Source organism: Rhineura floridana, chromosome 7 (assembly GCF_030035675.1).
Source record: "Rhineura floridana isolate rRhiFlo1 chromosome 7, rRhiFlo1.hap2, whole genome shotgun sequence".
Taxonomy (NCBI): Eukaryota; Metazoa; Chordata; class Lepidosauria; order Squamata; family Rhineuridae; genus Rhineura; species Rhineura floridana.
The window spans coordinates 72,828,880-72,973,058 of NC_084486.1; the positions used below are offsets into that span (position 1 = coordinate 72,828,880).

At 41.3% G+C, this 144,179-nt stretch overlaps 2 protein-coding genes across 5 annotated transcripts; both read right to left on the bottom strand.

Moving 5' to 3' along the window:
• Positions 1-820: 820 nt before the first annotated feature.
• Positions 821-28,552, bottom strand: TRUB1 (TruB pseudouridine synthase family member 1). The gene is given in 8 exon segments (XM_061637700.1): positions 821-1,396; positions 3,139-3,195; positions 4,796-4,866; positions 6,120-6,192; positions 13,754-13,835; positions 22,192-22,247; positions 23,121-23,216; positions 28,447-28,552. Coding segments are annotated over 8 exon segments (717 nt in total). The 5' UTR covers positions 28,514-28,552; the 3' UTR covers positions 821-1,181.
• Positions 28,553-57,016: 28,464 nt separating this feature from the next.
• Positions 57,017-106,215, bottom strand: FHIP2A (FHF complex subunit HOOK interacting protein 2A). 4 transcript variants are annotated; one of them, XM_061635915.1, is made up of 18 exons: positions 105,904-106,215; positions 95,241-95,319; positions 91,438-91,607; positions 89,825-89,929; positions 89,497-89,619; positions 82,318-82,356; positions 79,611-79,898; positions 79,215-79,411; positions 78,855-78,969; positions 78,364-78,440; positions 78,058-78,250; positions 74,706-74,875; positions 73,136-73,276; positions 71,239-71,329; positions 68,500-68,643; positions 62,730-62,870; positions 61,167-61,294; positions 57,017-61,088 (listed from the first exon to the last, which is right to left on the bottom strand). In XM_061635915.1, exons 1-18 carry the CDS (start codon positions 105,946-105,948, stop codon positions 60,983-60,985), a joined length of 2,352 nt encoding a protein of 783 aa, XP_061491899.1. In that variant the 5' UTR covers positions 105,949-106,215; the 3' UTR covers positions 57,017-60,982. The 4 variants fall into 4 exon arrangements, with proteins under 4 accessions (XP_061491899.1, XP_061491900.1, XP_061491901.1 ...); XM_061635916.1 differs by having other exon boundaries at positions 61,167-61,270; positions 105,904-106,214; XM_061635917.1 differs by lacking the exon at positions 82,318-82,356 and having other exon boundaries at positions 105,904-106,214.
• Between the last annotated feature and the right edge of the window lie 37,964 nt (positions 106,216-144,179).

A 144,179-nucleotide genomic window follows, 5' to 3' on the forward strand; every position in this document is an offset into this window, starting at 1 on the left:
CCAAATGATATCCAAATAGAAACCAGACTAATTACCCCGGGCAGAACATTCCACAGATGCAAAGATACTCAGTTGCCACCTGTTTCATCCCAAAAGAAGGGGGCAGGTTGAGGAGGGTATGCTGTTTGATCTGAGCAAAACAGAGTTGCCTGTACTTGATCGGAATCAGACTTTATTCCTGATGCATCAATGAAGGTAAGTATGTTCCTAAATCCCACTTCATTTTGATGCTCAGGTATTGCCTGTTGCCCAGATTCCTTTTAACTCACCCTTTATTTCCATATGCCAACTGCATCCTCACCTGCAGGATACAGACTTTGCCACTGCTATACACGCCAAGATTCTCATGACTTGAGCAAATTCAAAGAAATTGTCAACAACAACAACAAAACGTATTGGAAATGAAAACATTGAACTGCAGAAGAACAAGGCACTAATGCCTTTTTTTAAAAGAAAAGGCTAACATGCAGAGGATAGCTAATATATACAATAATATTATCTTGGAGATTTATGATAATTGTAGGTATGATGCTTTGAGAATGAAAAACAGATTTGGACAAAGAAAAAGAAAACTTAGCTACAGAATTAGCCACCATGTAGCACTGTGCATGTCAATTCTTCAAAAAGGAAAGACACTGGAAAGCACAACCATGAGTTTCCCCCCCAGATAAATCCAGAGGTACATCTGTGTACTTTCCTTGATTTCTGATACTCATTGGCTTGATATAACCAATGTATTCTAGGCTATTTTTATTTTATCGTTTGCTATACTACATTTTGAGTAGTTTAAATTGTATTCATACCACTTTAATACTGTGACCCACTTTGCAAAGGTGTTTTATTTTTAAAAGTGGGACATAAGCATCTAAACAAACAAACAAATACATGGGAGCAGATTCATATTTTAAGAGTGTCCTGCAAGTTCTTTTCATGGGTGAAGTGATGAGTCTGCTTACCTGACAAATAGGTTTACAATGCAATACGGACATTATGAGAGGAAATAAATGCTGGACTATCGTGTGTGTTTCAGCGTGAACAGAAGAGATAGAAAGGTATCATTTTCATTGCTTTGTAATTTGTCATCCTCCACATACTGGACTGTAAATTTACAGAAGACAAGACAATCCCAGAGCAATCTTAAAACGACTCAGTCCTTCCGTCTTTTTCCTTGACCTGACTTATCACTTATCTCCAGAGTTCATGGTGTGTTCTTCAGACAGCTCTGTCTTTAATTTTTTACGAGATGGTTCTTCCTGAAGAAGAGGCATGCAACACTCCAGGGACTTGGCAATTTCATCAATTGTCCATTTGTCTTCATAAAGAACATGCTCTTCCAGTATAAACGATCCCTGTTTGGTTCGGGTCAGCTCCTGCATAGTGGCACAAGAGGACAGCTCTACAGCATCAAAAGGGAGAAAACAAAAACCAAACATCAAAAAGCACAAGACAATTTTACAGGACTTGGAAATCAGCATGCCAGTAGGAAAAATAGAATTAAAACACTTGAATGTATATTATACTCAGTACCATGGTAGAATACTATGTGCATTTTTTATACTACTTTCTTTAAATACCAAGTAGATAGAACTGCTAAGAAACTGAGCTACAAATCAGGACGTCCATGGGTTTCAGTCTTGCCTCTGCCACAAAGTCACTGTGTGGCCTTAGGCAAGCCACACTCTTTCAGCCTATTCCTCTGTCTGCAACATGGGGATAATAATACCGACATAACTTCCCTGGATATATTCCCTGGATATATTTCTCCGGGCATTAAAAACTTGGCTTTTTGGACAGGCCTTCAGGAATTCCGGGGAGGGCTAACTTTTTTGGGATATTTTATTATCTATTGATCGCCCTAACTGATTTCATGCTGCTGTGATTAATGATCGTTCTGATTTTATTGTATTTTATCTGTATTGTATTGTAATTTACTGAATTTTAGTTTGTACGTCGCCTAGAGTGGCTTCGGCCAGATAGGCGACACAAAAATTAAATTTATTATTATTATTATTTATAACTTACAGGATTGTTGTAAGGATCACATCTGGATAATGCATGTGAAGCTCTTTGAATGTTTAAAAGTGTTATACAAATGTTAAGTATTAAGAATCTCAGCACTCAAGTACACTGCACGTTCCGTGCAAATGCAAATATTATGCAAAAACATTGCACATGCAATCCTGGGTAACCACACTCATTATTTCACTATATTGCACATATACATTTTATGATAAGATTTCTAATGCAAAGTCAAAGGAAACATCGTAAGTAGTTGTATGTAACTTTCCTGATGACATTAAAAATGAAAAGCACATGCAGGAGACTTCACATGCACAAAGTGGCCACAAACAGAGCTAGGGTTACTACAGAGTATTAATATTCAGAGCTTGGAAAAGTTACTTTTTTTAACTACAACTCCCATCAGCCCCAGCCAGCATGGCCACTGGATTGGGATGATGGGAGATGTAGTTCAAAAAAGTAACTTTTCCAAGCTCTGTTAATATTACATAGTTGCCACTCGAAATCTGTTATAGATTGATGACTGCTTACTAAATTAGGTCTTGGCCAAAGGAGGAAAGTCTAGCAACAATAATTTTGTGGTGTACATCTATTAGCTTAGTTTTTTTAAATGGCTGAACATATCCACCCATTAATGATCATGTTACTCCCTGGATGAAATATAGGCAAATAAAAAATATTTTTGTAGGATCACATCTTAGATTAAGGGAAAAGTTGATGAAGTGTTCATACAATAACAGGGGCAAATCCAGATAGGATAGTTTGCAGCAAGGCTTTATGCATTCAGGTTTCAAAGCAGTATTTATCATCATAAACTTTAAAAATAAGAACTTTCTTGCTTTATCCTCCTAATCTATTTATCTTACAGAAAAAGAGACTTCTCATCACCTTCTCTTAATTCCATAGCCTACCCACTACTTTATTGCTGCCCTCGAAGGACCACTTTTATTGCCAATTCACTCAGGTTCATTTTGTGCTGATATAGGCCAAAACCATAGCAAACAGTGTCACAGCCCCAATGCATACATCTGGCAGCCAGAGATACTGAGAACAGACCTGGCCGCCCTCTGTTAACAGGAACATTTGCTCCCTGAGTAACTACGCTTTGTCTGTGCCTACCTTTGCTGATGTCGTTGACCAAGCTTCTGACATAAAAGCTGCCGCCACATTCAAGATCTGGAATGTTAACAGTGACATGGTATATTGCCAGCATAGCACAAAAATCTCCTTACACAGAAATGTAAAAACACACTAACCAAACAACAGAGTGATTAAAATATTTATGGGTTATATTATAAATAATTCATCCTGTAACATATGTTTGGGTGAGATTGGGAAGCTGGCGAAGAAAGGAAAACAAGCAGAAATAAAATGCACTGGCTTCACAATCACTCACCTTATAGCACTAACTTTAGGATTTCAGTATGTACTTCAGACCCCTCATTTAAAGAAGAAGAAGAAGCAACCACATCACGTCATATATTGATCTACTGGTACTAGGAGCAGGGGGGAGGAGGATTATTTTAAGAGTAAGCAAAAAACTATGAATGTTTTGAAGCACTAAGAACTTTTAAAATTCTATGCACTGCATACATATCCAAGAACACCCAACACAGTTTAAAATCCACCTCTCATTCAATACCCCACCTGCCCTAAAGTGCTGCAGATCATCCAAGTGATAAATTACACAGTATATTGAAACAGTTTGTACATTATGCAAAAGACAAGTGCACTAAACCTCCAAGTCAAACACAACCTTAAACACTCATGTGACACTCATGTAACACTTAAAAAATGTGCAAAGTTGTTTATTTCCACTTTTGATCAACATTACAACTCCCATCAGATAAGTTACCAAACTTGCCCAAAGGCTGAGCAATAAACATTTTCCCTAAGACCTTCAGATCCTCTGTGGCGCAGAGTGGTAAGCGGCGGTAATGCAGCCGAATCTCTGCTCACGGCCAGAGTTCGATTCCAATGGAAGAAGGAAGCCAAATCTCCGGTAAAAGGGGTCGAGGTCCACTCAACCTTCCATCCATCCGTGGTCGGTAAAATGAGCTGGGGGGTAAAGAAAGGCCGGGGAAGGAAGTGGCAATCCCACCCCATATATACAGTCTGCCTAGTAAACGTCGCAAGACGTCACCCTAAGAGTCGGAAATGACTCGCACTATAAGTGCAGGGCCACCTTTACCTTTTACCAAGACCTTCACTGCCTGCACGATGGGGTAGAGTTTGCAGCAGTTATCTCCTGGGTCCACATCCATCAGCTTAAACTACACTGCCTTTCATCACACCTTAGAAAAGGGAACAGAATGTCATCCGTGATATCCCTGTCTGATGATCGGGAAAGGGGCTCAGCAGGAATATCACAAGTGTCTTTAATTTGAAAAAAACAACAAGAACCTTTAGACAGCCAATTGGTTCAGTTTCTTGTCATAGCTGAGCATGTGTTAAGTTGGGATGGGCTGAAGGTAGACTATGGTCTACCGGTGACCACTTTCCAATTTCTGGTGCTTTACTGAGTACCTGATGGATGCTGGAGCTTACATAGTCTGGTACAAGAGGACCTTGATCTAATCTAGCAAGACCCTTCTTACATTCTTAAGCAAGACTGCTTAGTCAAGATCACTCTACAGGTTAGTTGTGTTTTAGTTGCTCAGAAATCCCAAGTCTTCTGTTATCAATTTAAATACACATAGTTGAAACAATAACATTCATTTTTTAAAAAAGGATACCTACAAAACAAATTAGCCCAGCCCTGATAGGAGACACCTACCATACATCTTATCACCCGGTTCACACATGACCCTTCCATTCTGATACCCATCCCCTTCTGGATCCTTGTATCTGCCAAGAAGAGCACCATTTCTGTGCCAGGCACACACTTTAGTATTTCAAAGACCATGTGATCACTATGTTAGGTGGACTGGACTACCTCCAGCTTCCCTTCAAGAAACACTGTCACCTTCACAGAGAACACACCCCACTGTTGGTATATGTAAGCCTCATGAATTGCAACACTGCCCATTAAGCAGTACTATTTGATTTTGGCTTAAATAATTCAAGGAAAAGGAAAAGCCTGCTTCAGCTATTTTATTAATTGATTGATTTTAAAATATTTCTATCCCGCCCTTCTACCCTATAATAGGGCACTCAGGGGGCTTACAAAAATAATATCAAACACGTACAGAGTAAAATCACAAAAACATTAAAATAAATTAAAATACAATTAAAATACTATAGATATATAGATACACACACACACACACACACACACACACACACACACACATTGCTATTGGAGGCTGCTGATTCATAGGGTCATCATAAGTTGTAGTTGACTTAAGGCACATAACAAAAACAAATACATATATACAGGGAGTGGTACTAAAGGGACTACAAAGGTAAAATTTAACACAGAAGGCATAAAATCAGTGTCAGGCCTTCAGTCCCTCCCAAAGGCTCTCCGGAACAAGATTGTTTTCAGAAGTGTCTGGAAAACCAACAGGGAGGAACAGAGCAGACTTCTTGGGGTAAGGTATTCCAAAGCTTGGGGGCCACAGTTGAAAAGGCTCTCTCCCACGTGCCTGCCAGTCTAACATCTTTTATTCCAGGCACGCAGAGGAGACCAGAGGCAGATGATCTTAAATCCCTGGCAGGTACATATGGGTGTAAGTGGTCCCTCAGGTATATTGGTCCAAGGCTGTTTAGGGCTTTAAAGGTCAGAACCAGCACTTTGAATTGGGCCCGGAAACAAATTGGTAGCCAGTGGAGTCGATAAAGCACAGGGTTGATATGTTCCCTGCGCTGTACTCCAGTTAACATTCTGGCTGCTGCATTTTGAACCAACTGCAATTTCTGCAGTTATGCTATGACCAAAGGCCTGAAATTTAGTCATAACAGACAGCATCAAAGGTCATTTACAAGTGCTGTTCAAGTCAAAGTGACTCTTGGCTGCAATTCTATCAAACTAATAAATTCTTTTAAGACTGCCCTATCTTGCCAATTTTCTTCTATTCAGAGGTCACTTTCTACTGCCAGCAAAATGAGATTTTGCAGGCAGGTTCCTAAAGATGATGTTTGACTATTTATCAAAACACAGTAGGGGAACTTGCATGATGCTCCCTGTAACCTTCTGCAAGACATTCTCAAAATCTTATTTTGTTATCCCATCTGCCAAAAGGGGAAAGCATGGGCACATGCACACGACAGCCCTGATTATTCACATAACACCTGACGAATATTGAAGTCAGTTCCTGCTGCTTTGGATTTTATATTAAAGCCAAGAAAAAACACAAAGTACTTTTTACCAGCTTCATCTGATATACCAGCTATAATCCTATGCAGGCAGAGATAGCCCTGCAACAGTTATCCATGCTCTGTTAACATCCCAGCTGGATTGCTGCAATGCGTTATACATGGGGCTGCCTTTGTAAATAATCGGGAAATTCCAGTTCACCCAAAATAGCAAGATTATTGAGAGGGATTGGTAGATATCAGGATATCTTCTCAGTGCTTCATTGCTTTCATTGCCTTTCAGTCCATTCCCAGGCCAATTTTAAGCACTAGTATTAACCAACAAAGTCCCAAATGGATCACCTTCTGCTACATATACTTGTCTGGACCTTAAGATCTTAATCAAAGGCCCTTCTTCAGATTACCCCACTTAGTGAGGTGGGTGATGACTAGGGAAAGAGGCTTCTTCATGGTGGCAACCCTAGTTATAGAATAGTCTCCCTAGAAACTTGACTGGTACTCACTCACATGAGGATGTTTGACACCAGGTGAATTTGTTTTCCTAGGTTTTGTAACATCTATGGTGTTACAAGAAATTAGAAGAAGGCTCGGACTGGGGAGGGCAGCTATGAGAGAACTAGAAAAGGTCCTCAAATGCAAAGATGTATCACTGAACACCAATGTCAGGATCATTCAGACCATGGTATTCCCGATCTTTATGTATGAATGTCCAGGCAAAACCAGCCTGGAAATTTTGGATGGTGTTGAGGACAGCCACCATCTCTAGCCCAAGTAAGAGTCAGCAACAGCCTTCCAAAGTTAAGAAGCAAATGCCTGGAAGAAGAGAAATGTTTTTGCCTGGAGCCTAAAGATGGATAATGATGACACCAGGCGTACCTCCCTGTATGGAAATTCTTCCCCTCCCCTTTTGCCTATTTGCTCTTCCAGGGCTAAGAAATGCTTTTATACCACATAAACAACAGCACATGTTCATACTCATAAATTGGAGTAAGCACCATCTCATATTGACATTCACAGATTAGTGCCTGGCAATCTATCCATCTAAACCTTGATGCTAAAAATGACTCTAAGCAGCTTCAAGTGCCACAGTGACTGCAGGAACAGTAAAAAAATGGAGGTTTGTGGTGCTTCCCGGAGATCCACAAGGACCTGTTGAGGGATCATCTTGTGTGTGAAAGTTTTCTTCAAATAGGATGAAGAAACATAAGCTTTCACTTTGTCCTCTCTCAGTATTACTGCCACATCCAGTGCTGTTAAAGACTGATGTTAGACAGCCAGTGTGCTGTAGTGGTCAGAGGAGAAGCGGGTAACTGTCGAGGGTCACATTCCCTAGTTGGTAATTTGCTGGGGGGGGGGGTCACATGTCAATGGTGGGCAGGACCAAGCGAAAATTTCTCTGATCACCCCATGTGGTGTCTCTCTCTCTCTGTCAGCCCCCTTTCTCTCTGCTACTCCCTTTCTCCCATTTTTCCCTAATCACCAACATGAAAGTAGGGAGAGGGTATATTAAAGTAGGTTGCCCACTGCTACTTTATTTATTATTACTATTATTTATTAAATTTATATCCCACCCTTCCCTCCAGAAGGAGCACAGGGCAGCAAACAAACGACAAAACATTAAAAACATCTATAAAGCATTAAAAAAAATATTTAAAAACATCATAAAAACAAAACATGTTGAAAATAAAACATCTTTTTTAAAAAGTCTTTAAAAAAATCTTAAAAACAATTGCAACACAGATGCGGGTTAGAGTGTTGGACTAGGACTAAAGAGATTGAGGTTCAAATCGTCATCAGTGATGAAGTCTACCAGGTACCTGGGACCACTCATTATTTATCAGCCTAACCCAGCATTCCCCAACCTGCTGTCCTTCATATGTTGCTAAACTAAAACTCCCATCAGGCCCAGCCAGTATGGCCAATAGTCAGAGATGATGGGAGTTGTAGTCCAATAACATCTGGAGGGCACCAGGTTGGAGAAGTCTAGCCTAACCTATGTCACAGAACAGTTGTGTAAATAAACGAACAGGAGCAGTTAAAGGGTATATGGAGTACTACCTAATTTGCATCACATTATCCTGAACATGTGCATATGTGGACTGAAAAAAAGGGGAATATTCATAAACCTTCTTTGATTTAAAATTCTCAACACGTATTGATTGGCCTTTATAAAGCAGACAGAGAAAAAGAAATATAAGCCCATAAACACAAAATTCTCCACATTCAGCATTTGGCTGCTTATTTGCTTCCACTCCAATTTGAATGCTCATTTTTCTGATAAGCTATGTAATGTTATGAAACTCTTCCTCTATCAGATTGTAATGTATGGTAATGCAAGTCGATCTAAGCCTCTTCTTAATAACTAGGAGGTGTCGTATGGAAGGGGAGAATGTAGTAGATATATTATGAAATACTCAATAGACAAAACATGTTCTTCCTCACAAAAAATTGAGAAAATTAGAATGGCTCAGCTATCTGGGCCCAGATTTTCAGCACGTTAGTGCTTCTAGCGCATTACGATATTTACTTTTTACATAATCTAGTTATCATTATCCAATCCAGTAAAGCCAGAATATAAATCCAGCCTTTCTAACACATGTACACATATGTGCATGGATATACATTGTCAAGAGACAGTTCAAAAGAATCCCAAGCATACTGAGCACAACTCCTATCAAAGACTGATTTCCAGAGAAACCAAAATGTAGACTTCAGAAAAAATTAAATAACACAATAGAATACAGACCTTTGGGGTCTGACCCAAAGGTTAGATCTGGACCTGGCTAGCCTTCCTTCTGTTCTAACCTGAACATTCGCTCTGCTCACCCTCCACCTCTCCAGTGAATCTCAATGGATTCCTGCCAAAGAATAAACAAACAACATGGAGGGCTCCCTCCACCCACCCAATGCTTTAATCCTTGCTCTTTACTTCTTCTCGGCACTTGCAGCTCTCTTCCCGAACAGATGGCTGTTGTGATACAGATAAGAGGGTTATTCCCTGAAAAGAAAACATTTCATCTCTTATGCTGTATCAGAAGGAAACAACTTTAATATCTCACTTTATACAAAGAGAACATTTGGAACCGTGATGGCAGATGCTGCTACTGTGCCCAGCAGCAGTTTAAATGAAGTGTCATTAATGATAATGCTGCAGCAGTTCATAAATCAGTCAGGGCTGCAGGAAGAGAACAATATGTACAGGAATGAGGAAAGGGAGAGACAGGCTCCCTGGTGCTGCAGACTCTCTGCTTGTTTCTAAGACCAGGCTCGTATGATACATGGCAGGGGGAATACAAATCAATGACTCAATTTTTTTAAAATTATGTTTTGATTTAAATTGGATTTTTAATTTTTGAAAGTTTCCCTTAAATAATACCTAGGTGAATAGAAGTAATCTGTATATAGGCAAGCTAGCTCTACCGTTAATCTCTAAACTGAATCAATGCCAGAAACAGATACACTGAATTAAAAAATGCTTTTCTATGTGAATGAAGAACCAGTCTGAGCATTTCTCAAATAGGAATATTTCTACACTCTCCCTACGAAAAATAGGTATTTCATCTTCACCTGACGAAAATAAACTGTTCTAGTCTGCCCAGTAATTATTAGGCCTTGCTTTGACTTCTATCAGTTATGGACACTTCATTTTTATCTGCTACTTTGTATTTGTGAGAGGTCAGCGAAGGCAGAGTAAAGCAGAAAGGAGCAACACTGGACAGCAAAAGACAAGACAAAGCTGCCCAGTGCGCAAATTCCTATGTGCCCATTCTTAACCTCACTGGCTATCATGGGTGCCATAAGATCGACCCTGTCTAGGATGACTTCTTTTTTTGAATAATTTTTATTAACATTGTTAATGTTAATGAGCGGATTTGGCAAAATCCCAGAACACATGTTACATACAGGTAATAATTTCACTTGTGTCAAATTTGACATTCATACTCCTGAACCCTGAGTCCCCTTCAGTTTCATTACTCAACAACTAAAGAAAACCTTAGAACTAAACAAAGGAAGTCTTTCAGATAAGTATTCAGATAAGCAGTGGAACCCATAACTATATGGTATCAAACCATCTGTGTTATAATATGTTGAAAGACATTGTCTCATGCAAAATGAAAAAAAATGGCTAATGGTCAAAGATGATGAGCACAGTATTCTAGCAACTTCTGAAGGACCATCATATTCCTGATCTAAGCCACAGTTTATATCAAGGGTAGGGAACAGGATCTGACCAGTAGGCCAAATCCTGAGCTCCTCTCCCCCACAGATCATGTTGAGAGGTCAACAGGGCTGCCCTGAGTTCACCTTGACACAAAGTGACCCAGCTTCAAAGGGTTTTTTTCTAAGTACTGATACAGTAACCCCCTGCTTTCGGCAAGGGAATAATTTTCATTTGAGGGTATGGATTAAGCAGTGCTGAGGAAGATGCTTTGCGCTGCTGACTTGAATTCAAGCTGCCAATTCAAAAGAAAGAGTCTGTAGTGTACTTAGATTTACACTTTTGCATCAAAAAGTTGGTGCTTTTGGAATTTGGTGCCTTTTTCTGTCACAATGCAGGGTGACAGAAAAAGGTGCTAATTCTAAAAGCGCCAACTTTTTTTTCAAAGGAAGAATCAGAAGCATTGAAAATGATTCAGCAGTGGACCTGAATCAAAATGAAGGTTGATCTGTGAGGTAGTATAAGTTCCAGAGCACTATAGTATAGTATGAAGCTGAGGAAGAACAGGAAGAAACAGGCTGAAGCTCAATCCTGATAAGACCGAGGTGCTACTTGTGGGTGACAGGGGAAGGTTGGGTGTTGCTGACCTGAATCTTAATGGGGTAAAATTGCCCCTGAAGGATCAGGTCCGCAGCCTCGGGGTTGTTCTTGATTCCAAGCTGTCCATGGAGGCTCAGATTTCGGCAGTGAGCCGGGCAGCTTGGTATCAACTACACCTCATACGGAGGTTGCAACCCTACCTTCCTATTCATCAGCTCCCACTGGTGGTACATGCCCTGGTCACCTCTCGATTAGACTACTGCAATGCGCTCTACGTGGGGTTACCCTTGAAAACGGTCCGGAAACTACAACTGGTGCAGAATGCGGCGGCACGCCTGCTTACAAACAGCTGCCGCCGTGATCACATCACGCCGGTGTTATTTCACCTACATTGGCTTCCAGTTGTTTTCCGGGCCCAATTCAAGGTGTTGGTCTTAACCTTTAAATCCCTATACGGTCTCGGCCCAGTTTACCTGAAGGAGCACCTCCAGTACCACCAACTAAGCCGCCCGACCAGATCAGCCACACAGGGCCTTCTCTCCGTCCCACCAACGAAAACAGCTAGGTTGGTGGGGACTAGAGAGAGGGCATTCTCAGTGGCGGCCCCCACTCTCTGGAACTCCCTCCCGTTCGATCTTCGCCATGCCCCTTCCCTAGATACATTTCGCCGAGCCTTAAAAACATGGCTCTTTGGACAGGCCTTTGGGGTCCCCGGGGTGGGCTAATTTCTTTATATTGTTTCAAAATTGTCTATTGATGGCCCTGTACTGCCGCTTTTTAAAATGGTTATTGTTGACTGCATTGTATTTTATTATGTATTGTATTATTATGTATTGTTGAATTTAATGTTGTACGTCGCCTAGAGTGGTTTCGGCCAGATAGGCGACACAAAAATTAAATTTATTATTATTATTATTTATTATTATTAAGAGGCAAAAGTGAGACTATACTGCATACAAGCAAACGGAGTAAAGAAAAATCCACAGAGACTTCCTTTATCACCACAAGGTAATAGAAGATAATTTATTGTAGTTACCTGTTACTGGGTATTATAAATACAGAGGGCTGCATAGCAGTTGCTAGGAGACCAGCTATCTATAGCTTTCTTCTCTTTAAGTTGTGAAAGAATTAATGAGAGTAGTAGCAAGTTTGCTCCCCAATTAGTGGCATATTTCTCAGAGCACAGAAAAGATGCATCTTTGCATATGACCAAAAGCAAGGCAAGCAACAAAGCAGAAGCCTAGCAACCATTTCATCTATTCAAAGGGCTTTTTTTTCTACTCCTTGGATGAGTTTGTTGATTTAGCTGTTTGTCTGAAATGTAAAACAGCATTGAAGAAAAATCTACAGAGAAAAGGTTTTACTTTAGGAAATAGAAAGAACTGGAAACCTTCCCCTTTGCATTATGAACCTCAGTAGGATCGTCTCTTGGAGTGGGTGGAAAGAAAGAAAACATTTACAATAGACTGCAAAGTCAAAGTACAGTCAAACCATTATGTTATGCTATGATTAAGGCCATTGTTAGTGCAGCAAGAAGCCTCCTCTTCCCTTATGGGTATCACTTCACAAACAGGCATCATAAATACTTATGCACCCACAGCATGAACTCCAAGTGCCTCCCCCTACACTGTACCTATATCCCCAACTCCTTCACACCCAACATACTACCTACGTGCCTCACTGAGAGCCAAATGAGAAAAAGGCCTTTTCTGCTTCGCTACATTCTAAGTACACAAAGTAGCACCTTGACAGCGGACATAAATTCAGAAGAGTAATGTTACACTATACCAGTACTCTGTGCCGAAGCCAAATTGGGCTTGGAGACCGAGAGCCAGTAAGTACAATCCCCACATGGCTCATGGAGGGCTGATTCCTGCAAGTTCAGCCAAGGGAAACCCCCAAACAACATGGTGCCTTTTAAAAGTGTGAACGCCCTTTATATCCATGCAGCATGTGTGCAGGGACAGAGATAAGAAATATAGGAAGGGCCCTTGGACAGAGTCAGACCACTGATCCATTTAGCTCAGTACTATCTATGCTAACTGGCAAAGGCTCTCTGGAATTTCAGATCCTACCTGAGATGCCAGGATTGAGCCTTTGCATATTTTGTATGTAAAGCATACATTCTATCACTGAGCTAGGGCCCTTCCAATTCATGATCAAAAATAGAAGCAACATCAACCATAACTCACTGGTGGTATCTGAGAGGGGACCAAGGTGAACTAGAAAATAAGCAACTAGAGAGTAGTGTCTCTCCCATCAACTGCCCATTTAAACCAGGGAACATCTCCTGATGTTGTTGGACTCCACCTCCCATTAGCCTCAGTCAGTGTGGCCAACGGTCAGGAATAATGGGAGTTGGAGTCCAACAACATCTGAAGGGCCACAGGTTCACCACCCCTGATTTAAGCCATCCACATTTATATTCACTTCTTAAATGTCAGAAGATTAATTATTATGATGGACTCAATAACTAAGGATTTGTGGGTTCATATGAACTTGCAAGCATAAGTTTAGTTTTTCAGACATCAGTTTTAAAACTGACAAAGAACCCTCAATTCCAAAAAGATGTTGTAAGCAGCATAAACTGTCAGCTATACTAATGCTATTCCTTTAAAAATAAGCAAAGAATCTGAGCTTTTCACCATCTTTGCCACAATCTAAATACAGCACTGTCATCAGATTGATTAGAATAGATCACATTATACAATTCTTTACCGTAAGGGTTTTTTTCTGTTACTTTGCCTGTAAAATCTAATGTGTCAGTTGCCTTTCCAAATTCCCCAACAGCTGTGTATTTCTATAGGGGAAGAAAATAATTAGTGTGAAACAGGGAGTGGAGGCCGACAGAAGTTTAATGAAAAATATCAGCAATGTCTTGAGTAAATACTATGCCATCAGGCTAGACATTTCAGAGAAAGAAACAGGTGATGGGGATGAAGACAATATATTACTGTACATGCACGTTCTCTTTCTGATTTAGAGTAATAAAAATAGAAGCATACTAATTGGCTATTAGAAAAAGTACAAGTAATAGTCATGAAAGAATGCTAAATCTTACAGTGGATATTACATGGGAATGCACTCCATCAGCTTCAGTAAGCCTGCCATTAAGAAGGATTGCACAATGCTATAAAATGAGATTATTTAAAAAATGAGAGAAAGAGAGAGGGAACAGAGAGATGGAGATGACTTCAGTTCTCTCTGTTAATGTTGTCACTGGAAAGAGAAAAAAACTGTGCCCACACAAACCACAGACAAGGAAAAGTGGAAGAATATTACCTCAAAACTGAAACTGAGGCACAGGACTTTCAGTCAAACTGAGTACTGCTTGCCACATTTACCTTTTTAAAAAAGTTTCCCACATACTTAAGGTCATAGTCACACAAAAAAATTACATCATTACCAAGTATATATTTTATTTATTTATTACATTTATACCCCACTTTTCCTCCAAGGAGCTCAAGGTGGCACATATGGTTTTCCTCCCTCTCCATTTTATCCTCACAACAACCCTGTGAGGTAGGTTAGACTGAGAGGCTGTGACTGGCCCACGGTCACCCAGCAAGCTTCATGGCAGAGTGGACATTTGAACCCTGGCCTTCCAGGTCTTAGTCCAGCACTCTGACCTATGTGTACCTATGTAGACAAATGTACCCAGGTGTTTGATTGGACACATGAGAACTAAAGTGTGTAGATGGATATTTTGATTACATCACCAGTTGTGCCCACTCCACCCCAAACCTTTGCATGCTTAGCATGAAGGTATGAAGGGAGCTTGTAAACACATTTGCCTGAACATGCTTACAAGCCTGGTTCCAATCAGGAACCCTGATAAGGCAGGGTTCCTAATCACAAGGAGACTTGTAAGTGCATTCAGGCACATGACACATGCCCCACCATCCTTCTGTACATTTTTGTGCTTGAGTGCCCAGGCTGAATGCCTGAAGAGGACTCATATGGGTTTATGAGTGTGTACACAGAACGTTTTGCCTAACCTCTGATACTTTATTTTCCATTCACTACATAATCAATTGTTCTGTATAGTTTGAGCCCCAATTATTTTTTTTTAATTTCACCAAGAGGGTATTCCATTTGACCCTATTACAGTGAATGGGAAAATACAAGGCATTGTACACCCAAGCTATTGCGAATGTGACTTGTTCTGGTAACGAGATTCTGTTTAAAAGCTTTTAGAAACCACAAGAGAGAGAGATCATCACCCTCTGAGATGCAACTGTATGCAAGAGGGCATGCTGCGGCCACTGCTTTGCAAATCTCACACAAGAGGTGATTGGTATAAAGCATGGTTGTCACATTCATCTGAGAGAATGAGATTTTAGCAAGATATGAGTTTTTTTGAGCTTCACAAAACTGTTGCTCAAGCTAAAGCATCACACGGAGGTCCTCTAATACACTGGTTGGAAGTCAGCTTTGTTATATACTATTATGTGTCCTGGCCAACCGCTTTTAAAAGGTGCTAACACTTTTTTGGACAAGGGCCAGGTGGTCATAAACACAGTAGTCATACTGGGAAGAGTCATAGGTAGGAGAAATCCCCTAAATTCTAAAAGTATATGCATGCAAGATCACATGCATGTATATAAGTATCTCACTATGAAAAAGAAGATGAATATGGGAAATGGAGCAAGAGGTGGAATAAAAGATGATAAATGGAAGGGAAGACTGAAAATCTCAAGTGGAAAGCTATGTACTAAAATGGTCTTAATTGTTGCCAGACATGCAGTTCTCATCATTAATTAAAGAGGAAAGCCAATACAAGTGTACTTGAAGTAGCTAAGCTAATCATGCATTGGTTAATCAATAGTTAAAATGCTGCACTGATGCCTGAATGACCATATTTAAGCCACAGAATTAGAGGGAAGTAATTCATATCACATTGCCAAGCATCTGCCCCTTCCATAGACACTAATATAGTGTGTGGTGTGCTGGACTTGAATTATTATTATTAATTCAATTTATATCCCTCCCTTCCTCCTGAAGGAGCCCACCTGGACTCCTCAGATCATTGGTGAAGCTTCCTAGGCAACCTCGGACCAGTTAGTATCTCTCTGAATCTAATGTACCTCACAAGGTTATTGTGAAGAGAAAAGTAGACAACTTTCATTTAGGACATCCTGACCTTTTTTTTTAAGACAAAAGCAATCTTGAAGTCAGAAGGACTCCATATCCTCAGAGCTCTTGCCCCTGCAAGAAATCACGTTTAAAGCACAGAAAACTATTAGAGGACTTATTTGTTGTCCAGAAGTTCATAAACCTCCATCCAACTCAAAATGTACATTCAATACAAGCCAGAGCAATCAGCTGTGTAATTTTATGAACACAAGTTCTCAGTCACCAGCAAGTAGGAATGAAACCACAGTTAATGAGAAAATGAACCATCTGGCCCCAACTGCTAAAGCAACCCAAATAGTCCCTTGAATCAGCATTATTTTTAGGGATCTGATGATAAAAAAAAGAGTGAGATCCAAGAGGTGCCTCTCAGCATTGCAAGGTATGTTAGAGGGAAGTTCCTGGACAATGTACTACAGCTGCTTGGGACACCAAAATGTCTCAGAGCAGCACCAATTAACCTAATGATTACATAGCTCATGATGAACTAAGAAGCAAAACATAATTTAAAAAAAACCCAATTCACTATTTAGGAATCCAGCAGAGCAATATGATTTCAGAAGTAGACAAGGCCTGATGTAGTTTTAGATTCTCCTCCATTCACATTCGGTAAGCAAGTGCATATGGACGAAGTACGTTATTTCAGGATTATTTATTTATCCCCAAAGACATATAATTCACTTCTACATAATAAGCATGTTATATTATTGTCCATCCACTCTCTTAAGCAAGAGTCCTATTGAGTTCGATACTGTAACACAAACTCAAAATAAAACCCTCTCTCTACATTTGCTGCCCTGGGCTCCTGCCGGGAGGAAGGGTGGGATATAAATCAAATAATAAATAAATAAATAGACAAGATGGGAAAAAGGAGAATGTGAAAATTATTGCATCTCAATTATACCATCAAAAAATTAGCAAAAAAATGAAGATCAGATAATGAAGTGTCCAACAATTCAAATCCAAAGAGCAAATCCAAAAGCTAAGAAAAGATTATAGACAAAAGAGCAAATTTAAATTTAACAAAGAGCCAACATGATGTCATAATATCAACAAACGTTACATCTCTCTTCTAGAATAATTCTTCTCTGGACAGAAAAAGCTGACTTTGTACTAACACTGCACTAAATATTTTTTACTGCAAGATGCCATAATTGTTCTGTCACTACTGAACAACTACAAATAGAGCTGGATTGTTTGACCCTGTAAATGCACCTCTGTTTTGAGGATGGACTAATTTACAGGATGACCCAACTTCCAGCGAGGCAGGTAAGAGACCTTAATGTTTAAAAGGAGAATCTGTACAGGAAAATATGAAACCACAACACTTTGTTATGTCATCCTATTAAAAAGGTCAGCAATTTCCCAATCTTAACACGATAGCATCATGTTGAAATTGCAACATTATTTTCACAGTGTGAGAATCCAATATTCAATATGCTTATTCCTTGCTGTATTATTCAGGATACAAAAGCTGCACTGAGATGCAACAACAAACCAAGGTTTTCCATGCATTAGTAGAGGCAAGCCTCAGGCTTTTGCTTTCCTTTCTCCTCCCTTCTTCTGCTTGTGAGGTGAAGTGATAAGTTTCTGCTTAGCAGCAAACCATAGTTTACCATTGTAGCAAACTATGGTTTTCTGACAAATGAGGATAGTTTGGGGACCCTGGCTTATGAGCAAATGTGGTTGAGCAAAACATAAACTGCTGCATTCAGATACACTGGCAAGTTATTCTTGCTATTACCTGAATGTGGACATCTTCTATTCTATTATCTTCACGTGCACAAACTCAAAGTTTGCCAATGCTTGTGCATATGATAGAAAACTATGGCTTGCTATTGCATCTGTATGGAGGCTCTCTCTCTCTCTCTGGGTTATGAGAACATTTGCTAATTTGTTTATTTAATAAAGTTCATATACTTCAATAACCAGATTTTCATTCATTGGAAGGGCAGAAAATCTGTTTATTGAATGGTATGAATTCCACAGCTCTGAACACCACTGACAAAGCAAGAATTAATTGCTATAGAAGCCTGTTTTTGACATCTCTATGGCAATTATAATGTACACTATAACTCTTGGAAACATAGATACGCAAAGGCCTTGGGACTTCAAAACAGAATGAGTAGAAGGTAGATTGTGGCCCATCAATGGGTCACTGGCCAACTTCTGGTACCTGCTTATACCATGTATTTTGTAAAGGAAACTAGTCTAGGCAGTACTTGATCTGATCCAGCAAGGCACATCATTCATTTTTAAGCAAGAGTAAATATTCAGATTAGCTGTTCCTTAAGCATTCATAGAATCATAGAATAGTAGAGTTGGAAGGGGCCTATAAGGCCATCAAGTCCAACCCCCTGCTCATTAGCACCTTGCTCTGTAAATATCAGTGGATTATGGGGATTCTTCACAAGACTTAAGTCAGCCTACACTTGCTTTAGAAAATCTCAGGTTTTCCGAACCATTTTTCTCAAACCCAGCAGCCTGTTCCAGCTTGATCCCTGTGATACAACCAACTTCACTGTTTATAGCATGGAAGTGATCCCAGTTTGTTTTATCCTAGCTCCTCACCACTAATAAAAGTAGTTTGACAGCTCACTCCTATCCATGTTTTTTCAGAAGTAACACATAAAACAGAACAAACAACCCCTGTAACAGCCACAGGAAGCCTGGCAGCACATTAATAACAAAACTCATGATTTCTACATTTCATGTCCGCATATCAAAGTTTCTGAGGAGCTGAACAAAGAGATTCTGCAGGCATGCATTGCTGCTTCTACTGTACAATGCATATCTAAAAACCATACTTCATACAAAGCGATTATTTCAAATGAGAAAGTTGCTCGTTAGAAGTCTCTGCCTCCATGCAGCATCCAAGCTGACTTGCAACACCAATTTTAATGGCCTGTGAAAAATTGCCTTTTAGACTGATTCTAACTTTTCTTTAAAATGCATGCACAACCTGTCAAGGTGAATTAGTTGATATTGCTTTAAAAAAAAAAAAGCAACAATTAAGGAAGGCTACTGCAAGAAACCTATAAACTGGCAACAGTCACTGTCTAGAGGGAAATGAGCCATTATTCTCCAAGCCAGTATCAGAGTGAAACAGAACAATTCCATTTGAGACAGCTAATTAAAATGGCTTCCACTACCCATTTGGAGATTTCTGGGAATATGACTGTAAAAAAATCTGAATTGTTCAAGACCACACCAAGCTCAGTATTTCCCTCATTCTCTTCATCTTTTTTCCTCGCTAAACTCAGAGGCCAACAGAAGCCTGGATTTGATGTTATCTGGTGACATTTTGATAAAAGTCCTCTCTGGAGAAGCGACAACCTTTGAGATCAAATGCTCAATTCACCTACAGCTTAAACAAGAAGCTGCAATTAATACAGGGAAGTCTGTTCTAATCTTCTGCAAGTCAGTGAGGCTCCTGGGGATTAAGATAAAAAAACAGGAAGCCTAGGACTGCCCATTTTAAAAGAGTGGATTTTCAACCACTTAGTGCAACGGAGATCACAGTACAGATTACTCACATCGAGCCTCTCATTACCAGGGCAAAGTGAAATCACTCTCAGCTGACCTTCTTGAGGGAAGCAGAGCTCCCATTGTATGGAAGAGGCTACAACTGAATAATGTACAATAAATTTAAATGAATCCAGATAGATGGTATGCAGTAGTAGAAGTCTGCATGACTATATTTAGCCGTAGCCAACATCAACAACAGCTAGCTTTGCTAGAGATGAGGTATCACACAGGGCCATACCAGATATAGGTAAACAGGTGCCCCAGGATGGTAAATTTGGGAGAGGGAGAATAAGAGAATTTTAGCCCATTCTACAGTTATTAAGGTGTCTTATCATTTGTATCTCCTCTCCAGAACAAGAAAACATATTAACTAGCTATCTTCAAGAAAAGTGAATTAAAAGATACTGATCACCACCAAAGCTGAAACCCTAATGTCACCCATTAACTTCCAAGTAGACATGTATAGGATTGCACTGTAAGAGTTCCAGCAGAGTTAGTCTTAGGCCCACTTTTGAAGTTGTACTTACATAGCCAGGGTGATATCCAATGCTGTCAGCTGCCAAGCACAAGAGCCCTTGAGCTAAAAGAGGTCTATTATTCAAACAGAAGTGTACAGAAGAAGCCAATGGAAGTCCACTGGCAGAACAATTCCGCAAAGCCAATGCTAGTAGAAGTGTTGCCAAACTACTTTTTATTTTCCTATCCTCTACAAATTGTATATATAAATACAAAGCTGTTTGCTTGTGGAACCTCTTGTGTAACATGACCTAACTAAGGAACAAGTTCAGTGCTAATTCTCTTTAACCTAGCACAAAGTTGGATACGACCCCAAGAGATCATAATGTTCTGATCATATTTATTGAGCACTGGAGAACATAGCTCTCTCTTTTTTCAGTACATATATTTGTGAGCAAGGATTAAAACTCACCAATGTGTACAAATTGAGATCTCAATTAACCAAACATAATTTCCAAAACAACCAAGGAACTGCCACTTCTAATCTCATTCCAGAAATTTCATACGGTGTATCAGAGAGGAAATGTAACATGTCCTCCAGCTGGGTCCAACATGTTCATGCAGATTACATTATGTTATATTTTTTTCTCACTCGACATGTTATGCACATTAACTGTACTTTCTCTGCACCCTGCAAGTTTATGGCTACTGCCAACAGAGTATATGAAGCTGAAAAAGACCATCAGCTGAATACTAGGAACAGACATTTTCACAGAATTCCACATAAGCCATCACTGGGCCTGATCTGTTAGGAAGAAATACACTAGAATGCGGATGACTAACCTTTTTCAGGTCAAGGGCTGCAATGATCAGTGTTCAGCCCTCCTTGGGATGCCTTTATTTCATTCTCAAGATGTCCAAGCATTTTGGTCAGGGGGTCAACAGAATGAACCTGGTACTAATTTACTTCTGTGGCTTGGTACTGCCACCCACAGGAATTCTGTGAACCAGTTTGCCCCTTTTGAGATTTCTAGTCTGTCTGATTCTATCTCCTCTTTGATGAACAGAGGGACAATGTCCCCAGTACACCATTTGTTATATTTCCAAAATAATTTCTATCCAGTGATAGCTGCATCGCATCAGCTCTCTCCATTGCACTAGGTTTCTGTTATGCCCATTATCTCACTGGTCTCCTTTACAATCCAGCACTCCAGCTCTTCATCTTGGCATAGAGGTTTCTAGCATTAGCATATGAGCACTTGTAAGTGGCACCCCTCTCCAAATGTCTCTGGCCTATGTGTTTTCTCCTATGGACCTTTGGCCTCTTTGACTGGCTATCATGCCCCTCTGTAATGTCATTGCTTAGTTTTATCCCACCCCCATTTGGATGATCAGAAATATTTTCACATTAATCCCCAAGGGACAATTCATCCCAAACTGGATACTCGCAGCTCCTGTTGGCTTTGCCCCGGGGTGTTCTGCCACATTTTCAATTTTGTTAATAACTTAAAATTAGCTCATGGAAGGAGGGTTTCCCATTTTTCCTTCCCCTATAGCCACCCATGTCCCCTGAAAAGCCTCTTCAGATGATTGGGAGGTCCCTTCTGAACAGTGTGGAATAAGGCATGGAATGGTGCAGAAGGGAAGGAAGTGGCAGGAAACTTTCCTTCTGTGAACTTCCGTAAGTTATTTTAGGATCCAAGCAAAAAAATACAACAGTTAAAGCATTAACCTAGAGCAGGACTGGGGAATCCTTGGCCCTCCAGCTGTTGTTGGACTAAAATTCCCATCAGCCCTGGCCACCATCTGGAGGATCACAGGTTCTCCAGCCCTGGCCTAGAATGTGCACAACCATAATTAAAATGCAGGCCTCATGGCCTCACTCCTTTTAGCTAGGCTTGCTTTGTCAAAGCTATTTAAAGATTAGTATGATTCCCAGTCTTTATAATCTGCAAGCAATGCATTTTTCTCTACTTCATGGTTTACTTATTTATTGAAGGTGGGACTAAGGAAAACATAAGGTACCTCATATTCCTTACCTTAGAACTTGCCAACATGCTGCTCAGCATTTTAGTCCCTTTTCCAATGTCAACAACTGTTAAGAAAGAGAAACATGTCTTCAGCACCTGCTCTTCCCATGTTCATGATTGTTATCTATAAAACATCACACTTGTAACACATTTTTTCCCACACACTTCTGGCACTTTCTGTTAACAGGATCAACTGATTCAAAATGATATTTTTAGAAGAAAAATTACTCTGATGCTTTTCATCTTTCAGTATGCTGAAGGTGAGAGGAGAAGCAGTGCAGGTAAGCGCAACGTTGCTAAAATGACTACAGTCTGCATTGCTTTCAAGCTATTTTAAAGGGTTTGTAGTATTTGTGACTGAGCAAGTGGTACTCGTTTCTCCAACATCAGTGGCCTAAAGAAAGAAGGAATGCCAGAAAAAGAATCATTTTGATTATTTGAAAAACTGGAAGCTGGAATTAGCTGTTATTGGTCAAAGAGCTGCTTTGATTTTGGTCAGGACAAAGCACATTTGAGATCAAATTATTTGTGGAATACCATACAAGTCATGTTCACGTGTAACACTAGGCCTTGTATGCTTTACTGAGCAAGGGCTGCATGCTGGTGTACTTAGCCCAAACACTTCCACTTTGCTCCTCCCTTCCTGTGAGAGGGGAAACCAACCACAACTGGGAAGCTTAGTAAGATGACCAAACTCCAGAAATATAACAACATCAACAAAAACCCATAAAAACAATGGACATCATAAAATGGTAATCCAGCAGCAAAGGAGCCAATTCTTTAAATCAGCATAGGCCTAAAGAAAAGGTACATCTACATTTCAAATTGAAAAGCTATTAATGTCAGGGACAATTATTATCTCCAATGAGAAGGAGTTCCCTGGGGAACATCACAATTAATTAAATGAAAACAACTATGCATATTAATATGCAATTTACCTAGTACTCCTGAGGCATCAATGTCCAGAATCCCACCATGTCCAATCTTTAACATTTGTTTCCTCTTCTTTCTACTAGGCTTCAGCATACCAGCTTCTGAAAAAATAATGTCCCAAAGGATAAGAAGTTTCACAGAACTTCACAGAAATAATAAACAAGACATATTCATTCATACTGGAAAGCACCAAAGATGCATAGCTAATTAAATGGAAACAGTTTCATCCCAAGGAAGGGGGGAAATTGTGAATGAGAATAGTAGGATTTGTCATATCATAAAACGGATAGCTCACCTAGAGCTTGTTCTTATCTCTGGTATTGGCTGGTATCAGATAACTGATAATTTTAATAGCAATCAGGGTGCAATCAGGTGTTATTTTCCACAACAATATACAAGAAACATCACATTTACTGATTTGTTACAATAATAAAACCATAACTAGCAACAGTCACAGAATGTTTCCAATGTTGTCAACAGTGCACAGCAGTGCCTCAATATGTTTCCCACATTTAATTACATATAATGGCTGAAATCCAGCAGTCTACATGCACAACCAAGCCACTTGTTGGCTGTGGGAAAAAAAGATCTGAGATTGCATGCTGTTCTGTAGATAATACTGTGAAAGCCCTGCCTGTTCTTGCATATCCAGCTACAGGATTGTGAGCAGCTAGTAACATGGTGCTCAAGTTATGGGATGCTAGCCCAGCCTTTCTCAACCTCAACAGGTGTTTTGGACCCCTGTTACCCACAGCTAGCCTGGCAAACGGCCAGGGAGAATGGTAATTATAGTTCAAAACATCTGGAGGGCACCAGGTTGGGAAAAGGATGGTCTAGAGTGGTTCTAGATGCAAGAACCACTTAACCAAGGTGCTAACCTTAACTAAGCTCCATACTTGTCTTCCCCCCCCCCAGTGCTTTACCTGCCTCTTTGAATTGTTTTGTGGTTAAAACACTGCTTTAAGCGCTCTGGAAGAAACTCAAGATACAAATACCATCTATATTGGCATTCTTCCGGATCTTGAAAATGGTGTACTCCAATCCCCTGACGAGGATCAATTGTTTTTACTGTTGCATTGTTTTGATGATACTGTTTTATTGTGTATTTTAATCAGGGACTTTAATGGGTTTTGTGTATTTAGCTTTTATATTTTGTAAACTGATCAGTAGCCAGTTCAGGTATTTTATTATTATTATTATTATTATTATTATTATTATTATTATTATTATTATTATTATTATTATTATTATTATTATTAGATTTATAACCCACCCTTCCTCCCAGCAGGACCCCAGGCCGGCAAACAAAAGCACTAAAAACATTAAAACATCATAAAAACAAGCTTTAAAAAACAAAACATCTTCAGTATATAAACCAATACATGCACAACCTATACTCTGAACAAGAGGCTACTGTAAGGACAGAATATTGAGAAACCGATTGGTTCCCCATCGGAAAAGGTGTGAGACAGGGGTGTATTTTATCACCTTACTTGTTTAATCAGTACACAGAACATATCATATGGAAAGCAGGATTGGACCAAGATGAAGGAGGTGTGAAAATTGGAGGGAGAAATATCAATAATTTAAGATATGCAGATGATACCATACTACTAGCAGAAACCAGTAATGATTTGAAACAAATGCTGATGAAAGATAAAGAAGAAAGCACAAAAACAGGACTACAGCTGAACATCAAGAAGACTGAAGTAATGACGACAAAAGATTTATGTAACTTTAAAGTTGACAATGAGGGCATTGAACTTGTCATGGATTACCAATACCTCAGCACAGTCATTAAGCAAAATGGAGACAATAGTCAAGAAATCAGAAGAAGGCTAGAACTGTCAAGGACAGCTATGAGAGAACTAGAAAAGGTCCTCAAATGCAAAGATGTATCACTGAACACTAAAGTCAGGATCATTCAGATTATGGCATTCCCGATCTCTATGTATGGATATGAAAGTCGGACAGTGAAAAAAGTGGATAAGAGAAAAATCAACTTATTTGAAATGTGGTGTTGGAGGAGAGCTTTGTGCATACCGTGGACTGCAAAAAAACAAATAATTGGGTGTTAGAACAAATTAAACCAGAACTATCATTGGAAGCTAAAATGATGAAACTGAGGTTATCATACTTTGGACCCATCATGAGAAGACATGATTCACTAGAAAAGACAATAATGCTGGGAAAAACAGAAGGGAGTAGAACAAGAGGAAGACCAAACAAGAGATGGATTGATTCCATAAAGGAAGCCACAGAACTTACAAGATCTGAACAGGGTGGTTCACAACAGATGCTATTCAAGGTTGCTGATTCATAGGGCCTCCATAAGTCATGATCGACTTGAAGGGATATAACAACAACAGCAAACATAACAATACATAACAATAAATCAACACATTTGAAATTAATGTGACTTGACCACTGTATGTTTCAATAATGAATACTTTATAACAAACCAATATTAACTACGATCAATTGGTAGCTATTACTATGCCATTTATTTGCTACAAAGCACAAATCCAGGTAAACACATGATTAACATTCCCATTTAAATCAGTGGGACTCTCCCTACCCACACTCAGACCATTCAGCTTAAACATGATTGGAGCACACATGATATGTCAATATAAATTGATCAGATTACACCTCTACCTAGGAACCAAAGCTGAAAAGAAACTTAGTACTTAGAAATGGTGGCAAATCCAGGAACAAAGTACAAAGACACTAAATTTTAAAGAATTCCTATATTTTTTCTCTCTTGGGCAGAAAGATGAGATATAAATTTAATAATATATAAATGTTTCTGGTGAGAGAAGTGACTTGCTTTTTCCAGCAATGCAATCAATATAACTGGTAATAAGCTTATGTAGCGATGCTCCTAAAAAACTGGAATCTTATTTGAGAACACACTTAAGCTTCCACTATTTGGGTATTTTAGGACATATCTAAACTCACACTTTCCCCTCCACAAAAACAACCAGATACAAGCTATTCATCCTAGATATTAATACAAGGATACAAATTATCTCAACTCAAGAACTCCCAAAGTTCCAAATTCAGCTCCAAATTAAACAAGCTGACAATCATTTGGTCAGAAAAGTGGGTTCAGGATGCTCTACAGTTTTCCCCAAGAAACATGAATCACTTCTGCATCTGGGTGAATTGCAACAGAACCACTGTTTCAGAGCTCTTAGCATAAACGTGAACTGGGAAATGCTGTCCATCTCTATAGATTATGTTGGAAGATCAGAGAAAGCACGGAGACAGTTTGCATCTGTTTGTGTAGGCTTTGGAATGTTACCCATGAAATTCAGGGCCCAAGTTCAGGGTCCCGAATTGTTCTGGACAGTGACAGATAATAGAGGGTGGTAGAAAACAGGCAGGTCATCACCACAGCAACTGGCATGGATTTTTGTTGTGGTGCCTCCTCTGGTGCTCCAGTAGGCGGTCTCCTGTTCAAGACTGGCTGCTGGCAGAATCACAGGAGGAGCAAGGAGGTGGCTCACCAGTGCCAAACAGAACATGTGCATGCTCAACTCACACACTGGTCCACCAGCAGCACTTGCTATACTCTACAGTTTGACCTGGCATGTTCCCCCACACCCACCCTGCTGGAAAGAAGCTCTTTGCTTCTTTTAGGAGGTACTGTTGAGAATAGCAGGGAAGGGCAGAGACAGAAGGCATGAGGAGACCAAAAAGGATGGGGTGGTCACTGCACCACGCTCTGGTGTGTGTGTGTGGAATATAAAAGACTATTCTTCTACAAACTGTCAATCCTTGTGTTGGGTGCCAAAAAGCAGGAAGGGAGGGAGGAAGGAAGCAATTTGGTAGCTGCTCAAAGAGAAAAGAGAATTTCAGGACCTGCTGAGGACACCATGGGGTATTTGACAAGATTTCTGCCACTCCCATCCTGACACTTCTACTTCCAGATTCCTTCCAATACTTCCAATACATTTTCTATGGTTGCTAAAATCAAATCTCTATGTGTCATGAAACTCTTTGCCAGCGACCTCAGGCCAGTCACTCTGTCAGCCAACTCTTCCTCACAGTGTTGTGAGAACAAAATGTGGGGGGGGGGGTCATGTGTCCTGCCTTAAGCTCCTTAGTGGAATCATCAAGTATAAGTAAAATAACTGTCAAAAACTTTGCTCACTAGGAGTGCAGAGATGCCTCATTTATCTGGATTTTCTCATAAAATAGCATTCTTATTGCTTCCTCAAATTCCTGAGAGTACCTGGCTGGGGAATCTTTACAGTGGATGGCAGCCGCAACGAATAATCCTGCACCCCAGAATTCAGGTAAAAGACTGAGAAAAGTAATGAAGCAGATGCCATCAATTCATGAACTGAAGTTGTTTTTCACATAAGGAATAAATATATTTATTTTTATAATTTGAAAATTACCAAAGCACTGGCTTTCCCTGGGAGAGAATGATACAGTGACTCTGGAAAACCAAGAGATTGTATCTGTACTATAGATATGGCAGAAAAATAAAATAAAAATCCATCATCATAATTTGTTATAACAACCAAAATACATTCACAGAACATCCCCCATAACAGCAGCTAGAATAACCTATGCCCACAGCAGATGAGTGTAAAACAAGAAACTGTACACCTTATGAGAGTTTTTAACTTTTTTTTTATTTCAGGGTTGCAAAGCTATTATTATTGTGACTAGTATTACTCTACCACAGTTTTTCCCAAACGTTGGGTCCCCCAGATGTTCTTGGACTACAACTACCATCAGCCCCAGCCAATATGGCCAATAATCAGGAATTACGGGAATTGTAGTCCAGCAACAACTGGGGACTCAAAAGTTGGAACAGGCTGTTCTACCAGCATATTAGTAATGAATCAGTTGTAAAGAATAGAACTGGGTGAGGTGAGAGAAGGGGGAGAGGGAGATAAATGGCCACCACTTGAAGTGAAACAATACACATTACCATCTAAAGGTGTGGGGGGGCACCTGTAAAATCATTGTCCGGTGGCTAAAATTACTTAAATGCATCACTGTGTATAGGAAACAATAAAGAAAGAGGTTGTGTAGCATTCGGGAGTTTCCAGCCCAGATCCCTCTCCTCAGAGTCAAGCAAACTCAGCTTGTTTTTCCTATTGCTTAGCTAGCTAACTAACTGCCTGGATGGGGAACCTGTGGTCCCATTATCCCCGACTATTGGCCATACCGGCTGTAGATAATGGAAGCCAAGAGTACAGCAACATTTCCAGGGCCACAGGCTCCCCATCCCTCGTCCAGTCGCACCCCACTCCCTTATTTTCCTGTTACCTAGACTTTTTCACTCTCACCCAATCCCTACAGGAGTACCTGCCAACAGCTTCACCTTAAGTTGGTTAAGCACAGCTGCTAAAGTACTTCCTTTGGGCTTATACATGGGAACAGTCCACTAAAAAAGAGCTTAGCAGCTACTGCTTTACTCTTGACTGCATCCAACACCATCCCAGCCATAAAGAAAGCTCAGCTACCCTGTCGCGTCGATCCTCCTTAGCTTGGTCCTATAAAAACTGCTGTAAGGGGGTCAGGGAAGCAACAGAGACCACGTTAGGAAATGGAAAAAGAGACAAGCTCCTCATCCGCAACCTACTGTATACGACCAAAGAGAATTGTGGGAAATCAGAGTTCTTTGATTTGTTTGTTAAGGGATCCGGATGCAGGGTCTTGTGGGAGTTGTAGTTAACTGCGTCTGACTCACTTTTCCCTCCGGGTGGCTCCATACCTATTTGCACGATTGTTTAATCTTTACTTACCTCGATTCCTTCAACAAAAGGGGTTAGACAGGGCTGTGTCCTGGCCACCCTATTGTTCAACCTTTTTATGAATAATTTGCACCCAAGATGTTTTTCTGCAACCTTCCACTCCCCTAAAGTAGGTAATCATAGATGCCCCATCATCCTGCTATACGCAGATGATGCCGCCCTACTATCATTCTCCTCCATTGGCCTAAAACGCCTGTTTAGAGCTTTTATGTCATACTGCTCTGATAACAATCTCACAATTAACTTATCCAAAACTAAAATTCAAGCCTTTTCCAAACGACCTACTACCTCCAATTGGACAATTAATGGCCACCAAATTTCTCAGGTCACGACTTACAAATACCTTGGTATAACCTTCCACTCCTCTCTCTCCTGGGCCCCTCACATCCAAGCGGCCGTTATGACTGCCCGGACAACAATGAAAACCATTTTACATTTTTTCTACACCAAAGGGGGGCAGTATATCCCGGCAGCAATTCAGGTTTTCAAAGCAAAGATTATTCCTCAACTCCTTTTTGGCGCTCCGCTTTGGATCAGCGCATATAATTCTTCCATAGAATCGGTATTTTCTAAATTCTTATGAAAAATTTTTGCTGTCCCTAGATGTGTTACAAATGCTGCTCTTAGACTAGAAGCTGGCCAATCCTCGCTTGAATATCAAGCATGGGCCCTAGCTTTCAATTTCTGGATCAAACTTTCTTTTGACTGTCCACCTGGCTATACAGAATCCCTCTGGAAAGATAATTACCAATCACTCCGGATGAAAACATTTCATGACAAATTACCCAGATTAGGTCTATCTCTTGAATATTTATCTTCGTTAGACCCAACAATGGCCAAAGGCACCATTCGAACACGACTCAGAGATTTAGAACTACAAACTTGGACTGCAGCAGCATCCAGTCTGCTCTCCCTTGCACCTCAATTTGTCCTTTGATTTCAATAATTATACACTGTATTTAGATTTTCTAATCGTTCCAAAATACAGAATTGCTTATACTAAAGCCAGATTCAATTGTTTAACCTCGGCCGTTCTGGAAGGGAGATATCGGAGTTACGGAGTATCCCTTATGATCAACATAATTGTCCTTGCAAATCAGGCACTATAGAATCACTCACGCGTGTTTTTTTTTATTGCCCATTATATTCTTCTGAACGTAATGAATATTTGCTTTTAATCACTAACAAATATACTAACCAATCCCCTGATTACTTGTTAACTTGCCTGTTGAGAGGTTCGAACAGAGATTCTACCTTGTCTGTCGTTAAATTTGTCCACGCAGCCCAGCTCAAAAGAGCACAAATCTTATCCTGAAGCTCTCACCAATGTTTTATTTTGATGTCTTATTTTAAATCAGATATTCTCCACTCTATAGCACAAAATGCTATTTTATCTATGTAATATATATACCTATAGATTCTATAAATTCATTTATTATAAATCCCTTTTATGTATATATGTATTTCCATGACCTGGCTCTTTTATGATTTTATGGGTCTATGACTGCAATAAACAGATTGTTTGTTTGTTTGTTTACTTACCTTCTTTGCCCTTATTATTGCCAACAAGTGATATATTGATGGTAACAGTGTGGCTTGAAACTTTTATAGAGATTTACAACCTAATCTTATATATCTAAAGGTAAAGGTGTCCCCACACTTATAGTGCGAGTCGTTTCCGACTCTTAGGGTGACGTCTTGCAACGTTTACTAGCCAGACCGTATATATGGGGTGGGATTGCCAGTTCCTTCCCCGGTCTTTCTTTACCCCCCAGCGTATGCCGGGTACTCATTTTACTGACCACGGATGGATGGAAGACTGAGTGGACCTCGACCCCTTTTACCGGAGATTCGACTTCCTCCTTCTGTTGGAATCGAACTCCGGCCGTGAGCAGAGCTTTGGCTACGTTAGATCAATGTGTGCTGCTGTGAGCCTGGGGCTGTGTGTTGTAGTCCAAAACATCTGGGGGGGCACCAGATTGGGGGAGGGTGGTTCAGGTTTTTGTGGATTAGAGTCCACTTTATCTGATGCAACTCTAGTCCATGAAAGCTTACTTCATAACAAATGTATAATGGAGCAGGTGGTGAGTGTATTCTTTCTGCTTCTTTACAGTTAAAAGCCTACCCTCATTAACAGTGGTTCGGGGTAAAATCTCATTGATTTCCAGGAGAGGCTGGCCTTCCTTTAGTACATAAAATTCGGAGAGGGGATGACTGAGATAGCTTGTAGGCGATATTAGAATTCTGCGTAATTTTTCACCTTATAGGCAACATTTTCTTGAATATTACATTTGTGTGCAATATTTACACATGCATTACATCTCCCAGTTACCCAAGCTATGCACACAGTTCATTCTCTATCACCCAACAGAAGTTTTTAGAGACGATATATCACTCTGAGCAAAGAGGTGCCACTGCTATCTGATAAATTGGCTTAGAAAGCTGCTGTTTCTCTGTTCCTCTTACCATCACTTGGACAGTCATTGCACCTTCCCTGCATGACTTAAAAGAATTATATGACACTGACCAGTTGTTCAGTTCATTAATCTTAACTGCTTCTGTAGAGTCCTATTAAGAATTCCTATTGCAGGCTTCCCCTCCCTCTGGTCTTTCTCATTCATTTCCTTCAACTACTGTGCAGAATGCATTACTCACACTCCTAGACTACTTTCAGGTGTTAGATAAACCCCATGGATTTGATAACTTGGTAATCATTGTGGAATAAATGTGGTACCTGTACAGAAGAACATCTGCTACAACTAGATTGTTATTATCTAAGATTTGGATCCCAAAAATGCCCTGCTTTATATTAATTCAAGATCTTACTGCTGGGAGAAAAAGGAAAGAAGAAGAAGCGTTGTAGAAGCAGACATATACAGCTACCAACTGGCTGACAGTTTCTTCATAGGGCAGACAAATGCATAGGGCAATCCTGGAATCATTGAAAGAGTTCAGTGGCAGGGATGAGGACATGAACTGTTGTGAACTTTTTTGAAAACAATATCTAGTTGAAAAATGTGTAATATTCAAAGGACTGTACAGGAAACCAAATTCATAAAAACCTAAGCAAGATCAACTTTACTGACAAATTGAAATTGTAACTCAATAATAATATATAATAATAATTTAATTTTTGTGTCACCTATCTGGCCAAAGTCACTCTAGGCGACGTACACAATTAAATTCCAGTAAAATTACAATTTAAAATACAGAGCAAATACAATACAGCATCATAAAACAGTGTATAAACAACGGGCATTCAGTAATATTGATAAAGATTAGCCCACCCCGGAGGTCCTGAAGGCCTGTTCAAAAAGCCAAGTTTTTAATGCTTGGCGAAATGCATCCAGGGAGGGGCATGTCGAAGATCGAATGGGAGGGAGTTCCAGAGAGTAGGGGCCGCCACTGAGAATGCCCTCTCCCTAGTTCTCAAGAGACTGTATGGAGTGTCTGACCAGGACAAGAGACACTTTGATTTAAATCCCAACTCAGGCATGAAGTGCTCTTCGTGACCCCACAGGGCTATTGAGAGAATAAAGTTTATCCCAGAAGGAAGCCACTAAATTTAGAGCAAACCTCCCTTGTGGAACTCAAGGAGGATACGAGAACTATTCACCAGCAGGCCCTCAGGAAGGCGAGGAGGAATTCACCTCTTTTCCTAATAACATCCCAATTCAAACCCATGAATTCATCAAATCCTCTCTTTAAGTTGTTTAATATATATTTTAATTGTATATTGGATGTTTATGTTGTGAACCGCCCAGAGAGCTTCGGCTATGGGGCGGTATATAAATCTAATTAATAATAATAATAATAATAATAATAATAATAATAATGAGCCATAACTTTCAACTCTTATGGGCTGCCCTGGCTGGTAAGTGCAGCACCATGTGAGATGGAAAAGGACTATGGCAGAAGCACTAGAAATATGTGAGAAGAAGCTGCCATTCCATAACTGTGTGAACACTTACACAATAAAATTATTATTTTGAGCTCGTGTTTGGTTTCCAGTGCTGAATTTGTAATTATTGTACATTGCCCAGAGAACCAGTGTTATGGATTGATAACAAATATAATAAATACATAAATAAATTGTACTATAACCCATATAAGTCAATGGCAATATTAATTTTTATCCATTGAGAATGGGCTGATAAAATAATCTAATAGAATTATTCAGTATTTTATGCTATCAAAGACTTTTCTTCCACAGAGAAGGAAACTCCATTACAAATTAAATTGGCGAAGGCAACTATGAGAGAACTAGAAAAGGTCCTCAAATGTAAAGAAGTATCACTGAACACTAAAGTCGGGATCATCCAGACCATGGTATTCCCTATCTCTATGTATGGATATGAAAGTTGGACAGTAAAAAAAGTGGATAAGAAAAAAATCAACTCATTTGAAATGTGGTGTTGGAGAAGAGCTTTGCAGATACCATGGACCGTGAAAAAGATAAATAATTGAATGTTAGAACAAATTAAACAGAACTATCATTAGAAACTAAAATGATGAAACAGGTTATCATACTTTGGACACATAATGAGAAGACATGATTCACTAGAAATGACAATAATGCTGGGAAAAACAGAAGGGAGTAGAAAAAGAGGAAGGCCAAACAAGAGATGGATTAATACCATAAAGGAAGCCACAGACCTGAACTTACAAGATCTGAACAGGGTGGTTCACAACAGATGCTCTTGGAGGTCGCTGATTCATAGGGTCGCCATAAGTCATAATCGACTTGAAGGCCTATAACAAACCCTACATTTATTATAATTAATTATTATAATTAATTATAATTATTACTAGTTCCATTTTATAGACTGAAAAAATATGTGGTGACGTATTTCTTGTGGCTGAAGGAGACCACGGCTTCATCTGCTTCCACATTCTTTCTGACCAATGGCTTAGATCCTATGGACCACTGCAACTATATTGACAATAAAGATCCTAGCACCAATCAGATTTGATCAGTCTTCGTGATAGCACATAAACTTCTTCGCATTCCAGCACTTGCAATATATTTTAGCAGAACAAAGGGAATCAGAGACTGCAGCAATGCTGGTGGCCATTATTGTGCTGTGACCCCAGAACAATTATGAAATCCTGTGCAGCATATGCCATAATAAAAAGGATTTATTATTTCCATTTCCCCCTCATGTCAGAGATTAGTACAAAAATGTGATGTATTAGCTATGAAATGGTATGCTTGATTTCTATTGCATTGACTACATTCTATATAATTTGCTTGCTCTTAATGATGACTCAAGTAAGTAGCTCTTGTTTAGTAGCCCATCTTGACTCTTAACCAGGTGATCAGCACTGAGTAGGTATCAGAGTAGGGAGCGTTGATGATGATGTAGGGCAGGGAATGGGATGGGGCACCTTCATCCTGCCAGGTCTCCCCATCTGTCCCATGCAACCATTTTGGACAAGCTATGCCCACCTGTCCTGCACCTGAATTGGGGCAGGTAAAGACAGGACTTGGCTGAAACGAGCTTTGCAGGGACTGCAGTTTGGCAGTGCTTGCAAAGCCCCATTGCACAATGGTTCCCAAACACCCAACACCAGCTAGTTGTCAGGTGCCTGGGAACCACTGCACAAAGTGCTTTGCCAACACTATGCTCTGGAAGCACTGATTACAGGGCTTGCAAAGCACTTTGCGCAGTGCTTCCCCAATGGCTAATAGCCAGCTTGGTGTTATGTGTTTAGGAAGCACTGCACAAAGCAGGTTGCAAACCCTGCACTCAGCATTTCCCAAGCTCCAAGCATAAGGCTGGCAAAGAGCTTTGGGAATGCTTCCCAAGCTGCTGGTTGTTGGGCACTTAGGAACCACTATGCAAGGGACTTTAACAGGTGTAAATCACCTGATGTCATTATATCAGATGACTGACAGTTGGGATGTCCCATCCACCTGACAAAGTTGGCCCACTAGGGTGGGGGAGATAAGGATTTGCTCAATGTAACTATAATTTCTGGAGAAGTTCATGATTATAAATCATTCATAGTGCATGCATGATATAAATGTATGGTCATTTCTATACCATACATTCAAAGTACAGCTGAAACACATGCCTTTCTCCAAATAATCCTGGGAACAATAGTTTACTCATACAGTACAATTCCTAGCACCCTTACCAAACTACAGTTTCCAGGATTCTTTGGGTGAAGCCATATGGTTTAACTGTATGGTGTGGATGTTGCTGTAACCCAGGTATTTGAGTTTAATGTGCCTTTAAAAAACACACCAGACCTTATGATGCTGATCAGCTGCTGAGCACTGATGCTCAGAGCAGCAGCTGCCTGGAAGTATTCTACTCCCACCTCTCTTAATCCAAGGTGTGTTGGGACTGGTTGTAGCTACTTGGTGATTAAATGCACTCTGCACATGTAAAAATGCACACACAACTCTGTTTAATTATTTCTCTTCAGTTCCATAACAGCCTCCTAAAAGTTGAAAACAGGTTGCAGGGCTGAACATTTGGTGATCCCTGAAAATTACAGTTGTACTACTGTAAATAGAAACCTTGGTTTGATACCGGGTGCCTACTCAGAGGGAAGCCCGGAGGATGGTAACCAGAAAAAGGGCTTTCTCAGTGGTGGCCCCTGAATTATGGAACGATCTCCCTGTGGAGGTACGCCTGGCGCCAACATTATTATCTTTTCGATGTCAGGTTAAAACATTCCTTTTCTCCCAAGCATTTTAATAAATTTAATAATTTAATAATTTTAATTTTAACCTTTTAACATTTTAACATCTCAACTTATTTTTAGCATCTTAGTATGCTAGTATATTTGTATTTTAGTATGTTTAAACTGTTCTATAAATGGTTTTAATTGTATTTTGCTGTTTTCCTTGTTGTGAACTGCCAGAGAGCTTCGGCTATGAGGCAGTATAGAAATTTAATAAATAAATAAATAAATACATGTGAACATTTTGAGAAAATTATGTTGCTTAACTTAGATATATGCAAGGAGAGATGGCATTGTGCCTGTGTGCAACGAACCGTGGCTTGTAGTTGTTGCTGACCCTGTCTTACTTCAAGCTAGTATGTTTTCTGGGAGGTCATTAAGATACTCTGCTTCTGAAGTCCTTTTCTTATTCCTCATTCTAATGCTTGTTTTGTCTCCCTGAAGGCTTCTTAGTGAAACATTAATGAGAAACCCATACACAGACACAATTTGTCTGATTAGGTCATTCATGTTTAATATGCTTGCTGCTTACAGTTCTGCTCAATGACATGTATTGGATAGAGTTGTATTTCATAGAATATCCTTATATTTAGATCTGAATTAGTAATGGCTTTGGCTAATGGTAGTTTGGCACTAGACTTATCTAACCCCTTCCGAGTGTAATTTGCATGTTACAGTTTCTACTTAGAAATGAACAGCTCTATCTATTTTAGTTAATGACAGAAACATACTTTGTCCTTTCAGTGAAAGAGGATGCAATATCACAAAGGAGGCCACTACAGACTTTGCACCAAAATGGGGCATACACTATATGCATTCATTGATGAGATTGTGCTGGGCTACTCAAGCCCAGAGATGTAAGAACAGCATAGCAAAGAGCTTACATCTGCTCCAATAGCCATAAGTAGTCAAGTAGTCCAATGGTTTCATAGGATAGGATTGTTAATTTAATTATGCCCTTAGGGGAAATCCTTATCCTCCAAACCTAATAGGTTTACTTAGAAACATGTCCTATTCAGTTCGGTAGGATTTACATCCAAGTCAGTATTGCTTAGGGTTGCAGGCTAGTTCTATGCATGTGTAACAAAATCAGAATTATTGATATGTTTAATACTGTTAAAACTGTTTAAAGTGTTAACAGAATGTTAGTAGGTCCGGATGAGGTATGATTAACAGGTGGGAGAGGATGTGTGCGTGAGAATTCTGAGGGGAGGTTTAAATAGAAAAAATGTTGGGGTTTGACAGAGTTAGACAGGATTAGGGATCAAGAAGAGAACATCTAGTTAGAAGGGTTGGGGTTTGGGGAAAGATTTCATTGGGATTAGTGGGGTAGGATAGGGACAATAACAATTTATTCATCTACCATCACATTTTGTTGTTGTTATGAGCCTTCAAGTCGATTATGACTTATGGCGACCCTGTGAATCAGCGAGCTCCAATAGTGTCTGTTATAAACCACCAGATCTTTTAAGTTCAGGTATGTGGCTTCCTTTATGGAATCAATCCATCTCTTATTTGGTCTTCCTCTTTTTCTACTCCCTTCTGTTTTTCCCCAGCATTATTGTATTTTCTACTATTTGGGCACATTTCAGGGCAAAGCACTTGGTTTATCCCTAGCAAAATATTCCCCTCCTCTCAAGGAGGCGTGTTTAATTGGACACGTGGATGGCAGGTTCACACACTCAGGTTCCCAACAGACATGTGTGTTAACAACGCAGCCCCAGCAACTGAGTGGAGGAGCTGAGCACACAACCCATTATCCAGTCAGGGAAGTTTGCCCTTGGTTTATTCTTGGTTACAGAATATGGTTGGTGAGGAGAGATCTTAATCACAAGTCCCAGTTTGGATGATATGCTGGGCCAAACCTTGGCTTAGCACATCATGGCAGCAAAAAGGACTGGGCAGGAGCCTGCATCTTCACACTGTCTCACTAAGCTAAGGTTTAGCTCAGTGTGTCATCCATCCAGTCCTATGACTTGGCATTACATGCAAATCCAGCACCAGTTCTTAACCATGGCTTGTTTGCACCACCTCCCAATGCTCAACTAGGTGATGAGACAAGAGCAGCTGGAAAAGAAACCACATTTTTGAAAAACAAGCCATGGTTTGTTTGATTGTCTGTGTTAACAACAACTCGTGATTAATTTGTGTTTTGTTAAACCATGGCTTAAGCCATGTGTGGGGAAACTTTGGCCCTCCGGTTGTTCCAGAACTACAACTTCCATCATCCCAGGCCATTGGCCATGCTCACTAGAGCTGGTGGAAGTTATAGTTCAGCAACATCTGGAAGACCAAAGGTTCCCCACTTCTGGCTTAAACAAATCACGGCTTAGCATTTTGCATGACCACCTAGACCCTACAGATAACATTACTCTCTGTTTTCTTTAGCGTCCATAAATTGCTTTGTTAATGGCTACTATTGGCTACAGTGGTGGTGGATCTAATAAATACACTGACCTTCATCTTCATGAAGAACACGTTCATTCCACTGAAGTTCTGGCAGCTTCTTTGCCACACATATCTTTTGGATTATTTTAAGTGTTCATGAGCTTTTCCAATCCTCTTGAATGTCAAGTGCTTCATACAGAAATGCATTTATTACTAAACTAGCTAACAAAATTAACAGTCCAATCTCTCTCATGTATTGTCTCTGGAACACTTATAAGGACAGCTTGAACCCAGCAAAACTAATCCAGGTAAAGGGGCACTTTGGGAAAAGGCTACCAAATCAAAATCTCCTAGACTGGAGCCAGCTAACAGATGGTAGGAACTAAATGTCCTGGAAAAATAGACATGGTGGCAAGTGCATCAGGTTGATATCTTGCCAAACACAAGGCCTAGATGAACAAACTGCAAGAAGGCCCCTGATGTAAAAGAAATTGATATAATAGGGAAAGGTCAGATAAAATTCTACAGACAACAAATTGTGTAATCTTGCTTATCCCTACAATCAGAGTTTGAGCCATGGACTAAAAAAAGGAAACCAATGCTTTTCTTAATCAGTTTTGACTGTCAAATACAGTTGAATAGGATAACCTGGCTAATGGCCATTCAAGACAGGTGATATTTGACGCCATGCAGTGAGCAAGCCTAAGATCTAAGCACCATGTCAGGTTTCAGTATTGCTTTAAATGATACATAGATCATACATGTTCATCCCTTTTGTTGTCCCAAAGAGGTTTTCTTGTTTTGTGGAACAAAGATTCTGTTTCTCTCTAGGGATCTGTTCTCAACAATACTGCTAGAATAGAAATAAAATATTTTGTTTACTGCAAAAACAGTTTACACATTGCAATTTACGAACTGGAAATAATAGATTAACAACTGTCCTATTTAAGACACAATGTATACCAAATGGCCCATTTCTAGCTTGCTTTCTTTTTCTTTTTTTTGTTAAACACTAGATTTAACTGTGTATTTCAAGATCTTATGGGAAATGCTTTAACTGCTCAAGAATGCCCAGGAATATTGCAAATATGAGCATAAAATTCCTCATTATGATAACATTAGGAGTGAGTGTATAGGCAAATGATAAAGCATGCATTTTGGAGGGGAGAGGTGTAGTGGTTAGAGTGTCAGTCTAAGACTAGGGAAACCTGGGTTCAAATCGACATTCAGCCATGAAGCTCAGTGAGCAGCCTTGTGACCCAGTGAGCACAATGATAGAATAATGGCTTGGTTTTGCCATATCTGCGCGTCAGATGCTGTTGCTAGTGAACCATCTGGTGTAAGAAACGTGGTTTTCCTTAAGGGAAAAACCCCCTATGAGACCCCAAAAATGGTCTCCTGTGGAAGACCCACGACAGAGACAAGTGTGAATCAATTTTAAAAGCTTTTATTTCGTACTTGCAAGGACGGGTGTCCTACCAGAAGGCAGACACACCCAAATGACATTGGTACAAATCTTTTATCCCCTAGCCCGACGCTTCATGCCCTCCCCTGTTTTCCCCATTGGTCAGGTACTTCCAGGGTTCACAGCCTATCAGATCCGCCTGTCCCTGTCACATGAAACTCCTCCCCTGTTTACATCTCCCACTCCTCAGTTTTAGGCTACCTTATACCCTTATTTATTATTTCCCATATATGGTATATTGCTCCCCTCCCCTCCTCATTAACTAAGCATAAAAACTCCCTTTACATCAAGCAAAGCAATGAAGGGCTAAAAACATCAGCTGAATTAGTCAAGTGTAAATCCCCTTTCTATTTTGAAGTGGAACTTGACCACAAACTGTCTGTTCTGGCTGCTTTGTTTGAACTTCAGACAGATGTCCTATTCTAAGAAAAAGCCCCTTTTCTCTATCTACGTTAACTCCAGCTTCTATAGAATTATCTACTGCAAACAGTCTATTAACCTATTACCATTTATTCTTAACAATAAAATCACATATTTTATTTATCCTTAGAATATTCTGAAAAAGCAACATTTTATATACATTTCTCTCATGGTAAATGAAACTATTTTATCTGTAAGTCTTAACCTCATGTTTTTGTCTGTCCACTATCTGAATGTACTTTCCCTGCTTCTTACCATGGGTCATACTCGCATCTTCCTATTTCTTAGACTTGGATTTGCTTACAGGATCCTTTGCTGCTTTTGTGTCCAAATATTTTTTGTGTAATGCATTTGAATCTGAGATTCCTTTCCCTAATGTTGTGCTTAATTCTAATACATGTGGGATCTTTCTCTTTTGGATTTCTTTTGCTGCAGATGCAAAACAAAGCACAGTTAGTAGCACCAGCATATAACATTCCAAATAAAATTGTGCTTCCATTTGTACCATGTCAGGGAGTTTCACTAGTGAACACCCTGTTTGCAGAGCAATTGCTCTGGGTTCCCTGTTACTCAGCCTGTCAGGGACTGCATGCAATATCATATTTGCATCAGTGCCGGAATTTGCACACAGAAAGGGTGACAATGAAGAAAGCAGCTTCCTGTTGGAATCAGGGCTCTGCAACTGGTCCATTCTCATGCAGATGGCATCAGAAACCAGCTGCTGTTTTGGAAGCCAAATTGTATTAATGTTCAAATTAAATTCACATTCCGGATAGACTCTTCCTGAAGCTAGAAACTCTATACTTTGAGTCTTGTTTTGATCCAAAGGCTGTTTGAAAGCAACGGATTGTTCATTAGGAAAAGAATGTTCATTAGCAAGAGACTGTGGTGTAGTAGACCTAAGCTCCTTTTTCAGGACATTAATAGGACTTTGCTCAAATAATGGAGCCTTCCTGGTTTCAACTTATTCCGGAATGTCAACTTCTTTGGTTAAAGAAACCTTTTCCTTTTGTGCCCAAGAGGGTTTTACACTGTGATCCATGACACCCGGTTTTAGGAGAGAATCGCCTCCCCCCGTGGCTACAGATTTTGCACTAAAGACCTCTGGTTTTTGCAGGCTGGATTGGTCTGATAAAACCAAGCCTGGTTTTCTGGCAACTGTTCCCAGTTCCCAAATGGTGGCCTCCACATTCATTCTGCCCCACAAAGCTGGCGCTAACATTGACACAGTTGTGACTGGAGCAGCAGGAACAGGGCACCCTAGGTTCAATCATGAACATCTTGTATGGCCTGCCTCTGCTCTTCTGAGCAAAGCTGGATAGTGGCAGTAGGAGCAGGGATGGGGGAAACAGAAGCGGAGGTGGAGGGGGCCATATCAGCAGCCTGTACCTTCAATCTCCTGTGTAAGGCCTCGGCCAAAACTTCAGTGGGTTGCTTGCGATATTGATCCATATTTTCTCCCAAATTTCTAAGCATGTATCAAAGCTGGTTACAGACAGGATCCCCAAAATCCACCAGTTCATTCCCTTGTTGGGTCTGAGTAGGGCCATTACTTTGGTGGGAGGGGGGAAAGTTGCTGTGATTGCTGCTGGAGTTATTAAACCCCCGTTGAAGCTAAATTACCCCAATTGGAACCAGGGGCCAAGAAAGGGCGGTAGTTTCCTCTTCCCTGGGGTCCCCGATTTGAATTGGGTACAACAGATGAATGAGGCCCTTGATTGGTATATGTGACAGTTTGAATCAGCTCAGGCTAAACCTTCTTCTGTGCAGTGGGGGCTATTTGCCCCCCTCCAACCTCTCGAAAGAGCTCAGAGACTTGTGAAATAGCCACACTTAACTCCCGCCAAGTAACACCTTCAAGATCCATTCTCCCTATTGCTAATTTTGTTTGAGCATTTAACCCCATGTGTACTGCTTCCAGAAATTCTCTGTCATTATACTCATACTGGCCATCTCTCCAAAGTCTCACATGGTCCGATAACGTGCAAGGAATTTCTTCCGATTCACATAAACCGCTGGGCTTTCTCCTACACCTTGACTCTCCATCACATATGCCTTTAACACATTCATCCCAGGCAAGAGAGCCTTAATCACAATTCTCATCCAATCATATACATTCCCTGCATTCATCATTCTGAACGTTGCCTCAACGGAAGCTGCATCTTACTCAGTGGCACAATATCTTGCCACCTGTATTAGATCTTGAGCATCTGCAGTAGGATACATTTCATCTGCCCTAGTTAACCAAGTCAAAACTGTGTCCTTATTCAAAGAAACCAAACTATCTGCCACTGCTTTTGCCTGGGGAGGGGACAACGTACAATCTCTTGGGCAATTTTATTATGAGCTGGCCCAATCCCAGTGGTTTCCACCACATTTTTCATTATAATGGGTGCAAATACCTGTGACTCCTTCCATTCAGATTTAAAGGAGCAGATGATACAGCATCTTCCAGGAGGGGAGGAAGAGAGGGGGAAACTCCCCAAATCTGTCCACCACCCGGAAGGTGGACCACCGCTGCTACAAGGCCTTGCTGAGTCTGTATTTTTTTCTCCAGTTCCTTAATTTAAGCCTGGCACTTACCATGACTGTCTCATTCTGCTGTCTTACACAAAGCGCCAGATATTCTGCTGCTAGTTTAGCCCTTGTACATGCTTCCTCCTTCTCTTTCATACCCTGACATGCCACCTCAGCCTGGGCTGATGCCTCGTCTAACTCCCTCTCCATTTGAAGAAGTCCACTTAATTTTTTCTGCTACCATATTCATTCATTCACAGGCAAAATTGTCACAATAATTTATCCACCCTTCATTCAAGTCCACACGTTCCTTTTTAAATGCCTCAGTCAAACTACTTCTCTCTCTGGCAAAAGCCTCTCTTTCCTGATCAAATGCCTCAGTCAAACTACTTCGCTCTCTTTCAAATTTCTCATTCAAACTCTCACAATCATTTTTCCAGTTTTCTTTTAACTCCATACACTCCTTTTCAAACACTTTTGGGACTTCTGGGGAGGCTTAATGTTCTTATGTTTGAAATGCTTCCTACTCTGTATTCTGCTGTTATTATAATTTATATTGTTATAGTGTATTTTAGTGTATTGTATTTTGCTGTATTTACTATATGTACGTCGCCTAGAGTGGCCATTGGCCAGATAGGCGACACACAAATTAAATTTTATTTACTTATTTATTTATTTACTTCCTCTGACTGGGCCAACTTACTCCTTGACTCCTGATTTTTCTTATGTTCTGCCTTTAGCAGGTCTAACAAGTCTCTGCATGTTTTATAAAGTCCCCAAGCAGCTGCAGCACCTTTCTTTGACTTGGAAGGCTTGTACTCTTTACAATATCCCTCATATGCATCATTCATTGTTTGTATAGTGTCATCTGTTTTAAAACAATGATCACGCCACATGCACCTTCTTCCCTTATCAATCAACCATTTCTCTATTTTCGATAAGCGCTCTACCAGACTCATAAAGCGTTTTGTTCCCTCCATGGCTGCTACTTTTGCCATAAGTTTAGAAATCTCTAACACCCAAAAGCCAAATGCAAAGAGTACAACAGTGCAGACACAAAACAACCAAGCCTAATCTCAAAATACGTTCAGGGATGAGCCACCTTCAAATGCCACATTCCCAAATCAAGTCACTCATGAGGAAAGCTGTTGCCACCAGCTTCTCCTGCCAGATTGACTCTCAAAAGGAAAACTAGGGGGGGTATCTAAAGGGACAGGAACCAGTTAGGAGTCTCTGCCAGCCAGAGCACTGAACCTTCCCAGTGCAAATCCTGTTTCCACCTTTCCCAAGCGCCTAGCACCACCGGCTCAAGCTACTTGTGAGGTTTTGTTCTCCAGGATTTTGCGGAAGGGGAGGGAGACACAAGTGTTATCAAGGGCCTTCAAAATGGATGGGACCCAGTTAAGGGAACCCCCTTAGCAGCTTCTGGTCACTAGTGGGTTAACCTTCTCTATCCAGTATCAACTTTGGCCAAACGCTGTGCCACAATGGCCACCACCGTTTGCCAAAGCTTTGTTGCCAGGGACAGAAAGGGGAGGGAGATAACAATGTGCCAAGGAAATTCTATACCTAACCTCTAAATTGTACCACAGCATTTAAAGGACATTCCCCCACTTATTTTAAACCAAGAGATAGCAAAACATAGTAACAAAGGAAAAAGAAATCACACACATTCCAGACACATTCAGAACTCAGCTACCTGTTTCCCTGGATTGCGGGACTGTTCACACGTTACCTTATTTCCCGCAACCCTTGCTGCCCGCATTAGTCTCCACCAATCTGTTACGACACATCTCCTTGGGAACACGAGTGTGTGAACCTGCCACCCACGTGTCCCATGAAACACACCTCCCTGAGAGGAGGGGGATCTTTTGCTAGGGATAAAACAAGCGCTTTGCCCTGAAATGTGCCTAAATGGTGCGTGTATAACCCAAGAAATGCAGGTCCAAACCAGACTAAAGCAAAGCTTTCTTTTATTGAGAGAAAAGAGAAGAATAGCATTACACAATTACTGGGTGCATGGCAGCATTAATCATTAATATCCTAACCCATTCATAACTTTAAACTAAAGAGATCAAAGGACCCTATTACTATAAAGAGTGACAGGTAGGAGAGATTACCTATCCTAGGCCCAGGAGTGGGCAGTGAAATGCAGCTGAAGTGGTGTGGAAGAGCTCTGACCCCAAATCAGGAAGGAATCTGTTTGCCTCAAGGTGTGTGCTGAGACACAGAATCCCTTCGTGGTTCTGTCCCTGCCATCCCTCGTTGAGTTCTTTGAGAGCGTAGTCACACGTGTTGGAGCTCAGATTGCCATTAACCCCCTTCCCAGAACTCAAGCCTCTCGTCTTTAAAAGACACTTTTTCTCTTTCTACTCCCCTGAAAAGGAGGGGTCTGGGTATGAGGTGATTTGTGTGTGTGTCTGTGTGTGTCTGTGTGCATGTTTCTTGCTGACCCTGAGAAACTCAGGCTACTTTCCTAAAGCTTTCTTTGAACAATGATGTGAGGAAAGTCTGGCAAGGAAGAAGATAACAATTATTTCAGTTTCTCTTGGTTATGTTTGTTACTCCCAGGATGACCTTGTTTTCCTCTACACAGTACCTCAGGAACGCATAACCAGCAATACAAGGGGGTGTGGGGTGGGAGTTATAGTCCAGCAGGCTCCAGGGCCTTGCACCTCCTTGGTTCCACTTGAACCAAAATGGGGTTAGCCAAGCAGTCGTAACAGCAGTCGTAACAACAGCCACGTGTTTAAAATAATATATTAAAATAATATATTGGATGAATGTAGCCCTGGCTAGATGTAAGACGCAAGGCATTTCTTTTATTAGATATTCTTCCAATATGCATATTTTAATCCTAGGGGGAAATTCACATATTTTATCCCCCTTCTGCTTTGAAAACACAAGAAGCTTAGTCCTTGCACCTTAGAATCAGAGATTTCAATTCATCCTGCCAAGAACACGGGTAGGAATGTACCTGGAGGTGTATATCACACAAAAAAGACACAGAGCTTTATCTCCCTTTCTGGATGCTCACAAGAGATTGCTGGGATTTGATTATTTCTTGTCCTTGAAAAAAGTTTCCTATCACATAAAGTGATATATAGCATTTCTTTGTCAGATGCCCTGCCTGCCAGTGTAGATTTTTCCTTCATTCTCAGGATATCTAGTTGTATGCAAGTTTGTTTAAATGGAAACATGCTCAGTATGTAACACACACAACGATTTACAGGAAAAGAAAAAAAGCATAGGTGCTGGTATGTAAGACAAAGGCTATGCTTCTTGGCTCACAGTTTTGAAGACCTTCATCTGCATACCATGCATTTAAAGCATGTGGCTTCCCCCCCAAATCCTGGGAACTGTAGTTTGTTAAGGGTGCTGAGAATTGTAGCTCTGTGAAGGGTAAGCTACAATTCCTAGGGTTCTTTGGGGAAAGTCATGTGCTTTAAATGTTTCTTCTTTGGGGCTAGCAGTTCCTGGTGCTTCTATCCATTTTTTAGCTACCTGGATATTCCAGTTGAGCTACTCTTATTGTGATTATTAGATTGTGAAAGTCAGTATACCTGCCAATGCCATGTTTGCTACAGGGCAGCATACATCATTCCCCCTCCTCCCACCCAACCCCCCACAGTTAGATGCAAAAAGACAATCCATACATTACTGCCACATATCAACTACTTATTCAAAAGTTATTGTCAATATAATCAAATCAGCTACATCATCATAATCATCACTGGTTTCTAGCTGCCTTTTAGGGCAGGAGCAGGGAACCTCCAGCCCATGGGCCAAATTTGGCCTCGCACAAGGTCCTAATTTGCTCCAGAAGGTCATTTCCCTCAAACCACACTCACTTGCCCCATATCCATTGCTTTTTTGTATAATGGAACTCACTGGTACTGAGTACCAGCACCTCTATTGTGTTGCCCATGGTAACCATTTTGTGCTGACATTCACAGCACTTTTATCAAGGTATAAGTACCAGCATCTTTACAGAAAAAGCACTGCCCATATCCAATGTCATATCTTGACAACTTTCTGGTGTGGACAGTCTGTCAGATACCCTGGTCCCAAACTGTTTAGGGCTTTAAAGGACCAGCACCTCAGAACTGAGCCTGGAAACGAATGACAGACAAATCCTCCACAAAGTCAACCCAAGACAGAAACCAGACTGGATCTAATAATCACTCTCCTCCAAGACTTTCTTGAGTCAGTGAGACAGCATATAAGAGCATGTCACTGGGATCTGGGGAAGCAGATACCACTATTTAACTTCTAACAACATTAAATCAGTGGAGGCAAGTTCACTCTGAAATAAAATAAAATCAAGGAGAAAGCACAACCGGTCGAAACTGATCTTTTTGGCCTATATTTACTGATCTTAGTAACCAAAATTGGCAGAATTGCTGATATGGGACCACTTTCATATGGATAAATGTAAAAAGAATCCATTTTAGTTGAGTATCAGCTTTCAACAGAAAGCTGATGCTTGAGGTTTGGCTGTAATAATATAATCCTAGTTTGCAATTCCATGCAAAGAGCTACAGAAGGAAAAAAACAAAACCCGTAAGTACATGAATGCATTATCTTTAACAGAAAGTGACTTGTCACCTATTTTTCCTAAATCTCCAATTTCCTAATTGTTTAAAACCATATTTGCTTTGGTAACATTGAGGCCTGACTACTGTAACACACTCCACATAGGGCTGCCTTTGAAAAAGGTTTGGAAACTACATTTGGTTCAAAATGCTGGGGCCAGAATGTTAACTGGAGCATGGCGCAAGGAGCATATTACCCCTGTGCTTTACGGACTCCACTGGCTCCCAATTTGTTTCCGAGCCCAATTCAAAATACTGGTTTTGACCTTTAAATCCCTAAACGACCTTGGATCAGTGTATCTGAGGGACCGCTTGCGTCTATATGCTCCTGCCCTGGATTTAAGATCATCTACCTCTGGTCTCCTCTGCATGCCTGGAATTCAAGATGTCAGATGGACAGGCACACACCAGAGAGTCTTTTCAGTTGTAGCTCTCAAGCTTTGGAATTCACTGCCTCATGAAGCCCATTCTGCTCCCTCCCTGATGGTTTTCCAGAAACTTGTAAAAACTATCCTGTTCCAGAGAGCCTTTGAGAGGATCTGACAGGTGAGTCTGGCACTGTTTCTACTTCTTTATTTTCTCTTTGTTAATTTTTATCTTGTGGTTTTTACTATTATCTCCCCATATTTGTACTCATATATATACATGTAGGTTTCTCGGTTAGTTTGTATATATATGCTTATTGTACTTTATTGTATTTTATATAATTGTATTTTATGTATTTTAACCGTTTTGTCTTGTTTTTATCCTGTATAATTTTATTATGTGTGTGTGTGTGATTTCATTGTAAGCCGCCCTGAGTGCCCCATTGTGGGGTAGAAGGGCAGGATAGAAATAGCTTTAAATAAATAAATAAATCTTTCAGGATAAACTTTAGTTAGCCAATCCTGGTTTCTTGATGAGCATGATGTAAGGTTGCTAACACGTGCTTGTCACATTCATCCTTTATATTTTCAGGCATATACGTAAGTTAGGTGCATAATGTGTGAAGAGTTCATCATAGGCTTATATTATTTATTTAATTAGTTAGTTGCCTCATTCCTAGTGGTCTCTAGGCAACTTACAAGACATATTGAAAATTTACAATATAAAATGAATTTTAAAACATACAATATACAACATTTAAAGCCCAAACAAAAAGGACTAAGAGAGCATACCAAAGGTCTTTGCCTGGTGCCTAAAGATGGATAGAGAAGGCATCAGGTGTGCCTCCCTGAGGCCAGCATTCCACAGCTGGGGAACCATAACTGAAAAGGCCCGTTCTCGTATTGCCACCCTCTGAGCCTACTGTGGAGGGGCACACAAAGAAAGGCCTCAGATGATGAAAGCAGGGTCCTTGTTGGTTCATATGGGGGGGGAGATGGTCCTTGAGATATTGAGGTCCTGAACTGCATAAGGCTTTATAGGTCAAACCCAGCACTTTGAACTGAGCCTGACAACTAATTGGTAACCAGTGCAGCTGCGCCAGAATTGAAGTTATATATATGGACTGACCTACCCCAGTCAGCAATCTGGCCGCTGTGTTCTGCACTAGCTGGAGTTTCTGAACTGTCTTCAAAGGCAGCCTCACATATAACAAATTGCAGTACTCTAGCCTAGAAGTTATCAGAGTGTAGACAACAGAAGTTAAGCTGTCCCGATCCAGATATGGCCGTTGCTGGGCCACCAGTCACAGCTGTTGGAAGCCACTCTGTGCCACCAAAGCCACTTGAGCCTCAAGTGACAGTAATGGATCCAGGAGTACCCCCAAGCTATATACCTGCTTATTCAGAGGGAGTGTAACACTATCCAGAGCAGGCCACAACCCATCCATCTGGTCTAGAGAACCACCCACTAACAATGCCCCAGTCTTGTCCAGATTAAGCTTCAGTTTATTGGCTCTCATCCAGTCCAGTACCGAGGCAAGACATGAATTTAGCACACCTGAAGCTGTAAATGAGTAGTGCTGTGTGTCATCAGCATATTGCTGACAATGTACTCCAAACTTCTGGATGACCCCACTCAGCAGTTTCATGTAGATATTAAATAGCATGGGGAACAGAACTGAACCCTGCAGGACCACATATTGAGGGTGCCACTGGGCCTAATAGCATTCCTCAATCACCACCCTCTGAGAACAACCATCCAAGTACGACTGGAACCACTGCAAAGGAGTGCCACCTACCCCCACGTGGACAGCTGTTCCAGAAGAATGCCATGGTCGATGATATCGAAAGCCCCTGAGAGATGAAGGAGAATTTACAAGGATACACTCCCCCTGTCTCTCTCCCAACAAAGACCAAAGGGTGACCAAGGCAATTTCCGTGCCAAAGCTGGGCCTAAACCCCGATGGAAATGGATCCAGAAAATTAGTTTCGTCCAGGAGAACCTGTATCTGGTCTGCAACCATGCACTCAAGAACCTTGTCCCCAAAGGGGAGATTGGTAACTGGCTGACCATTAATTAATTTTTCTGGGTCCAAGGAGGGTTTCTTAAGGAGTGGTCCTACCGCTGCCTCCTTCGAACAGGCAGGGACCACCCCCTCTTGCAAGGATGCATTAATCACCTCCCTGGCCCAGCTAGCTGTCCCCTCTCTGCTGGTCAAGAGCACAAGTGGTTGCCTGGACTGAACCAAGCACATCGTCCACGTCCTCAAGTCTTGCTAACTGAAATCCATCCAACACAACAGGACAAGACAGTGTTCTGGACACCTCTTGAGACTCATCCACTATAACTATGGAGTCAAGGTTCTGGCGGATCCTACCCTCAAAATGCTTTACAAACAAGTCACAGCAAGCCACCATTGGTTCCACCACCTCCTGTGGACCAGAGTGTAAAAGGCCTCGTACAACTGGGAAAGCTCTGCTGGACAGCTTAATGAAGATGTAATGGAAGCTGCAAAGTATTGTAATGATACTCAGCTCACATGGTAACATCAACATGCAATTTCATTATTGCAATTGAAACAGAACCAATCACTACATAGTTAAAAAAACAACTTTATTAGAAACTGGAAGATGCTCATTCTTTTCCCCCACAATGTGCAATTTGTACCCTGAGAATAGGCTTAGTTAAAAGAATGGTTTTGCAGCTCTCTTTACTATACTATCTTTGCTGTCATTACAGACAGAATCCTTACAAATCTGGTTTGTTCCTCTTATTGCAAAATATAAATATTAACTTATATGTAATTACATACTAACTGATTTGGTAATGGAACATAGGATGTCTATAGCAGAATTTGCTACAAGCTTGAGCAGCTGCAGCTTATCTCTGGTGCAGCTAATTCTTCTAGCAGCTGGAAGGGGAAGAAGCAGACAAGATGAACTGCAATGCCAGATTTTCAGAAACAGCAATAGTTCCTCCCTGCCCCCTCCCCATGGAAATGAAGCATAGTCTACACCTGCAGAGGAACAGGGCAGTAGAATCCTGAAGTGCTGCACTGCTTCAGAGGGGTGTGTCACATCTGAATGCTCCTTCATGTTTTTTTAATTGTCTGCAAATAAACTACAGCATCAGGGAGAAAGGTTTTGTCCCAGCTTGCCATCTGCTGTGTTAGTTTCTCCTCGAAGAGACCACTAAAAAATATGAGCCACCACTAAAAAATATGAGCCACCCCTGCAATCTGAAGTGGTACAAGCCATTATACTTGGGATCTTTCCATCTCCTCCAACTGCATGCATGTTGCTTGAAGCTGCTGCAGTATCCTTTGACTGTTGAAAGGGAGCCTTCAAAGTTCTGAACAGGGAGAGCTGGGCTGAATTTCCCTTGGCAAGCATAGGGTTTTAATGTGGTCTTCATCAATAACACTGTTATCACTAATACGACCTCTTACTGCAGCTACAGCTTAAGTATTTCTGGCTCCTAGCAAGATTCCACAATCATTTCTATGGAACAGCTGAATTGTGACAGATTACAAGTACTATTTAAAGTTCTGAATCCACAAAATTTCAACACAATCCATACTGGCCTAACCATATGACAAAGCTATATAAAACTCTCCAAGAGGCATGGAAATAAACAGGGTTCACAATCCTCGGCATTTTAAAAAACTTCAGTTTATACAGAATACAACTCTGCAGTAAGTGCTCTGAAACCCAACTAAGGCCAATGGTTTGGGTACTGGATCATTAGGCTATAATACTGTTTTGCTTTACAAGAGAAATATATCTGAGCCTGTAAATATGAGCTCTAGTGAAATTTTTTTAATGAGGTAATAAGGTAGACGAGATGTGTATGATGAATGCTACCTTCTATCATAAAACATAACATGCTGGCTGATTTCTGTCCACCTATGCATAATACAACTCTTCTGCAAACACCTGAATGACAAAACTATAATGAGGTACACATTAAGCCTGATTTAATGGCAGCAAAAGTCCTTCACAGTGGAGAAATTTTGTGTGTGTAGGGCCTTCTTGGTACATGCATCAGTTGCATAAATGAAGAAACACTCATTTATAGAGTCATTTTTGTGTTTTTAAATAGTTTTATTTGTGCATTTTCAATAGTAAATACAATCTTAGTAAAAACAACAACCCTAATTCTCCCCTCCCCCCAGACATTCCATGTGTATGTATCATTCACAAAGAGGTAAGTTATTTAACAAGTTATGTGTATGTATTGTGGTGAATTGTAGGCTTTAGTTAATGTCACGTTCATAGTCTCAGCAGAGATTGCCATGAGTTGATGGAGGTGTCCTAGACATATTGCCTCTAATACGTTGAATAAAAATGTACAAAGAGTCATTGAAGATGTGTTTGTAGCCACTACAATTTTATAATATTCCATTGTGCTGTATTACATATACCCTCAATGAGTGAGATATTCTTGGGACAGAAAACCACGGTGCCTAGCTGACTCCATGCATGACTGCTTGTGTAGGCACTAGAGGTATGAGAACAAGGGATAATAAGATATAGTGTGCTCAAGATCACTTAATATGGATTGGTTTGCTCTCAGGATCTCTAAACCAGGAATGGGTAACCTGAGGGCCTCATGCAGTCCTCCAGCCCTCTCTATCTGGGCCTTGGGACTAGGTATGGGGGGAAATAGCTGGAGGATACTTGCCTCAACAATACTACATGCAAGAAGGATCTTGGAATTGTCGTTGATCACAAGATGAATATGAGCCAACAGTGTGATGTAGCTGCACATAAGGCAAATGCTATTTAGGCTGCATTAACAGACATATAGTCTCCAAATTGCATGAAGTAATATTTCCGTCTATTCAGCACTAATCAGACCTCATCTTGAGTACTGCATCCAGTTCTGGACACTGCACTTTAAGAAGGATGCAGACAAATTGGAAGAGGTTCAGAGGAGGGCAACAAGGATGATCAGGGGACTGGAAACAAAGCCCTATGAGAAACCGAAAGAACTGAGCATGTTTAGCCTTGAGAAGACTGAGAGGAGATATGATAGCATTCTTCAAGTACTTCTAAGTTTGTCACACAGAGGAGTGGCCAGATCTCTTTTTGATCATCCCAGGGCTCAGGTTATAGGAAACCAGATTTAGGATGAATATCAGGAAAAACTTCCTAAATGTTAGAGTGGTACAACAATGGAATCAATTACCTAGGGAGGTGGTGGGCTCTCCAACACTGGAGGCCTCCAAGAGGCAGCTGAACAGCCACCTGTCAGGTATGCTTTAACTTGGATTCCTGCATTGAGCAGGGTGGTGGACTTGATGGCCTTATAGGACCCTTCAAACGCTACTATTCTATGATAATTCAATTGAGTTCTCATTCAAATCTGAATCTATCAAATTTTCACTTTCCGAAACAATATGAGAAGCAAGAAACAGCCATCCTTCAAAATTTGCACTTATCTGCATTTTGCAATGCAATTTTTCAACCAACCAGTGTTGACAAAAATGCCTATATTGGGGAAAATATGCATAAAATGACTATATTAGTGAATATATCATACAAAAATGCATAATGTGAGGAGAAATTGCTTGCAAAATGTAGTCAGTCAAAATTGCATACAAAAACATGTTTAGTAGAAATTCTCACTAAAATTCTAAACAATTTTCATGACGTTTGGTGTTTTTTTTCTAAAAAAAAATCAGATTGCGGCAGAAATGTGAACCAAATTTAGGACTGGAAAAATGAGAAAGAGAAGAGTATATTACCAAATTGGCCTCTTTGTACCCAGAATCCTTTTGTGATTGTGGCAGGAGCTCTAAATGCTAGAATAGGGCAGAAAGACCATGTGTTGCAGTCTCATTTTCACAAATGCCCACCCAATCATGAGAAGGCCCATATGGTTCCTGTTAGACAATCCAAAGATAAAGGTGCAACTATGCTGGCCTTTGTCTAATGCAAATGGTTAACAGACTGGAACTAGTAATTCTAAATGGGAGTGTAGACGGTGACAGTAATGGTGAATTTACATTTCTTGCAGGGTTGGGAGCCTCTACAATTCATTATTTTATTGTTTCATATGATTTATTAAATTCAGTGACTTGCTGTAAGGTGGGCAAGCGTATTGAGAGTGAGTACCTACTCATGGTCTTATCCTTGAAATTAGGAACTCAAAACATTTATGCAGACCATGAATTGATGCTAAACTCCGAGGCTGAGACAAGAACTTACATGTCAAGTAGTAAAATAAGATAAAAAATGTTTTAACAGAGTTGCTGTACTCGGAAGGTATATGCCATCATGAAGCTATGTTGACAGCAGATTCCCCGGGAATAGTGCTAATCTTGTTTCAAGAATTGATTTTCCCTCTACAAAATTGTTTGAAAGTTAAAATCCCAGCAAGACTAAATTCTAGTAAATCCAAACACTGGTTCGATCATGAATGCATTGACATGAAAAAATCCCTAATTGAAAAGTTATCAGGGAATAAAATCTGCCAGTATTGCCTCCTGAATAGTTTCAATTAAAGAGGAGATATAAGGCTTTAATTAAAGTAAAAAAGAAGCAGGCCACAAGAGAGACATGGAAAAGCTTAATTAAAGCGACAAGAGCAAATGGTTCTGCAACTTTTTGGAGAGTGGTCTCGAGGGGCTGCCTGAACACAACAGTTAACATGGACAGCCATATTCCCATGAACTCTTAGGAACAACACTTTAGTGCCATCTATGAGACGGGGGCAAAATTGTCACCAGACATCAAAGGCAAATATAAACAGCTTTCCCAAGTGGCTGCTGATTACTTCCTATGAAGTTAGAAATCTTATTTCTAAATTAAAAGCTGGCAAAGCACTGGGGAGCGATAATATCCCACCAGAACTGCTGAAGGCAAATATAGAGTGGTGGGCTCCTATCCTAGTGGTATTATTTACACGCATTGATCAGACAGCATGCATCCCAGAGGATTGGGGACTGGCCATCATTATTCCAATATACAAAAAAGGAAAAAGTTCAGATCCTGCAAATTATGGATCGATTAGCTTGCTGAGTATAATCAGCAAGTTATATGCTTCTCATTTGCATTAAACTGGCTAGAGCAGGAAAATATACTTGAAGATGAGCAGGCTGGTTTCAGAGCAGGATGCTCCACAGCTCACCAAGGGCTTGTTCTTCAACATCTTGCTGAAAAGTATGCTCTATCAACTAAGGAGGGGCTTCACGTAGCTTTTATTGACTTTACGTCGGTGTTTGATTCGATTTCAATAGGTAAGACTATGGGAAAAATTTGAGACCACAAATATTGACAGGAGACTCCATACATTAATGTGTAGTCTTTATGAAAATACATGCTTGAGGGTCAAATGCCATTGTGTTGGTCATTTAACAGGACCCATTCCCACCTTTAATGGAGTTAAATAGGGAAGTATTTTGGCTCCCACTGTTTAACTTCTATATTAACTCCTTGATGAAATCCTTAGCAAAGGTAAACTCACATCCTCCTAAGTTGGCAAAAAGACCCCGTCAATCCTTCTCTATGCAGATGATACAGTATTTTTATCCTTGTCGAGCAATGATCTGAGATGTCTTTTAAGTGCTTTAGCCCAATATTGTAAAGATTACAAAAAGAAGGCTGACAATTAACGATAAGTCTAAGGTCCTAATTTTTAATAGTAGGACTAAGCACTAATGGCAGATTATTAATGATCATCAAATTGAGCAGGTTATTATCTATAGATGTCTACGGCCTTGTGGAAAGTCCAAACAAAAAATACCACTGTGAACACTCAGAGAAGCACAAAGGCACAGGTGGTCAATATATTCCTGCAGCCATCCAAGTTTTTATCACCAAGGTTATAGGCCCAGATGTTGTATGGCTGCCAGCTGTGTTTTTGATGATTTTGCCCCCTTCGAGGTTGTACAAACAAAATTTATAAGAGCTGTATTAGGAACCCTAACATGAGTACCTAATACAATTTTGGAGTTGGAGGTGGGCCAAATCTCTGTAGAGGCACATACACCGATATATAAGATAAACTTCTGGCTAAAGTTGATGTTTTTTTCAGTGGCATTAGCTCCTTTGACACTGACTGATCCTTTTCAATCTAGATGGAAAAGGACGTTGTCTGCAAAATTGCTGAATTTGGCTTTTTCTACTGCCGCTATTCTGGCATTACGTTATACTAAAGCTAAAACTGCTGTCTCCCAACAAATTAAGGACATGACAAAATCATTTGAGCTTGGCCCCATTTCACTCTAACTATGGAGATTATGTGAGAATGTACAATCCCCAAGTACAGAAAAGCTTTCACGCTCACTAGGCTCAATGTTTTACCTTCTGTGCATCAGCTGTTACCTACTGGAGAGTGATGATGGAATAATAATAACAATGATAGCTAACCTTTTCGGGGCTTTTTGCCCACTGGGGTATTTATTCAACACCCTTAGAGTCATATTACCTCACGTTGCAGCTGTTTGTTTCTTTCTCTGTATAATGTTGATGTTTTTATAGTTTTTAAATATTTTATAGTACTAATCTTTGACTGTAATAAATGATTGATTGATCAAACGAACCAAATTTAGGATCGGAAAAATGAGAAACCGAGACAACTGAAATGGACAGGTCTTTCCATCCCTACTTGGGACTCTCTCTAGACCATACCCTCTCCCAGTTTTTTGTGACAGTACTCACGGATATGGAGTACAGCTGCCCATGGTAGCCATTTTGTGCTGGCACCTAAAGCACTTTGATCAATAAATGAGAACTGGCACGTCATTATCTTTTTTAATTAAAAAAGGCACTGCCCCCTCCTCAACCACACACACTCTCCCTAAGCCACACTGCTTACCATCCCTACTTTGCACCCTTAAGTGTTTCTGCCTGGCTGAAATGTGTCTTTGAATTGGATAGAGGATAGACTGCAAAAATATGTGCGTGTATGGAGAAACTGAGCAAAGGCTACTGTACAAAGGTAAAATTCACAATTATGGCTTTTGCCTCTGCTCCCCCCCTCTGAATGTGGCCTCTTGAAGGTTGCCCAGAAGGTAATTTGCCCTTGGTATGAAACAGGTTCTCCATCTCTGGTTTAAAATCTGAATTTCCCACCCACTCTTATGAAAAGGTTAGACAAAAGCATCAGAAATAAATAAATGACCAAGCCCAAAACTCACTAAACGGAAGAGAGGGAGGGAACAAGTCTAGTGAGGACTGGTACCAATATCAGGGAAGGGTCAGCTGGGAGGGTGATGGGACCAAACTGAAGCATAAAGTAAAATCTGACTGTTGTTGTTATGTGCCTTCAAGTTGATTATGACTTATGGCAACCCTATGAATCAGTGACCTCCAAGAGCATCTGTCATGAACCACCCTGTTCAGATCTTGTAAGTTCAGGTCTGTGGCTCCCTTTATAGAATCAATCCATCTCTTCTTTGGCCTTCCTCTTTTTCTACTCCCTTCTGTTTTTCCCAGCATTATTTGTCTTTTCCAGTGAATCATGCCTTCTCATTGTGTCCAAAGTATGATAACCTCAGTTTCATCATTTTAGCTTCTAATGATAGCTCTGGTTTAATTTGTTCTAACACCCAATAATTTGTCTTTTTCACAGTCCATGGTATCAGCAAATCTCTCCTCTTCTCTAAACACAAACTTAAAAATGCAGAGACTTCTGCAAACATAAGACATCACTCTGTTTAAATTATATTAATTTATTTTTAAGAATATCCCTTTTAATCCTTCATGCATGCTTTTTAACAAAAAAAAAGGTGGTCTGAATTGGATCTGCCAACACGTTATCATCACGTGTTCTATAATTTGGCTGTTTCAACTGTTCTTCCTGGTCTATTACACCTTTGCAAATGTCAGCAAATGAACTACACAAAGTTCAATAGGAAAGGTTTGCTGAACATCTTCTGTTTAATGTAAACAAGACAGGAGGGAAAAAAATCCAAGAATATATAGAAATAGAGAGACCTTGTAACACTAGATAACAGGGCACAGGGATTATTAATCATGGTTATACAGATGTGTTTGTTGAGAGATGCTAATCTTAATTTCTCATACAATCGAGAACAACAGTGAATGTGTAGCTTCCACACTGTACTTTGCTGGTTCTCATGCCAATAAGGATGCTATTTCACAATTGAAAGCTTTGCTGCATTCAGCAGGTCATGGTGCTATAAAGAAATACCACGATTATTGTGCCCTGTAGGACTTAGTGTTATGATCTTTGCACTGGCGATACTTCAAAGTAGTGCTGGGTTTCAGTCCATTAGTATACAAATATACACACGTAAACAGGTGATGTACAAGCAGGCTGAAACTGTGTTTTGTATCACAGCTTCAATATTGCACTGATGAATACATTATATCAAATGCTACAGTTAAAAGATCAGACTAGTAGGCAGACAACTGCAATGATAACAAAAATAGATTAAGGAGAAATGGCTATTCTAGCAGACATCTCATGTTGGTACAAAATTGTCAACGTCGGAATCTAAATTAAATAGATGCAATAGATAATACAAAGGTGCCTTTATTTACATAAATGTGCATCAGGATAAAAATTAAAACTGGATCTGTATCCTGGAATCATTTCATTTTCATTTATTAAATGTATATATCGCCCGACTCGCAATAGCTCTCTCCAAACAATTCTAGCTTTCTTCATCCACTCATATATACAAACACTGTTTGTTTTATTTGTAATGATACCAAGCACCCAATGGTCACCACAAACAACTTTATAACTGGTTTTTACTCTGTACTTCTGGAGAACAGACTATTTGTTCTTCCGTGTTTACTGGTGGATAATAAATAACTATACATGGATCTACATTTGGGCACACATGCATGCACACACACACACATCAGAACAGGGGTACTTATGAAGGCATCGATTCAACCAATTCAAAGAATAACCCAACTAGTCTTTAAAATAAAAGTGCATGAAAAGCAAGTTATAAAAAAGTTAAAAGAGTTCCATTTTGGAAGGAAAATTCAATTGTTTTTACACAAATAAAAAGGTTGCTGCTATAATTTATGGGTTCACAAAAAGAATCATGGGCCAAGAAAAAGGGTTAACGCTTTCCTAGCTTTGGGCCATGCATTATGACAAAAAGGGCATGTCTTTAAAGAACATGGAAAAACACTGGTGTCTTAAAATGACTTTAACAGAGTTATTTCTTGAAAACAAGAGAACTTGAACTTCCTTAATATGCATGGCATGTGCAATCAGGCTTGGATCTTGGTGTTTTTAAAAGCAAACTGAACTTTAATGTTAGATATCTGGCTTGAACAGATAGGATTATCCCATATCATTTTTTAAAAACATTTTCAGAAATCAATCTATCATAGTCTGAATAGCTTCAGTTATAGTGAACTAGAAGACTCCAACTGCCCAGATATAGTTTAAGTGAATTTCTCTCCTCATAGTTTTGAACAGCAAAACTTAAGTCTGCCTCCAGCTTTGGGGTACTGTGAAGTCCAGTGGGATTTATCTAGAATATGTAGACCACAGATTTCAGATATAGCACCACCAACGCATATAAAGCTCAGGCCTCTGATTTGCCTAGTAGCATGTGTCTGAGACTCAGGAATTTTACCTAGATTTTAGGCATGTGGCAGGTTTGCATATACCAGGTTTGCTTAAATTCCACTTTGCTAAAGAGACTTAGATTTAACACACAAGGGAATTAATCACAATTCTACCTTTCTGCCTAGATAACCAATGCTATCTGCACTGTTTAAAACGTAAACAACTTTTCAGATGGGCCTGTTTCCATGAATGTATATTACACACTTCTCACCTAATGTCTGCCTGATGCTCGGTAAGAAAATGCTAAGCCTTTCCTTATATTTATTTTCCTCAGCTGCATTTGTGAGCCACGTTCAATAACTTTGGTGGCACACAGAAATAAAAAATCATCAACATGCTATTATTCTGCTAGGGAGGCAAGTATCTTGATGATTAGACAGTACATATGAACCTACTTTGTTAGGCTGCTCCTGGCCATGCCTCTCTTATAAGAAGGTAGGCCTAAATTTTGCCTCACAGCTTTTAATGTTCCCCACATGGGACTGCTGACATAAGCTATTTTAGACCAAATTGTCCCACTTTCCAACAGATTGCCTTTCTAACACATTTTTAGCTAGTTCCTACAACATTAGATGACAACAGGTACGGGTATTGATTAGGCCTCTGTTTTTCGCTTTATGTTTCACATCACATCACTGTGAGCTGCAAAACTCAACCAAGTTTACACCAAGCCAAATAATATCTGAAGCAGGGAGCAAGTGTGTTGAAAAGTTATTATAAGTTATTATTACACTGAATTCCCAAGAATGAGATTAATGGGACAATTGTTTAGAAACTAAATTTTGCTGTGTTGCTACCATGTCAATTAGGGGCAAACTGGTGAGAAGGGTCACTCCCCTCTGATTAAGCAAAATGTAACTGCCCCTCCTAAAAGCAAAAAGAAACTCTATTCAATGCAGGGTAGAGAGCTGACTCATTTGGAGTTTTCAGCATATGAAGAACTGAAGGAGACAAGTAAGAAGAAAGAAAGGGAGAGACCATTGGCTGACTGAGGAGGTCAAGCGCCCTTCCTTTTCTTTCCTCTTGCTCATCCTCTACCCTTGATTGTCTGGCAGGCCAATCTAGCTTATGACTGACTATAGCAAAATAAAGGGATTTTGTTTTCTCCTTGACTTATAACAGCTTCTTGCTCCAAAACAATAAAATCACAAATTTGCATCCCAAGCTTGAAGCAGCCTGCAAAGAATTACAATCCATATGCACTATAAAATGTGGCTTCAGAATCAGCTGTCCCTTGGCCTGGATGCTACAGCTATCCAAATTAGCTAATAATAAAGTATTTGAAAAAAGCAAAACAATGATACTTCTGATCATCAAGGCACAAGATACTCTTTAGCCAATTAATCATAACAAGAATCTTTAAAACACTATAAAACCCCTGTAAGTGGCCTGTAATACTAGCATTCTTGCAAATAGACATTTGGATCAAATAATCCAGGGCACCAATACAAAACATAAGGCAAATAAAGTTATGTAGCATAATAAAGGAGAATAAGCAAGGATACTTGTGGCCACCTATTACTCTAGCATAACAAAAAAATCAGCAATAAACTGAACATCACAATGAACAGAACTCAAACATCATGAAAGATATACAAAAAAAATTCATTTTAAGCTGTGTGTTCATTTACAACCTCTTATTTAAATACTTTACAATGCTTTAATCACTTACTGGTTTCAATTTAAATGGATAAAACACACCTCAGCTATGAATCAAAGAAGTATTTCTTTAAAAGCCTATGAGCCCTAAAGTATATAAAAACACCTACCTCCTAAAAGGTTATTAAAGTAAACTTTTAAACTAAAGTCCTCATGTGTACAGCCCTTTGAGCTTATTCTGTTCTGCCAATATTCCCTTGATTGTGTTGTGGACAGAACACCTATTTTCCCATCCCCCCATATGGTCACTCCCAAGGAATTAAAAAACTAGTATTTCAATCTGAATGTGTGCCATATGAATTCTCCAAATGTATGCCATTGCTTTGCTTTTTGTTTTCTTGCCTGGGAAGTTATCAGTCTTTTCTGATTGAAACACAAGATGATCTCATAGTCGGATGCTCAGAGTAGCTTATTTATGGTGTGGACGAGGCATGGAATTTCACAAATGCAATTGCAGCCAGCTCTTTACAAAATTCTTCTAATACTATTACACCTTCTAGTAATGTCATATGATCCACACTGTAGAGAGAAGATGAGGAATTAACAGAAAGCCACACATGATGTCTTTTGTAATGGACTGATTATTAATAAACTTACATTGGCCCTTCTGGTTCTAAGCCAAGAAGGCGCATCCTGATCAGCAGAAGTTTAGTCGTGAAATCGGGTATGCGCTGGATCCTCACCATGAGATCTCCAACAACCTGTACATTACACATATAACAACACTGAATGAATGTAAGGAAAGAGCAAGTTAGTGTTGGAAGCTATAGCAATTAGAATCCAGTGCTACTAGCTCTGATTATATTTAGACAGCTGAATACTGTGATGTGGGACAAACATTAATGTGGTTTCAAGGCAGAACATTTTCCGTGGCTTTATTTTTCTGCAGAAAAAAAAATCCATTGTTTCATACAATTCATCAGTAACAATGAATATATGGCAATACAATATAAGGCAAGCTTGGCAATTTTCAAAGTTGTAGTGAATGATTTTCAGGTGACTTTCCCTAGAGGATGAGAGAGTGCTTAGAAAATAGAAATGGACTGCCTTCAAGTTGATTCTGACTTATGGCAACCATATGAATAGGGTTTTCATGGTAAGCAGTATTCAGAGGGGGTTTACCATTGCCTTCCTCTGAGGCTGAGAGGCAGTGACTGGCCCAAGGTCACCCAGTGAGCTTCATGGCTGTGTGGGGATTTGAACCCTGGTCTCCCAGGTCATAGTCCAACACCTTAACCACTACACCACACTGGTGTGTTTTAGTGATTTGTAAAATAAAACCACAGATACATGTAATAATCCAAACAAACATTCACCTACAAATTATCTGATTGGCTTTGATTTGACTTACACAGCCAAAGTTAAACATCTTTTTTCACCTGAGACTGAAACTGCTTTTTAGTTTTGTTTACTAAATGCAAGTCAAACAAACACGCTAAATCCGATCACACACTATTTAGGACATCAGATCACTTCGCATGAAATTTACCAATTCAAAATTTTCCAGAAAACCCACATCATTCACTGGTCAGGATCCCAGAGGACCACTTAAAATGTTATAATCATCTGTGAAAGAAAGTATATACTGTAACATGGTCTGTGGCAATGTACATAATGTGCAGCACCTGCTCAACCAGCATAGTAATTGCAGGAAAAACCAATTATCTGCTCTAAAAGTATTCCGTTGGACATACAACCTGCATGAAGGTTCATAAAATGTTATTTTTTTCCAATTGGAGGTTGTAACTGTGCAGGGAAAATATATCATAAGAAGCAGACCTAGGCATACGTACTTCTGAATATTTTATTTATTTATTACTTGATTTATATCCCACTCTTCCTCCCAGCAGGAGCCCAGGGCAGCAAACAAAAGCACTAAAACTTTAAAACATCATAAAAACAAACTTTAAAACGCATTAAAACAAAATATCTTTTAAAAGTTTCTTAAAAAAAACTTTCAAAGCATCTTCTAAGATTAAAAACATTTTAAAAAAGAAGGTTTAAGAACATATTAAAAAGCAATTCCAACACAGATGCAGGCATGGGATTCTACTCTCTATTTAAATACTTATTTGGCTGGCCTGGTACCTAACTGAAAGATGACGAGCAACAGAAATATTTTGTGGCACTGTTCCAGCTGCATATTCTTCATTTACTCACCCTGACAATGACTGAAAAAAGAGAGCGGCAGCCAGAAGCCAGATTTACATAGGGATCCAAAAGGTATTCATGGATGTGTGGATGAGGAAACAAGGAGAGCCTGGACAACACGGATGTGACTTGTAAATTGACATCATATGGCTGAGAGACAAAAAACCAACAAGAAAAAAGTTCTCCAGATGTTCACAAATTACTACAATACAGTATACCTAAAAAGCTTGGGGGTTTCCCATATGCAAAATTTACAATATGTGATGGCCATCAGATGCAGATGTGCAAGCAAAATCGAAGCTTCCTGTATAAATCTGAAAACCCATTACATAACCCAAGGAAAGTCAATTGCTGTGTTCCCAGTTTCATTTGTTTCGGACAATTATTTATCCAATCTGTTCTCAAACTGAAGCATAAAAGGAAAGGCAGGTGTGCATGTAGTTACTGATTTATAGACAGGGGCTATTCATATGTCAGGCATGCTGATTCAGTATACATGATACCTGCAAACTACATTGGGGATTGTGGCAATTTTGATTCCTGAAATCCAAATGGCAAATTGGGACCAGCACAGACAGAGTGTCACTTCTTTCTGTCTCTGCTTCCCAGCCACTTTCTTCCATTTTAGCACTACAGCCATGATGCAAAAGTGGAGAATTGTTAATATCAGGACAAGCCATTAAAAATCATAGAATTGTAGAGTTGGAAGGGGCCTTTCAGGCCATCAAATCCAACCCCCTGCTTGATGCAGGAATCCAGCTTAAAAGTATGCCCGACAGGTGGTTGTCCAGATGCCTCTTCAATGCCTCCAGTGTTGGAAAACATGGCATGGAAACATTGTTCTGAATATACAACCACCTTCATGAACTAACCTTGAATTTGAAGTTCTCACTTTCTTCTGCTTATTGTTTCTTGAAGTTATTTCACTTCAAGTTATTCCCCTTCCCGACTACCAGCAAAAAGAGCACTTCACCCTTTGCTTTGTAATGTGTCAGGCTGGGTAGTAACAGACTGATTATATACAGCTGACTGAACCATATCAGCAGCACTGTAAACTGAAACAAAGCAATTGGCAAAAAGCCACTAATATTAGCCGTACTGGAACAAACATACAAGAGGTTGGCTGTGAGCTGCCCAATAGCTAAGAAGATACCTTTGGGGAACAATGATAAGTGTTCAAAGTTACAATTACATGATTGACTGGGCCAAGACAATCAAGAATATGACTCTACTTGAAGCACTATCCTCTGGGTACAGCTTTACTGAGAGTAAGAGCAGCACTAGACTGTGTAATAGTTGTATTAGAACTGTCATTCAATTTAAGAAGTCTTTCATTGATTTAATTTATTAATTTAATGTATTTATCAATTAAATGCACATGCATTTGAACATGTACAAACACTCTAAAGAAAAAAGCATTGGCAGCATTCACACATCACAGTGAAGCTCAGTTAATGGTTTGCTGTGGACTCCCGCTTTGCTTCTCACCTCATGCCTATGAGAGCAACAAGTCATGGCTTAGTGTTACATACAAACCAGAAATCATGATTTCTTTTGCTCCAGACAAATCACAACATTAAGCCAAGCGTTGTTCCTGGCATACCAATGATGGTTTATTTGGAGTGAAACACACCATGGCCCCTGATTCGTACGCAACACTGTCAGGGATTGTGGGTTGTTACTCCCACTGGCTAGAGGGAAGGTGTAGAACAGGAATGATATCCATTCTCATTGCAAACCATGAGCTATGGTTTATTTTTATTTGTTATATACAAAAATTATATTCAAAAATTTCAAAGCTGTGAACAAAAAGCAATGCAGGCAACAACAATAAAAACAGTATAACATCTATATTTGAAACCCAGAAATTGACAAAAGCATGATGTGCTTACATGTGACCTAGACCATTATTCCTTTGTTTAGAGATTATGCTTGCATGTTGCAGCAAAGACAGTCTAAGAAGAGGCATTCTCTCCTCCTGTATGAGATGAAAAGGAGGCATGCCTCCTCTTAAGATGGCACATGCATGTTTTTGTTAAGTATCTGAAGTAAGAATAATTCACATTCTTTTGAAATCCTGTTACTTGATTTATCTGTACTATCTCCATAATCAACCAGAGATTGTGAATAGTTGATTCAACTAATTAATCAGTGAAATGAGGTAGCCCTAATTATTATATAGCAAATAGGGTCAGTCCTAGTGCTTACATGTGCCAGTCACAGAAACATTAGAACCATGAATGCAGAAACAAATGAAGAAAATGAGACCACAATTAAGAAAACCCTACTCAAAGAGTGAAACTGCACATGACACGGGAGATCCTGTTCATGGATCCCCTGGGGTTCTTTTTCATTTAAAAGCCATTGCAGGATGGGGTTGGGGTGCGTTCTGTGTGTTTTTAAAAACCCTTTCTCTCCATACTGTATTCCAGGTATGGAGAACCTTTGGCTCCCTAGATGTTGCTGAACTACAGCTTACATTATCCGTGGCCATTGGTCATGCTTTTTGGGTCTGAAGGGAGTTGTAGTTCAGCAATATCTGGAGGCCCAGATATGCTATATTCCTATTTAAATCCCCCTCCCAGTTGCTATTTTCCCTATGGAAGGAAACAATGACATACTCAAATAAGTGTGTGAGCGTGTATATATGTGTGTGTGAGTGATTATTGCATGAAGGATTAAAAAAATTAACTGCCTCCAACCCCCATCCTGTTCACAGGTCTCCTCCATTACATCTAGTTATGTTCTAACTGCATTTGTACTCTGCATTTATATTTTCTTTCATTCAGCGAAGTGAAAAAGATATTTGCAGGCAATCAAGCCATCCAGTGGCAGCCCAAGGTACTGCAATATAAGCTGTTATATCAAGACTTTCTGTGGCAGTAGCATACTCTATTCTATTTTATTACTTTCCATAAACTGAATGGAGCAATTTCTGGTCTGCCCAAATGGAAGAAATTTAAGGGAAAGGTAAGAGAACTCCAAAAGGATCCACAGATTCTAGAATTAAATATTTTATTAAGAACAAAGGTTGAGATCCAACTAAGTCAGATTCAGAGCAAATCCATTGAAATAATGGACTTAAGTATGTTGCTCATTGATTTCAGTGGGTCTATTCTATGACTTAGTTGGATCTTACTCAAAGTGCCTGCAAATGGATTTCCACCAACTTACAAACATAATGGCAATGTATTTAATATGCACAACTGTGTAATATGGAGCTTCATCTGCAGAATTAAAGAGCCTTGATACATAAGGGAACAGGAGCAGAAGAAACTGAATTATACAAACCTACATGCCTGTGATTAATAATGCCTGCAGAAATAATAAAGAGTCTATGCCAGCAAAATTGTATTCAATCGTGTCAAAATCTTTATGTGGCATACCTGTAAAGCTAACAATATCAATTTTTGTCATATTTAATTTGAATTGACTAGATCAACAGTTTTCTATTCCTGACTTACTTCCGCATTGTAGAGTAATTTATCCCTTCAGGGGGGAAATCATTTTGGCTCAACTTTTTTTTGGTGGGAAAGAGGTTTAACAATTTCCCCATCCTACTGCATATTTTAATTCTCTATGCATCAACTAATGCCCTTGACACAAGAGAAAGAACACCAGCATGCTTGACTGATCCAGAAATTTTGTCATTCTGACAGGTGCTATATCAAATTGACAACATGCCACAATAACCCGTAGCTTTTTTTCCCAAGCAATGCTACTAGATAATTGTTCCCCTGACAATTGTTAGGTAAGGAATTTTTGCTTCTTTTTCTCTTTACCATTTTGGGGCTCACCACCTTGATCAGATTTTCATATGTATAAAGATTAGTTTTCGTAAAGCTGTTGAGACTCAGATTTTAAGCCTCAAATTCAATATTCATTTTAAATGAGGCATGTGTAGAATGTGTGTTGAATAGAAGCCACTTCAATATTACATTTTCCTGAAGACATGGAGGAAATCAGCTAAAAAGGCTTCAGGTTCAAGTCATTATGACTTGAGAATGGCCTGATGAAAGTCTGATGGTCAGACAACATGTGCCCCAGCAACCCATTTTTTTAAGCACAGAACTACATTGGTATCTAAGAAGCTGGCTCATACCAGGTCAGTCCATCCAGCTCAGTATTTCACTCCGAATGGGAGTAGCTCTCTTGAGTTTCAAGCTGAGGTCTTCCCCTTAACCCACTACCAAACCCTTTAACTAAAGAAGCCACAGGTGGAACTCGGAATCTTCTACATGCATTGATAAATGTGCAAGTTGAACAACTTTCGCTAGCACAAAGGGCCTTTCTCCCACCCTCTCCTCCCACTGCACTGTCCCCAAATCTGCTCCAGTGGTTGGGGGAAACCCCACACAGGGAAAGGAGAGGGGAGAGGGTTCTATTGTGCAAGGATAAATCCTTGCACCGATGGAACATTTGCTGTAGTGCTACATTGAATACAACCCATTGGCTCTACTGCTGGAACTATGGTCCTCCCTTCCTTGGCCATTTTTTAAGGAAAAAAATGCTGGAAATAGCTTAGGTCTAGGAACTGTTGGAGTTACAGATTCTGCATGGAAAGTATGTGCTCTACTGCTGAGTTATGACTGCATAACACATGTAAAGCAAAAGGCGAGGTGTGTGGCTTCAGAAACAAAAGGTGAGCTCAGGGAATGGGTGGTGGTGCTCACCCTGTCTGCCTCCCCAAGGTCATTTTCCACCCCAGTACTGGGAAAAAATGGCTGGAAGGGATGGGACTGGTTTAGGGCTCTCTGCCTGCATATGTCACTATCACATTTACCTAGGTGCAGGAAAATGTATGCACAAAATACATACATGATCATGTGCACAAACAACATGTTTATTTGGTCACAATTATATGCATCTGAAAGTTCCTACTACACACTGCTGCTTCTAAAAACATATATTAAATGTAATATACCAACTGGACCAGTGACACATGTCTAGCAGAGACCCCTTCTTGCCCATATTAGTGGCTCATCTGTGGCCAGTTTCTAATCACTAACAAAGAAATGTAACACCAGAAAGGGCTTTAGAAATCAGATTATGATAGTACTGTATAAACATCTGCTCATTTTATCCTAATAAACGATGTTTAGAAAATTAGGCTATGTTTTTAAAATGTACTTTAACTTCTGTATTTTAGTGTTTCATTTAAAGACCGTTAGGATGGTAAATAAATAAATAACTCGTTTTTAAAGGTGGGAAACCACACAGGAGAGTTAATCTGGGTGTTTTCCCCTATGCCCTAATTAATTCCCTTCCTGGTACCCTTTAAGTAAGGGAGGCAGTCCCCACCCATAGCTTAAAGAATCCAGGAGTAGGGGATGCATGCCATATGGTGTGCATCCCCAAACCCCAATGACTTTCCCCCCATTACCATTTAGGCTGAAGAGAAGGAAAATGTAGGACACTTGCTTCGTTTCCCAGGGACAGCCTAGATGTTTTGGACTACAACTCCCAGCAGCCCCAGCCAACATGGCCAACGGTCAGAACATATGGAAGGAACCATGTTGGCTATTTTAGCTTCAGACTAACAGCTGCCTAGCATGCCTTCATACCATCAGAATGCCATGATACATGCAGTCCTTAGCCTTCCCACTGGGGGGATTCCCCCTTTAAAAATGGTTTTATGCACACCCAGAATGCCCATTCACTCTAGATTACTCCATATCACTAGTCAGCACATGGCCACTGATTTTACTTCCAGAAGGAATGATATGATCATATGAAAACCATCCATGTCAGAAAAAAGTACGAAAAACTGCAGACCCACCTGATCAAGAATTCTGCCCATTCTATCAAACAGAACTTTCAGGAAATATCCTTCAAAGAATGCAACTTCTAAATTGCACTTTTCCAAGGGCTTAGGAGAGCCTGGCCATTCCCATCGTAAACATATGGCGCAATAATCCCGGAACTAGAGAAAGCAGAAAACAAATTGATGGCTCCTTTACAAACTAGAGAAGAGGTCCCATTTTAATGAGTATTTGTTATAATACAGACTGCAGAACTATATGCTTTTAAGGGTTTTACCTTCCAAAGAGATACCAGAGATTTGCAGTACTCCACCCCCCACCCCACAGTAGCATTTTATGCAGATACATTTTTTCAAATTAAAATACTACCCTCCATTAACATAGGTTCTATCATCCTCAACTGTGGGCTGATGTGCAAAGCTCTTAACACCAGGGTTGGGATTACTTCAAGTTTCCTGTGCAGAATTGACAATGTGCAAGGGAAGTTCTTTCCAAAGAGGAAAAACACAGAAAGTGACCCTACTGCTGGAGCAAGAGCTGTAGTGTATCAACACACAGTTTGCTTGCTTGTTGTTGCTTTCCAGGATAGGAATTATTTAAGTTTTCAACAGACATTTGACAACTTTTGCATTAAGTACAGAAAAGAAAAACATTTGCCTCATATTCTTGGCGTATGCACCCACCCACCCTCACCTCTGTGTCCTCATCCTCTACTACGCTCCATTTCATTAACACAAATAAAAACAAAAAATGAGTAACAACAAAAAGAGAATGCGCATGTACACACACACAAGCATATACATACTCACATACACATACAAATGCATGCACACATTTGTGTGTGTATTACAAAATAAACACATAAAAACATATTACCCAGTTCATATTACCCAGTTCTTACTGTTATCCCTCCCAGTCAGTAGCAGTTACCTCACACAGTGAATTTGCTTGGCCACAGGTAGAGAGGAGAGAACCTATGTCAATTTAGTTATTTATTTTATTTCTTATTACATATATATCCTGTCTTTCTTCCAAGGAGTACGTGGTTGTCTCCCTCTCCATTTTACCCTCACAGCATACTATGGTTTGGTATTATGAGAAGCTGAAACTTAAAGATGTGATTGTAGCAACTGTTTGGTTTTCTATGTGAAAGTCTTGTGGGTTCTGGCTGCACCAAATGGAGAAGAATATAGCTGTTGACTGAAGTGGTGTTTTGCAGTCTTTGGAGACTTTGGTCAGCAAAAGGTAGCCATACCTTTCTGTTCAGTTGGAGCAAGTGTAAATGTACTAGAACCCAATGGCATGTGAGCATCAGTCAACTCCGATGGTACTCTGGTTCTTTCTTCATTTAGGGTATACACCACCAAGGAAGCTACATACGCTATTGTTCATGGATCTTCCATCTCCCCTTATCAAAAAATCAGCTTTAGCAAATTTGGAAAAACAAAAATGCCAAACTCAGAACAAAAAGGAAACGTCTTCTATTTGACTGGGCACATATTGCATTTGCTTCTGGGAATACAACATTTTGAAAATTATCACACAACGTATCTATGTAATTCTTTTTTAGTTCTTTTGCCCATCTTTCATCCCATAAACTCAGAGTACTTGATGATGACCTGCAAGTTATTTGCAAAGCTGCAATGAAGTTCAGTTTGTCGTCAGACCAAGGAGCCCTGTAGCCTTTGAAAGAGAAATGTGTTTGGGGTTTCTAAAAAGAAACAGTAACGTTTCTGTTTCTCAGCACTATAATCAACTTCAAAACTACATGCCTGAGGCTGCACATTACTTGCAGTAAGCCTGTACTTTTTAAAAAAATCATGGCTGTGTTAACTTGTGTAGCTTTTCCATAGTGACTTGCCTGTGGCAAAAACCTTGCCATGATATGAGCATGCAGACAAATATAAAGGCAAATTAGAGAATCAGGTCGCAATTCTTATAATTATCCTAATTGCATTAAACATATTACTTCACCACATATATCCCATTTATAAATACTGCAGTAACTAACTCTATTTGTGAGACACAGTTATTTCCTGTGAATTATCCCACACTCCCCATGTCTGAATACATTGTCAGAAATATTACAATTCAAAGTATCTGTACATTTTTAGATAGTAACAATCTATTCTTAGACAGTAATAATCTAAAAATACAATGTTCTCCAACATAATACACCACAACATATAACTTGGAAAGCAAACTTAGGACTCTCAAACATGATGCACAATCTAGGGTTAAGTCTTTCTTTCTTATAAAAAAATTCTGTCCTGCCTTTTGGCTCCTCCCCCCAGCCAAAAAAGCAAAGAGGTTGATGCTACTAGGAGGCTGGAAGCCAAAGAGAATTAACATAGACTATATCCTTTTATTATTTAGATTACAGTGCTGCACAGGGAAAAAAAATCCACATTTAGAGTATTGCACTGGGGAACAAAATATGACAAATACTTGGTTGTCTGTTTTAAATTTCAATAAGCACAAACTAGAGAACTTGAAGAACTGAGTTTGGACACTTTGGAATATGATGAAGTAAAACCACTACAGTAAAAGCTGAGCTAAATTTGTGTTCTCGTACACAGAGGTACTTCAATGGGAGTGTTCCATTTCAGCAGATGCATATCTTATAAAACCTATTTGTTTACAACTAATATCATTACCAGTCTGTCTACCTACAAAATAACATTGCCTTATCTGCTATTCTTTTTCTGGGTCCACTGCATCAGCCACCAAACCAGCGTTTTTCTTCTGTCACTTACTTGTCGATGGGCATCTCTGAGGTAGGTGTCATAACCTGTTCCCTCCACATGGTAGGAAGATTTGGCTTCATCTGGTACTAGACAGAGAAAACTGAAAACAAAAACAAGGAACAAGTCAATATAAATTTGTTCCTTTATCATTGCAGCAATGGGTATGTCAAACAATGTTAAGCCCTTGCTTGACTTAAGCAGCTACTGGTGCTGCTGTGCAATGAAGAGAGATTAAAAAAAATCAGTTGAGACATTTCTGTCAATCTGGCAACTGAGGTTTTTCACTGCAAGATAACTCTGCCTTATTACTAATTCCAGGGTGCTTCTGACTGCACATTAGCATTATGGTACCAGCATATACCAAGGGTAAACACTAATTTCCATTTTATCACAACTGTAGAGGTGAATAGCAAAATACAAAATACTTATTACATTTATTTCTATTGCTCCATCTAACAAGTCCTGACAAAAATGTGAAACTTCTAGATTTCCTAAATGACAGTGCCCTAGAACAATTGATAATGGAAGTGGCCAAAGGAGAAATGACCCTGGACTTAATCTTAAGTGATGGCCAGGACCTGGTGCAAAACATAAGCATTGATGAATCGACTGGAAACAGTGTCCACAGTATTATCAAATTCAACGTACTTTATACGTAGGTTGAGAATTACCAAGGAAATCCATCAAAGTCACAGTTAACTTCAAAAGAGGAAACTTCTCAAAAGTGAGCAGACTGGTAAAAAAGAAGTTGAAAGGGAATGCCACGTGGATCAAATCTTTCCGCTAGAATGCATACTGCAGTTCAGGAAAGGTGTCAGTGTGTTTAACAAGCAGAGTCAAGGAAGCTAGAGGCAACAAGGTGTTCAAATGAGAGGGGGGGAAAGAACACAAAGTTGGGCAAAAGAAATGCAAGCAGACAATAAGAGATGCAAAAAAAGGATTCAAAGAGCACATTGCTAAAGATGAAAATAAAACAAAAAAACTTCAAATGCATCAGGAGCAGAAAGTCAGCTAGGGAGGCAAGTTAGACGTTTGGATGAAAAGGAAGTTAATAGGTGTTAATAGATACAAGGCAGATCCTTGTGCCTAAAGTAACTTCCTCAACAAGGAAGGCTGGGAAAATAAATAGTGATGACACGGTATGAAATTCTAGGCCTTATTGACAAATAAAAAACAAACAAATCACCTGGTCCAGATGGCATTCATCCCAGATTTCATAAAGAGAACAAATGCAAAATTCCTGATCTTCTAATAAGAATATGTAACATATTCTCATGCACAACTGAGATGTTTTGTTTTGCACTTGAAGCAACCATCCTCATCCCATCCCATCCCTAGTTTTATCAAATTTCATAATGTGGTGGCTGACCATTAAAGTTATTTCATAATTACCCTGAACGTATTGTGACTGAAGGACTGTTTTTGAATGGATGAAAACAGATTAGGAGTAATGTGTGAATTATTTCAGGTGGAATGTAGTTTGGGAATTGCATCTCAGGAGCTGTTCTGAGAGATTTATGACTAATCTAAGTCTGTTCATTTGCTGATGCCCACCATCCCTTGCACAAACTTTACTCACTCACACTCTCTCTCCCTCTTTCACACACACACACGCAATAGTGACAATAGTCTTTCTTATCTCACAATATGTTGGTCTTAATCTTCATCAGAGAAGGATGGTGATCACTAATCTGCCGTTCCTAACACTTTTGGGTTCCAAAACACAGGAAATTAAAATGGTACAGTAATGCGAGGTTCTTCCATCAACCTTACAACCCTGTTTGCCAACTCAGGGGATGGAGGTGGGCTGGTGCCAAAGCATAACCAGTACAAGGATGAATTAAGAGGAATGTTATTATTATATTGTAGTTATTTTGAGAGAACATTATTATCAGGCTCAACTTACCTATTTACAATTTTATGAACTTCCGTCTTCCCATCATTTTTTGGATGATCTGGGCTGACAGGTGGAGAAGCAGTAATCCACTCTTGGTTTGACAACATGGTAGGAGAAATATCAGTAAATAATGGATCTTCTTCTAGGTCTCTGTAAATTTGTAGCAAAATAAGGAGCAAAGCTTTTTCTCCCATTTTATTCTTTTAAAGCACTGACATTTAGTCACTTTCTGATGCAAGACATTTAATCTACGTCTAGGACCCAAAGAGCTGCTTTGGCCTTGCACACATCCAGTGGGACTTTTGCCTTGTTTCCTTTTCAGCCCAGGACTGCCCCCCATGCCCCACAATCCAATGTCAAATCACAACCTGCTTTTGGAGCATGCCCCCAACATAACTTTCCAGCTGTTTTTTGAGAAACAGAAACCCAAAGCCCCCACAGGCATGCAGGACTAGTTTCACAATTCTTTGGCTCTTGCCTTAGTTCAGCCTTTCCCAACTAGTGGGCCACCAGATGTTGTTGGACCACAACTCCCATCAGCCTCAGCCAGCATTGCCAATGGCCAGGAAAGATGGGAATTGTGGTCCAACAACATCTGGTGGCCCACTAGTTGGGAAAGGCTGCCTTAGTTCTTCTACTGAAGCAATTCTTATGCACTGAAATGACAGCATGACTTTGAACTCAAGAACATTAAGATGAACTAGAGTTCATTAAGGATGCATTGGTGCATAGATAAACAAAACAAGGAACAGTATATTCCAATGGTCTGAAAGGGGCTTATGAACTTCTAACCCAGTCATGAAAAATATTGGATCAGCTAAGGTGCAAACTTTGGGAATTTTTAATGCCTCTCGCTGAAAGCAAATGAATCAACAAATGCTTTGAATCTTGCCCAAGCTCCACCAATTGCCTCCACCAAGGCAAAACAAAACTGAATTGGCTTGCTTTTAATCAGAAGTCAAGTAGATCAATCAAAAAAGGAGAATGGCCTAATGAGTGTTTAAAGAGGGAAATACTCCTGTCTGAAGCGTTGGAGAGCCACTGCCAGTCAGAGTAACGAATACACAGCTAGATGAATCAGTAGTCTGACTTGATATAAGGCAGCTCCTTATACTCTTGAATACATAAAAAACAAAAATGAGACTGGCAAAAAATTAAGGAGTCACTCCATAGATCCCTTACACCACAAGTGCTGAGGTACAATTATCAGGGTTAAACTCACTGACAGCACAATCTTATACAGGTTTACTCAGGAGCAGGTCCCACTGCATTCAGTGGGGCTTACGTCCTAGAATGTGAATTTAGGAATGCAGCTTGAGATACATGGGTGGGTGGGAGGGAGGGGAAACAGGGGCAGACTACTAACATGTTGAGTTGTGTAAAGGTTCTATACACAATATAAAGCCTAACACAGGAACTTTATATCTAGATTCGCCATCATTTCAGTGTATTAAATTCACCCCCCCCCTTTGGTCTAAAATGTAACCTTTGTTTTGACAAAAATAGCTCAAAGATACTTCAGCTCCTGCTGAATTCTTCAGTAATACGGAGAAAGACAACAACAAAAAAGAGAACCTACACAGCTCCTGCTATCTGGCCATTCTCTACCACATCTTTATCTTCTTGGCAGGGTGGTTTATATTCTGTATAGTTCCTCTCCTCTAAATTTCTTAGAACCAAGTTGTAAAGAATGTGTTCATCAGGCTTTTGCAAAAGGTGTTCAAACATTCTGAGTGTCATTATGCTGATCTGCAATATTAAAAAGACATTAAAAGATGTCAACCAAATGCACATCATTACAGTGCTGCTCTTATTTATTTTATTTATTTATTATTTCATTTGTATCCCACCCTTCCTCCCAGCAGGAGACCAGGGTGGCAAACAAAAGCACTAAAAACACTTTAAAACATCATAAAAACAGACTTTAAAATACATTAAAACAAAACATTTAAAAACATTTCTTAAAAAAGCTTTCAAGACATCTTTAAAAAAAGGTTAAAACCATATTAAAAAGCAATTCCAACATAGACGCAGACTGGAATAGGTCTCAACTTAAAAGGCTTGTTGAAAGAGGAAGGTCTTCAATAGGCGTCAAAAAGATAACAGACATGGCACCTGTCTAATATTTAAGATTTCCTATTGAGAAATCTATTTCTTTAATGTTTAATATCTGTGGTTTCTCACACATCTTCTCAGTGCTATAAATGGCTGATCACTGATAAGAGTAGCAGCCAAAAGAATCAGCCCCAAGCTACAGGTATACGCACTGTACCCTTACTCACTGCAATCTATACTTGGAAAAGAGGCTTTGGTTTGTCAGACAGCTATTACTGAAGGATTGGGCAAAGTCTAATACGTGATCAAGGTTTCACATAAGGAGACGTATTTTTTATTATTCTAATATATTATGTAGTAACACAATACTCTGAAGTCCTACTACAACCATGCAGATTTCCCTGCAGGGCATGCAGTTTAAATAAAGTTGTCCCCCATCCCCCAAATAATAATTTATCATTGCTTTAGTACTTGACAATATCTACATTCCTCCTCACAACATCTGCGTAAGATCACGAGAAACTGACGTGCTGTTAGGACTCATTGGTTTGGAGTCATCTGACTTCACAATGTCTTCACTCTAGCTCTCTGGAGACCAGGGACAAAACATGTCACACCATGGAAGCAGCAAGAAAGTAATTACTTAGCAAACCTGTAACTTTCTCTAAGGACTAAAGCTAGGACCTTAAGTCTTGGCTACCTCTAATCTTTTGGCCAGCCTAGTACTTTAGGGCTCTCATTGGTCTGCCTGCTCCTAGATTCACCCTCTGGAATTGCTGCAAAGCCTTCCCTTCCTAGTGTTCCATCCTCTTTGTTCTTCCTTTGTTACCAGTTGCCACGTTTTTAGTCTCAACCTTGACATACAGGACAGGGACCACAACTAAGTGTAGCGGCTCACCCAGCTAAGGACTAGAATTGGCCCCATGGTGTCCTGCATCATTTCCACCCCCGGTGCATTAGCCTTAAGAGCACATGTTGTCACCAAGACTCAGGTAAGTAGCAACTTTTGCGCCCTTTACAAACCTCCCTTTCCTTCTCATGAGTTCATGGTTGAAGTAGACACTGAATCCAGAACTTTCAGGTGTTTATGCACTCTATTCAGTGCATTACACTCCTTCAAAATGGATTAGAACATTGGTCACTTACTGTGAAAGGTCCTTTTCTGGCAAACAAACCCCACATAACCCCACGTGCGCTCACAGCCCAGACAGAAAATCTCTATTGTTAATTTGAATGCTCCTCTTCCTTTCCCTCTCAGCGTCTCCTTTCTTTCAGTTTTCATTTTGGCCAACGCCTAAGACTGTGTGTCCCTGTGGAGTTAAACCTTAGAAACATAGAAACTGGGCCATGCCCAGAGAAACTGCACTAACACCTAAACCTAGGAATTTGTGTGTTGCAGCGGTGAGCAGATGAGTGCAAGGCATGGCATGGCTATGTGGGTCTCATCTGCCAGAAAAAAGCCTTCATGGTAAGTGACCAACATTCCATTTTCCTGGCAGACTCACCCACATAGCCCCACGCTGGAACCTAGCAGACCCCAAGTCTGTTTTGGGTGGGAAATTGCAGCTCCACTCACTGTGAAGATAACACTGATTGGAGGACATGCCATCCAAAGGCTGCTTCAGCAGAAGTGTAAGTGCCCACTTTATACTGTCTAGTGAACGTAGATGGTGGCACTGCCCAGGTGGCTGCTCTGCAGATTTCTGCAATGCTGGTGGCTAAAGCTGCAGAGGTTGCTGCTGCCCTGGTGGAATGGGCTGTAATGTGACCAGGAGCCCTAAGTTGTTGGGATTTATAAGCTAATGCAATACAGGCTCTGATCCATTTGGCAATGGTTGCCGATTGAGCCTTTTTGTTTCCCATGAAGGATGCAAGGAAGGAAACAGACAGGCTAGTCGTCAACCAAAATGTCTTGGTGCGCTTAATGTAAATTTTAAGTGCCCACCTCATGTCCAATTTGTGCCGTAACTTTTCAGATGGATGTGAAGGGCTAGGACAAAAGGAAGGGAGGACCACTACCTCAGACCTATGAAAGGTGGAATTAATTTTAGCAAAGTAAGAAGAACTAGTTCTGAGTATCACTTTGACTGTATGAAAAATGCAGAGGTTGCTGGCCAAGGTGATAGCCATCAGGAAAGCTACCTTGATAGCCAGGAGACTGAGGCCAGAGGTTCAAATGGGGCTGTAGTAAGGGGCACTGAGCACCTTGTGAAGGTTCCATAAAGAAAACCTGTGAATATCAAGCGGAGAAAGGACTTCTGCCCCCTTTAAAAAGTGCTTGATATGGGCATGAGTGGACAGCATGGCCTGTCCTGATCTGGAATAGACTGAAGAAAGAGCCATGAGCTGGCACTTCCAGGTACTGGGTTTCAGACCTTGGTCCAAGCCATCCTGTAACAAAACAGTAGAAAATACTATAGCAAGCAACAAAAGACAGAGAAGGAATAAAGACTTCTGCATGGCCTGGAAGGAAATAGAAACTGAAACAAAGGAGATGCCGAGAGGGAAAGGAGGAGGAGCATTCAAATTAATGACAGAGATTTCCTGCCTGGGCTGCTAGAGCATGATAACCCAACGTGGGGCTCTGTGGGTGAGTCTGCCAGGAAAATCTCCAGTTCACTAGGGATGGAAGAGCCTAGAGACAGAACGAGTGGAAGGCGGACCCTGGTGTAGCACTCAGCAGGCTTCAACTTATTTTGTTTATGGCTATCAGATCTCTGAAGATGAACTACTCAAAGACAGTCCGTTTTTTAAAATCTTGCTTAACATTTGAAAAATCCACTCAGTAAGGTTTTGAAGATAGTTTACTAATGCAATGGCACCAATTGGCATTTTGGCAGTTACCACTATACATATATGATATTTTAATTTCTTACCTCATCTGAAATGTGATCACAGTGCTCAATTAAGCGATGTCGCAATGGGTGCCTGTTGATGTCTGTCAGTTTTTCTGGCTCCCTCTGTTCTCCAAGAATAAAGCAGACCATTTCATGTACTAAAGCATCTGAAGTAACTTGACGAATGATACGATGCAACAGGGCAGTTGATGTGAGAATCCCGATCTCTGAACTGAGCACAAGAAGCATTTTTTTTTAAAAAAAGTCACACAGGTTTCTCCTTTTAATTGAAAGAGAGGGGGTGGAGAGACCCATCTCATTTTCCAAAAGATAAAGTTTACTTACGTTTGCATTAGCTGGGGTTCCATGATGCCAACAAAAAAACGTCCTCGCACTGAGCTAGCCATGGCAACAGCAGTTGTCTGAAATAGAGGGCACAGTGAAGTTGCCTTTCCAATTCGGGAGAACAAATATTTCTAAACTTGTTTTGGATTGAACCTTCTCTCCATCCCACCAGTTAAAACAGCTAGACTGGTGAGGACTAGAAAGAGGGCTTTCTCAATTGTGGCCCCCACCTTGTGGCATTCCCTCCCAAATGATCTCCGCCATGCCCCCTCTTTGATGAGCTTCCGCCGGGCCTTGAAGACCTGGCTCTTCAGGCAGGCTTTTGGGGTGGGTTTGGTTTTACTTACTGTTGATTTTAATGTTCTAATGTAATTATATGTTTTTATTATGTATGTCGCCCAGAGTGGCTGGACAACCAGCCAGATGGGCGACTAATAAATTAATAAATAAACAAACATACATAGATAATGGTCAAAGTAGGCATCTCAAACCTTGTGAGCTTCCTTAATGAGTTGATCACAGTAATCAAACCATGATAGAAATGAAATCAGAGCTCTTTTCCCTGGAAAAGCTGATGCATCTTCTTTGTGACTGTATGAATCCAAGCTGAAGTACAGGAAGGGGAAGGGAAAGTATATATGCTGGGCATTTATTTGTTCTCATCACAACATAACCAGAAGTTACATGACTAACCTAGGCATTTAGATATTGCTCTTAGCCTTTTGGTGCTTTGATGTTTTTACTTTTTTTGAGAGCCACCTCTCAAACATTAAAGAATATATTATTTAGAAATGCCTTACATAACATGCACAAGGTATGTGACTTGAGGCCAGTCAGGACAATATTCTTACCCCCAGTTAATGCCTTCCACTGTTTCGATATCTAACGGATCCATCGATTGAGGGAGGGCTTTGTAGAGAGAGGCCAACCTGTCTGTCAGCAGTTCACATAAGCACGTACTCTGTGTTAAACACTTGGCGGCGGCTGGCTCAGGCAAACTCACTAGGAGCATGAGGCCTTCACAAGCTTTCACAGCTATCCGGCCATCCTGTCACACAAGAGAGACGACAGAAAGAAGTAAGGCTTTTCTTCATGTTTCAAATTCAAAGTCTGCAAGAGCTACTATTGATGAATTTGGATCAGCTATTTCAAAAAGGCCAAGGAGAACGTTAATATATATTACTAGTTATTACAGACAGATAAAAATACACACTAATAAATTAAGTTGACAAAGTCGTTCCACTCACTGGGCTTTTGGTGAGATTGAGCAGAGAATCCACCAAATTATAGTCCCCATGTGGATGGGCAGGCAAAGCCTCAGGGGATGAAGAGGCATTTAATTCATCTAAACGTGTGGACAGGTCATCTCCCTGCTGAGGGAGGTCATTTGCTCTCTCTGCTTGATCCGCTCCACTCAATGTCTCTTCAGGCTGAACAGTCTGTCCTGTATCTGTCACCACAGAATCCTGGCATTTTAGCATGTCTGCTGTAATTAAGCTTCCTGAGCCTTTTGAAGCCAGTCCTTTTAGCTTGTTCTGAAAAAAAGTTATATCAAGACAGAGAATTACAAAGATAAAATGGATGCTTGCGTAAAGCCGAATATAACAAAATAGAGGCTTCCTAACTAAAGCAGGCACAAACACAAAGGTGGTTATCCAAAACAACTAAAAAACAGAAGAAGATAGTAGGGAGTGTCGGCTCCGCAAAGAAGCTGATTAGAGAAGCTCTCAACTTCTCAATCACCATCTATTGTGTACATGTGAATCTGCAAAGATTGTCCCTAAGAGGAAGCTCTTTATTATGCCTCTCAGAGTTTGAAAACAGAACGCATCTTTGAATTTTTGTGCAGTTAGTCATTTCAGCCAGCTCTGTGAAGCTGCACATATGCTACTGAGGTCCTGCATTGAAGTTGGCTTTTGATAAAGGTTAAATAACTGGCTACCCAACCATCAGTCATCTATATATTCTGGATTTGATTTCATCAGTCTCTACCTTGCAATTTACTACAAAGTTGCACAAGATATATTTGTATTATTATTTTTGAAAAATTATTATAAAAATTGCCTTTTTATCCATAGTGTTTCACTTCTTCCGTTTCTTGGTTTCAAACGAAAACACATCTTATCCATAATGTTAGATGCAACTGCCAGATGACACATTACTCTTAATACAACTCTTAATAGTCAACAGTTGAACAAGCACGTGAATACTTTAACCATTTAAAGTATACTGCACAAATCTTCCATAAATTCTAAAATCAGGTGTGGGAACCCTACATAATCAGTCTTTACAAGTGAATGCAAACATCTAAATGGAACAACATCACAGAACTCTCCATAGTGGTTAAGACTTGGCAGTTTCCAATTCCACAGCAAAGCTGAAGATACCTGATGTGGGCAGAATTATTCATCAGTAATTACAGGCTGTACAGAAAAGATTTTAAAAAGCCCCACAGAAAACCCACTGGCTGGAGTCCATATTTAATATTTGTCTTACAACCTAGCATCTGCATTAATCAGTCCAATAAGTGTGCAAAGAAATGGCCTTTCCTTATCCTATTAAGCCACTAAAGTAAGTGGATGCCATTCAATTTGTTTGATCTGCAGTAAGGATGTCACATTTACTATATACAGGCAACCTTTTGACACAAATGCAGTTAACAGAAAATGTGCATTTTCAGGTCAAGACCCCAATCCCCCTTATCTCTCTGGTTCTGGAAACAGTTTCAGATTCCAATCTAACCTTGCTTCTGAGCTGCATACGTCTAAGGAAAACAAAAGATGTTCTAGGAATCAGCAGTTATTTTCAGGAAATTTGAACGTGCCACTCTTAGCAAGATTGGGACACCTTTCCCAAGGGCTGCAAATTTCTCGTTTCAGTGTCTTGAAATGGAAAAACTGCACTCCTGCCTAGATGTTTAGAAAGACCTTCAGATTTGCCAGTGAGCATACGGATTCAAAGCATCAGGCTGTAAAAGTGTAGAAAAAAGTGTGTGCGCAGTTAATCAACCCTGAAGATTAATTAAATGCATCTCACACAGTACCTTTTTACAGCCAGCAGGATGGCACTCCTCTATTAAAATAAGCTTGTATAACCATCTATTGTGTACATAACTATGCCTGAGCCTTGAGCAATATTTTATGGTCAGAGTTCACTTTTATTCCTGGTAAGTATTGGAAGAACATGCAACACTCCATGCATCACGGAAAATATTTTTACAGCTTCTGAAAATAATTTGGTTTATAATATAATAGGATGATTCCCAATATAAGGACGGGGGGAGGGGAGAGAGACAACTAATGCTGCATGTAGAAGCCCTGCAGCCCCTGTACCTTCCCTGCTAACCCAAATAGTTTCCATATGGATTAAATTTAGTTCCATCCTGACATGGCTCTGTAAAGGAAGAGTTATTTGTGAATGGTTACATGCAGCAACATCATGTTTAAATTGTGCCAATTCCTACGCGTGCAGCATTAGCACACCAATAAAGAATGTGCCTGGGCCATGGATTTCTGGTGGGCTAACATGACATGTAGCAATGGAGGCAAATTGAAGCATGACATTGTCTGTATGTAAGCCCACAGGGTAAGTTTCTTTTAACACAGTGTTTCTTTAAACTGGGCCTTAGAACTGTAGACAGATGGTGGCAAGAGCTGGCATGTAGACTGCCCATCTTTCCTTTACTGCCCAGGTGTGACATAGATCTGACAATGTCTGGAAACTAGAACCTGAAGCAGCCTCAGAATGACAATTTGCCCACTTCCAAGAACTGTATTTTTCCGTAAGTTAGTGAAGTAGTACAGGTCACTCCAGCACAGCAGTTGCCAATTGGAATCTTCTCTCCACATTACAGTGTTAGTGAATTGCAAAGAAAAGAGAATTTATGCATCAAGCTCAGCAAGACAGTCAAAATCTGCTGGTCTCTTCATGCCGTTCCAAAGCCCACCTGCTCACCTGCCTCCTGCAAGTGTGTAGGACTGGGTCTTGAATCACCTAATAGGAAAGTTTAATGAAATGGGCTCTATGTTTTCAGATTCAAGACCACCACACCACCAAAGGACTTCACTACCAGACCACTGGGAATAGCAAGAACAAGCAATAGTTTGCTGAATTTAACAAGAAGAAGGGAAAAGAAAATGCTATTCAAGCGGAGAGGAAAAACATGTGGAAAGCATCTCTTCAGGTTAAGAAAAGAATGCCCGACAGAAATAAATAAAATCTTCCACTGTGATAACAACAAAACATCCAAGCAAATGTCTGCCAAAGAATGGTAACTGATAAAATAAGCAGCATTAAGAAATTTCCATGACACAAGGATAACTCCTTAGTTCATATGTTAAGAATAACAACAATAATAATATAAAAATGTGGTGGTGCACTGTAACATCATTATAAAAGCACATAATCTGCTTTCGGATGGTTCAGTTCATGCATCACAGTCAACTATAATTCACGCATCAGAGTAAAGAGCAGTTGATCCTTTTACTGTGAATGTGCCATTCTAGGACACTTTGCTCCTCCCTGTTATTGTGTGAGATAGAAAAACACCCACAATCTACAAACCACAGATTGTGGTTACAGATTGTTATTTGTTTGGAGCACAATAAACCACGTTCCCCGAGTTGGACATGACAATGTCAGGCGCATGCATGGTAAACCATTAACTACAATTTACCATGACATGATAACAAGGCCAATGTTTCAAATGCGTGGAAAATACGACAACACTAGCCACCATGGCATTATTTATTGATTGCATACACAAAATTGGAGCTTCTGAGATTTACAAGGAAAGCACCTCAATGAATTCTGGTAGTATGCTCTACATATTTTTGTAAAGACTGTTATCTTGCTCAAAGTGCTATACTTGAGCTTTGGGAAAAACTGGAGGTACAATTGGGCAGAGTAAGAATGTTCTAATAAAATGCCCACTGCAAATGTAAACCTCTTACATACCACAGCCAGACTGTTACAGACTACTGTTTTTAACACGTCATCCTATATGCATAACAACATTCTGTTCTTGCTCAGGGTTTTGCCTAAATGCAAAAACCAAAGTTCTCATCTAGTATGCATTTTTGTTTTTGCAATCCTGGTGCTTCAAATGAGGAAAAGTGGCCCATGGTTCATGTAGGGCCAAAAAACAAAGACTAAAAACTATTTTGCTTTGCAGACAAAGTGAGAGTTTCACAATTGTAATGGGCAACTGCCTGTAGGATGTACAAAAGCACTTCTGGGGCTGCCAGTTGCCTACAGTCTTCCTACTGTAGCATGTAAACCAGGCTTTTATGTCCATCACCACTCTATGAGTAGATGTTTGTAGACTGGCTTTATGTAAACTACTCCTTTGACATACCTCCTTCCACCAGAATTTTACCAGAATTTTACCAGGCCCCAGGTACCCAGCCAGCCAGGACTGATTCTTACCACCTGTCCCTCTTTGGAGGGATACATAAGCCGGCTGGCTGAGGTGGCCTGGGAGACCCAGGCCCTGCAGGAGAAAGAAAGCATCGCCCCAAGGGAAGGAGAGGCTGCTGCTGCTGTGCTGCTGCTGCTGCGGGACCACCACCTCCACCACCCTTCCCAGAGGGACTTCTGCCTGGCAGGACCAGGCCCCAGGTACCCAGCCAGCCAGGACTGATTCTTACCACCTGTCCCTCTTTGGAGGGATACATAAGCCGGCTGGCGGAGGTGGCCTGGGAGACCCAGGCCCTGCAGGAGAAAGAAAGCATCGCCCCAAGGGAAGGAGAGGCTGCTGCTGCTGTGCTGCTCCTTTCTTTTTCTTTTTTTTTTACTTTTTGTTGGTGTGTTGATGCAATTTGAGATGAATGGGTGCCTGATTATATGAATGTATGTTTGTTTATATGCTGTATATATGGCTGTATATATAGCTGTTTTTATACGTTTAATTGTTGTATATTTTAGTTGTATTATGTGCTTCAGAGAGAGTTTTATCCATCAGGCGGGGAGACTTGAGGGGGCCCCAATTGCCGTAGTGACGGGCAAAGGAAGGTATGGCACTGTGAGAAGGACGTGCCAGGTAAGGGGAACGCGGTCCAGACATGTTGTGGCTGTGCCTTGTTCCGGTCCTTCCCACACCCGCAAGGTCGTTGGTAGTCCTATCAGCCAACTCTCAGATCTCCAGTTGCTGTTATTAAATGCCAGATCGGTATATAATAAAACCTCCCTCGTCCACGATTTGATTGTGGATGAGGCAGCCGATCTGGCATGTATAACCGAGACCTGGGTGGGTGAGCAGGGAGGAGTTGGTCTCTCTCAGCTCTGCCCACCGGGGTACCTGGTCCAGCATCATGGTAGATCTGAGGGTCAGGGAGGTGGGGTTGCTGTCGTCTATAAGAGTTCCATCTCACTCACCAAGCACCATGTTCATTCAGTTACTGGCCTGGAGTGTTTACACCTTGTGTTGGGCCAGAGGGACAGGCTGGGAATCCTTTTGGTGTACCGCCCACCTTGCTGCCCAATGGCTTCCCTAACTGAGCTGGCGGAAGTGGTCTCGGATATATTGTTGAGGTCCCCCAGACTAATAGTACTGGGGGATTTCAACATTCATGCCGAGACCACTTTGTCTGGCGCGGCTCAGGACTTCATGGCTTCCATGACAGCCATGGGGCTGTCTCAATATGTTAGTGGTCCAACACATGTATCGGGGCACACTCTAGACCTTGTTTTTGCTACTGAGCATGGGGAAAGTGATCTGGATGTGGGGAGTTTTACAACACTCCCTTTGTCATGGACAGACCACTGCTTGCTGAAGTTTAGACTTTCAGTAACCTCTTCCCTCTGCAAGGGTGGGGGACTTATTAAAATGGTCCGCCCCCGGAGACTAATGGATCCTGAAGGTTTTCAAAGGGCTCTGGGGGATTTTCCGGCTGATAGGACTGGCGCTCCTGCTGAAGCCCTGGTCGCTCTGTGGAATACGGAGATGACCCGGGCTGTAAACACGATCGCTCCTGCACGCCCTCTCCTGTGTAGAGCTCATACAGCTCCATGGTATACTCCGGAGCTGAGAGCGATGAAGCAAGATAGGAGGAGGCTTGAGCGGAAATGGAGACGAACTCCCGACGGATACAATTATGCGCTGGTTAGTGCTTCGACTAAGCTCTATGTAGGAGCAGTGAAGGCAGCTAAAAAACATCATTTTGCTGCCACTATTAAATCATCTCTTTGCCGCCCAGCGGAGCTCTTTCGAGTTGTCCGGGGGCTTCTCCATTCAAATCCTCCGGACAGGGTGGAATCATCGGAGGCCCGCTGTAATCAGTTTGCCGATCACTTCCAGAATAAGATCTCATGTATCCGCCGGGACCTAGACTCTCAAGTTATAGCAGTAGATCCTAGTGAGGTGTCCGGAGCACAGTCTTGTCCTGTTTTGTTGGATGAGCTTCAGTTGGTTCAACTCGAGGACGTGGACAAGGTGCTTGGACAGGTATGTGCAACCACTTCGGTACTGGATCCTTGCCCCTCCTGGCTGATAAAAACTAGCAGGAATGGAACAGGTAGCTGGGCCAAGGAAGTGATAAATGCCTCTTTACGAGAGGGAGTGGTCCCGGGCTGTCTGAAAGAGGCAGTGGTGAGACCACTCCTGAAAAAGCCTTCCTTGGACCCAGACAATTTTAACAGCTACAGGCCAGTCGCGAATGTTCCATTCCTGGGCAAGGTCTTGGAACGGGTGGTTGCTGGCCAGCTCCAGGCGCTATTGGATGAAACTGATTATCTAGATCCATTTCAATCGGGTTTTAGGCCCGGTTTTGGCACTGAGACAGCCTTGGTCGCCCTGTACGATGACCTATGTCGGGAAAGAGACAGAGGGAGTGTAACTCTGTTGATTCTCCTTGATCTCTCAGCGGCTTTTGATACCATCGACCATGGTATCCTTCTGGAGAGGCTTGCGGAGTTGGGAGTTGGAGGTACTGCTTGGCAGTGGTTCCGCTCCTACTTGGCGGGTCGTCTCCAGAAGGTAGTGCTTGGGGAACATTGCTCGACACCGCGGGCTCTCCAATATGGGGTCCCGCAGGGGTCAGTTTTGTCCCCCCTGCTTTTTAATATCTACATGAAGCCGTTGGGAGAGGTCATCAGGAGTTTTGGAGTGCGTTGTCATCAGTATGCTGATGACACGCAGCTCTACTTCTCCTTTTCATCTTCTTCAGGTGAGGCTGTCGATTTGCTGAACCGTTGCCTGGCCTCGACAATGGACTGGATGAGAGTTAACAAACTGAAGCTCAATCCAGACAAGACTGAGATGCTGTTGGTGGACGGGTTCTCTGATCGGATGGTGGATATATACCCTGTCCTGGACGGGGTTACACTCCCCCTAAAGGACCGGGTTCGTAGTCTGGGAGTCTTTTTAGACTCTTCCCTCTCACTTGAGGCTCAAGTAGCCTCGGTGGTTAGGAATGCGTTTTACCAACTTCGGTTGGTAGCCCAGCTACGTCCCTATTTGAGTAAAGAGGACCTTACATCAGTGGTACATGCTCTGGTAACCTCACGTTTGGATTACTGTAATGCGCTTTACGTAGGGCTACCTTTGAAGACAGTTCGGAAGCTACAACTAGTGCAAAATGCGGCGGCCAGATTGCTGACAAGGACCAAGCGGTCCGAGCATATAACACCTGTTCTGGCCAGCTTGCACTGGTTGCCAATATGTTTCCGGGCTAGATTCAAAGTGTTGGTATTAACCTATAAAGCCTTATACGGTGCGGGACCACGATACCTTGCGGAACGCCTCTTCCGATATGAACCGGCCCGTGCACTACGTTCTGCTACGAAGGCCCTCCTCCGGGTTCCAACTCACAGGGAGGCCCGGAGGGTGATGACAAGATCTAGGGCCTTCTCAGTGGTGGCCCCCGAACTATGGAACAGTCTCCCTGAGGAAGTACGCCTGGCGCCGACTCTGCTTTCCTTCCGGCGCCAGGTCAAAACCTTCCTATTCTCTGAAGCATTTTAAGTTACATTGATCTAATTTTAATAATGTTTATTGTATTGTTGATTGTATTTTAATATTATTCTGTTATTCATTGTATTTTTATACTATTTTATGTTCACCGCCCAGAGAGCTATCGCTAGTCGGGCGGTATATAAATTTAATAAATAATAATAATAATAATAATACTCCTACTTTAATTTTTGTAGCTTCCATGATGACAAGGGGAGGAAGGGCTACAAAAACTTGTCTTCCATTCAAAGATACAGTGCACACTGCAAATAATGCATTTGGATACTTAAAAAATATGTACCAATAAGACACACAGTAATATGTAGAGAATCTGATTCAGTGGCAAACAGAAAACAAACTCCTGAATGCAAGGATTCCCAAATAACTAAGAACGTTTGTTACTCTTCCCTTGGAATGCCAACTTTCAGAAAGGTAAAACAGAATGAAAAAGTCTGACTGCAATCACACCAGGAGCACACTGAGCATTAACACAAGTGAAATAACACAGAATTGTACCCCTTTCTAGCTGCTGACAGCAGCAGACATGCCCAATGACTACCACAAAAGCTGACTGGGGCTTGCAGCAATGATCCAGAGCTAAGGCCACCACAATCTGAAGTGAAGTACGTTTAAAATGACACATTGGGTCCAAGATATGGAGCAACATCTTTTCCCACTGCTGCCCAAGGCCCCACTGTGGAAGACACTTCACTCACCAGTCATACAACTTCAAGGCAAACTAAGCATGACTGGAAATTATAGCCAGGAGTTCCTAGCAATTTAGGGAGATCTCTCCAAATTCTCTTTATTGATAGACAAAGTATGCTTGAGATGCTTCTACAAGGCTGCAGCCCACCAGGCAATTGCATGTACTGGTGGAGTAGCTAGCACTTCTGGATTGCTGGCAGCCAGGTTATCAGTTCCACAACTTCCAAGGCCTGCATCAGCATCCATCGGGATTACATGAGAGCATGTACTGCCCTCCTCTCCCTATCAATGGGCAACTCTTCCACCAGTGTTATGATGGGGGGAAAAACACACTGAAGTTGCAGAGCGGCAGGGCTGGATCATTTAATGATTTTTTTGCATTTACTTAGTGCTAACATGTTGAATTCTGTGCATAACACAGAAACCACATCTCTTCCCAGAGGTTGTACAATCCATATAAAGTTGACATTATAAAACTTTGAAGACAAAGTGATTTTACTTCTCTTTGGTTCTCCCTGAAAAAAATGGGGTTAAACCGAGCAGTACAAAACACAATGCTTGTTCTATATTGTTCAGGGGAACCCTACCAGAGTAGGGCTCTCTCTGACCACTTCCCAAGCTGTTTAGAGGGTAACTGCTTCAACTTTAGGAAGCCACTCTGGATAAGTTCTTTACAAACTATGAATGCAGTATCATAAGTGAGGGTTTGCAAGGAATGTTGGGAAGTCATAGCAGAAGGAAATTGTGGGATACTCCTAGAAGGCTTGAATGAACCGGAATCCTCTTTTGTAGAGAAACGCAGAGTAACATACTCCAGCATTTAACAATGTAGAAACAATGTAAGATCTATGACAGTGCTCTAGATATTAAAAAGGTAGAAGTATCTTATTTATTGATTTACTGAATGTATATCCTGCCCTTCCTCCCAAAGGAACCCATCTTATTTACCTTGTGTATAAAACAAAGTTTTTAAAAGGGGTGGCTAGGACAAAATCTGCTATGCTGTTCTTAGGATGCCTTTTTTGGTAGCAAAAAATTCAGTCATCAAGCTGCTGCAGGGATGAGACTGTGCTGGGACCATCAAAGGGCAAGCATTTCCACCTGCCTTGCCCCACCCCTCTGCCTGGGCCTTATCAGGAGGAGCTGCAGACTGAGACATGCTGCTGCAGGGATGGGACTGTGCTAGGACCATCAAGGGGCATGCTTTTCCACCTGCTTTGCCCCCCACCCCTGCTCTTAGTGATGTTTTTCTGGGGACTGCCCTTTACCAGGAAGATGAATGCTTTTGGTTTGCTGCTCCTGTTTTTTTAGAGATGTTAGGACTTTATTAGTTTGATTTTTTTTCTGTAAATTGTATTGTTTTTATTTGTATTTTGTATTTGTATTTTTATTTGTGTGTAAGCCACCTTGGGGGCCTATTTGGCCGAAAGGCGGCCTAGAAATAAAACGTAACATCACATATGTGATCTACCTACCTCAAGGAAAAAGTTAACCAAGTATGGATCTTGTTTCAGCTTTGCACACACTGTACAGAGAAACTGTATTTCTTCATTTTCTGTGGGTGTTGCCAGAACTTCACCACAAAGTCTGATTAATTTCTGTCAAAGAAAATAATAATAATAATAATAATAATAAATAATAAACAATAGAAAAACTATAGAAAACAAAACCAATAAAAATGCATATGTCTGGACATGTCAAATTTTGCTTTCAGAGTTCTTAAAACAGCAATATGAAATACTATATCCAATATTCAAGGAGAAGCAATAACAAATGTGTTCCTTTAAAAATAGAGTTTTGTACCTGCACAGGTCTGTGTACATTTATATGTGGGAGAAGAGGCTGTTGTATTCTTCCCAGAAGTTTTGTATAAAAAGATAAAACCTGTTGTTTCATGCCTGGAGGACACTAGAAAAAGAATGAACATGAAATAAAAATAATGCAGAAACTGACAAACAAAAGCAACAGGGAGCAAACGAACATTAATTTAGTAACAAGCACATGAAATACATCCAATATTTGATCCATTTTACAGTAGAGACAGTTGGTAGAATGCTACAGACCCAAACAAATTAAGAAGACCAGGGCTTTGGAATGTACATTATGTAGTTCATATCAACATTTCAAACTAACATGGACTGAGATCCTATGTGCCCACATAAACTACTGTTTTATATCAGTGCTAGCCTTCATTCAGGCTGGGGAAAAAAAGAAATTACACTGGTCTTCTTTGGGGGATATTTGTACCCAAATGAAATTTCCAATGGAGGGATGGGGTAACTTTGTCCCCCAGAGACCATTTTTTCCTATGCTGTCACAAGTGTGCTTGACAATACCAAAGCACCTTGAACCAAAAAACACCTATTCAAAGGAGGAAGAATTTTTCTGAGCAGTATACGTTGGCCCCTTCTCCATGCATATTGAGAGAACAACAATTTCTAGGGTATTTTTGGACCCCAGTGGGTTTTTTTTGTTTTTAGAAGAAAAACGTTAAGGAGTAACTGGCTGAAATACTCTGTAGGTCTACTCATGTATAAATTACACAATGAAAAGTGCACCTGGGATCCAAATGGACCCCAGCAGTCAGAATGTAAGCATATGTAGATAATTACAAATGTCAATAACAGAGTTAATAAGCAAATACATAAATACTATTGATGAATGTCAATACAGCTACAGCAACCGTATAAACAGAGGTGGGGAACAGGATTTGGCCCACAAAGATTCTCCATCTGTTATATGGTTGCTTTAGTTGTACTGGCATTCATCAATATTATTTATGTATTTGCTTATTCTGTTAATCACATTTGTAATTGTGTTACGTTCTGAGATGTTACTTTTTAAAAATAATTATATTGGAAGCCACTTTGGGAGCAAAACACAACACAGGCATACAAAAAAACCACAAAAGATACATGAATGGACTTTTTTTTTTTTTACTTCTGGCAGCAGCCCCTCACACCTCATGGGGCATGGTCAAGGGGGAATGGAAGCTGCAAAGATGGAGAACCTTAAAAAGGTTCTGCTTGCTGTCCAAGGCACTTTCAATCCTTGGTGGTTTTTCAACTGATTTTTAAGTTCATGTCTGTTGGATCTATCTGCTCTTCCAAGAGAAATGTAGGGGTGTGTGACATACTTGGAAAACATTTAACTACCACTACTACATCAAAGTAGTTGCCACTCTGCCCAACTGCCAGGACCTTTCTGTGACATCACTGTCTTCATGTCTTTACAAACTCTTATATCCAACAGCAACAGAAATTCTTCACCAACTGTAACACAACACTGTCTTTCTCAAAAAAACTGGGAAAATATGAGAATTCAATATTCCAAATACTCAAAGAGTACTCACAAATTAAGTACACATTTATATCCAATCCCAGAATTTGGGCTTTCTGCAACAGAACCATACTTACATCAGCCTTGCCCAGGGTGTACAAAGTCTCTAAGATCTTGTGATGTAGCAGATATTCCATACAAGGCCCTGTTTCCCCAGACTCCCTCTCATTTTCTTCCTGAACTAAAATATCCAACATCTGCTCCAGGTGAGATGGAATGTTGGTATCAGTCACAGGAGCTTTGTCATCTACAGAAAGAGGTTCCATTAAAAATACAATTTCCCATCTCAGTTAAATACTTTACCACTAAATAATCCTTTACCATTACAATCATACACTCAAACAAACTCTTCTATTTTTGGGGGGGGGGGGACAGGGAAGTTTGCACAACTCCATCCCCGCGTTGAAAGAATGGCTAAGGCGGCTTGCAGGGATGAGTGGGTTACTCATGCCTTCTGCTACCATGCTGTGGCCACACATTCAGCTGGCGTATTATGCACATACATCAGTATGCCCATAGAGCTGCTCCGTATAAGAGGGACAACCACATGGCGGGCCTCTATACCAACAATAGCCTCCCAGTAGCAGCATCACTGTTGCTTACCATAAGGGGCGAGTTTAAGGCTGTGTGGACACACCAGCTGAGCCAATATGGTGCTCCGTGCCGGTGCATCTACACAACCTGACTTTGTTACTTCCTTGCCCCTCCCCCTCCTAGTAAGCAGCAGTGACATTGCTGACAGGAGGCTAAGGCTGGGGCTCCGCTGCACAGCTGCTCCTGCTCAACACACATACTGATGTTCATACACTGATTCCCTGCACATGCTGACTGAATACAGAAACAGCAAAGGAAGGGCACAGCTGCGGCACCTGTGTCGTTGTCAGAGGATGAGGTGCTAGTCTATGTAACCCCACTCACACATTCTTCCAATCAATTGGGTGTGGGTCATGCGAACACCCTTGTGTTCTTATGTAATAGGAGAAATGGAACTAACAAAAACATATTTGTTACTTCATCTAAGCTATGAAATGGGTATCTGTGAATAGAATTGCCCTTCATGCTAAAGTAAACGGGGATGATTTTGCTGGAGTAGAGTTTCTACCAGGCCCATAGCCGGGGGGGGGGGAGGAAGGAGGAGGTAAGGAGGCCTGCTCTGCATTTTCTTCTGCTGCCTCTTTTTTTTTTTTTTTTACAAAAAATGAGTTTATTACAGAAGAAAATTCCCACCCTTACTTTTTTTGGTTCCCCTCCCCCAACCTTTAGGCTGGCTACGGGTCTGGTCCCCTACTATATATTTCAAATAACTATATGTTTCCAAAAAGGACAGAATCAAGATTGGCTGTCGGCACAAAATGCTTGACAATAATCTCTGCTACATACAGACTTCCTACATGTTTTTTACTTTTTGTATACTTATCTTCTTATGTTAGATCTTAGTATAAAGCCTAGGTTATTTGAGAAAGTTCTAAAAAACAATTTAAGTTTAAAATGGTATAAAGTAATTTAACTGGTCTATACTATTTTTTTGTCCCAGCAAACTGATAGGTAATGTAATTTTATATGGTGAATCTGAAAACAATTTTACTACTATGCTGCAAGCATATGTAGTGCCTTGCAAAACAACAGTGTTGGCTTTGCACTCCCTTTTAGATCTACAATGCCTTGTAAAAATAATCAGACCCCTGACCAATGCTCTCACATTACTAAATTACAAATGGTACGTTGTAATTTTGTTCTGTATGATATTTTATTTTGAAACACTGACACTCAAAATCAATTATTGTAAGGTGACACTGGTTTAATGTTGGGAAATGTTTGTAAGAAACAAAAAACTGAAACATGTTGCTTGAATAAGTATTCAATCCTGTGCTGTGGAAGCTCCCAGTTTACACAGATGAAAGAAAGTGCCCTATCGAGGACACAATTACCTTACCATTGGCCTCCACCTGTGAACCATTAAAGTTGCTGTCACATTGTCAGGATAAAAACCCCACTGTTGAAGGATCATTGGTCAGGCTATGGATCTGAAGGAAAATGAAGACCAGAGAGCATTCTACAGACGTGAAAGAGAATGTAATAGAAATGCATCGATTAGGAAAAGGGTACAAAATAATATCCAAGCGTTTGGATATCCCAGTGAGCACAGATGGATCAATAACCAGGAAGTGGAAGCTGAATCACACCACCTAGGCACTGCCAAGAAAAGGCCGTCCCTCAAAACTCAGCACTCAATCAAGAAGGAGACTTGTGAGAAAAGCCAGAGAGGTCAACAATCACTTAGAAGGAGCTACAGAGTTCAATGGCTGGGAGTAATGGTGCATCAGACAACCATATCAAGAGCTCCGCATGACACTGGCCTGGATGGAAGGGTGGCAAGAAAGAAGCCATTACTCAAAAAGTGTTGGCATGAGGCCTAGTAGTTTTCCATCAAGTCTGAAAGTTTTGAAAGTTAAGAGGAGTTATGTCTTTGCCCAGTCTGGGAATGGACAGTGAAGGCCGTTGTTATGGTAACCATCAAGATATAGACTGGGAAAGTTCTAACAGAGTCTGTGAGTTGTGTCCTTCTGCATCATGCCTCTGACCTGAGAGGATGTCTTACTTTTGCTTTCGGAGAGAAATGTGCTGTAGAGCTAGAGGGGGGGGGGAAACTGCTGAAAAGCCTTAATGTCTTAATAAAGACTCTTAACATGCTCTAATGCTCTGAAGAAGTTTCTTGCTCAACTTAACTCCAACGTAATGTATGCTGTTTCACGCAACAACGCACACACGCCAACAAAAAGTACCATATGAAAGCATGTTTGAAGTTTGCCAGAAAGCATGAGAGTGTCCCAGCTGTGATGTGGGAAAAGGCGTTGTGGTCAGATGAGACCAAGATAGAGCTTTTTGGCCAAAACTCAAAGCGCTATGTGTGCCGCAAACCTAACACTGCCCATGCCTCAAGACACACCATCCCTACAGTGAAGTATGGTGGTGGCAGCATCATGCTGTGGAGATGCTTCTCATCAGCAGGGACTGGACATCTTGTTAAAATCGAAGGAAGAACGGATGGATCAAAATACAGGGAAATACTACAAGAGAACCTGATTCACTCTACTAAAAGACTGAGGCTTGAGAGGAAATTCATTTTTCAGCAGGACAGATCCCAAGCACAAGGCCAAAGTAATGTCGGAATGGCTCAAGAACAAAATGGTGAATGCCCTACAGTGGCGCAGTCAAAGTCCTGATCTCAATCCCATTGAATCTGTGGTGCTATTTGAAAATTGCGGTCCACAAGCGATGTCCAACCAACCTGAATGACCTGGAGTGAATCTGACAAGAATAATGGCCAAAATCTGACACTGTGTGGAAAGTGGTCCATATCTATCCCAAAAGACTTAAAGCTGTTATTGCAGTGAAAAGTGTAAGGGTTGAATACAAGCAACATGTTTCAGTTTTTTATGTTTCTTGCAAACATTTCCCAACATAAAACCAATGTCACCTCACAATAATAACTGATATTGAGTTTCAGTGTTTCAAAATAAAATACCATGCAGAACAAAATTACAATGTACATATTGGGATCTGATTACTTTTGCAAGGCACTGTAAATAACCCAGAGGCAAGTTTGCTGCTCCCTCTTATGCAATTGTCTACAAATAACTGTCATTTGGAAGTACAGGGAAACAAGGTCATAGGAAGGAATTGCAACATCTAATGACTCTGGATCTCTGTGATTGCACCACTGAATGCGTTTTGAAAGTAACTGTGAAGTGTAACATGCAAAACCCACCAACCAGGTCCGCTTCAATTTTGTTATTTCCCAAATCATCACTTTGAAGTGAGAAAACAGTATTCCTATCTGCCTACTTTGTTGATGAAGATGCAAAGAAGTTTCTTTTACCTGAAGTCTCTATATAGTAATGGGTAATCGCCTTCCAGTGGAAAACAAAGTCTTCTTGCAAAGGAAGAGAGGGCGCAAGCTGCAGAAAAGAAATAAGGAGCAGACATTTATTTATTTATTAATAAAATGTAAACGTACTGCCTTCAAGTCTTATGGCGACCCTATGAATAGGGTTTTCATGAGGCTGAGGCAGTGACTGGCCCAAGGTCACCCAGTGAGCTTCATGGCTATGTGGGGATTCGAACCCTGGTCTCCCAGGTCATAGTCCAACACCTTAACCGCTACACCACATTGGCTCTCCTTATTTATTAATAGCATTTACTTATTTATTAATAACATTTCACAAATGTTGGGCTAGAGGGAAATGTACACAGTTACTAATTTAATAGTTTAAACAGGAGTGGGGAACCTTTTTCCTAGGGCTGCATTCCTTTACAGGCAACCATCCAAGGGTGGTAGGGGTTGGGTGCCTCAGGTCAGGGGCTCAATGTGACCTTCAAGATTCTCCCTAGGCCATGGCCCCTTCCCAGGCTACACCCCTCACTGGCCCTGCTCTGTGCATTCCTTGAGTGTTTTTGCCTAGCTGAAATGTCTCTCTGATCTGTGATAATGTCTATTACTTTCTTGGATGTCTGTGTGGAAACCTCTCATCTTTGTGTGGTATGTGTAACATTGCTTATGATGATGATGATGAAGAGACAAAAAAGAAGAAAAGAGACAAATGTCCACCCTGTGGTATAGCCTGTGGCAACACATCTCACCAGTGATCATCAAGGATCACCATTACCAACAGGTGACAACACTGGTGAGCTGTGTTAACCAGGCCTGTGGAGTCAGTATGCCAAACCTTCGACTCTGACTCCTCTATTTTTCTACTGTCTGACTCTGACTCCACCCAAAATTGATTCCGACTCCACGACTCCGACTCCACAGCCCTGGAAAGTGCTATAAATGTCTTTTTAAATTGGAAGCTCTCGTAGGAGCATTTTTATCGCTGCCTGAATATGCGCTGATCTTGGCATCACAGCATTTGTCTTCATCTGGGTCCTGTGTCATATACTGACACACAAAATGTTTTCCATCTTGAGTTATGGTGAAATGCTCAAATACAGTTGACTTCATGGGAAGCTTCTTTGACATTGTGAATTTATATTTTTAAAAATTTGTCAATCAAAATTTATTTTGATGCCGGAGTCGGACTCCACCCAAAATTGCTTCTGACTCTGACTCTATGACTCTGACTCCACAGCCCTGGTGTTAACACAGTAATAATCAAGCATTTAAAATTAGGGCCTTCAGCAAAGATATATGTACACCCAAATCAAACCACTGATTTAAGCAAATTTGTACCCACTGACTTCAGTGCATAGGATTTGTTTCAATCTTTGATTCTTTGAAACCAACATGAGTAGAACTGTGATAACACTCAGCATTCATCATCTTGGAATCAGGAAGAAATGCAATATGGAATGCATCAGGAAAAGTGCGCCTTCAGACAAATTCTGGAATCACAACATCCAATATTGATTGCATCTAATCAACACTATGAGACACCAGAAGCCCTTATGCCATCCTAGCAAGAAAACTGCAGCAATGAACAACACCAACAACATGACACTATATGTCACTGCCTTCAGCACTGCTGCATTTACAAGGCCAGGGCCAAATAGTAGAGTAGAAGGCGAAATGCTGGTACACAATGCTGTAAGACTCAAAACTGTGCAAATTTTCTTTCACATATCGTATCATGCCCTCAGTAGAAATTTCAGACTCACTTTGTTGGTGTACATATAGCCAACAAAAACAACAGATTGTATCCAACTAATTCATACGAGTAGGCCCACTGAAATCAAGAGAGTTAAGTCCACTGATGTTGTAGATTTTATCTGAGCATGTCTTAGTCAGATAAAAGCCTCAAGTTACCACAGCATAGTTTCTGAGCTTTATTGGTATTTTATCTTGCATTGTCTAGAATTCTACAAGAAATCAGTAGCACAGAAATTACAAAAATTAAGATGTGGCCTCACAAATGAAATCAGTGGATGATCACTGGGCTATAATATGTAGCAAATATACTTCATGAGATCTGGTGAGAAAATGATAATCCATCATTTTTAATACTTAAATAATTAAAATAATTAAAATGTTTTCCAGGCAAATAACTGATTCTACGTTTACAAGAGACTTGCAGCCAGTCCCAGCAACCTAGTAAGTGTACCTGCATGAAATGCATGTTCGCCGTATTTTTTTTTAAGTGTCCATGCAATATATTTCCATATATACCTCAACATGTAAAGTGTCAAGGAGTCTATTTAAAGTGTGAATCGGAAAAATAAAGAGCTCATGCTGTGGGATTAGCATGGTAAAAGGCTATACAAACAAGGATTTTATCATTTTTATTAGAAAAATCTTCACTAATAAATATGTGATTGGCATAATACCAGATTATTATTGAGTGAGGCATTGAAATACGTCAGACAAAAAAGACAAAGCACTGGAGGCTTCATTTTCAATTCTTCTCCTAATGCTTACACAAGGAATCATTAAAGAAAATTAAAGGGCAATACACCTGCTCAAAGGCAAGTCCTGCCTTGTGCAAATCAACCTTTGGAATTTTTTGCCCACAGGTCATAGAATCAACTGGAATAACTTGGTTACTTTATGGGAAGCAGAATAGTAATTAATGAACTTTTGCCCTAAGAGTGGAAACGTGTTGGTATATGAAGCATCTCAAAAGGCCTGTTCTGTTACTTGGCTAACCTTGATTCGCTTGAATACCATATCCACCCTTTTTTTTTTTTTTTTTAATTTATATACCGCCCGACTAGCAATAGCTCTCTGGGCGGTGAACATAAAACAGCATAAAAATACAATAAATAACAAAACAATACTAAAATACAAGCAACAATCCAACACAATAAACATTTTTAAAATTAAATCAGTGTAACTTAAAATGCTTCAGAGAATAGGAAGGTTTTGACCTGGCGCCGGAAGGAGAGCAGAGTCGGCGCCAGGCGTACTTCCTCAGGGAGACTGTTCCATAGTTCGGGGGCCACCACTGAGAAGGCCCTAGATCTTGTCATCACCCTCCGGGCCTCCCTGTGAGTTGGAACCCGGAGGAGGGCCTTCGTAGCAGAACGTAGTGCACGGGCCGGTTCATATCGGAAGAGGCGTTCCGCAAGGTATCGTGGTCCCGCACCGTATAAGGCTTTATAGGTTAATACCAACACTTTGAATCTAGCCCGGAAACATATTGGCAACCAGTGCAAGCTGGCCAGAACAGGTGTTATATGCTCGGACCGCTTGGTCCTTGTCAGCAATCTGGCCGCCGCATTTTGCACTAGTTGTAGCTTCCGAACTGTCTTCAAAGGTAGCCCTACGTAAAGCGCATTACAGTAATCCAAACGTGAGGTTACCAGAGCATGTACCACTGATGTAAGGTCCTCTTTACTCAAATAGGGACGTAGCTGGGCTACCAACCGAAGTTGGTAAAACGCATTCCTAACCACCGAGGCTACTTGAGCCTCAAGTGAGAGGGAAGAGTCTAAAAAGACTCCCAGACTACGAACCCGGTCCTTTAGGGGGAGTGTAACCCCGTCCAGGACAGGGTATATATCCACCATCCGATCAGAGAACCCGTCCACCAACAGCATCTCAGTCTTGTCTGGATTGAGCTTCAGTTTGTTAACTCTCATCCAGTCCATTGTCGAGGCCAGGCAACGGTTCAGCAAATCGACAGCCTCACCTGAAGAAGATGAAAAGGAGAAGTAGAGCTGCGTGTCATCAGCATACTGATGACAACGCACTCCAAAACTCCTGATGACCTCTCCCAACGGCTTCATGTAGATATTAAAAAGCAGGGGGGACAAAACTGACCCCTGCGGGACCCCATATTGGAGAGCCCGCGGTGTCGAGCAATGCTCCCCAAGCACTACCTTCTGGAGACGACCCGCCAAGTAGGAGCGGAACCACTGCCAAGCAGTACCTCCAACTCCCAACTCCGCAAGCCTCTCCAGAAGGATACCATGGTCGATGGTATCAAAAGCCGCTGAGAGATCAAGGAGAATCAACAGAGTTACACTCCCTCTGTCTTTTTCCCGACATAGGTCATCGTACAGGGCGACCAAGGCTGTCTCAGTGCCAAAACCGGGCCTAAAACCCGATTGAAATGGATCTAGATAATCAGTTTCATCCAATAGCGCCTGGAGCTGGCCAGCAACCACCCGTTCCAAGACCTTGCCCAGGAATGGAACATTCGCCACTGGCCTGTAGCTGTTAAAATTGTCTGGGTCCAAGGAAGGCTTTTTCAGGAGTGGTCTCACCACTGCCTCTTTCAGACAGCCCGGGACCACTCCCTCTCGTAAAGAGGCATTTATCACTTCCTTGGCCCAGCTACCTGTTCCATTCCTACTAGTTTTTATCAGCCAGGAGGGGCAAGGATCCAGTACCGAAGTGGTTGCACATACCTGTCCAAGCACCTTGTCCACGTCCTCGAGTTGAACCAACTGAAGCTCATCCAACAAAACAGGACAAGACTGTGCTCCGGACATCTCACTAGGATCTACTGCTATAACTTGAGAGTCTAGGTCCTGGCGGATACATGAGAACTTATTCTGGAAGTGATCGGCAAACTGATTACAGCGGGCCTCCGATGATTCCACCGTGTCTGGAGGGTTTGAATGGAGAAGCCCCCGGACAACTCGAAAGAGCTCCGCTGGGCGGCAAAGAGATGATTTAATAGTGGCAGCAAAATGATGTTTTTTAGCTGCCTTCACTGCTCCTACATAGAGCTTAGTCGAAGCACTAACCAGCGCATAATTGTATCCGTCGGGAGTTCGTCTCCATTTCCGCTCAAGCCTCCTCCTATCTTGCTTCATCGCTCTCAGCTCCGGAGTATACCATGGAGCTGTATGAGCTCTACACAGGAGAGGGCGTGCAGGAGCGATCGTGTTTACAGCCCGGGTCATCTCCGTATTCCACAGAGCGACCAGGACTTCAGCAGGAGCGCCAGTCCTATCAGCCGGAAAATCCCCCAGAGCCCTTTGAAAACCTTCAGGATCCATTAGTCTCCGGGGGCGGACCATTTTAATAAGTCCCCCACCCTTGCAGAGGGAAGAGGTTACTGAAAGTCTAAACTTCAGCAAGCAGTGGTCTGTCCATGACAAAGGGAGTGTTGTAAAACTCCCCACATCCAGATCACTTTCCCCATGCTCAGTAGCAAAAACAAGGTCTAGAGTGTGCCCCGATACATGTGTTGGACCACTAACATATTGAGACAGCCCCATGGCTGTCATGGAAGCCATGAAGTCCTGAGCCACGCCAGACAAAGTGGTCTCGGCATGAATGTTGAAATCCCCCAGTACTATTAGTCTGGGGGACCTCAACAATATATCCGAGACCACTTCCGCCAGCTCAGTTAGGGAAGCCATTGGGCAGCAAGGTGGGCGGTACACCAAAAGGATTCCCAGCCTGTCCCTCTGGCCCAACACAAGGTGCAAACACTCCAGGCCAGTAACTGAATGAACATGGTGCTTGGTGAGTGAGATGGAACTCTTATAGACGACAGCAACCCCACCTCCCCGACCCTCAGATCTACCATGATGCTGAACCAAGTACCCCGGTGGGCAGAGCTGAGAGAGACCAACTCCTCCCTGCTCACCCACCCAGGTCTCGGTTATACATGCCAGATCGGCTGCCTCATCCACAATCAAATCGTGGACGAGGGAGGTTTTATTATATACCGATCTGGCATTTAATAACAGCAACTGGAGATCTGAGAGTTGGCTGATAGGACTACCAACGACCTTGCGGGTGTGGGAAGGACCGGAACAAGGCACAGCCACAACATGTCTGAACCGCGTTCCCCTTACCTGGCACGTCCTTCTCACAGCGCCATACCTTCCTTTGCCCGTCACTACGGCAATTGGGGCCCCCTCAAGTCTCCCCGCCTGATGGATAAAACTCTCTCCGAAGCACATAATACAGCACAGCAGCACAGCAGCAGCAGCAGCAGCAGCACAGCAGCACAGCAGCAGCAGCACAGCAGCAGCAGCCTCTCCTTCCCTTGGGGCGATGCTTTCTTTCTCCTGCAGGGCCTGGGTCTGTACCCTTGGCCAGTACCTTTTTGGGGGGAATCACTCCCACACAGACAGACAGTTTCCCCTCCACAGCTGTGCAGATCAACTGAGGAAGGAGATTACTGCCCTCTCCACACTCATCAAAGGATCAATCTGATTATCAGGGAGAGGGTGATTTACATCTCCATTAGGATGCTGTGCACCAATGCCATGTCTACTTTTTATTTATTTTTTTACATTTTGCTGCTGCCAAAATCAGTGGGGTCTTGTGAGGACCTCATCAGGGCTGAATTAAGCCCAAATGACACAGAACATATTTTTTAAAACTTATGCTAGAAGGTTTAGATACACCTCAGGCAAATCTAAATAACTGCCCAATTGGCACAACTGTCTTAATTCCGCACTGACAGATGAAGAAATGTGTATTCAACCCTGAAGCATCAAATATTAGGGATCATAGATGCCCCTTAATTTTAGGGGATAACTGGTTTTAATTAGTGATCAGGACAGAATCACTTTTCTTTATTACTTCAGATATTCCAGAATGAAACGCTTAAAATAAAATCTATCAGGTATTCAAGGAAATTAAGGTAAATTCCACAGATGTCTTCATAAAGCTGCAGGAGTGAGCACAGGAAATATTTGACTGTATGGGACCTCTTTTGCCAGTCTGCTATAGGAACAGAAAGAGAGAGCAGCTGTGGGGGGAATCTTAATACCTAAGCCCCAGTAAAATTATGCCCCAGGCGCCTGATGGATCCGGATGGATTCCTGACTGCGCTGGGGGATTTGGAACCTGCTGAAGGTCGTCCGGTCGAAACCCTGGTGACAGAGTGGAACGAGGGAATCACCAGGGCATTAGACCGGGTGGCTCTGAAACGTCCTCTCCCCCTGAACAGAACTCAGACAGCACCGTGGTATACACCTCGGTTGCGAAGTCTGAGACAGGAGGTGAGACGACTAGAACGCCGGTGGCGGAAATCCCGCTCTGAAGATGCTCGAACATAGGTTAGAGCAGCAATAGCTGCCTACCAGGTGGCAATAAAGGCAACAAAGAAAGATTTCTTTGCTGCCTCTATTGCATCCGCAGAGTGCTGTCCCAGGAAGCTGTTCCAAGTGGTCCGAAGCCTGGTCGGTCCAGTCGCTCAGGAATCCTTGGAGCATTCAAAGGCTTCCTGTGACAAATTGGCAAGGCACTTTGCCGATAAAGTCGAACATCTGAAGAACTCGATTCCGTACGCTGTGGATGCAGTAGAGGATCCAGAGTTAACCAGTTGCAATCCGGTTCAGTGGGATCGGTTCCGGCCTCTTCCTTCTGAGGATGTGGACAAGGTACTTTCAACGGTGAAGCCTACCACCTGTCTGATTGATCCTTGCCCATCATGGTTCCTTATGAACTGCAAGGAGAAATTGGGCGAAGGGATCAGGGCGGTGGTAAATGCATCCTTGAAGGAGGGTGTAATGCCACCGGCCCTCAAGGAGGCAATTATAAAACCCATTCTAAAAAAGTCCTCCTTGGATCCCCAAGTTTTGAACAACTTTCGCCCCATTTCGAATTTGCCATTTTTGGGCAAGATCATTGAGCGAGTGGTGGCTAACCAGTTGTCAGCACACTTGGATGAAACGGATTATTTAGATCCATACCAATCGGGTTTCAGGACTGGGCATGGTACTGAAACAGCCTTGGTCGCTCTGGTAGATGATATGAGGAGGGCACTAGACAGGGGAGAATTCACCTTTCTTGTCCTCCTGGATCTCTCAGCGGCTTTTGATACCATCGACCACGGTATCCTGTTAGATCGCCTGGACGGATTAGGAATAGGAGGCACTGTTTTACAGTGGTTCCGTTCCTTTCTCTCTGACAGGCATCAACAGGTAGCATTGGGAGATGAGGTTTCAGACCCTTGGCCCCTCACTTGTGGAGTACCACAGGGTTCTATCCTCTCTCCCATGCTATTTAACATCTATGTAAAACCGCTGGGAGCTATCATCAGGGGTTTTGGGCTGCGATGTCACCAATATGCTGATGACACGCAGCTCTATCTCTCCTTTAAATCTTCACCGGAGTTGGCTGTAGAGACCTTGTCCAAGTGCCTGGAATCCATGAGTGGGTGGATGGGAAGAAACAGGCTGAAGCTCAATCCTGATAAGACCGAGGTGCTACTTGTGGGTGACAGGGGAAGGTTGGGTGTTGCTGACCTGAATCTTAATGGGGTAAAATTGCCCCTGAAGGATCGGGTCCGCAGCCTCGGGGTTGTTCTTGATTCCAAGCTGTCCATGGAGGCTCAGATTTCGGCAGTGAGCCGGGCAGCTTGGTATCAACTACACCTCATACGGAGGTTGAAACCCTACCTTCCTATTCATCAGCTCCCACTGGTGGTACATGCCCTGGTTACCTCTCGTTTAGACTACTGCAATGCGCTCTACGTGGGGTTACCCTTGAAAACGGTCCGGAAACTACAACTGGTGCAGAATGCGGCGGCACGCCTGCTTACAAACAGCTGCCGCCGTGATCACATCACGCCGGTGTTATTTCATCTACATTGGCTTCCAGTTGTTTTCCGGGCCCAATTCAAGGTGTTGGTCTTAACCTTTAAATCCCTATACGGTCTCGGCCCAGTTTACCTGAAGGAGCACCTCCAGTACCACCAACTAAGCCGCCCGACCAGATCAGCCACACAGGGCCTTCTCTCCATCCCACCAACGAAAACAGCTAGGTTGGTGGGGACTAGAGAGAGGGCATTCTCAGTGGCGGCCCCCACTCTCTGGAACTCCCTCCCGTTCGATCTTCGCCATGCCCCTTCCTTAGATACATTTCGCCGAGCCTTAAAAACATGGCTCTTTGGACAGGCCTTTGGGGTCCCCAGGGTGGGCTAATTTCTTATGTTGTTTTAAAATTGTCTATTGATGGCCCTGTACTGCCGCTTTTTAAAATGGTTATTGTTGACTGCGCTGTATTTTATTATGTATTGTATTATTATGTATTGTTGAATTTAATGTTGTACGTCACCTAGAGTGGCTTCAGCCAGATAGGCGACTCAAAAATTAAATTTATTATTATTATTATTATTATTACGGGGATAGAAGATTATGGGGCCATATTTTAGATGCCCCTATAAAACTGGAAGGAAAGAACATCATCATCACCCCCTCTGTTTCTGATGTCCGGGCTAGAGTGTCAATATTTATGTAACAAAAACAGCACCACCTGTACACAAAAAGAAAGCATCTGCAAACTCATCTTACCTTTAGTTTTGCAGAAGTACAAAAGAGGACAACCCTCACCCAGGTTAAAACACAACTGTGCATTCCTGCAGCTCCTGCTTAACTCACCCAGGTCTGCTACCATTAAAAAAACCCACTGGCAACACAAAAAGCCACTGGGCACCTGCAACTTCAAGCACTCACTCTGAAGTCAGGAGACAGTCCAGTTAGCTGTCAGCCTGCCCAATTGGCTTTCCCACTCCAACAGCCTTGAATTGCAGTGGTTTCATTGGCCTAGCTTTTTCTTCTTCTTTGTATTATACCATATTAGTTGTTTATTTTAGGCTGCTGGGGGGGGGGGCTAGGGAGGAAATGCTGGTGCCTCATTGTCTGTTGCTGGTCAACAGAAAAAATTGTATGAGTCTGCCTCCTTCCTCCTCCCTTCCAATCAGTTTTCCTTTTGTGTTCTGACTTTTTAGACTGTAAGTCAGAGAAGGCAGGGGCTGTATGTATTTATTTATTTATTTGCTGGTCTGGGAGCCTTCTCTGAAGAGTGGGATAAAAAACTTTTAATAAATGATAAATATTGACGATGACGATGACTACCACCACCACCACCACCCGCCCTTCACCAGCAGATCCAAGGGCAGGTTAGAGCCGTCTAAAATTCAGTATTAAAAGCAATTAAAACAAATGACATTCTCGAGAATAGGGTGAGTCCTGTAACATACATCTCAAGTGCCAAAGGCCAGGGTAGAAATATGCCTTTAGCATTCACCAAAAACTGTAGAGTGAAAGTTCCAGGTGCACCTCTGTGGGGAGGAAATTACTCGATTTAGGGGCTGCTACAGAGAATGCCGTCTCCCAGGCCACCACCCCTTGGAAATTCTTTGGGTGGTGGAACTACCAAGAAGGTCCCCTTTGCCGACCTTAACAGCCTATAGATGTTTTAGTGTATTCGATTACAGTTTATTGGATCTGTATTTTTATTGTTAGCCACCTTGAGCACCCTTTGCTGGAAAGGCGGGATACAAATTTAACAAGCAAATAAACAAGTTTGAAGACCTCTACATTTTGCTGCGGATCCCCCACTTTTGATCGTCCACAGGCTTCTATTGAGCCAGAAATAGAACAGAGCCACGTAACCCAGCCCAACCGGGAACTGGAAGGACGGTAGCAAATGAGAATTGTATTTTGGTCTCGTCAAACTTAAGGGCAGCAATAAACTAGAGGACGTCGGAGGGAGGGGAGTATGGCAGTCAAAGAGGTGAAACCGACTGAGCAAAAGAAGGGAGATCGAGAAGGCCCCGAAAAGTGCATTCCCCATCTTAGGCCCAATTGGATCCCCGGGCTTGCGTGACGAGTGCTGCCGGTGGCCTTACCGCCTCCACGGCGTGCTGCAAGATGGAGGTGAACTTGGAGAACATCCTGTCCCTGGACTGCAGCAGCCTCTGCCGGGAGGATCGCGAGAGCTCCTCGATCCGCCGCCTCCGCTCCAGGGTGAGGGCTGCATGCGGGGGTCCTGGCCGCGGAGATCGGATCAGCGACCGAAGCAAATCGGGCTGGCGGGCTGGCTTCACTGCGGCCACTGTCTCCCTCGCACCAGCAGACACCGTGGCACTGACGGAGTCCTACACCCACTGGGGCTGGGCCGCGGCGGCCGGAGGCCGAGCGCCTTCTCCGGCTTGACCTACAGGGGACGCTATCTCTCAAGCGGTCTGTACCGTGTCCCTCTGCTAGTCAGTCAGTTAGTTGTGGCATCGGGGAAAAGGGGGAGGGGCTGGAAACAGCCGCCGCAAAGAAAGCAGAAAGCGGCCAGAAAAAATAGAGGCAAGGGAGGAGGGCTGCGAAGAAAATAGCGATAGCGGAGAGGGACTGAGAAGGGAAACTAAAAGAGGAGATGGCCGAGCCAAAGAGGAACAAGATCCCGAAATCCACACGTTGGCCTTTCTTGGGGATAACCAAAATGTCACAAAATAAGGAGCAGGTTTTCGAGTTCTCCAGAACTCGTCATCAGGCTGTCTGTCAGACATACCGAGCAGGGGTTAAGAGAAGGACACATACACGCTCAAATTGGTTCGGTGTTGTAGCCATAAAGTCTGTGTCTGGAGGACGCAGACCCAAGAGGCAGTGAGGAGACTGCAGAGTAGATTTGATCAAATTGGCTGTGAAGGTCTCTCAAGTTACGATTCTGGCACAAAGAAGCAATGGCTGATCCTCATTTGTCTCCATCTTTAAGCAAGCCCACATTTTGTAGTTTTGGAGTACTTGAAACCGTGGCCCCCGTTTGGGTTGTTGTTATGTGCCTTCAAGTCGATTACAACTCATGGCAACCCTATGTATCAGCGACCTCCAATACCATCTGTTATAAACTGCCCTGTTCAGATCTTGTAAGTTCAGGTTTGTGACTTCCTTCATGGAATCAATCCATCTTTTGTTTGGTCTTCCTCTTTTTCTACTCTCTTCTGTTCTTCCCAGCATTATTGCCTTATCTAGTGAATCATGTCTTCTCATTATGAGTCCAAAGTATGATAACCTCAGTTTCATCATTTTAGCTTCTAATGATAGTTCTGGTTTAATTTGTTCTAACATCCAATGTTTGTCTTTTTCACGGTCCATGGTATCTGCAAATTTCTCCAACACCACATTTCAAATGAGATGATTTTTCTCTTACCCACTTTTTTCACTGTCCAGCTTTCACATCCATACATAGAGAACTGGAATACCATAGTCTGAATGATCCTGACTTTAGTGTTCAGTGCTACATCTTTGCATTTGAGGACCTTTTCTAGTTCTCACAGCTGCCCTCCCCAGTTCTAGCCTTCTTCTAATTTCTTGACTATTGTCTCCATTTTGGTTAATGACTGTGCCGAGGTAATCCTTGAAAAGTTCAATGCCCTCATTGTCAACTTTAAAGTTACATAAATCGTCTGTTGTCATTACTTTAGTCTTCTTGACGTTCAGCTGTAGTTCTGCTTTTGTGCTTTCCTCTTTAACTTTCAACAGCATTCGTTTGAAATCATTACTGTTTCTGCGAGTAGTATGGTATTATCTACATATCTTAAATTATCAATATTTCTCCATCCAATTTTCACGCCTCTTTCATCTTGGTCCAATCCCGCTTTCCGTATGATATGTTCTGCATATAGATTAAACAAATTGAGTGATAAAATACACCCCTGTCTCACACCCTTTCCAATTTGGGCAGGCCTATTTGGGTAAGCCCTAACAAAGTTATTGTCCAATTGTGGGTTTTGGAAGTTTTCTTACGGACCAATGAGGCCTTGAGGAATAGAAAACTTTACTTATCTGACATTCCTCAAACAGCAGTGGCCATTGAAAGGGACCTGCTGACAAGGGTGTAGGGACTCCAGTTCACCCAATACAGAGTGAGACTAGTGGTGAGGGTGAGGTTAGTGGAGCAATGCCTCATACTGGAGGGAAGATCCCTTCTAATCCTTGGTGAGACGCCATGTATTAGGCATCCTTAGGCAGAAGCATTACAGTAATGCCAAAGTGGGTTTTGTATGTGACCCCCAATTACCTCTGCCAATCTAGAACCAGGGAGCATCCCCAAAGAATGAGGCTGGAAGAAGTACATCCCTGGAACTGATGATATGATGGAAAAGCAAGACAATAGGAGACTTTAGAGAAGGTCATGATTGCCTGGGGGGGCAGTGGTGAAGCACTACTTATTTATCTCTTCTTTTTTGGGGGGGGGATCTAAATATAAAAGTCATGATGCCAGAGAAGCACTCAGCTTTCAGTTCTGCAATTACTAGGGCACAGTCTTCAAAGTGTATTAACATGATTGCTGTTTCAAAAAAGATTTATTTGCCATGTAGGCTTCCATAGTACAAAGAGTAGAAAATTAACCAAATTCTGTGACGCAGGGACTTCTGTGGGTGACCCCCAAAAGGAAGTCTGCCATTGATAACTGGGAACCTGATTAGTAGGAGGAGGAAGTGAGAGATATCAGCTGGTCTTGCTTCCAAATTGTGACTTGTTCAAGCTTGTAGGCAGATGATGATATCATGTAGGTCAGAGATGGGAAATCTGTGGTCTTCCAGATGTTGGACTCCAGCTCCTATCGGCTCCATCCTGCTTGGACAATGGACATAGATTAAGAGAGTTGTAGTCCAACAGCAGTTGAAGGGCCACAGGTTCACCATCCCTGAAATAGGTGATATTGCATTTGCGATGTGGGGAGCAGGGAAGAAACAGTTGGGAATGTATAAAGGGAGAAAGCTGGAAACTGCCTCACATTATATAGGAAAAATCAAGATCCCTGGCTCAAGATGTGCATTCCATTTTCCACTTTCCATTTGAGGCCTCTTGTATCTCCTTAGCCAGAGTACATTACAGTTTTTCAAACATCATTGATTTTGTTCCTGTTACCTTTAGTATGAACGTTTATTTCTGTTTATATACCCAAGGTCTCAGGATAGCAAATAAGTGTTTTGAATTATGTAAAGATGTCCTTGAGATATTTCATAATAGAGATAGACCACATAAATCTGTTTTACATATGCAGTTGTTTTGTATATATATTTTAGTACATGGTGAAATCCCTTTGAGATGCTTCATAGGAAGCAGTTATAAATGAATAATGGACCAGAGGGAGTGAGTATAAAGTAAAGAGAAACAATGTGAAAATATTTAGTAAATGGTTTTTCTGGATCAGTGGTGGAGAATGTGGTAGAAATAGTCTCTTCCAGCTGATCCCATGGCTATATGGCCACTGGGGAAGTTGCCCACTGAATTTGGGGGAGATCCCAAGGTGGCTTTTCACTTTCTTCCCTTTTCAAACCTTTTAACATCACTATGTTTCAGAGATGATGTTTTATGACTGAAATATAAACAGCTTTTTTTGTGTGTTTGGCAAAATACTTTACATGATACTAATCTAATCGCCATGTATGTTTAACTCTTTGCTACTAAAGGCCACAGGCCTTTATGGGCAAAGAGGCTGAAAGAGTGGTTGCTGGCCAGATATAGAGGCTTTTGAATGAAACTGATTTTCTTTCAATCAACATTTAGGTCAGGTTTTGGTACTGAAATTCCCTTGATTGTGCCATATGGATGACATTTGCTGGCTGTGAGAGACATGAAGACACTGTTTATTATCCTGGACCTCTCAGTGACTTTTAATACCATTGACCAGTGAATCATTCTGAACAAGCCATCTGACTTGGCTATCAGTAGTACTGCTTTGCAGTGCTTCCATTGATACCTGGGTAGTTGTTTCAAGAAGGTAGTGCTAGGGGACCACCTGCTCAACTGTGGTATCTATGTTTCAGGGTCCCACATGGTTCTCTGTTTAACATCTCCATGAAACTGCTGTGTGAGGTCATCCCAGGATTTAGACTGTGGTGTCATCAGTTATGTTTCTCTACTCCCCCCCTTTTTTATCAAATCCAGCGGAGAGAGCGTAAATGCTAAATTAGTGCCTTCTCATGGCAATATGGGTTAATAAATTGACAAGGGTTAAAAAAAAGACAAGTACTGTTAGAGGGTGGTTCATGTGCTCAGCTAAGTGGTCTTCAACTAATTCTGGAGGCAGTGCATTTCCACTAAAGGCATAGATTTGAAGCTGGGTGTACTCATTGAGCCATCTTTCTTACTAGAGGCACAGTTTGCCTCTGTGGCTCAAAATACTTTCTCCCAGCTTAGGGATACCAGCTAAAACCTTACTTCAGCAGGTATAGTGTTGCTTCAGTAATTGGTGTCCTGATAGCCTCCCATTTGGGTTACCACAACATGTTATACATAGGGCTGCCTTTGAAAACAGCCCAGAAACTTTTGTTGGTACAGACTATGGCTGCAAGATGCCACCATCATCATTGTTAGCTTGGTGTGTTCCTGCTAAGTGAGATAAAGTGGATGGCTATACACAGTGCTTTTTTTAGTTAAAAAATGAGGTGCTGGTATTCCTATCTTGATTAAAGTGCCATGAGTGCCAGCACAAAATGATTGGCATGGGCAGAAAAAGTGGAGATGGTACTTCCTACTTGTGAGCAGTGTCACAAAAAAGCACTGGTTATGCAAATGAAATAGCCAATATCCTCCTTGTGCCTACTTCATTGTATTTTCTGTGTTTGGCAAGGACCTTTTTGTTTCCCAACCTTTTTAAATTGTAGCTTTTTATAATTGGACAGGCACCTACAGTTCTGATAATTTGCCACCTATTGTAACATATTTTGGTTTTGCCAAGCATTTTTAGAGAATCAGTTTGAGTCATTGTTGGTCATTTGTTCTGTATTTTATGATCTCACACTTTTATGTTTTAATGATGTCATTGTGCACACCCTGATATTTTTAATAGTAATGGTTTATAAATATTCTTATAAACATACAAACCCTGATTTAGCTGTGTGTTTTTAATTATATGTTTTTTGCCCTTTTAAATGTTTTGATCTTATCTGACGTTTGCCTGCCAAGTTGTGTTTTCTTGTTTTTATACTTATTTTTATCCTGTGAGCCATTCAAATAACTTTTTGTTAAAGGGCAGCATTCATATAAAGGGCAAATTCTACACCAGCCAACAAAGTAGTCAAAATAATGATAATAATTTGCAATCCTGAAAGCCAAATTGTGCAAGTAGAATGAATGGTGTGTGATGTGAGATAAACACTAGAGAAGCAGACAATCATTTGCTTCAGTCATCTGCTCTGAATGCCCCTTAGTGTGGTGCAGTTAATTCCCTCCTGCTCTCTGCTTGTGATTTACTATGGTATGGATTAGTTAATCTGTGGAGAGCTGATATACAGAGGATGCTGCCTTGGGATGTGGGGATTGTATATAACTTTTGGGTCCCTTTCACTCCTAGGATTCAATTATTCTCTAAATGCTGGGAAGCAGAGACCCTGAGGCCAGTGTTCATTGTTGCACTTCATCATTCTGTGGAGTGCACCTGCAACTCACTCTTGTGATAAAAAGCATCATATCCGCAGGACTCATTATTGGACTTGTTCAAGGATGTGGCTCAGCATAACCGTTTAATTATCAAGCAAGGCATAAATCCTTCCAATATTGCACTTTTAATCATAGAAGTGACTTTTGGGTGCAATCCTCGGAATAAAAATTGTATCTTTAGAAGAAGCCTTGAATCAGAAGGATATATAGGGGTCAGAACTGAACCTTTGAACACATTATTATTATTAAGCTGTTGCTGCTGCTCCTCCCAGTCCACTTTAAACTATAAAACAACATTCTGGAGTGCACCATTAGTTATTTTTATCTGTGTAAAATACTTTTGCCAAACTTCTGCGTATGGCAGCCATTTACTAGTTTGCAGTAACTTATATTGTGCTGTAATGCAATGCTATAATTTAACTTTTTAGTCTTCATTGGGTTGGGCATGGGCCCCAAACTGGGTTAGGGGTCAGCCAGTGGTGGCTGGTGCCCATTGCGATTGGAGGGGTGGAAGGTAGGGAGCCCAAACAGTAACTGGAGCCAGAGCCAATGAAAAACAGAGCCAACTAGTTTTAATTTTGTCCCCATCCTCCTCCTTGCTGAGTTCTACAACGGTAACACTGAGACTGAGGAGGAAAAAGAGGAGGAGAAAAAGGAAACTGACAGGCAGTGCCACTCCCTAGACTGCTTGTAAAAAAGAAGGCAGGCAGGCAGGCAGGCGTTGAGGCGCTGAGGACAGACTGAGCTTGGTGGGGCAGTGCCCTACTTACCCAAGTGGACCAGCCTCTGGTGGGGTCACTCATACTAAGGTGGGTTGCACAATCACCAGGAGCATCACCACTATTTTGTTTCTCTGCCCCTCACCTTCCCCCCATTTAAAAAAAAGGTGAGGAAACTGAATGAAAACTTGCAACAATAGCTATCAATGGCATCCCTGGAGGTCTGAAACGCTTAAAATAACCCTTTCTTGAGCTCTGAGATATGCTGTAACTCTATCATTTTCCCATAGTTTGTTCACTCGTTTTCCTTTTGTTATTCTTTGTAATCTGAAAATACTCAATAAAATATATATTTTAAAAAATGGTGAGGAAACATGTTAAATCTGGAAGATTAACCTAAGTTATAACTGAATTTAAGTTTAACATATGAAAATGGACTCTTCCCCCAATTCAATTTCTCTAAAACCTAAGCTTTTATTACAATACTTAAGAAGATATCGCACTTATTAAATACAATGCCACTGTTATCTAATAAACTCACTAAATATAATAATAAATTGTGAGCCTTAAAAGTCTGTGGTCATTACTTCTAAAGGTTACACAAGTTAAGTATTAGACAATACTCTTTTAGTGCATGACTGTAGTGTAGAATATTCTAGAATGTGTAGAAGAATCCAGAGCAAAGAAAGTTCTTGGCCTTCTTCACACCTAATTTAGAAAGGCAAAGACTGTATGCCTCACGATTATGGGAATGCTGGTCCTGTGGATATCTCACATGGGATAAAGCTGAAAGAATTCATTTTATAAATGGGGTTAGGGAGGGTAGGAGGTGGTGCTTGAGAAGAGACTGAAGTAGGGAAAGAACAGATGGATAATTTGAAAGTCTGATATTATATAAGTAGGAAATTCACTAACAGCTTGTTGATGTCTAAGCATCTCAGTTGTCTGGGTTGGTGAAACCCAAAGCTGCCCATGCAATTCCCATGCCATGGCTTGCTGATGGGGCCCAAGAAAGTATGCTCTCTTTTTGTGCATTTGCTACCCAGCCATACCCAATCACACAGTAGACTTACTGTTTTCATGGTATTAACCACTGATTATTGTGGCTGGACCTGTGTATTTCTGCTCCCCAGTTCTACCATCACCCACTAATTCCTGTGGGTTACCTGTTCCCCCCCCCCCTGTGAGAGTGCATGTGATTGTATCACTTTAAGGCCTGCTGCTCTGGAATGCCAGGAAAACAGAAGATTGAAATTATCTGAATGGTATATACGCTTTCACAGGGAAGGGTCCAAGCAATGGCTGTTCTTTCTGTTTGTGTGATATTAATCTACCATGCTATATCAGAGGTAGTAGGCTAAGAATTGCATAGCTCTTAGGGCTCACAGATGAACGTTTGCTAAGCCCAAGGCTTCATAGCCCCTTAATCCCCAGTGGGCCCCAGTATTTACCAACCTTTCTTAGTTTTGGTGTAAGTTGCAAAGGGGGTTAAGGGCCACTCATAAAGATGTCTAAAACTATCACAAAAAGATCATAGCTGGCTGTTTTCTATATTTCTAAAACAAGTGTCATGTTAAAATGCCATTCTTTGGATAATTCATTGTAAAGGTGTAAATCTCAAAATTCAGCTGATTTAACATCAGTGTCCCCATTTTTGTAGAGGTGGGTCCAAAAGTGCCCTGTTCAGGTCTTTGTATCCTTTCACCCACATCCCATTTCCAACCAGAATGACCCTTATGGTGGTGTCTGAATGCCAAACAAAATTTTCCTTCTTAAAATCTTGGCTAAAATTAGCATACGTAGAATTTGCACTTGCTTCTGACAATGGACCTCTGGTCATAAGGCTTCTGTGACGTCACAGCAATTCAACCAATGTGCAAGAAAGACTTTCAGACTAAGATGTAATAGTCTGTGTTTACCTTAGGATCTGTCCATGGTTGTTGTTCTTTGTTTGACTTTTCCCAAAAGTGGCAAAATATTTTCTGCCAAATCTTGATTTATCTATTTCTTACATTTGAGTCTCATTCTTTTATCATGACATTCAAGGCAGGTAGCTGTAATCTGATAAAAAGACACAAATAAAACAATACTTCAAAGGTAAACTCATTAAGAAAGTGACCTTTTAACCAAAGATTTAAAAACAGCAGCAAATTGATTATATATATCATTTCTGTGATCTGGTAACTACTGTAAAATAACAACCACATTAGGTGAGGATGTTGGAACAGTATATGGATTGCTACCAGAAGAGGGCATCAATGCACTAGACATAGGGGAAAAATTATGGTTGATTTCAAGTGCTTATTAAATTCTGTCATAATTTGTAGTAGTACCAGAGTTCTACATTTTTCTTTTTTTTTGTAAATTGCATAAGTAAGTCCATAAAATAAAACTCTTGCACAAAAGAACAACCAAAAATATAAAAGGAAAATAGAGGGCCAAAGAATAGTGCACTATTGGATTAGTCTGTTACTCAGTCTTGAAACAGCTCATCTAAGGCAAAAATGTAAAGGAGTTTATTTTAGTTGACCTAGAAACTCATCCCTAAATTTTAGGCCCCACAGTAAAGGCAGGAGCAATGGGTGGAAATACTGGGGAACAGATCAGTACAGCTGGAATGAAATCAGTATCCTATGCTAAATGCCCATCTGGGTGTGAACTGGCCAGAAGGATGGTGCTAGGGATATCAGGTTAACAGATAAATTAATTAAACTTGTATCCTGTTTTTATGGAGTCCTATAAGCAATGCTGCTGAATAATCACATGCATCAGTGCATGCTCATCAGCTTCTTCAGTCTAGGTGTTTTCCTGTGCTTTGTGAGAATATAAAAGATGTACACATGTAGGCAAAACACAGATCAATTCTGTGCAATGTGCAGTAAATAATTTTTAGGAAATTATAAATGACTGGGGGGAATCAGTTATGTGACCTGCAGATGGCAGCATATCCACACATTTTAAAATGGGATCAACTGACCTCCGTTATCTGTACTGAGAAAACAACAGGAGGCATTTGGGAGGAAGTAATATAGAATCTACATGGGGTCATAATCAATGCAAGTAAAATAAAAAATCTCCTACTGGATGCGTCCTCCTAGTCACCCCCACACTTCCTTTCCAACCCCCCAAAATACATGGAGAGGGTAGCTATTTCCAGTTCTTCTAATCCTCACAAATAGATAAATGAAGCTGAAGGCAGAAGTGCTAACATGCCTCTCAAGAGCACTGTTGTACCTGAGGAATGTAACAGTTTGATCCTATGCAGAGTTAGGCTTTCCTAACTTCATGTATTATGGTAGACTTAGGTGTTCCAAACCCTGCATAGAATCAGGTTGTTCATTACTAACTGATATATGCCAGAATAATAACAAAAAATTATAAGGCCATTTCTGGGTAACTATTAGAACATTTAAGACAACTGATTCATTGGTGTCTAAAAAACAAGATGCTATTACCACTAAGAATAAGGGATGCAAGTTTCTTTATTAGCATTGTTGCTTTTTAATTTAGAATCCTATAGTTAGAGGGAGCCTTATAAACCATCTAGTCCAGTGCCCTGTTTGATTTATTTATTTATTTATTTATTTATTTTATTTCATTTATATACCGCCCTAAGCCTGATGGCTCTCTGGGCGGTGTACATAAGAGATAAAAACAACACAATATATAACTACAATAAATATAATAAAGTCAAAAAACAAAAACAAACAAATAACAACAACAAAAAATGCAGGAAAGCCAGAGCATACTCAACAGATAGCTGTCTAGCCTCTGCTTGAAAACCTCCAACCACCTCCTCTAGATAATACTAAAAAGTCCCATTCTTGAACTATTATTACCATTAAGAAGTTTATCCTTAATGTTCAACCAAAAGTTAGCCTCCTGTAACTTAAGCCAATCAGATATAATCCCTCCCTCTGAGGCAGCAGAGAACAAGTCTTTATCCTTGTCTGTGTGACAGCCTGTAGAGTAGTCCAGGGGTACACTAATGGCCCCAGTCCATTCGCTCCATGTGTCTGCCTATAATTTTTTACCCCAAAGACCATGTTAAACCAGTATCAACAAAGAAACAGCTTTATTAAGGCATGTGTTACATTACACAAACCCCTTACCTGATATAACTGCTTCCAATAACAGGGTTGAAAACTCTGATCAAATCCAAGCAAGTAATTCCATCATCGCATCCTGATGCTTATTGCTTATAAGGTCCAGCTCACCTGTTTCTACCCCAAGCCCCCATCCCACTGAGTCTCTCCAGATCTTGCCAAGCTATTGGGGACCCCTTCAGATTGGAAGTCCATGACCTACAAAGAGATAAATAGGTTTCATAGCTACTTGTAGTTGTTAAATGGGTTTCATAGCTTACTGCAGAGCCAGAGGATAGGTAGCTGCCTGAGGTTGGGCTGAAGAACCTGTTCTCAAATCTCACTCGACAGGGCTTATTAAAGATAAGGGAGAGAGACCAATTCTCCCTTTAGATAGTGGGGGCTCCTCTCTTCCTCCTTTGGATTTGGGACAGGATTCCCCAACGGGTAATACATGCCCTGGTCTCCTCCTGCTTAGACTACTGTAATGCGCTCTACGTGGGGTTACCCTTGAAAACGGTCCGGAAACTACAGCTGGTACAGAATGCGGCGGCACGTTTGAGTAAGAACAGCTGTCGCCGTGATCACATTACTCCGGTGTTAATAGATCTACACTGGTTACCAGTTGTCTACCGAGCCCAATTCAAGGTGTTGGTATTGACCTTTAAAACCCTATACGGTTTCGGCCCAGTTTATCTGAAGGAGCGCCTCCAGCATCACCAATTATGCCGCCTGACAAGATCAGCCACACAAGACCTTCTCTCGGTCCCACCAGTTAAACTAGCTAGGCTGGTGTGGACTAGAGAGAGGGCATTCTCGATCGTGGCTCCCACCCTCTGGAATTCCCTCCCGTTGGACCTTCGCCATGCCCCCTCCCTGTCAAGTTTCCACCGGACCTTGAAGACCTGGTTGTTCAGACAGGCCTATGGGATTGCTGGGGTGGGTTAGTCTTTTAACTCTGTTACCAACTGGTGTTTTATTTATTACTGATTATGGTCCTTCTTGGTTTTTATATTGTATTTTATGGTATTATTGTATTTTGTACGTCGCCTAGAGTGGCCGTTCACTCGGCCAGATAGGCGACTCAAAAATAAAATTTTATTATTATTATTAATATGAGTACTGATGTTTTCCTTTTTTCTGTCTCCTGATTCTTTTCTCCTGTTATTCCTCTTGTTTGCACCGCTAGTCTCTCCCAACTTGCACCAACTTCCAGCTCCCTTTTTATTAAGCTCCCAAGTCCACACTCATAAAGCTTTATTGCTTCCAGTTGCAGTTCCTTCCACTTACCAGGCTGTCAAACAAGAGTGTGATGCGCCTCCTTTCTCTGTTTTGTGAACATCCCAGTGCAGTTCCAGCAGCTCATACGCAGGGGGACCTCAGCATCATTCCATGGGGGAAGGTTAGCAACAAGGATGAATTTGGGGAGGGGGCAAATCCGAGTGATTCCCCATATAGCTGTTTGGGTATTTGTAAAGTGCTATCACATCCTCCCTCAGTCTTCTCTTCTCCACACTAGCCATACCCAGTTCCTTAAACCCTTCCTCACAGGATTTATGTTTCATAACTAAGACCATGTCCATTGCCCACCTCGGAATCAGTTCTAATTCAGAATGTGTCTCAGAACTAGACACAATATTCCAGATGAAGTCTGACCAGTGCAGAATAAAGAACTACTGCCAAGCCAGGTATCTCCTACTACCACCAATCCTATTTCTGTACATTTGATGAGGTTAATTATTATAATACTTAGATGCAGAAAGTTGCATCTGTCTGTCGAATTACATTGTGTTACGTTTCAGCCCTCAAGTTTATTTTAAATATTATTCCTGTCTTTGGAGGTTTTAGCTATCCCTCCCCATTTTGTGTCATCTGTAAAGTTGGTAAAGATTACTTCCCTCTCTTTATCAAAAGGCCAAATGACCTATGACCATCACTAGGCGAAGCTGGACAACAGGTACAAGGGAGTCTGAATAGAGGAACTGGAGCATTAATGATGAATGCTGATAACCTAGAAAAAATTTGGAGGTGAATGAGGGACCTGTATAGTCACTGCCTTTATCTTGTCCTCTGTGGGTCACTGCCTGCATCTAGGTGATGGCGTGCAGCTGGGTCTTTTCCCTTCTCCTAAATAGATCCTTCCTTCCTCTGCAAAATACTTCCATAGAGGTCAGTGATCACCACTGCCAGGAAAAAGCACTGTACAAAGTGTGTCATAATATGGAAATACAAGAGGTCTCCCTCTGTAGCAGCAGGAATCCATAACAACAAAAAGAAGCCACAAGTGCTGTAAAGTATTTATTCTAAGAATACACCTCTCTCTCTCTCTCTCTCTCTGTGTGTGTGTGTGTGTGTGTGTGAGAGAGAGAGAGAGAGAGAGAGAGAGAGAGCTTTGGATTCCTAGAATAAATACTTTACAACAGTTATTGTTTCTTTTTGTAATGTGGAGTAAAGGAACCAGGCTTGGAGGCAAAGATGACACACAGCAAAGAGAAAGCAAAAGTTCAACAGGTAAAGAAAAAACAGAAGACAGGTAGGGATGGAGGAGATGTCATTAAAATGTTAATTAGAAACTACTTAGTCTGCATTTGCTGAACCAGTTGTTGTTGTTATGTGCCTTCAAGTCAATTACAATTTATGGCGACCCTATGAATCAGCAACCTCCAATAACATGTCGTGATCCACCCTGTTCAGATCTTGTAAGTTCAGGTCTGTGGCTTCCTTCATGGAATCAATCCATATTTTGTTTGGTCTTCTTCTACTTTTTCTACTCCCTTCTGTTTTTCCCACCGTTATTGTCTTTTCTAGTGAATCATATCTTCTCATTATGTGTCCAAAGTATGATAACCTCAGTTTCATCATTTTAGCTTCTAGTGATAGTTCTGGTTTAGTTTGTTCTAACACCCAATTATTTGTCTTTTTTGCAGTCCATGGTATCCGCAAAGCGCTCCTCCAAATCACATTTCAAATGATTTTTTTCTTATCCACTTTTTTCACTGTCCAACTTTCACATCCATACATAGAGATCAGGAATACCATGGTCTGAATGATCCCGACTTTGGTGTTCTGTGATACATCTTTGCATTTGAGGACCTTTTCTGGTTCCATCATAGCTACCCTCCCCAGACCTAGCCTTCTTCTGATTTCTTGACTATTGTCTCCATTTTGGTGAATGACTGTGCCAAGGTTAGGTTCACCATAAGTCGTAATTGACTTGAAGGCACATAACACACACACACACACCCCTCCACCTGGAAGTCACTGTTATTTTCTTACCAACTGTCTTCAGTACAGGGGCCAGATGAAAAGGAGACAGATATGATAGCACAAAATGCCATTCTGAAGGGTTATCTTAGGGTTGGATCCAAACTTGCACTCAGTAGAGTCCTGCTTAGAAGTGGGGGAGGGGGTGCTGATTTCTCCTTCCCCTGCAGCACACTGAAAATTTGCCCTGATGGGTTAGTGATGCAGATCTCGTTCCCTTCTGTGAACGGCAGTGGGCCTTCCATTTTTGGGAAGGCAAGTCTGGATCTAACCTTTTGGGCTTGTGTCTGCTCTCACGTGTGTGTGTTTCTATACTCACTTTTCCCTGTCATCCCCACTCCCAGATTTTTAGGACACCCATATGTTGTGGACTGCAGTGTTCTTCTTTTCAGGCTAACTCTATGTTTGTAGAATTTGTCTCACAAAGCCACTTAACGTTTGTGTGCTAAGAGTCATGCTCTGGGGAGAAAAAAATAAATGATAACAGTTCAGAGGAAATGTTCCAGGGCTCATGCCTTGCTCTGTCTCTCTCACATACACACAAACACACATTAAAGGGGTTTATCTCAGTTATGCAATTGCCAGATGGCAACAAACAAGAAGACCTAGGGATTTGTTCCCTTTTGAGCATGCTGGTTATTTGTAAGGAAATACTAAGCAACCTCTTCCCCTTAAAAAACCCTTGAATCTCTCAGCCTGATTTGTTTTTCTTCTTTTGTGTGGCCTGTTGGGAATAATAAATTTTCATTAGCCTCAGACTAAAGATGTAATTTCTGAAGATTAAAAAGAAAACCAATTGGTATCAAAATAATTAAGATATACTCAAGCCCCATCCCACCCCCGGTTATATTAAATAATGGAGAACAAGACTAGCTCCCCACATTACTGGAAGTACCACCAACTGGCTGCGAAAGTGGCTTTGTCCAGCTGATGGTGCTTCCCTGTAACATTGAAAATTAAATGCAATTGTTGCCTCTGGTTAACAAAATGGAGACTGAAGGCACAGATGGTAAGAAAAGCCAACCATATGCTTCATGTAGAATAATGGCAAAAATGAGAAACAAGGACTTTCCCACTGCAAAACTATTCTGATATTGGTTCATCTTAACAACAACAAAATATATGTCATTTGTAGTGGCTGTCTGTCCAAACAGAGCAGGATAATCCACGGTTTCCATATTCGGTTTGTCATCTGATAGTCCTCACTTTGCCTTTTAGTTCGCTCTTTCCCAATTAAAAAAAACGCTGTTTTGCACCTGCACCCGCAGCGGTAAGACCCCTACATTCTTTTTGCTTTTTCCAAGCTCCGCCTCTAAAACCTCCCCCTATCAACCAATTGGTCAGCAAAAAAATTACGTATGCTCCTCTCCCCCTTTGCAACGAAGCACAATATGGCTGTAAAGGAGTTCTCCCCTCAGAAGGAAAGTCTGCTGGTCAGTTTCACGCCTGCCTTCCCAGGAGAATGAAATTGACACCCTTTTCTTGTTTGTATTTGCATATTACACTTAAAGGAATGTATGCTTTTCTGCCTTTGATATTTCAGGAGATACACATGCTGGCAATGCACTTATTTCTCCAAAAAAAGCAAGAAAGTGTCCCCTCCCCTTCTTCTCCCTTTACTTCCCACAAGAATGAAATTGACAAAGCTTTGGAGAGCAGGCTTGAAACCGACCAGAAGCTCTTTTCTTGTTTGCATTTGTGATATTACACTTAAACAAATGTATGCTTTTCTGATTTGAAGCAAAACCCCCAGCAAGTAGAATGAAATTGACAAGGCTTTCGGAGGCAGGCTGAAACCGACCACCACCGTTGCTCGCTTGCTGTGCATTGATTGCAGATCTCACCCAGAGCAGCCGCCCAGTTTGCAGGCTGGCAAAAAATAAAATGCATCTGTGCAGTAGTTACAGACCGCCCCCACCAACACCCCACCATTGCGATGATTGGTTCAATTTTCCCGGGCTTATTCTCGCACATGCGCAAAAGTGCAGATACGTGATTGGCTGGAATGAGGAGAAGGGGCAAGGGGAAACACCCAAGAACCGCCCATCAGCTGTAAAGTCAGCGGTATTGCATCCTAACTCCTGAAGGCACAGCGGATGATTCCCGATTTTAAAGAGCAAATCGCATTTTTGCCGGTATTGCAAGGAGCGGATTTAACCCGCAAAAATGCGTAACAGCACAAGACGTCATTTGGACGACCGAAAAATAATGAACACACATAGCGGGCATGTCACACATTTTGCAGTCGTCTGGATGAGCCCTCAGTGAGGAATAAGATTGCTTCCAGACAATCTGTTTATTGAAAATTCATCCTGATTTGTTGGGGAGATTAGACGACGTATTGAGCATTCATTCTGATTTGTTTGTTGGGAGGTCAAGTGAATGTTATCCCACACTTTCCAGTGCATTTTCACGCCACTTTCCTTATTGTAAAAAGTCCAGTTTGGGAGGGAAGTGGGTTTGTTGCACAAGAACAGTGCCCTCCACCACACCACAGGGGAGTTTAGGAGGCACAGCACAGGTTGGATGCCACACACAGCTCTGTCTTCCAACACCTTACCACCACTCCCTGACTCCCACCACCTGCCACTCTGCCTAGTTAGTGCCAGCCCAGATAGCTGTTGATGATGTGGCAACACAAGAGATGCAGATGAAATATTGCATGGTTGGTCTTGCTCTTCTATAGTAGGAAATCACATCTTTTTAACTACTGCTATAAAACGATGCAGATGTATGAGCTTGGACTCCTGTTGTGAAGGCATTCTAACTGGCTGTATATATATATATCTTGTATTGGTGAGATTCTTTTCTGTAGAAAGCCTAGTGCTCCCTTCTCTCTGCCTAATGAAAATGTCAAATTTACAACCTAAGTAGATTTTAAAGAGTATCCACAGGCAGCTTGTTGCTTTCTAATCCTTGTAGGTGATGAGATGAACCATCCCAGTGATAAGCACTTTAAAAAAGTGGATTGATAGCTGAGATGTATTGACATTCTGTCATGCCAATAGGCCATTTTCAAGGTCAGGAATCAGAGTTCAGATTCCTGATGTGGGCCAGAGGGGGCTTTCCCTTTTGTGATTAGCATAATGTGATCACATTTTTAAAGGTTATGTGTGGCATGATTTGGCTAAAATGGTGTGGGGAGTCAGGGGATGGGATTTTTGTTAAGTATTTACTAAGTCCCCTAGCTTTCCCACCATAATTCAAGCATTGAGATGAATAAAATATATTAATGTAGTTCCAAAGACAAACTTTGACCTTAGCTCTGCAAGCCCTCTGCTTAAGGTTGGAGAAGCCAAATGCTTGGGCTGGTTTATTTGTTCCCTAAGCATACCATCTAAGATGGATGGGAGTCAGAAGCTTATAGCACTGTACAGTAAAACACTTTTTAACAAGCAACTGTATGATTTACAATTTACCTTGTGTGTAAATTTGCATAGTTAATCTTTTTGATGCTGTTTCATATTGTGTGTGATACTACAATATTTTCTTAGCATTCAAAAATGCAATGTATAATATTACATGCAAGAGAAATCTAAATTATGACAAGTTATTTTATGCATCACTTTTCAGACCATCCTCACAACATCCCTATGAGGTAGCCCATTATAATTTCTATTTTACAGATGCTAGCTAAGTGGAGTTAATACAATCCCCCACAACTACTCTGTGACCATGTAGCTGTGGTAGAACTTAAACCTAGTTCAAATCCAACAGATGAGATGATAGTGGCTGACATGATTGCTAATTAACAACTGGGAATTGTTTTTCTTGTCTAGGGCCGTATTCTCTTGTGGGTAATAATCCGTTGGGGAGTGCATGCCAGTGGTGGGCAGAGTCAGATGCAAAAGTGGGCAGAGTTTGTAGCAATTAATAGCTCTACTGCTACTACTACTACCTCATCTCTCTCTCTGCTTCAGTTTTGTTGTTGGCACCTTGGGCATTCCTGTGATGGAACTGAAAGGTGGGATATAAATAGATCAGATTTTTAAAAAAACATACGGAGACGTGCTCTGTGTATATATATACTTTTTGCTTTTCTGCTGAGCAACAGATAGCAGAATTTGAAAAGAAATGGGCATTTTTCCCTGCATTTCTAAATGCCGGTATATTAAGCATCACATGGGGAAAATCCATGAAAATAATGTAGAGAGAAGTGTACTGGAACTGGCATGATGAACATAGCTGCAAAAGGCTGCCATCAAATCATACTGACTGAGCAAAACCTTGATTCTCACAGTGCATGAAGGGGTAAGTTGGGTAGTCTGCAAATGGAGATGTTTAATGATTGAACATGTAAAAGGAAGGAAGAGCGGGGGGACTAGTTCTGAAGTAAATATTAACACATGAGCACACACCACTTTGCTTTATTGTAGCAATAGATCAGTTTCTGAGGCTACTTCCTTGAGGACAGAAATGGAGCAAAGAAGGAGAATGACTTGTTAATTCATCTTGCCTGCAGCAGATTCATTATAATTTGCAACGGCAGCAAAGAAAATGATATGACAAATATGGCTGAATTGTACAGGTTGCCAAGGAAGAGAGCTGGAAAAGAGAACGCTATTTCTAAGGGTGACTGAATCAGAAATGTCAAATTTGAGGCAATATACACAGCAGTGCAGGGTGCAGAAATGTAAGCACACCAACATCTACTGCAGCTTTTGTTTTCTTAGGTGGACAAATGTACATATACCTGTGCTACCAGAAAGTTAACACAGAATTATGGATTTTTAAAAATGTACACAGTTCTTGTTATTTAGTAGGCAAATATTTGTTATACTCTCTTTTGTCAATAATAGATGCCATCACCTTCATTTAAAAGAGTAGTTAGCTGAGATAATAGAGATGTAAATTATATATACAACTGAAAAGTGCCACATTTTAAGGTGGGGGGAAAAAAGTAAGCCTAAGGTCTGAAATAAATTGCATTTACAGGCTTTGCACTATACTGCTTTGTTGAGTTTCTGCATGCTAGCAGTATAATGGTGGCTATAGATCTCTGAACCATTAAATTTGCAATTATTAAAGAAAATATCTTGTTTCAGGCTTTTAAGCTTCATTCCATTAATCCCTGTATACTGCAAGAAAGAGAGTCTATTGGCAGGTGCCGCAGGGTAGTACAGCAATTTTGGGCTCATATGAAGTAAATCTGCAACATATGAAGTAAATCTGAACTGCACCCAGATAAATGCAGTCCACCAGCCATGTATTACCAACTGCTTGGCAACCCCAATTTTTGCTGTCCCAGACTAACCAGGTTTATTGAGCTTGTGTTGAGGCAACCATGTGTGGGTGGTGGGACAGGTTACGCTTGATGGATAACATGGAAACAAGTTCCTCAGACATGTACAGCAACATATAAGGCGTAATACCTAATAAGGTCCTTAGCCAATAAAAATGGCAGTAATATTTGAACTAATCATTGGCTAGATTTTAATTGCTAAAGGTCCTGAACTCCACTCATTAACATGGGAATTAACTGTCTTATCCAATGTCCATGCTAGTTTTCATTTTTGAATTTTATTGTGTATAACAACAGCTATACTCAGACTCATTCAGCCCTGCCTTCTGGTTCTCTTGGGGGCTAATTAACCATAGCAAAATAAAGGTGAGGAGAGTAGGAAACTTCCCCAGGCTTTACTAGGAGATAGAAAAGGGAAGTTTGGGGAAGTAGTTTCCACAATGTCATCTTACATTTACTTAGAATGCAAGTTCCACTGAATTCTGTGCAACATGTTGGATTCAACAAGCGTACAATCTGCCTTTCTGTGTACACAAATAGTTGAGCTGTACACTCAGTAACTTGGATTCCTGCTCTGAGCAGGGGGTTGGATTCAATGGCCTTATAGGCCCCTTCCAACTCTACTGGTCCAAGATTCATCATTCACATGTAATGTTAAATGAGTGTACAGTGTGTACCTGCACAATAGCTGAACTGCACAAATCAACAAGTGTACACTCTGTCACACAAATACTTGTACACGTGTGGTGCAGAGATGGCTTGTACCTGTGTTTTGTGTAATGTGTGAATAAGTCTACATACTATGCTCAAAACCATTTCACTTCTCTGTCTCACAGCAGAGTGTTTTCCAGGGTTTCCACCTTAAGGAAAATTCAGCTGGACTTACATTCCACGTCAAACGGTTAGAGTTGGAGAGGTGGAAGAGACAAACTCCTGAGTTAAAACAGAACTCTTCGTCCTACAAAAGCAAAGTAATTTATTTCTGGCCCGTGTGTGACAACTTGGGTGCCACGTTCATACAACACCGTTCCATGAAAGCAAAGTGAAAGGACTCAGCACCGCCTCTCCCATCTAGCTGTTTATATCTCACACTTTTTGCCCATAGAGCGCTAGGGGAGGTCTGCTGTCTATATGCAAATACTGTCTCCCACATGAGGCCCCTGAATGAATCTCTGCGCCGAGGGGCAAAGGCGGTTGCTTAGCTAGATTCTACTGGTGCTGCAGCGCCAGGCTAGGTAGCGATGAGCCCCGCCCAGCCCCGGCCGCTCAACTGCCCGCATTGGCTGCAGCCGCCGGCTGTTGTGATTACCCGGGCGCTCCCTTGCCTCGCAGCGCTGAGCCTGGGCGAGCTGCAGAGGTACCGCCCCCTTGATCTCCGTCCCGGCGGCGCATGGGGAGGGCGATGCTTCTCAGCTGTAGCGGGGTGGCCTCTGGGGTTTGCTTTTCAGTCCTTGCGCTCCCGGCAGCCGCCAGCTCCCCCTCGTTCTGCCTGAGCCATGTCCACAAGAGGTGAGTGAGTATCTTTGCCTGGATGGAGGATCAGCATCTTCTGTTAATGTGTAGCGCTGGAAGGCCAGGCAGGTAGGGCCAGCTTTCTGCTTGTGGTGTTGTGTGCTGGTAGTTCTTTAATACCCCCCCAACCATCGCTACAACATGCACCTGTCTCTGCAAGAAACTTCGTTGTACGTTGCCTTTTGTTTCATCCGAAGCGGGGGGAGAGGTGAAGGGTTTGAGATATATTTTGGAAATTGGTTGCTTTTACACGTTCCAGTCCACTACTCCCTTTGTGGGTGCGAAGAGGGATTCGATCGGGGTTGGGCTGCTTAATCATTTTTATTAGGATAAGGGTGGGGTGACGAGATTCGGTTCCTACCCAGCCTTCTTGGTACCATTTTGCGGCTCTACCGATGGAAAAATTCCAGGGGTTGATGCACCAAGATATTTAAAGCTGCAGTGTCTCTTTTTAAGAGGAGCGGGGGCAGCGCCTCAGATCTCTTCCAGCTTGCATTTTGTGGAAGACTATTTAAATATATCTCTGAAGGATTTGTGAACTAGAACTGTGAAATGTCGGAAGCAAATGCCAACATTCCCGCCGCCGCCGCCTTGCAGTATGAGAGGGAGGATGCTTCTGTGATTTTAGGGTTGGTTGTAACCCCAAAGGTGCTGGTGCTAATGAAGTGTTACAATTCTATAAGAGGATTATCAATTTGCGATAGCATGTGTTCTAAATAACAGTACTAAATTTTGCTGAAGTGTGGAATCTGCCTCTTTTTATTCACAGCTGGGTGCAACCCCCCTTCCCTAACATTTTAATTATTGAAATAATGATGTTTCTCAGTCGTTAAGACTGCAACTCTGTGCAACCTTTCCTGGGAATAAACCCTATTGCACATAGTGGGAATTAGTTATTGAGTACACATGCGTAGGGTTGTGCTGTGAGAGGCCTAAATATGAAATCCCTTCTTGGGTAGATGTGTGATATCTATTTGATACAGAGATGCCTTATATATTTGATTTGTCTGCAGAGGCACCACCCGGAACCAGTGTATGGGTGTGGCTGCATTGTTGGGGAGAGACTGGGGGGATGAGGGAGAAATGTTTTACACTCTGAGTATCCTCTTGAATAGTGTTTCCTCTTTCAGAGTGCTGTCATGTCACAGTACTGACTCAGCAGAATAGGGAGAGTAACTCAAACCTGTTCAGTATTTTTGGGTTCTCAACTTATTCTCATTTGCAGACTTATGGTTACAGATTTTGCTCTGCTTACTAATAGTTCCCAAATCCTTTACAATAAAAACATCTTGATGGTTTCATTTTTGTTCAGGATTTGCCCGTTTAATCCTTGATTAGAAAAATAACTCCTTGTGTCATGTCTCCAATATCTGTTACTAGGCATCTTATGATGTACAAGGCCCTGTTGATCTTTGGTGGGTCTCACATCACACTGTTACGATGTCACTTTTGTAGAGGTGTGTATGATATTGCAAGAGAGGGAACACTGGAAGATCCTCAGCTAGTGGTGTAAGAGAGTTCCTCCAGTGTCCCCCCCCTCCAGTATTTAAGGACCATTGTATATGTTATGTGCAATATGTGCAACACCATGTGTGAAGCAGAGAGGTGGTTCTGGTCGAGCCCACTATCGTCACCATTTTTATGCATGTAAAATTAGTATTAAGTAAAATCAATCAAATACTTTCAGATGTTATGCTTTTGTATTCTTGTGAGGTCTTATATCTTTGTTTGTAATTTGTTACATTTCATGCCATCATTGTAAAGAATTGCTGGGGTCAATCCCCGACTCCAGGGCAATTGATCCCAGCCAGGCACAAGCCGTGTCTCCCTTACCAAGCCTGAGTTAAGCCAAACACCAACTGTGCAAGGTAGGTACAGGCATACCCCACTTAAAGTCGCTTCACTTAGTCGCCTCGCTATAAAGTACTCCATACTCCACCATACCCCACTTTAATACGCGCTTCGCAATAACAGACACTTAATGGCATGACGCCGCTGCCATCTAGTGGCAATTTCCATGCAGTACATGCATAGATAATTGCTTCACTTTAAGTATATTTTCACTTTACATACATGCTCTGGTCCCATTGCGTATGTTAAAACAGGGTATGCCTGAAGATTGCCACCACCCCTTAACCTGGTCTCCAATTCTAGGCCAAGGAGAAACCCAAAGTGTCAGAGAAAACAGACATGCCAAGGAGCCTAAGGCAAAAAGATCAAATTTTATGGTAGCTTGTGGCAAAATGGCCAAGGTTGTTGGAATCAGATCCCCCTGCAATGAACACACACTGGTAAATAAGAGGTAGTCTTTATTGAAAATAAAATTATAAGTGCAAAAACATAGCAGCAGGATAAATCCTTAAACCAAAAACCCAGAAGGTTAGGGGGGAAAAACAAAAAATACAGCAAGTCCAATCACAGGACAAAAATAATAAATCTGTGTAACCTATTCTATACTCACAAACTATAGGAAAACAGGCAGAGTAACTTCATGGATCTATATCTCCCCCAGAGATGTATGGCCTGGATAGCATTTGGAAGATGGTTCTCCAACATCAGGGAATGGCATCAGGCATTGAACCTTGAGCATTAGCACCAAGCTTTCATCTCTACTTTTTTGAGAAAAAGCCAGGCAACAGCCAGGAATTAATTAGCCTGGCAGAAGGCTTCCTGATGATGAAATCTTCTAGAGCTTTCGCACCTAATGGTTGTGTGGTTTCTCCAACCTTCCTAGGCCTATGGTCTTGAGGTACCAGATTCAAACTGGTAGCAGGTGTTCTCACTGACTGCTTAATTAACTGAATTCAGCTGTGAGAACTGATGGTCTCACAGCCTACTAGAGTCCCTAATTCAGGCAAGATGTTTTCCCCACAATTCCTTGCCACAGAACCATCTTAATTAGGAAAACCAGACTTTTATATATATAGTATTGGCTTCAGTCAGAGCAGCTGAACATGGCAGCTTCTATGCCACTTCTGGAATGTGCAATGACACAAATGGTCTATATTAGTAAATAAACTGTACTATGGGGTGGGGAACCTCCTACACATGGACAAATTAGGCCTTCATAGCTGGCCAATTTGGTCTGCATATCCATTTTGCAATGCCCTGCAGTAAAGGAAGAGATCAGGAGTGCATTGTAAGCCATTCCAGAATGAAGTTCAGCAGTAACTCCCGTTTTTCTGGTCCAGTTGACACCATTCCACCTATTGTGAACAGTGCTTGTATGTTACTCTGCAGAAGAATTTGTATTGCAGAAAAACAACTGAAATTATTTTCGGGTGTCTTAGACAGGGCTGTGGAGTCGGAGTCATGGAGTTGGAGTCAGAAGCAATTTTGGGTGGAGTCGGAGTTGGAAGCAATTTTGGGTGGAGTCGGTAGAACTGTACTGACTCCGACTTTAAAATAAAATCAATATTTTAATTACATTAATATACGTTTGCCATTTATGAAGGAGTCAGAGTCTGAGTCAGACAGTAGAAAAATTAATATACATTTGCCATTTATGAAGGAGTTGGAGTCGGACAGTAGAAAAATAGAGTCGGAGTCGAAGGTTTGACATACCGACTCCACAGCCCTGGACTTAGAGCAATATATGTGCTATGACTCCCATTTATTATAAAAATAACTTTTGTTCTCCAGGATTCTACATTTTGATCTACAGGTAAGATCAGAATAAATTGGCAAGGGCTGGTTCTACTGCTTGGATTGCTTTAATAGCATACCTTCCAGGTAACACCACATTTAGTGATTTTTATCAGTTACATGAACAGGCCTGGCATTAGCACCAACATACTGGGGCATTTGCTGGGGCCGAAACATTGTGGAAGAGCCTAATGGGGTTGATACTTTGCCTGTTCTCGTCAGTGTTCCCTGCCCTTGGGCCCTCAACTGTTGCAGCCATCAACCTCGTGTGGGGTTATTAAGTTGTGGAACCACTTCGCTTACAGGCTTTTACAGTGCTCTTGCACTGGTGGGTAAAATTTAGAGTCAGGGCTGCGCTTTCTCTCTCTCTCTCTCTCTCTCTCTCTCTCTCTCTCTCTCTCTCTCTCTCTCTCTCTCTCTCTCTCTCTCTGATTTGTTCTCACCTTCAGTTTTTCTCTTAGTGCCCATGTGCTTTGGCCCATCAATATCTCTGTCATGACATCGGAAGGATAAAAGGAGCAGACAGCCAGAAGTTAACTCAGTGTAACTACTTATAGCTTGCCATCTGGGTGTTGCCATCTCTTTGTATATTCCAAGAGCTCAGGGCTTATGCAAGGATTGTCATAAAAACAGATTTATAAGAAGACAAGTTTAGCCAATAACATTCCTTTACATTTTTTTTTTATTTTGGCTTGTAGCTCAGAGGATAAACTCTTAGAAGGCCTTATCGCAATTTGGTAACTGATAGTTCTGTGGCTAGCTTCTGTGAAGTAACTCTTAGCTGAATTACCCAGTACAGTAGGGCCCCGCTTTTCAGCGTTCCGCTAATATGGCGGCTTTCAATTAGAGTAAGGCCACACTCATATGGTGCTTGTTCCACTTTTACAGTGTTTTCCGGGTGTCGGGTGCCATTTTATTGACGGAGTTCCACTTTTCGGCAGGGGTCTGGAACGTAACCCACCATATGAGTGGGGCCCTACTGTACTAGATCCTTAGTTGTCTCCAGTATAGTTTCTTAAAATACAGGTGCTGGGATTAAGCATGCTAGGATGTTGCACATTATGACCAGAGGGGGCAAATACATTTTGGTCCTGGGGCAGACATTCCAAATGATGTCCATCCTCAAGGTGATAAAACATAGTAATAAATGAAATAATTAGGAACATGTTTTCTTTTATTGGTGTTCCAATATCCATTACGTGCCTAATAGTGCTTTAATGCAGGGTCTTTGCCTTGAATTTTGTCCCATTAATCCTAGGTGAATGTGGGCAGTTTATGGTTCATTACCACAATGGAGAAAGAAGCTTTGCAAATGATCAGAGGTATTCTGTATCATTACACATATATAATGTCCCATGGTTTAACCCTTGTAGTGAAATGAAGATAATTATGTCTTTTATAAAGTTTTTGAGATGGTCATCTTGTAGATTTTTTTAAAACAGAAGAGCTGTTTACACAAACACTCCAGAACCAGTGCGCTAGGATTGACTGATGTGTTCTGCTAGTGGATGAATTAGGAGGGTCATGAGTGGCAAATTTTGATGCAGGACTTTCCTTCATAATCTAGTTTTGGTGTCTTCCAACATGCATGCTATATGTTCCAATGTGGCTTTATTGCATTGACAGAGACCTTGATGTGATATAATCACATGTTCAACAACAGCATACACTGTGTTTCATGTGAATAGCACTGCTCCATGAAGCTTTAGCTAGTGGTCATTGTTCCAACAGTGCCTCATTTATACAAGCAATTTCCTATGTTGCTCCTGCCTGCTAAATTTATGATTATCTTAAGTGCTGCAAGAATCTGCTTAGCCCACTCAAATAAACCGGGTTGCTTTTAACTCCCCATAAATTAACCTCACAACTTCAGTTTATAATGGGGTATTGTATTCATGAGAGACAAAAACAATTCCTTGAAGTGCTAGACTTAAAAAAAAAAGCATTCACCCATTTATTTAGAGTTGCACCTTGAAAATCTATTTTTCTTTACCGTGTTTCCAAGTTCATTGGAACTTTTGGAAAGAAATGAAAAATAGTTTTAGCATGAACAGGGATCAGAATTGATATGAGCTGGTAGTTTCCTTTCATTGTTTAGCAAGACAATGAATTGCAAGCTATTTTAGATTCATGTACTGGAGTAGAATTTCAGACAAGGAAAATAAGCATCAGCCTTTAGTTAGCAAGGAAGGCCAACAAAGCAATCCTATGTATTATTTGGGAGTAAACGCCATTAAGTTAAATAAGTCTTTCTTCCAGACAACTGTGTATAAGGCTGCAGCCCACACCACTCTTAAATATTTAGTGAGAAATTGTACTTCAATATTCCATGCTGTTTCTGAAATGAGTATTTCTATTACATGTTATAAAGAACACACAACAAAACTTCATGAGGGATCTCTTTTCTTTGGTGGAATGAGTGAACATTGTTTTTTTTAAATCCAGAACTGTAAAACTTGTAAGTCTCCTTTTAATTTATAACTGTGCGCGTACACAGAGTGTGTTTTCTTTGGATAACTTTTATAGGCAAAAAAAGAGAATGATCTGTAGAAAATAGAAAAGGAAAGATTCCTTGTAACTTGCTCCATCAGTCTTGCATATTATTTAGGAGGCAGACAGCCATGCACTGCCTCCACTTGCTTGCACTGGGCAGTGCTGGGCAGCTGCTGTACCAAGGCTGACACCATAGTAACATTAGAGCAGTTCAGAAAGTATGGGAAACCATATGGGAGGTCGCAGGGCTGTGCAGGCTAGTCACGTTCCTCTGTGCATTCAGCATATGTGAGAAGGGGTTCTAGGTGCTACATATTAATGTTCATGTGTAGACATCCTCCATGTGAAAAGGATCCTTGCCCAATGTAGTGGTTAGCTTCTTAAAATAGAGACGTTGGGGATTAAGCATGTCTGAGTGTTTACCTTGTGACCAGAGAGGACTAAAGATATTTTGTTGCGTGAAACTATGCTTTCACAGGGCCAGGAATGAGGCCCAAGTCAGCATAGGATTCCTCCTAAACTCGGTCCGCTTCTTGTGCTGGTGTCACGGAGGGGTCATCAATGTGTCTTGATCTGCCACTGATGCCGATGAAGCGTTAAGGCCCTCCCCCACTGTCCTCTCGGCCATGAGGTGGTGAGAATGATTACCTTTTTTTCCCTTGAAAAATACATAGAGCTGAAGGAGGAAGGTTGAAGAGTGATTCTCTGCCTCACTTCCTCCTTTATCTCTATGTGCTTTTCAAGCCACAGATTAATTCGGCTGGATTCAGTTTATAAGAGATCCCTTGGAAAAGCAAATTGTATATACATTTCTCTCTTTCTGTCTCTTCTGGGTTGGGGGAAGAGAATGATAGAATCATAGAGTTGGAAGGGGCCTGTAAAGCCATTGAGTCCAACCTCAGAAGAGTTACTGCCCATGGTATTCGCTCAAAAATTCATATATGCCCATGGGCCTAAAAAGGTTAATAGCATCTGGTAAAAGCGTTCCACCAGTGGTAGTCTCCAGCAGCACAAGAATGTCACTATGCCAGTGTACATTATTCTTTCCGGCATAGTGCTGTGTTTTCCTGGCACAGAGGGAATTTAAGAGCAAGTATAATTGGAACATAGGATTATGCTGATAGTGGCATTTTCAATGGCTCTTAATTTAGCAACTTCTTTCTTTGGTCCAAAGACTGCTATATGTTTTGGGTTTTTTAAATGGTTGGAATGAGCTGGTATATATTTATGTTGTTTGTGTATTGCTGTTTGTTAGGATGTAGTTCTTGTATTTAATTGACTATATTTTTATTTATGGTATATTGTATGTTATCCATTTGGGTTGTTTGAGATGGGATGGGCAAGAATCTAAATACTTTCTTAGATTTAACGTCAGGAAATAATTTTTGTCTAGATGTGGTATTTTCTCCCATTCTTGGTTACACCAAATTTAAAGTAGTATTATACCAATTTATACAGACATGGCTTCCCCCAAAGAATCTTAGGAACTGTAGCTTGTTCAGGGCACTGAGAGTCGTTAGGAGACCTCTGTTCCTCTCTCTTCTTAATTTGGGCTGATATGGATGTGTTTGGGTGGTAGACTTTTGAAGACAGCTGGTATAACTATAGATGTGGCGAAATGGCTATTGACCTGTGGTAAATTGGTACTTTACTTCTATCACTTTTTTAAATAAATTTTTTAATAAAAATATTTTTTACATGTTCCAGTTCAAAAAAGTGCCCATCCTCCACTCGTAACAATTATAAATTCGTCCTTGGATCCTATATACTGCAAAATGGACTCTGGTATCTACAATTATCAACTATGTCAACAGCTTGTGAAACTTTTTTTGGAGAGGTACCTTTTTGAGATGGATGTGATTTTACTTCAGAGCATTCAACATGTGAAAGATGATTCCAGTGTTATGATGTGGACTCATATTTTAAATCGAAATAAGTTCGCAGTTCTAAATACAGTTATTCCAAAACTGTTTTCATTTTTGGTTCAACGTGGCTCTGTGAAACAATTTTTTCTGTGGTTAAAAATGTTGAAATAAAAATATAAAAAATATATACTGCCTTCAAGTCAATTCCGACTTATGGCGGCCCTATGAACATGGTTTTCATGAGGCTGAGAGGCAGTAACTGGCCCAAGGTCACCCAGTGAGCGTCATAGCTGTGTGGGGATTCAAACCCTGGTCTCCCAGGTCCTAGTCCAGCACTCTAACCACTACACCACACTGGCTGTGATAAAAATATAGGTTGCAGATATTGAATGAAAATTTGGAGGCAGAGTTGAGATGTTGTAACTGATTTTATGCCTGATTTCCCTGCACTGCTTAATGAAAAGATATGTCAGATTTCTCACTAATTCTGTCCATCAATAATTCAAAACATTACTGTGTTTTTTCTACCCTCAAACACATAGTTCATTTGTGTGTGTGTGATGTGGTGAAAATGTTAATGCATTTGCCCAATGTTTGGCAATTATAAAAACAAACAAACTGCTGGACATCATTGCTATAGAAGAACTAGCTGCTAAGGCAACACAATATATGGAAAGATTTATTGAGAAATGGAGTCATTTACAAACCTCTAGAATAACATGCTTCATGAAAATATCTGCTTGTTCTAGTTAAAAGCATTAAATAAGTGAAAAAATATCCTAAGTTTTCAATTTAATTTTTTTGTATTTGTTACTTATCAGTGATTAATTTCTGTATTTGCTTTTTTGTTTTTATGAATTATATATTTGTATTATTGTTTAAAGATATGCTTTTCACTATTTCAATAATAAATACATAAATTCTGGTAGGAGACTATTTTATGAATAGGAAAAACATGTCACACAATGTTGGTTGGTTTGGGGGTTATAAAAAGAAGTAATCTTCCCTAATGCTAGCCATATCCCAACTGAAGAGGTTCTTGGAAGCATATTTAGGAACCTTGAGGAAATACTCTTAGCCATTCATATTTCTAATGAAGCAATCTCACAGTGGCATAATAATAGATATTGAAAATCTTCCCATATTTGGAATGTTTAACTTCTTAGAAGTTATGAGTCTTGTGCAGCACATTAAGTTGGAAAAAGCTCTTGCATTACATCTGTTTCTGTCATTGTGATGCTGCGTATTAGCTCTCTGATACTGACATATTGAACATATAAGTAATCTGGGACTGGGCAATGTGTTAAAATTGCCATAACAGTATAGTAGTATTTCTCCATGCTAGTTTTCATAACAAATCACCATTGTAGCCTTGTCTGCTTTCCATACTATGATACTCATTCTTCTTTTGGACAAAGCCATTCAGATCAAACCAGTGATGTATCTTCCTAATGAGTTCCATGCCACCTCCGCGTCTGTCCAACTGTGTAAATAGGCAAATGTTGCATGTTCCCTTTAAGGGATATTTGGGGAATATCCCATGTACCTATTTTACCATGATGTAACTTCCTAATGGGTGGGGTTACTTACCTGACTTCCTCCTCCTTTGTCCTGGAGGATTCCTTGCATGTTCTTCATTGCTGATCTGTCCACCATTGAGAGAGGCCGCATGGCACAGATACTGTCTCTGAGAGCATCAATACTAAACCACTAAAATGAACTGAGACTCCTATTTTCTTTCTTCTAAGCTAGAGAGCCTATGTTCCTAACTTATGAGGTTGTAAGTAAACATTCTTTTCTTTTACCTGAAATATTGTGTCTGTTGTTGTTTATATAGAGAAAGGTGGGGCTGGTTTATTCTCATTCTGCTGCTTGTATTTTTATATCTCTGCTAAGAAATAGGACCAACCAAATTAGTTCCTATTTCTGTGTGTATTTTTATAATACCGAACAGGTTATGTTGCCCAGAAATAGTTGAGAATTAAACCAGATTTTTTGGGTTTTATTTTGAGTATTTTTTGGCATATTTTGTTTTCCCCCTTTGCTCTATATCAGGCACTAGTTTTTAAAAGAGACTATTTTCGTTGCTGTTACTTCCTTAAGTTGTTTTAGCATAAGAAAAGCTCTTCTCAGACCAGGAAGCATGTATCAGCAAGGCAATAGAGGGTTTTTCAAGAAGAATGCCTGAACTATCCGCTGTTAAATTTGACCAGTAGAATTTGAAAAGTAGAATCAGAATTATCCTAGCAGCAGAGAAAATTCTGTGCTGTATTGAAAATACTAAACCAGAAGGATCAAGAAGCAAGCTTTTGGGAAGACAAAGATTCTCTTGCAAAAGCTATAATACTTGATTCTCTGAAGGATGATCAGCTTGTTTATGTGAATGAGTGTAAATCTGCCTCAGAGATGCTAGACAAACTCCAGATAGCTTTTGGACTTCAAAGTTTTAGATGTCAGACAATGTTGATTCGAGAGATAGTGAATTTAAAATTGCAGACAAAGGAAAATTGTGAAAAACATATCACTTCCTTGTTGCTTATTTTCAACAAATTGAAATTGGCTGGACTTGATTTTAATCACCAACAGAAATTGGGTTTTCTTTTGGGATCTCTTGGAAAGAGATTTGATCCTTTTATTTCTCTTTTAAACCACAATCCTGAGATTCAGTTTAAGGAAGCTCTTGTGAAATTAAGAGAGGAATGTGTGATTCAAAGAGACTCAAATGATAATGGATCAAATTACATGGCTAGCAGAGATAAACGGGAAAAGCCCCTCCTAAGAGCCAATCACAATGCTGTTTTTCATGTGGGAGGCGCGGTCACCTGGCTAGGGACTGTGACTCACCCAAAAGGTCAACAGCCAATGGTAGCTCTCCAAGTTTTAAACCAAGAGAACAAAGGCAGCATGCTTTCTCAAAGGAAAAGCAGGAACCTCAGAGAGGAAGAAATTTCCTTTTAACTCAGAGTCTTGTTGCTAATAATTATAAGCAAAAATCAAACAATTGGATTTTAGACAGTGGATGTACAAACCACAGTTGTTATAATGAAGATTTATTTGATGAAATAAACAGTGATACTGAAGGAAGAATCCAGACTGCCAATGGTCAATATATGAACATTAATGGATCTGGATCCATTGCTCTTCGGTGCAAGGTATCCAATCAAACCATAGTAAATGTGGCAGATCATGTTTTATATGTCCCAGACTTAAATTGCAATATGCTGAGCGTCTCAGCTTTAGACAAGAAAGGATTTGCAATACATTTCCAGGATGGAAAGTGTACAGTGACCAAAGATGATGAATTGCTTGCACTAGCTTATGAAAATGATGGTGTTTATGAACTGAGTCTTACAGCTGAACAAGCAAACACAGCCATGGTGGACAAGGAAGAGACCAGCCTAGAACTTTGGCACAGACGACTGGGACATCGCGATCCAAAGGCGATCCTACAGCTACAAAAGCAGAATCTTGCCACAGGTATCAAGGTAAACCAACAGAACCATGATAATGCAAGCAAGTGCATAAATTGCATTGAGGAAAAGGGTGTTAGGCCTTCATTTCCACCAAGGACTGAAAAGAGAAGCACCAAGGTGCTTGATCTCATACACAGTGACCTCTGTGGACCATTTCATGTACCCTCACTTGGGCAGAATAGATATGTTCTGATTTTTGTGGATGATTTTTCAAGGTACTGTGTGACTTATTGAAGGACAAGTGTCAAACGCATGAGATGCTGAAGAAATACATCTCCATGGTGAGCACAAAATTTGAAAGGAAGCCGAAAGCTCTACAAAGTGACAACGGTTGTGAGTTTGTATCGCACCAAACACAAAGTTTCCTGGAGGAACAAGGCATTTTGCACAGGAGTACTGTCAGTCATACTCCAGAGCAGAATGGGATTTCTGAAAGGAGACTTAGATCTCTTCTGGAAATGACAGAATGCATGCTTGCTGACGCTGATCTACCCAAAAGGCTGTGGTGTCGTATCCAGGTTGGGACTCAGGAACCAGACCAGTTGGTGAAAGCAATTCAGTTTTTATTAAAGTAATATCCAGACAAAGACTACGCCTTCTCATGAAGTTTCACTACAAAACATAACCTGCGACTTGAAAGAGAGTTGACAAAACAAGAAACCGCTATTCCCCCTATCTCTTAAGAAGGGGGCAATCGAGCGCGAATTCTCTCACTCCGCCTTAAAGTGCTCTCATCCACACCCCTCCTCTCCTCCCTCTTTTGCCGTCTCTTTTGTTGTCTTGTGCGTGGCGAAGGGGGTGCTACTGCCCCTTCCCCTTCTGAAGACTCTGACTCAGGTATGGGGGAAAGCGGGGGGGCAACGCTTGAAGCATCTGGCTGCTTCTCCTTGTTTTTCTCTGAATCAGGAGGGGGTTGGATTCCCCCTTGCCCTCCCTCCTTCTCCAACTGCTCTGAGCTCGACGGGGGAGAAGGCGTGGGAAGCTCACGGGAAGGATCTGTGTATGTTGGCCTTTCAAGGTCTTCGCCGCCAGACAGTTCTATCTCTGGGATTCCCTCCCCCTCTTTTGCTTCTTCTTCACATGGCTCTGGCCAAATGACCCCCTCCCTTTCCTCATCTTCTGAAACCTCAGGGTCCCAATCCTGTATCCTGACATGTGGGGTGATGCGATCGTGGCTGCAATGTATATCCAGAACAGATTGCCAACCAAGGGCACCACACACACCCCATTCCAATTGTGGCATGGCAGGATTCCAAACCTGGCACATATCAGAGTGTTTGGAAGCATTGCTTTTGCCTACATAGCAAAACAAAAGAGGCAGAAGCTAGATGCTAGAACAGAACAGACTATTTTAATAGGATATGTTCCTGGTAACAAAGGGTACAGAGTTATGAACCTAAAGACAGGTGAAGTCAGCACAAGACACGTCTACTTCGATGAACGAAGCAGAGCTGACGAAAGAGGGACTGTGCTAGATTTCTCAGAAGAGCAAGGAAACCACGTCCACTCTCTTATAGATATGCCAGCACCCACATACGAAATACCAGTGACATCACAGATATCTGCACAACCTGGCCCAAGCCTTGAACAAGAGGAAGAGGAAGAGATTGCAGAAAGTGATGATGAAGCTGAGAGAGGTACAGATGCAGATGAGAATGATGAGATGACTGGACTGGAAGATGCTGCAGAGCCAGACCAGATCCCAGAACAAGCTCCCAGATCCTCCTCGCGAACCAACAAAGGTGTACCACCTCTATGCCTGTCCTACCTCGCAAAGTCGGTGCTACCCAGAGAACCATCGACTTGGGAGGAGATCAAGCAGATGCCAGCATCCGAGGACGCTCAGTGGAGAAAAACCGCTCAGGAGGAGATGGATGCACTGCAGAAGAATAAGACTTGGACCCTGACAGAACTTCCATCAGGCAAGAAAGCCATAGGATGCAGATGGGTGTTCAAGGTGAAGCAAGATGCAGGAGGAGAAATTGAACGCTACAAGGCAAGACTAGCTGCCAAAGGTTTCCTGCAGAAATATGGAGAGGACTATGATGCTACTTTTGCTCCTGTTGTCCGACACAGCACAATAAGAATGTTACTAAGTGTAGCAGCCTCCAAACAGATGCACGTCAGACACCTCGATGTCAAGACTGCCTTTCTGCATGGAGAAATAACAGAGGAGTTGTACATGCAACAACCTCCAGGTTTCGTGAACCAGAAGCAAGCACATCTTGTATGCAAGCTTAAAAAGGGCCTGTATGGACTCAAGCAAGCTGCAAGGGCCTGGAATGAGAAACTGGATAAAATGCTCAAGGAGCTAGGCTTCAAGCAAGGTCAGGTAGACCAATGCCTGTACACCAGAAGCAAAGATGGACATTTGACATATATTCTGATTTATGTCGATGACTTGATCGTGGCGACTCAAAGAGATCAAGACTACAGAGAAGTTGTACATCATTTGAACAAAGAAGTTGAAATCAAAGAGCTAGGCACTGCAACATACTACCTAAGCATCCAGATTGAAAGGGAAGCAGATGGCTCCTACCTACTCAACCAAAAACAAAAGATTGTTGATCTTTTAGAGACTCTAGAACTCAAGGATGCCTATCCTGTAGCAACACCTATGGCAACAGACTTTCTTAAAGACAATGATGTAGGTGAGCCTTTACCAAATAATAACAAGTACAGAACAGCAATAGGGAAGCTTTTGTACTTGACCACCAACACCAGACCTGACATAGCAAGTGCAGTAGGGATCCTATGTAGGAAAACTAGCACACCCACACAAAAGGACTGGATTGCTGTCAAAAGGGTGGCTAGATACTTGAAGGGACTATGGACTTTAAGCTGAGATTGCCAGCTAATAGTGATCCAAAGCTTGTGTGTTACACTGATGCTGACTGGGCTGGAGATAGCTCAGACTCCAAGTCAACTAGTGGCTTTCTGTTTATGTATGGAGATGGACCTATCTCCTGGGCTAGTCACAAGCAAGAGATAATAGCATTTTCTTCCACAGAATCTGAGTATATAGCTGCTGCAGAAGCCTGCAAAGAAGCCATTTGGCTGAACAGACTACTAAAGGACCTTGGAATAAGGGTGCAGAGACGTACCCAGATGATGGAAGACAACCAAAGTTGTATTAGACTTTCTCAGACTGAGAGAATCACTCCACGGACTAAATATATAGGTATAAAACACCATATTGTACGTGAGTTGACAGAGAAAGGATTCATCAAGATGAACTACTGTCCAACTGCAGAGATGACAGCTGACATCTTGACAAAGCCATTACCAAGAGACTGATTCCAGAGACTTCGTGTCAAAATGGGCTTGTTAGATTAATGCATGCAAATTTGAGGAGGAGTGTTGGAATAGGCAAATGTTGCATGTTCTCTTTAAGGGATATTTGGGGAATATCCCATGTACTTGTTTTACCATGATGTAACTTCCTAATGGGTGGGGTTACTTACCTGACTTCCTCCTCCTTTGTCCTGGGGGATTTTTGAATATTCTCCGTTGCTGATCTATCCACCATTGAGAGAGGCCGCATGGCACAGATGCTCCCTCTGAGAGCATCAATACTAAACCACTAAAATGAACTGAGACTCCTATTTTCTTCCATCTAAGCTAGAGCCTATGTTTCTGAACATATGAAGAATTCGTGAGTAAATGTTTTATCTTTTACCTAAGAAGGTTGTGTCTGTTGTTGTTTATATAGAGAAAGGTGGGCCTGGTTTACATTCTCATTCTGCTGCTTGTATTTTTATATCTCTGCTAAGAAATAGGACCAACCAAATTAGTTCCTATTTCTGTGTGTATTTTTATAATACCAAACATAAATTGCATGGCAATTGGTTGTTTGAGGGGGGTTTGAAAAAAAGAACCTTCTTCTAAATCAGAGATGATCTCTCCTATTGTAACATTTTCGTTTGAGATGGCCTTTTTTGTCTTTGGCAGTGAAGTGTCATCTTTGCTGAATTGCACATTTTTGTGAGGACAGCTGCAGTGCATATGGCTTTGTTAGCTATTTATGTAATTTTTCTTATGGTGTGAAAATATCTCCTCCACATTTTTTGTAAAAGCATCTAGGTTTTTTTATTTCTATTTTAAAAAATATCAGAATGTGGGTGAAACTAATAATAATAATGGACTACCTTCAAGTTGATCCCGACTATGGTGATAGGTAATGTAAAATCTTTATATGGTCCAACTCTTCTTGGTGAGCGAGTGTCCAGTTCAGAGCGAGAACCACCAGTAGGAGACGAGGGTGCAATCAATTCTTGTTTTATTAAAGTAATGGATACATCAAAGGCTGTGTGCCTTATAGAAACCCCTATGCTAACTCACTACAATCCCTAACTGTACTCTAGACATGCTCTGCAACTTGTGAGGAAAGTTGACTCAGCGCCCACATCCGGGCACGATAGCCTAAAATAGGAGAGGTCTTGGGGCTTAACCTCTCACTCCGTCGCATACACGCCCCCTTCTGCCCTGTCTGCTTCTCCTGACGTCGTGAGCGCGGTGAAGGGGGGGCGAGCCTCCGAGGGCTCATCAGAAAGCACAGGTTCCTAATCGACAGGCAGGAGAGCAGAGGGTGGGGAAGCATCGGGCGTTTCTAAGATACTGCTTGGTGAAGGAGAAGTGTCTGCTGTCTCAAGAGCATCACCCAACAGTCCTGTGGGAGTGCTGGGGGGCTGAGCGCTGTCCCACTGAGGGGCAGGACCAGCCATGGGAACTGGCAAGGTGGGCGACTCGCTCTCTTCCCCAAGGTCGGGGTTAGACTCAACAACAGCTGGATCGTCCATACTCCGTAACAGCTGAGGCTTCTGAAACGCATGCCTTCCCCCCTCCTTCCTCGGGAAGGAGGCTGGGTCCATCACCCCTGGGCTCAACAGCGAGAATGTTTTATTCTCATAAACATGATGGATAAACACCTGGTATCTTGTTATCCAGGCTTCTTAAGCTTGTTGCTGCCATCGGCACCCTGTCCTTAGACAGAGTGAGGTGGTTGCCTCAGGTGGCAGATGTTATCCTATAATCAGTTTTGAGATAAAAACCAGCTGCTCATCCCGTCTCTTTTTCTATATGGAATGCAGGGGAAGCACCATCTGGTCTGGTAAGACAATGTCTTTGGTAGGCCCTGCCTAAATATATGTTTTTATAACCCGGCTTTTGTCTGCAGAAAATAAAAACTATAGGGGTAGTGAATTGATGTGGTTACATCTGAAGTCACATCTGAACCATATGAACAATTTTTATTTAAAAATTTGGGGTGAAGCGATATACATAATTTCAGTTAAGAGCATGCTGTGAAAGCTCCCTTGCCATATTTTCAGCATACACACAATCTCCTTGCTCTGATAAAGCTTGGAGGAAAACGGTGGCTGCACGCACACCATAAATTTAAAGCATGTTTAAAGCGCAATCCTGAAAACTGTTTACCCCTCACAGAGCTGTAATTCCTAGCACCCTTAATAAACTATTATTACTATTATACTCCTGCTTGCCACCCTGGGCTACTGCTGGGAGGAAGGGCGGGATATAAATCAAATAATAAATTAAATAAATAAATTATAGTTCCCAGTTCTTTATTGTTGTTGTTATTCCTTTTTTGGATGGTGGTGGTGGAATGTGCTTTAAATGTATGGTGTGTATGCAGCCTCCGTTTCTTTTAGTTTGGTGAATTTGCACAGCACTGATTGGCTGCCTTTTGTGTTAGTCATGTTTCCCCTTCCTCATTTCATATTGACCAGATTTTATACAGTAGGACCCCGCTTTTTGGCTTTCCAGTAATATGGCATCAGCGGGGCTATCAGCTGGAGGGGGGCTGGAGCTCCCCGCTCTCCAGCTGATCACGCCCGAGAAGGGGAAGCTACAGCCGATCTTCTCTTCTGGCGCAATCAGACTCCCGCTCGAGCTGATCGCGCCTGAGGAGGGGAAGATCTGATCTTCTCCTCCTCTGGTGCTATCAGTGTGTTAGGTTCCAGACCCCCGCGCTATAGCTGATCCACTTTTTGGTGGTTTTCGCTTTCTGGCGTGGGTCTGGAACCTAACCTGCCATGTGAGTGGGGCCCTACTGTATTGTAAAAAGACTAGGGGTGAAAGTTATTGTTGGCCCCGGACTTCCGGGAAGGGTGACTTCGCTTGTGCCTGCTTTTGGGACGGGCTCCCGCCTCAAAAGAAGCTTATTCAGATATAAATCAGTCAGAACATTTTTTTTTTTTGACTGATGAAATTTCTCCCGGGCAGGGAGAAACGTAGAGATCAACCTCAAAGCCTGTTTTTGTTGGGAGGACTGGATTTCATTAATTTATGAGATAAGGTCCAGCCAACAATGCCGGACGGACTTCCTAACAAGCTCTATCTGCTTAAGCGATACGTTTATCTTTTCTTGAAAGAGAGAACGGACTAACAGGCAAGCACCCTTCTTTCTATTATTTTTTTTACTTGG

Coding starts and splice junctions, on each gene's coding strand:
- FHIP2A (XM_061635915.1), bottom strand. CDS start 105,948: ATGTTCTCCAAGTTCACCTCCATCTTGCAGCACGCCGTGGAGGCG. Junction 91,608..95,240: donor TTACTATATAGAGACTTCAG/GTAAAAGAAACT, acceptor CTCTTTCTGTAG/ATGACAAAGCTCCTGTGACT. Junction 62,871..68,499: donor TGGGCAGAATTCTTGATCAG/GTGGGTCTGCAG, acceptor TTTGTCTCTCAG/CCATATGATGTCAATTTACA.